Raw genomic sequence first — 111,651 nt, 5'->3', positions numbered from 1 at the left:
CGATGTTTAGTAAATATAAAGTATTACCTTTGGCGAGAAATTAACAAAAAGAGAGAAATGCAAATGAAAGAGGAGCATCTGTGTTTCCACTGCCTTGTAATTCACTGTTTATATTACATTCTGTTAATGTTCATTTTACATTAGAAGAGAAATCAGATTTTATTTTCAGTTTACTAAAACCCAATGAACTGAAATTATAACACTATAAATTATTTTTGCAGATTTAAGTAAAAGACTTAATATCAGACATTACTTCTCTGAAAATGGATTGATTGTATCATGGTTGTAAATCACACTGCTTGTATGTAGGTTTTGTACAACAGAAGTCTGCTAATGGCAATATTACATCCAGTGATTTATTTGATAGGAGAAATATAGTACCATAAAAATTAATCTCCTCTCCTTTTGAGTGCATGAATTAAATCAGAGGGGACAAATCTCAAGGATACACAAAATATAGCAGTGACTCTCGTGAGTAGCTTCCAGAATCAGGATACATAATTCACCGCAATGTTCTGGGGGAGGCAACTGCAAAATTTTGCTGAGTTCCAAGGGGGAATAGACTTAGACCCCACCTCCTGATGGAAAAGTACCAAAACAACATCGTGAACACAGCATACGAAATGGGCTAAATCTTGGTGAGATAATAACTGAAAGGTAAAACTTAGCATATAGATTTCTCATGACTCATGTTGTCTCATTCTGTTATATTATTATACTTCAGTATAAATTCTGATATAATTTTCATCACTTTCCTGCTGATTTCAGTACCTTCCTCTCATCTTGTTCATATGTTAGACAATTGTTCATATTTTACATTCTGTGATCCTCAAATTCATTAAAAAAACAAAAAACAAAAAAATGACCTTTAATTATCTTTGTGTTACCACACTGGAGAAAATAGCATTACTTAATTGACTGTCTTAGGCAGGATTCTCTAGAATAACTAAACTTACAGAATCTCTCTCTATATGTATAGGAAGAGGATTTATTAGAATGCTTTACATGTTGTGGTCCAGCTAACCCAACAATGGCTGCCATGGAAGGTCTCTTGGACCTTTATATATCAAGTAGATGCTTGGTCTTTTAGGATAGATGTCTTATCTGGTCTTCAGTATACACTGGAATCCTAAAGAAGTAGGCTTTAAGGCCAGTGAAGAATGGACATGCCAGGATGAGCAACAGCAAGCAGACAAAGATAGCAACCTTCCTCCATTCATGTCCTTATATAGGCTTCCAGCAAATGATGTGGACCAGATTAGAAGTGAGTCTTCCCACTTCAAAAGATCTGAATTAAAGGTGTGTTTCTCACCTCAAAAAATCTGTAATAAAAGTGGATCTTCCCACATCAAACTAAGCAAAAATTCCTCATAGTTATGTCCCTCTATTTTTGGGTTTTTGCTAATTATGGGTGAAGTCAAATCGTAAAGAACAAATAGCCACCACACTGGCTTTATTTGTAATCACATTATTTTAATGTCTTCCCTCTACCAGGGTTTTAGATCTTGTCAGTAGTACTTTCTCGACTCTGCTCTCCAAGGTGGCACCTACAACATTCACACGCAATTGGAATTTCTTCTGTGCAGCTCTCGCCAACTGACAAACACCTGGCTCCTTGCTACAGAAAATTTTCAGTTTTCTCACCACGCCCCCAAGTCTTTAATCTCTAAAATAAATATTCAGATCTCTTATCACAGAAATAAGAAGATAATTCTACACGTTCTTCTTGTTTGTATGCATAGCTGTTTTCCGTATACTGATTTTAGCGTGCTTGGTTTCTGTGACTTTTCCAGCATCTTTCGTTGTCTCCCTCACTCACCATCTCTCTCTCTTTCCCTATTGTTGTGTTCTGTCTGCCTTTCTATGTCACCCTCTGTTCATGATTTCTCTCACTCTCTTCTCCTCTTCTTCCTTCCCATTTTATATACACACATGTGTACAGCCCCAGGGATTGCACCTAAGGGAACTTGCTCAGTCATTGAGCTATGCCTCCAGCTTCCACTCCTTACGTTATTTTGAGTTGTGGACAAGTGAGATGGCTCAGAGGTTTAAGGCACTTGAAGATAATCCTGATGATCTGAGTTCAATCCCGGGGTATTGAAATGTGGTAGAAGAAAACTAAATTAAACAAGTTGTGTTCTCACGTCTACACATGTGCACTCATACAAAGCAATAATAATAATAATAATGCAATGTAAGTTATTTTGAATTAATGCCACTTCATTTTTTGTTTTGTTTTAAATCAGATATCTTTAAAAAGCATGCATTTTCTCTACCCTCAGAGTTTAGGGATCCACACAGAAGAGGAGGTTGAAAGAATGTAAGAGCCAGAGTGTATGGAGGACAGGAGAAGAACAAGGCCCTCAAAATAAACACCATCAAAGCTCACATGAACTGAGAGGCTGAAGCAGCATGTGCAAGGCCTGCACGGGTCTGTACCAAGTCCTCTGAATATAGATTATGACTTCCAGTTCAGTGTTTTTATATGATTCTTGAGTATGAATGAATGGGTTTCTGATTCTTGTGTCTTTTCTTGGACTCTTTTCCTTCTGTTGGTCTCTCTAATCCAACTTCAATGTGTTAGTTTTTGCTTTATCTCATATTTTATTTTGTTACGTTTTATTATTATCTCTTAGAAGCCCATTCTTTTCTAAAGAGAGACAGAAAGGGAGTTGATATGGTTGGAAGGGGAGGTGGGGAAGAACTGAGAAGGATAAAGGGAGGGGAACTTGTAATCAGAATATATTATGGAAAAAAGAATCTATTTTAATTAAAGGAAAAAAACCGCATTCTCAGATAACTCTCCAAAATGCTAATCATATGTGAGAGAATGTATTAGAATCTGAGTGAGCGCATCTCTTTATGCGACTAGTTAGGAAAGATGCACACAGGTTGGATGTATCTGAACAGAGCTTGTCAATTGACCTTTGGTTTCAAAAGTCAAGCAATAAAAGCAACTCTTAGCAAACAAACAAAAAATGCTTTTAACTTTTGAGCTAATATTCATACTAATATTATTTGTGTATACTAAGAACTATAACAGTCTGAAACATTTGGTTTATGCTGTAACATTTACTTTTCCAAAGTGCTTTATGATGTAGAAACTATTATTTTTATGATTGGGGAGCAGAACGAGTCAGTAAAGTGCCTGACGTGCAAGCATGTGGATCTGAGTTCAGATCCCCAGTACCCAAGTAAATGTCTGGTGTAGGAGGTTCTTCTTTCTATGTGTGGCTTTCATTGGTTGACTAAAGAGACTGCCTTGACCTTTTGATAGTGCAGCCCTTAGGTGGGCGGAGTAGACAGAACAGAATACTGGGAAGAAGGGAAGTGTGGCAGACACCATGATTCTGCTGCCTGAGATGGATGCTGGTTAGACTCATGCAGGTAAGCCACAGTCAAATGGCTATACACATTAATAGAGATGGGCTAATCAAGATGTGAGAGTTAGCCAATAACAGGTTAGAGATAATGGGCCAGGCAGTATTTAAATGAATACAGTTTCTGTGTAATTATTTTGGGGTTAAGCTGGCCAGGTGGCGGGACACAGTCCGCCGCTCCTCTTACTACAAATGTCGGTAACAGTGGAGTCCACCTGCAACTTCAGGTGTAGTGGAAACAGCGGTTACCTAGAGCTAACTGGCCAGCCAATCTGACGGACTTGATGAGTGCCAAACTAAGCAATAGACCTTTTTTTCTCCTGAAGAAGATATTTGAGATGGATCTCTGACCTCTTCAAGCATGTCATGTAGAGCTGCACACACATGTCTGACCTGCACCAACATAAGTAACACACTGTGCACACACACATTCAAACACACAAAGAAATTATTATTTTCCTAATATTATTGATATGATATGGAATTGAACAGATATGGAATATAAACAACTTTCCAAGGTCACAATGAGATTAATCTATAGTTGATCACAGTCACTGTAGAACACTGCTTCTATTTATGAGCTAACGCTAGTCAATTAACATTAAAATGGCTGACCATATCTCTGTCTGCATTTATCAAGGATTTCTGGATGACCAAGTAAATGAACAACTTTTGTAAATATTTCAACATCTTAAGAACAAAATACATTTTACACAGATGTGTAATTATAATAATATTAATAAATTTATTCAGATGTAATTTAAGTTTCCTACCTAACATTTGAATTTTATACAGTTGTTTTATATTTACAGTGTCTCTATTTTGTTAAGATAGTCTCAAATTTGTAGAAGTTTATGACTTTGGGTTGCACATTTAATTCTGGCCTAATTCCCCCTTTCTCCCATTCTCACCTAACTTTTACTTTGCCTAACTAACACTAGCTATACTTTTGTTTGTACATTCTCAGAGTATCTTTGCTTATAATTTTAATTTAGAATTTTTCTTACTAATTTGAATAGACTTGTTATAAACTATTGGTAACTAGAATTTTAGTATGGTTGGTCAACTACTTGGTTTTATTACAATATATATTTGTCTTGATGCTTTTTTGCCATTTTCTTATGCTCAATAGTTTTCTTCAAATTATTGCTTTTTATTATTTATTATCATTTGTTTAATTATGTGTCCTGCGTAGGCATATGCATGAGAATGCATGTCTTAAGAAAGACCAGTAGCATTATATTCCCTAGAGCTGGAATTACAGGCATTGTGAGTTGACATGTGGGTGCTGGTAACAGAATTTGGGTCCTCTCAAAGGGCTCTAAAAAGCTTAATCATTTCTCCAGTCCCTTGAGTTACTTCTATCACTCAGATATCTACTTTTCTGACAACTTTCCTGAACTTTCAAGCTACCAAGCATCTGAGGCCCCACTTTAAACACTGCAGAAGTGATATGGGAGAGTCTTCTGTTTTGTGTTGATTTCATTGGTTAAATAAAGAAACTACCTTGGCCCTTTAATAGGACAGAAAATTAGGTAGGCGGAGTAAACAGAACAGAAGGCTGGGAGAAAGAAGCTGAGTCAAGCAGTCGCCATGACTCTCCTCTCCGAGATGGATGCCCGTTAGACTCATCCTGGTAAGCCACACTCAAGTGGCAATACGGAGATTAGAAATAGGTTAGATCAATATCTAAGAGTTAGCCAATAAGAGGTTATAACTAATGGGCCAGGCAGTGTTTAAAAGAATACAGTTACTGTGTAATTATTTCGGGGCATAAGTTAGCCGTGCGGGAGCTGGGTGGCGGGAAGCAGCCAGGAGCTCCTTACTACACAGAAGTGTTGATTTTCCCGTGGATATCTATGAAACTTTTATCCCCAAATCTTGACATATCAGTTAAACACTTTGTACTGTGGCCTCATTGACAGTTGAAACAGGTGGCTGCTATCTCCACAAAGGTACTGAAAAGTGCAAATGCAGATGTTCTGTATCATCCGGTCTCCTCCTCCTCTTCTTCTTCTTCCTCCTCTTTTTTGCCTCCTCCTCCTTCTCCTCATTTTTCTTCTCCTTCTTATACTTAGCAGATATAGCTTCAATAACACTTGGGGTAGTCTCAAACCTGAGAACTTTCTCTAATCCTGTGACTGGAACCGAAGGCCTGTATCACCTGAAGACTGTTAAGTGATGCTTCCTCCTCTCTAAGGAGTTGAATCCTAGATCACACTCTGCAGACTGTGAAGACACAACCCCTTCTCTGGACCTTGTGTGAAAGATGAATAGAATTCAGCTTCCTTAAGACATTCACTCCACTTGGTATTCTGCATTTAAAGTAAATCCTACCCAGTAAATTATGAATTTCAGTTTGAAGTTGTGAATCTGGGTATCGAGATTTCCTGCTTCTTACTCATTGCCTTTGTTTTCTACTGTTTTTAGAACTTGTTAGAGCAGTATTTAGTAGTACTTTCAAGAATATTCCTGGGACACATTCTTTTAGATTGATTCAATGTCTCAAATTGTCAACCTTTGATTCACTCTGGATCCATTGCCCACAGTTTCCTTTTCCACTTATACACAAAATCTAAGAAGGATTTAGGATTATAGGGTAGGGTATACAGTGTGATGTAAACATGTCAGTAGACTGGAAGGTACACTGTTGCAAGATGCCCTGCTAAAGAGTTTCTGAGACTTGGCATGGGGACAGGTTTTGATGCAAGAGGCTCCTAGGTGAGAACTTATAGAAGTGTGTCTGTTTTCCTCTTGCTGATAGTAATATACCAAAACATTCCTAGGAGATAGAAAAGGGGAGGAGAGAGACAGAGAGGGAGGTGATACAGAGACACAGATACAGAGAAAAAGACACAAACAGAGAGAGAGAGAGAGAGAGAGAGAGAGAGAGAGAGAGAGAGAGAGAGAGAGAATAAGAGTGTCTCATTCGCTACACTGCTATAGAAACACCACTATTACTGAGAGCAACATGCAGAGCAGGCAGCTGTGGGTCAGGTGCTAGCATATTTTGGCTATAAGACTAGCAAAGACTAGCAAACTGGCTAGTTTCTGGTGCTTGTGGCACCACATGCTAGAAAAGAGGAGAAAGGAAGTTTGATGAAGTGAACTTCTACCTGTGTTCATAACTCAGCCTCACTGTCCACACAGGAAGAAAGAAAGCTGTTATCAAGGATGACAAATGAGTGAATGCGTTTGAAGTTCTTGGCGCTCTCAGCTCTTGTAGGAGCACTTTTGCTAAAGTGGATCATGGCCAGGCCACATTGCAAACACAATATGACCGCTCCTATACCCCAAATTAAAATATCTAGACATTTGTATTTTCCAACCTTGTTGCCACTGACTTGTTTTAGATGCTAATTGTATTTGTTAAGGAGGCTACAGAGATTGCTCAATGGTTAAGAGCACTGATGGCTCACACAGAGGACCAGGAATTATATGGCAATTTATAGGGATCAGCTACTCTAGTTCTAGGGAATCTGATGTCCTCTTCTGGTCTCACATGTGGTACACAGACACACATTCAGGCAAAACACTCATGAAAATAAGTATGTATATATATGAGAGAGAGAGAAGAATAAGCCATTTTATGGAAACCTATCTAATTTCCAATCAACAAAGCAATGTCAGATCTCGAACTCATGGGTTATATGGTTATTATTAAGCTTTCTAGCATGCAATTCTACCTTACCAATCCTTTGGTTGTTTGTCACTTATATCATTGCATGAGTTTCAAATTTGCTTTTGTTGCCCATTAGTTTTAACATGCCCAACACTATTTCCAGCTAGAGCCTGGTTTCTCTTTAACTGTTGTGCAACTCCTGGAAGTAGGATCAGCTCTTCTTCACGATGCTAAGGTGCTGCTTCTGTCCAGACCAGCCTGCCTTCCATCTGCTGGTGAACTCAACAGAAGCATTTCTATGCAGAGTAGGAAACTTTCCCCTCTTTAATCTCTGATGAGAAAAACTTGATTTAACTCCAAATATTCTTTGCATTGGGTAGATATGGGTGAGAATTGAACCCTTTTGATCATACATCTTTTCACATAATATCTAGCTAAATAGGAAACACTACTTTTTTGTTACCAACTTCCTAATTTTATTTTGATGCCCTGATAAAACACTCTGACCAAAGCAACTTGAAGAGGAAGGGAAACTCTTAGTTTAAGCCGACAAGAACTCAAGGATGGAATTTGAAGCCTAAGTCATTGAGGATACTGTTTGCTGGCTCACTCTGTCTTGCTTGCAGGTTCATGCTCTTCAATATTCTTACACAATCCAGGATCATCTGCCTAGGGATTATACTTCCCATGGGGGGCTAGGCCCTTCTGCAAAATGAAGCCGATCCAAACAATCCATCACAGGCATGTCCCCAGAGCAAGCTGATAAAGACAATTACTCAATCAGGATATTTTTTCTTAAGTAATTGAAGTTAACAGTAGTGAACGTTACTAAGTGTGGCTACAGGGATTGTTCAGTGGTTAAGAAGACTTGATGCTTTTCCAGAAGACCCAAGTTTGGTTTCCAGCACCCGTATTAGGTGTCTTACAACCACCAATAACTCTAGCTCAAGGGGATCTGATGCTCTCTTCTGACCTCTGTTGGCACCCAAACACAGGTGCATGCACACGTACACATAGATGCATATGTAAAAATAGAAAGAAAATTTTAAAATAATTCTCAGTAGGACATTGCCCTCATTCCCCCTTGTCCTTAAGATTGCAAAATTCAGTGATGTGAAGTGCTGTGGAGAGATCTTGTCACTTCCTTAGTTAATTAGGAAAGGGATTTTTAGATTTCCTGAGAGGCACTGTGCTAGGCACTGGTTGGCACAGGAATCATTTGAATAGAATGTGGCCCCTCTTTGCAGGAAACTATACCTCAGTAGGAAAGAAAAGGCCCGGTTCTACACTGATTTGGGGAGAAAATTGGTACTATGGTGTGCTTAATGGACACCAAAGAGATCAACGATGATGTAACATTTAACAAGATGATTTTACATTTTTCAAAATGTTTACTCTTTAACCTTAAGAAAATCCTGTCTTAGTTCCTTGTCTTGCTGCTTTCTTTTCTTGATATATCTTCTTGATGGACATAACTTACAGGAGAAGGGGCTTTTTTGGCATAAAGTTCAAGATTACAGTATATTATGGTGGAAGAAGTGAAAGCACCAGGAACTTGAAGCAGCGGGCTCCATCCTCAAGAACAGAGAACAATGAGTGAGTGCTGTTTTTCAGCTTCCTTTTTCCCGCAAATATAGTTCTGGATCACAGTCATGGAATGTTGTCATCCATAATAGATGGATCTTCTCATATCAATTAACAAAATTAAGGCATTTTCCCAGAGACCCAACTCTCAGATTGTTCAAATTGACAGCTAACACTAACCATTATAATAACTGAGGTGTACATCACGATTTGGGGCAAAACACTTAAGAAATAACAAAATAGATCTGAAATTTCAAAAATGGTTTGTGGGAAATATTTCTTAGTAAAAATTATCCTTCTGCTCTATCATGGTGTATAGAGTTACCAGATCACACCTGAGAGGTCTGAGATATATAAACCAAAGCAATTCACACGTCAACTGAGGCCTGGACAAAAATAACCTATCCTGTCCTCGGAATTGGATCTCACAGATCTTGTCTACACAGGTCATACTCTTTGAGACCGAGACACCAAATCTCCACTTGTATTTGTCAATAAATTTTAAAGACTTTAAATTTTAAGGTCTTTAAAATTTAAAGTCTTATGTCCATGATACAGGCTTAGTAACTTTAAAAAAGAAATTACTTCCTGAAACTACATGTATGTAAATACATTTTATCTACCTCTCAGTTTCACAGCTTAAATTCCATCTCTTTAAATTTTCAGTACTTTTTAATTCTTGGGTTTCTGCATGACTTCATTTATTTATTAAATTATAATTTTAGTATCAAATGCAATCTCAAAAAGTAACATGAAAATTGTTATACACACTATATACATTTTGTATATTTGAAAAGGTGGGATTAAGCAAAATACAGATTTCCTGTTATTATTCCAGCCCTAAGAATGCTTTTCTAGAATGTTGTTTTGGTGTCAAAATACATACAAAATACACACACACACTTCCTCTGCAATAGAAGCCAGATATTCCTGTGGTTAATAGTAGGATGAATTCTAAAATACTGAAGAGTAATAAAAGAGATGCTTACCCCAAAGAAAATCCTCTGACGATGCCATTTTCTGTGATAGACTTTGAGATGACAAAGGACAGAAATAAGTTCTTTAAGTTTTGTATATATAGTTAACTTCTGAAAGACTATCTGGATGTCTATTGCTAACTTAGCCCCATGTGAACATCATCTGATCTTGGTTGAAAGTTTCCTTTTGACGTACAATTTTTAAAATAAACTATATTAAGTTGAAAATTTATAGTGGGAAGAATACCTGTGAATATGAATATGAGACTAGAATGTGGCCATGCGATTAGAGAAGAGCAGAGCTGTATTATTTAGGTCATGTGGAAGTAAGAGTATTTCCTGACCATTATGAAACCAAACAAAGAAAGGACTAGAAAGAAACCCTTTCAACTCCACTTCGACATGGGAAGGGAACCCCATAGATACTCTCCTTGAGACAGAATGGCATGTTTTAACATGAATGAAGAAATTATCGGCCCCCTTGAGGCAAGGACATGGGCAGACTGAGAGATAAATGATGGGAGAATATCTACAGGGCTAATGGAAACCAGAAACAAGCAGGTATAGCTATTACAGTATTTGATAAAAAAGATTTTGAATACAGAAAAATTTTTGTTGCCAAGGAAGAAAGGATTGCAATTCTGTCTGACAGACTGAGATGGCCTGGTGTATTCTTGGTTATCAACATACTCATGCATCATGGGGTTTTAGTTGATGAATATTCACAATGTGGGGGAAGCATGGCACATACACTATAATCTCAGTTACCCAAATATGTGTACTCTTGCAGGATTTAGGACACATCAAGTTGAGCTTGAGACTGGGTAGCTTTCTTCTTGGCTTCCTCTGTTTGTTTCCTGTAATGCACATACTAAAAAAAAAATAATTAAAAGTATCCTTTAAAGGCTGAAAAAAATGCAAAGATTTGTTAGAGAAGAAATATGTTGTAAACTTACATACACCCCCCTTTAAAAGGAAAAATGAGAAAGAGATGGATAAATTCCTAAGGTGCTAGTGCAAAACAGCATGCAGACCACTGGAGAGGAGCCGGGGACTTAGATGTGAATCAATACAACTATGGCCACCTGATTTTTGGCAAAGGTGTCAAAATACACTGAAAAAAAGAAGCTTCTCTGCAAATGCTGCTGCGAAAAATTGATATTTATGTAGAAATTAGATCTCAACATGTACAAAGTTTCTTAATGAATAAAATACCTAGATCAAGATCCTAAACTCTAAAATTTCTAGAGGGAAAACATTTTATTTTGTGATATGAGCACAAACAGGGGCTTGCTGAAAATAACTCCAGTACAATGGAAAATAGCCTCAAAAAGCAAAAAATAGAACTATATGGGATTAAAATCTTCTCTACAACAAAGAAAATAGTCACCAAAATAACTAATAGAATGGGAGAAAATGTCTCTCAATTATACATTAGACAGGGAATAGACATAGATATGTGTACATATATATGATATCATCTGTATATAAATGTATATACACACATATATATGTATATATATATGCAAAAATTGAACACTAAGTGAACACTAACATCCTCCAGTTCTCAAAAGAAGAAACACAAATGACCAACAGATATTTGAAAAAGTGTTCAATATCATTAGTCAAGAAGGAAATGCAGATGAAAACCACTTTGATAGTCGATATCTCGCCATCAGAATTTCCATCAAGAAAACAAACAGCAAATATTAGCAAGAATGTAGGGTAACAGTAACTCTCTCTCCTGATGGGAATATAAACTGATGCCACCAGTGGAGAAATTGGTAGGAAGATTCCTCAAATTGCTAAAAATAGAACGAACACAGGACATTGTTATTCTTTTCCTGAGTATATGCACAGAGACCTGTACATCCTACCACGGAGACTCTAGCACTTCCATGTTCATTTCCTAGGGGCTTTGATTCATATTTTTCTGAAATTTGTTCATTGTTCACTTCAGGAGACAAGGAGAGCGTAATGGAGTTGGATTTTAGGGTGGTGAGTAGATCTGGGGCCGTGGAGTGCAGAACGAGGGTGGTCTTGGAGAGAAGCAGAATCAGGTGAAGGGGACAAGACCGGAGAACCCCTGCACAATTTCTCTGTCACTCCTGGTACATGGCCATTGGCTTGAATGGAAGGCCAGATGCTCTTCCCTCTCTTCAGAGCTGGTGTCTAGGGTGTGACTGTGGATTAGCCCACAATATTCTTACTCATTCCTCTTGGAACCTCATTTCAAAATAGCTTTCTTCCTCCAGGGAAGTCACATGCTGTTTCTATCATACTTCCTTCCGTATGAGTCAAATGATTACCTTGATCATTTTAAGTTTTCACAAAGGTTAGTATAAAATGTTCTGAAGAGGAATGAATTTTATAAATTTAAACCATCTGCACTGGATCCTGAAGTTGTGAGAATCAACTGGGTAAAAGAAGAGCCAACTAGAGGTCTAGTTTAAAAGTTTAATTACCTACTGAATATTAACTCATGCATTTGCAGGCTGTGATAGTAATCTGAAAATTAAGGGGGTCAATATTCTAAGTCACAAACACAGGAAAATTCTGACTCAGATAAAAGCTTCAATTTTTAGTTCTATAAGTGTGTGGCTTTATATAGCTTTTATGAAATATTTGCGTGTTTAATATTAGCCTTTATTATAGTACCTCCTTCTTAGAAACAATATTAAAAATCCTTTATATCATAATTATCCCTGGTTATATAAACTTATTGGAAAAATATTTTGGTCATCAAGTACAACATCAGGGTTAATTCAATCCTTACCTGCAAAGAGTTGACAATAATTATGAGCAAATATCCAATTTATGTATTGAACAACAACGTAATTTTTCACATAGTACAGCAGGACAATGTAGATGTGATTATGGACTTCTCAGCAATATTTTACTTAAAAACTACACAATTGGACTTTCACAATGGGAGACATACAGTCACATTGTTTGAATAAGAAAGATATTTATGAAAACACAGTACAATCAGGCATAAAGGACTTTAAATGTATACTTGTTGAACAACTGACATGCTGATTCATACATGGATACAATAACAGAAACACATTTCATGAAAAACCTAGATTTTTCTAACTCCAAAGTCTATAAAGAAAATTTAAAAGAATAGAAGAAATACGTGGCAAGTTGGGAAGTCTTATTGTTCCCCTTTTCAATAGCAGAAAACTGTAGGGAAAACATTCCCTTTGAACTGGGAGAACTAACAGTGCTTTTCACGTTCTTATCATTTTATGATGTGCATAAAGGAATAGAATGGGTTGTAAATTACTACTTTCATACTTATATAATGATGCCCCTAAATCCCATTTTTTTGTGTCACGCAATGAGAAAACTATTTGAAAATAACCTAATGGAATTTATGCTTTTGGTTGTGACACGAAGTAGAAGAGTTACCTGTTGAAAATTGAATTCTGTTGAAATGTCTCTAATCATAAGGACTATCTATGTATTTTGAGATGGAGTTGATGCTTGTTTGATTCATCGCTAATGCAAACCTGATATTGTTACATTGTATCAAAGTGCTAATAGCCCTCATTTCAGTTATGGTTAGTAACATCTCTAGACACATTCATATGGTCACTTATGAACATAGTTGCTATTCTTCCTGAATCAATGTGCATTGGGGTGAAACTGAGTATTACTGGGCCTAACACTTTTGCACTAAACTTATCAATAATTTATAGCTACTTAATTCCACATTGTGGAAAATTTAGGAATCACATTTTTTTTTCCTCACAAACTTGGGATGATATTTAGCCCCAAATGAATAAACTCAAATATCAAGGTTTTATGATATAATAAAAATTCATAAATCATTAATCTCAAATATATTTGATAAAATTATTACACCATCCTTATTAGTGACAAAATTAATGACATTAACATCTCACATTGAAGGTTTGAAATACAATAGAAATAAAGGCAGATAAATGTCCAATGTTCAGCATAACTGAGCTCCAAAATAAACTGTTCCTATAAATTCCCTCATCTGTGCCAGTAGCACACAATGAGGTAAGTAGTTAAGCACCCCAATAACACTGCTATGTTTTGGGGCCTACTTTTTTTTTAAACCATTTGTCCTACAAAGGTCACCATATTAATTCAAATCACTCAGGATTCATGGGCCCTAATGTTGAGAAATATGTACATACTTCATGATTCCATTCCCAGAGTTTCATTTATATATCAGTTTTATTCAACAGTTTTCTTCCAGGCAATAGTTATTCCTGAAAATGAGCTGCTTCCATAAAACAGAAACTTTAGTAAATAAAATCGGTAGCTGAGAACTTTTAATAAAATCTCCAGTCATCCAGGTCCCTTATAAAGCGCACAAGTGCCTTAAAATCCATCTTCTTTAACATCACACTAAGAACACAGTGGCAACTGTTTTTGTAAACCATTATCTCTTTGAGATGACGTGGGTGAGACTCCACATGGACATTCAGCCTCTTCTCTCAGACCTCCAGCCAGGTCGATAGTAGTGAAGATGGTACTCCCTGCTGTAGATACCTGTGCAGTAAAAGACTTTATTTCACACGGGCTAATAAGATGGGCGAACGGAGACACCATTTAGAGCAGTAGTTCTCAAGGCTAAAGTGCATCATAATCACCCGTAGAATTTGTAAGCAAGTACACTTTTGGATATCAAGCCCAAGGCATTCATTCAGGTTCAGTAAGTTTGGGATATATGTTTAATCTTAGTTCCTGGGGACTGCAGGCGTTGATGGTCCAGGGACCACACCGCATTAAGAATCACTAATTTAGAACAAAAAAATTCTGACTTTTGATTGACCATACCAATACCACTTCTTTTCTCTACTCCCCTATTGCTCTCTCTCTCTCTCTCTCTCTCTCTCTCTCTCTCTCTCTCTCTCTCTCTTCCCTCCCATTCCCTATTTTTTCATCCTTCTCCACCCCTTGCCCTCTCAAGACCTCTCCTCTCATTTATATAACAAGAACTGGCATCTTAGGATCTAATACTGTCTAACAGCTTAGCCTTAATGAAGCTCAATTATATTGGATAAAATCAATATATCATCTTTATTGAGCTGCAAGGCTATTAAGGCTTATTACCCAGAGGATTTGAAGTTATCTTCAAATCTTAAAGTGCTAAATGTCACCACAATCATAAAACTACAGCTCTCCTTTCATGTAGTATATGGTAGACAAAGCTCTCAAAGGGGAGAAAGGAGACACTGAAAATAATCATTTTCATAGACAGAGAACATCCCAATACTCAGCCATATAGTTTTGATAAACCTCATATATGAGGGTAGTCCTGGCTTAGAGTACTAAAAGGCACATGGTAACAAAATCTTCAACTTTTGAAAAGAAAGTATGGATAATTTTGTTGTATTGTTTTTCTCTGAGAATGAAGAGTTGGCAAAGGCAACCTTACAATGTAATTATTTTCAAATAAAATCTCTCTTAAATATTAAATACATCCTGTTTTGATATAATCCGAATGTCTACTGTTCAGTATGAGATGGAGTATACTTATAAACTCTTAATTTAGAAATGAAAACTTGCATCGGAAGAATTTTACAGAGAAGAAATCTGAAAAAAATTTATCATTTCAATTACCTGACATACATTTATACAAAATATACTCTATGCTTTTTATTTGTGAATGAGTTAGTAGCCAGCCTTCTATTTTCCTAACTTCCCATCTCTTAGCCTCAGGCATGCTAAAATTACTAACACAGAGAATGTAGTATAACTAAATGGGGATGGACTGGGGGTTGTAACAGTACTGCCAGTGTGTGGTGGGGACCACTGTCTTTGGTTGTGTGACTAATCTGCCAGGCCTGAGAATCCTCAGCATTTCTTCCTCACTAGACCACAACAAGCCTTGTATCATTTATTTGCTGTTGCTTGTTTTCAGTGATGGGGACCAAATCCTAGCCTAGTGCAAGCCGCTAAAGACTCAGCTATGAAGCCCTGTCCCAGACCTTCTCAAACGCTGCCTGCAGCTTCCCTTCCCGCACTTCCTAAGTTCACTACCATGCCTTCATATCCTTTCTCCTGCCAGGCTGACTAACTCTATCTCCCTAATTTGAAGAATACAATAACCTTATTTTTAGCTCTTAATTTAAATGTTAACTCCTTCCCAGAGATGAAAATGAGTATGTATTAGTAGTTGCTGCTGCTGAAAATTTTTTTACTTTAATACAGTCATTTTGATTCTGTATTGCACACACACACACACACACACACACACACACAAACACAGAGATCTTAGCTATTGTCAAGTTATAAACCTGAGAACATTTAGTAGATGAAAAATAAAATTAGTGGCAAATTAAGCTTAATAGTATATATGTCATGTGATTCTCAACGATAGACTTTGAATATATACAAATTGTATTCTATTCTATTTAGACATAGTCTCCCAGTTAGCACATTGTAATGATAGTTTTGTGAATTTTTTAAAAAATATTAAGTCAATTAACATATGTCTGTTGTTAACTTAGTTAATAATTGTTACTTATTTTATTAGTCGAAAGAAAATGATTGATTTTCTGTGATTTTTTAGCAACCATTTTGAGTTGTGGAATTAAAATAACAAGGAGTTATAAAAAGAATTAGAAATGTTTAAACCCTTAATTGCCACAAACTTCAGTTCGAAAAACTAAGAAGAAATAGCCTAAAATATATCCAACTGCAGTTTAAAGGTATAACATGTTCGAGTAAATGGTTCAGGAAGTATTTCAAATTTGGTTATTTCCAAAGAGTGATTGATTAAAAAAAATGAATTGACAAATAATTTTAGGTTTAGATCAACTGGATACTAAAACTTCCGTTCATAGAGTCTGTATAAAAGAATAGTTTGTGTCGGCTGTCCTCAGCATAGCAATAAATATTCTACCAGTTTTGAAGCGGTCCTGCCCCGTTGGCTGCTGGGAGTGTGCTTATGCTGGTAAGCACCACGTGCTCTGAGAGTTTTGATACGTTATCAAAGTTGCTGATCTGCGTGGTCAGGGACTTCCTGCTCTCTGTGCTTGTCCGTCCCCTTGCGAGCCGATCTCCTTGGCGATGATGAACCCCCAGACAACAAGAAAAGGCAGCTTTAAATTCCTCTCGAAATTTTCCTGGCAGACCAGAGAGAATGAAAGGAGAGTGAGTTATGTATCAACAGCTCTCAACACTGAGTGCGCAGGGTACAAATGAGTCGTTCCCTTGAGCCACACTAACTGTGAGGTGGAGTATTTTGTATCAATAAAGGAAATAGAGAAAGGAAATTAAAAGATGAAGTATTTTCCTATAATACTTGGCGTTTGTTTTCTTTCTTTAAAGTCAAAACCCTTGTGTTTCTCGTTAGTTTTTAAGCCTGTAAGGCACTTGATTGTTTCAAAAGCAATGAAGTCTATCTACATTGTGTATAAGTAAATAAACTGAGGTGTGCTATATTATAAAGATGCTGAAACCATGAGAAGTCACAAAACAGGAAAAATAAATTATAGTTTTTATGAAAATTCTGCTTTCATATCCCATGTGTGACAAAATAGGAAAAGCAAGAAACTGGAAGAATTATAGCAAGTACTTATCTTTGACCTATTAGTGAGATTTTAGGCATTTAAGGTGATGAAATGATCACCTTTATTAGAGTGAGGGTTGTTCTTGCTTGGAAACTGTTCTTTCTTCTCTCTGGGCCTATGCTTCTGAGGGACTAGGTGTGGAGACCGTTCCCAGGCCTAAGACAACGGCAGGCAGACACCAGGTCGTAGTCTGTGGCCAACTTAACCTCATACCAGGACTCTGCTTTGGTCTGTGCCTTCTGCTTCAAACAGTTGCCGCCCACCTTCCGTATAGGTTTCACCTACCCAGTGCCAGGTCAGAGCACTAGCCCGTGTGTGTTCAGCAACTATTTACTTCAGAAAACTTACTTTTCTGAAATAAAATTGGTTGTCCTTTTATTTTACCAACTAAACTTTTTTAATTTGTGAAATTATAAAAATTATAGTTCTAGATTGCCATGTAACATTTCATGGAATAGAATTAATTAAATTTCATTTAATTAAATGGAATTAAACAGATGCAAACATTTGTTATGTATTCATAGCAAAACAGAAAATCCTTTTTTTATTTTTTAACTTTTGAGATCTATAATAGATCCTTCTATTTGTAATTATCTCCCCATCAAGTCTTCCTCTATCTGTTCTAAGTACTTAGACAAATCATGCAAATCAAAAAGCCAATATGAAATTGGAAGGCACATGCTCTTTATTAAATGTACAGTAAATAGTTTTCTTGAATATAAAAATGACTATATAGTTAGAAAGGGAAACAAATACATAGCCAAGTAATCGGGAACAAAATAGTACAAAAATGTAGATAATTGCAGCATAGTTTGATGAGGCCACCTGTAGGTTTCCCAAGCTCCAGGGGATGGCTCACACTTACATCCTTATGGGCAGTTCTAAATGGATTTAATGAGCTATTAAAACATAAACTAACATGAACTTGGTATGGGGATGTTTGGGAGACCATGACAAAGATTTGAAGGGAAGAAGTGGGGTTAGATGGTATCATATTCATTGCATATACATATATATGTAATATATAATAAATAGTAATATACGTAAAATATATTGCAGAGGTGTGCTGAATTAGTTATGGATGTGTGTATCTTTTAGCTTAAGTGTTATTATGAGCAATCCTGTTTGTTTGGTTTTTTTTTTTGGCAAGTGAGAACTCTTCAAGGAACTTAAGTATAGAAATCTCTGAAAGCAGGTTGGTTTCAATCCAGTTTCAATTATGCCATGCATTTTGACAAAAAAAAACGTATCAATGCAAAACAGATAAAGGTATTTCATACTTTTTAATCGTAGGTTTGATCAAAGGAATGTATGGTACTCAAAATTTTTACTGCTCCATTTACTGTTTATTCTAAGTTTTCTGAGAAAATATTGCACAATGCCCTCTGAAATGCTATGTGCTATGTATTCACTTTCAAAAAGGAGAAATCCAAAACCAATCCAGTCAGGGGCTGTCATGGCTCCCACACAACAGACACTGACGTCTGTATCTCCTTCAGAACTGTTCTGGAGCATCTGCTCTGGAAGCTCCACCATTGAGGTGAGGCTCCTGATGAAACACTGGACACTCACCACTGAGAAAGTTGTAAATGATTGGGTTAGCAGCACTGTTAGCATACACAAGCCAGTGGGAAAACGTGAACCAAGCATAGACAGTCTCTCTGTCTTCGGTGTGTGTGAACATCCCAAACACTCTGTAGGAAGAGAAACAGAAACAAAATCAAAAGGGATCTTTAAATAATTGAATTCAAAGGTGAACAAACTTCACAGCAATAAACTGGCTCTGAACTCTGCACTGACAGCCCAGTATCTTCAGCCCAGTGTCTTCAGAATGGTTTTGGGTACCCATCAGAACCTCCAGCGTATGCAGGGTACACACACACACACACACACACACACACACACACACACACACACACAACAAGTCAGCTGAGAGGAAAAGGCTGGAATCAGGAAACGCGAATCTCTTGTCAACAAGATAGAAGCTGACTTTCCGTCCTGTTATCTTGTTTCTAGATGGATTGACTAACCTTGTTGCTATTCCTTATGTGCATGGATGGTATCGTGCGTGAATGTCTGTGCATCACTTGTGTGCATGCCTGGTACTCACAGCAGTCATGAGAGCATGCTGGGTCTCCTTTAACTGGGGTTACAGATGGTGGTCAGCAGCCATGTAGGTGCTGGGAGTTGAACCCCGGTCCTCTGGAAGACCAGCCACTGGTCTTACCCACTAAGCCATCTTCCAGACCCATTGCACATATTTTAATTAGCAGTCCAAAACTGGACTGCTAAATTCTTTCCACGTTCACTTGTGCACTGATGAATGTATATTTCCTAATCTCTAATGTTCCCAGTCTCATTGAAATTTCCATAAGGTATCTTTGTTTACAGTAAGTGACTGGTTTTCAATGAGTAAGATTCTGATAGTCCTTAGGTACATGAGTTTCAAGTTTTCATATATTATGTTAAACTGAAAATGTATTACAGTACACTCAAAGTCTATTTTTGAGTAATTTTAACATTGTCTTTCACTTGTGTGGGGTGATTAGGTAGGGGGTAAAAGTAATTCCTCAATGACATGAATTTAGATTCCCAGAATGCCCACAAAAATCCTGACATATTAGTGCACATCTGTAATCTTAACAATCATATTGTGAGCTTGCAGGTGGAGACAGGAGAATCTCCTGGACGCTCATAGCCCGGCTACCTTGGAGTACACAGCACAACTGCAGAAATGAAGAGCAGAAAGCAAGAACTGACTCCCCATAGTTTTCCTCTTGTCCTCTAACCTCCATACCTGTGTTATGATATGTGTGCAGCAACACACACACACACACACATACACACACACACACACACACACACACACACCACTGAAAAGAAAAATCAAGCCCACTGTATTCTATTCATAGAAATTTCCCACTCTCTTTTCTGGTAGAATTTAACAATGATGCCCACAAACTCACCCACACACTTGCAGCTACTCTGACCCATGATGAAGAGATGTGTTCCCTCCTGGGGGCCCTATCAACGATCATGTGACTTGTATCTTAGACTGCTTTCCAAAGAGAAAGATGTATGATAGAAATGAATTTCTTAGACACAGTGATGCTCTATAGAGCAGTAAAAGTTTGTAAAACCACACACAGAGTGAAAGAATGTGGACAAATTCAGTCTACAATAAGATGCAAGTGCTAGTTCGAAATCTCTGAAATACTAGATCACCTGGAGGAAGTTAGCTTTAGTCAAACAGGCAAAAGGCTACATTTCAAGAAAAAGAAGATAGGACTTTACAGTGTGTGAAAAATAAAAACAAAATTGATATGCAAAGCAAAGCTAAATTTAAAGATACATATTTTTAAAAATGGCAGCTTATGTTGGTAGGTCTTCTGTCTATGTGTTAATTTCATTGGTTAATAAAGAAACTGCCTTGGCTTTTTGATAGGACAGAACTTAGATAGGCAGAGTAGACCGAACAGAATGCTGGGAGAGAAAAGCAGAGTCAGGCAGATGCCATGATTCCCCTTCCCGAGACAGATGCTGGCTAGACTCATGCCGGTAAGCCATGCCATTGTGGTGGCATTCAGATTATTAGATATGGGTTAGTTAAGATGTGAGAGTTATCCAACAAGAGGCTAGAACTAATGGGTCAGGCAGTGTTTAAATGAATACAGTTTCAGTGTAATTATTTCGGGTGTAAAGCTAGCCTGGTGGTGGGCCGCAGCCCGCCGCTCCTTCTACAAGTAGCCATAAACATAATTTTCAAAATTGTTTTAAAATGTTTGTGTTTATACCAACAGGCATATTGCTCAAAACTTGAAACACTTTTAAACGTGAAAATTTTTCTCCCCAGGAAAGGAGGGTACTTAATTCAGAATAATAAGCTGTCTATTATTGACAAGAGGGCATTTGGAAATAGAGTCAGAGGTCAAGAGCAGAGATAGAAGAAATTCAAATGTGCACCTCATGGGAGTGCTAAATCCATTCTTAAACTAGTTTGTTTAGACTAGTAAATAGAGGAGGGGAAGAAGGGGAAAGGAGGAGGGGAAGAGGAAGGAGGAATCTATTCAGTGTCATTCATGTCTATGACGCTCTTAATATCAGAAAACAGAAGCTAGCAAAGACAATAGTTTTTGCATTTTATTTCTGTGAGAAATAACATGAGAGAAGAGACTTAGCAGAAGTAGAGGGTAAATGAGGTATTGTGAGTGAACACAGATCTCAAGAACAGGGGTTTTCAAAGCCTTATACATACAAGGCTACAATGTTTCTGAACAAAAGCTCATTTTCCACTTCTTCATTAAAAAAGTCTTTAAACAATCAAACACAAAGACCAAATCTTTTCAGCTGGTTATACCACTTTTTATCTGATTCTAGCCAAACCTACCTGTCCCTAAGGTCCCCAGCTGTGAGGAATATGATATTGACTCTGACTTTGGGAAAAGGGACAGATTAAGTTTGAAGACTTTTAGAAATGGAATTAAGGTTGCCTTGGGACCAGTCTGTGTGCAACAGGTTTGATACAATACAACATGGTAATATATTATATTGTCATGAATATAACATGGTACCATATTATTCTAAAATATGTAGGATGTATAATATTATAATGTTATACTACATTATATAAATATAACACATACATATGTTATATTAATATTGATACTGAAATTATTTCAATAACTTCAAGAAATGGACATCTTTCTCTAGGTTTAATGTTGAACACAAAATATCTACTTTATTGCTGCTGTGCTTAGTGCCCCAAATGAATAATTCTTGTCTCTTTTTATTCTGAAAATATTTTCTTTGAAAGAAAGGACTGTAGTGTGGTCATTTATATATTTGAGAACAATGTTGGAAAACCATTTATTCTCATGAAAAAGAATTCAGATGTGCAATTTTATTTACGATATTAGCTATTGAAACACAGTTTTTATTAGAATGTTTCCTCCATCTAAGGCTTAGCAATCTACCCCGAGAGGTTAGGAAAACAGCTATTTTATCTACCATTCAACTGAAAATCTCTACTGACAGAGCATGCTAGAAGGCTGACGTTGCCTTAAGTGTTCTAACAACTGAGTTGACTGGCCGGATAAAGTACCTAGGAGAGGGTTTTTTCTGTTTAGAAAGAAAGGAGTTCTTAATTAAATGTCAAGCTCCCTGATTTTCAAATAAATACACGGGCTTTACCTCTTTAGCACATTGAGAATGCTGATTGGGAGATAGCAAATTGCAAAGACCAGAAGAACGACCATGAGCATCCGGGCTGTTTTCCTCCGTGCTCGGATCTGCTTTATCTCAGCAGCCACAGCGCTAATCCGGGCCTTGCTCTGCTGTCCGGACCCTCGGGGCTGAGAAACGGGTTGCTGCTGCTTCCATTTTCTCTGAACCACAGAAGAAGTTCCTGGGATCTAAAGGAGAGGGGATCCCTCATTGGTACTTAGCAAATTTCCACATGGAAGTGAAGATTAAGAAACAGAAGTTTGGAATATAGAATTCCCACTTTTCCAGAGCACAGTCCTGGATATATGTCCTTAGCATTCTTCTGGTCAAATGCCAAATAGATGTCTGCGTGGGAAAAAGTTAAAAACAAGCTTCTGTTCTTGTGTTAAAGCATGACGACTTTTTCAAAGTATGAAGATAACAATAAAGAATACAGGCCCTTATTAAAAAGAGAAATAAAATAAGGAGAGAAGAATGCTAAGAAAATTCCAACTACAAATGTTTATTATAAATTCTAAATTCAGGTGTCACATACGTTTAAACACTATTCAGATAGCGGGACAGAAACACACACACACACACACACACACACACACACACACACACACACACCTCAAAACTACAGCGTGAATGAATTTTTGATGCATCGTTACTGCCATCTGCTGTCATAGGGAGGCATAGCACCTGTGTCTCCAGACAAAAATAAATCTATGTATAGAGGGAACAAAACAAACTATTCTCCGTGATTTACTGTTCACATTTACAAAATTGCCTGATACTAATTTTGCAATTTGTCCTTCCAGAAAGCACACAAATACAATGAAAATCCTTCCAGGGCTTACACCAGTATTCCAAATAGCCACAATTTGTAGCAATTACATTGCACAACATGCTTTTCCTTTGATTTTCAGTTAGTTGACAATAGCAGAAAGTTCTGCCAAGTATAATATTTTCTTAATTACAATCTCATGAAAATTGATAGACCTTAGCAAAACATCAGAATTCAGAGTGTGCCTTCCTTTTTGATAAGATGTGCCAATAAGTACACCACTGAGACAGCTTGATTCTGTTACCATTATTCAGCTGTTACTTTTATCTTTGCGCTGCACGCTGTACAGAGCAGCGTGTTCCCGTGGCCTCTCAGAATGAAGGTTACATGGAACCTGTGGCTGTTTACACTACAAGATCAAAGTCTGTTAGAGAATCGCTTATTTGAGAACGGAGCTTTGAGGTCCAAACAGATGAGTCTCATTACATGAGACCCCACGTGACCATATTCTCAGTTAAGGAGATCAATGATACAAAGGAAAACCCATGCTGCAACAGAAACACCTCACACCTGGGCAGGACCACTTCACCAAACTGCTGGGAGACAAAGAGCTAAAAATTCTTCCTCTTCTGTGATTCTCTTTTTAAAACTTTTCAAAAAGTGATTAAACTTTTATTTTATGCATATGAGTGTTTGCTCACTTGTATATCTGTGCACCACATGTATTCCCAGTGCCTGTATAGGTCAGGAAAAGATACTGTATTCCCTAGAACTAGAATTAGATAATTGTGAACTGCCATGTGTGTGCTGGGGATGAACCTAGGTCCTCTGCAAGAGCAGCTGGTGCTCTTAACTACTGAGGATCTCTCCAGTGCTGTGGTTCTCCTTATAAAATGTAGTTGTAGGAACAGTTTTTGTAAAAATAGCAATGGATCTTAAAAAGTCCCAGAAGAATTCTATCACAAAGCCTGTTAAGTACCTGTTTAAGTGGTCTTGAAGTGGTTTCTAAATAAACCATAAAGATTATTCTATTTTTGAGTGTTCCTATGAAGGAGAGAGACAATTTTCTTCCTGATGACTTCTTTAAGCATAAAACATTCCCTTGAAGAAAAAGTGCCACAGGGGGGCAGAGTTGAGGCCCTTGCAATGAGAAGAAAGAAATGGATCAAAGCCACTTTGAGATGCTTAATCTGAGGCAGAAGATGCTTAATCCTTCCCCTCATTCTGCAATTATCAACTGTGCAGAGAACCTGAGCACCCAAGGGAGACAGCAGAAAACTCATCAGGAGTCATTACAACAACTGACACTCAAGAATTGCACACGAGTCACGACCTTAAGTCGTGAATTCATTGTAGGTTGTCTTCTGACCTCTAGTCCATGTGCACACACATGCACATAAACAAAGCTGAGCACATACATGCATCTGAACAACACACAAAAACTGCTTACTCTCTTGTATATAAATTTTCCAAAGGAAAATTTTTACAATTCAAAAAGGATGTGTTTTGAAGTTCATACAAACTAAAGATATGACCTGAAGTGGTCTGCTGCACTTAAGCGCAGAAGACAACCTAGAATGAAATTCCTTAGTTGATATCCACTTTATTATTTAAACAGGGTTTCTCATTGGCCTGGACTTTGTCAAGTAGGCCAGGCTGTCTGGCTAAGTATGCTACAAGCCGCAACATTACACAGTAATTGCTCGGCCATCTTCTCATGAGCAGCTTATCTGAACTAAGGGAACTGATAAAGGCTAAAACAAAAGGCGAGTGCTCTTAATACTGAGGATCTTTGGCGTTATTGCTTTGTAAGTGGCTGCCCTTTGCTGTATTCCTTTCTGTTACATATTTGGGGATTAATTCCTACAGTTAAGAACTGTTTAGTGAAAACAGTTCCCCACTGCCAGGCCTTCATTCCTCTCACCTTGGTAAACAGAGAGATCTGCAATTATCTTTATCAGCAGGCATTTGGTCAGTGCTTAGGGTCCAGGCATAGAGCATTTCATCTAAGATATTCACAGATAACCAAGGACATAGAATTGCTATTTGCCCAAGCTGCTGTTCTGGTTTTACCCCGTGACCAGAACAGCTGATAACAGCATAGCCCAGAACTGATAATTAGGAGGTCTGGGTCTCTTCTTTGCTAAGAGCAGTAAGTCTAACTCCAGACTTAGGCCAACAAAACCTGCAGGTCTCATGTACATGTGTTATCTGATTAAGAGCCAAGATTTCTACCTTGATGTGGGATATCCTTCTGTATATATGTTGCTTTTATTGGTTAATAGGTAACACTGTTTTGGTCAATGGCTTAGCAAAGTTAGGTGGGAAATCCGAACAGAGATAGAGAGAGAAAGAGAGTAGAAGGAGTCAAGGAGACGTCAGATAGCTGCTGAAGGAGAAAGATGCCAGAATCTTAGCAGTAGGCCACAGCCTCGTGGTGATAGATGACTAGAAATGGGTTAATATAAGATATAGGAGCTAGCTAGAAATATTCCTGGGTCATCGGCCAAACAGTGTTGTAATTAATATAGTTCTGTCTGATTATTTCAGTCTGGGCAGCTGGGAAACTAAAGGTAGTCTCTGTTTACACTACCTGTTCACGTAGTTTGCCCGGATACCTGGTAGCCTCTATGCTTACTGGGAAAAAGGATACGTTGTTCTGATTTAAACAATCCATGTGTTATTCAAAATTTTACTGAAAATAAACCTTTTATTTACCACTTAGAAATGTAGTGTAGCAAACTAACCTCCTCCTCTTGAATTCCCTGATGATTTAATTTCTTTCTTTGATGTGGGAGTGTCATATATCAATCTGTTGATTTCATTGGTTAAGCAATAAAGAAACTGCTAGGCCCATTTGATAAGCCCACCCTTAGGTGGGTGGAGTAAACAGAACGGAAGGCTGGGAGAAAGAAGCTGAGTCAGAGAGTCGCCATGATTCTTCTACCCCAGGCAGATGCAGGTTAAGATCATTCCTGGTAAGCCAGCTCGTGGGCTACTGCAGATTATTAGAAATGGGCTAATCCAGATGCGCAAGCTAGCCTAGAAGAGGCTAGATAAAAATGGGCCAAGCCGTGTTTAAAAGAATACAGTTTCCATGTAATTATTTCGGAGCATAACCTAGAGCTAGCCATGTGGGCGGCCGGGTGCCGGGGATGCAGCCCCGCCGCTCCTATTTCAACATTTCTTAATTAACTTTCTTCATTAAGCTCATTCTATGTGTACTAGCCACTCCCATGGATCTCTGTGTGTGTGTGTGTGAAAATACTTACCTGGTTTGTTATTGGGCAAAAGAATTCCAGCCATGGAACCTGCCAGGGCTGAGGAATTGCTGTTTTTAAGGGTATATATGACTGGGAATGTTTGTAATGGATAGTACTATGTGAGAACAAGGAAAAAATAAGAATATAGAGAAGAATAAAAAAAATGTGGACAGAGAATCCCATTGTAAGTAGATGTCTTTACCCTCAGATTTTTAGCTCCCCTTTAGCTATTTGTGGCATCTTTAATTGAACCCCGTTATAGTTAGCCTTGGGGATCTTTGTGGTTCCTCATCTCCAGCACAGGCATTACAAGTATGCTCTACAATATCCAGATATTTTTGCTTGGCTTTTGGGTATTAAAGTCTTTTTATCATGCTTGGAAGGCAAGCAATCTGCAGCCTGAGTTATCACTCCAGGCCTCAGAATTTTGAATACATGTCTTATTACATTAAAGTAGCAATAATGATATAAATGGACCAGAAAAGACAAATTCCACGAGATTATCCCTATGGAAAGTCTTTTACCAATCTGTCACTGAGGGCTCCATAATATCTAACTTTAGAAAGTAGACCACAAGTATGACATGCTCATTACACTACAAATAAACAGCATAAACCATCTTGGATATGAAAATATATTACAAAAGAAATGTGAGCAATAATTATTAGCTCAAAACAGCATGCAATGATGAAATGAAATAAAGCTGCCAGATAGAGGAGAAGCCTCTCATGTTTCTGGATTGGCAGAGTTAATTTTATGAAAATGTCCATATGGATAAAAGTAATTTGCAAATTCACCATGATCCCTATCAAAATTCCAATGGCATGCTTCAGGAAACTAGAAAACAAACCAAAAATACCATAATCACATGTAAACACAAATGATAATAGATAGACAAACCCCTAAACAGAAAGAGGCTACTAGAGCAAAACATAGGGAATACACTTGTTTGGGGGTATTGTCAATGGTATAGGTAAGAACCTGCTGAAGAGAAATCTAATGACACAGGGCATAGTCCCAAGAATCAAGAAGTAGACTTTATGGAATTTAATAGTTTCTACATAGCAAAGAAAATTATCAGCAGAACAGGCAGATATTCCACAGATTAAGAAGAAAGTCTTTGCCAACTATACCTCACGCTGGGAGCTTGATATATAGAATAAATAAAGCACTATAAAATTTAAATACCCAAACCTCAGAACTGCCAGTCGGTAAATAGGATAATGAAATGAGCAGCTAGTCTCAAAGGAAGAAGCACAAATGGCCCATAAATGTTTTCAAAAACTGTTTAACATTCTCAGCTATCAGGGAAATGTAAATAAACTCTCTTTGAGAATCTATCTTGCACCATTAGAACGACTACTCTCTTAGACTTTTTATTGCTGTGATGAAATGCCAGGACCAAAAAGAACTTGGGGAGGAAAGCAGCCTTGGGGATCACAATCCATCATGACGAGAAGTTAGGGTAAGAACTCAAGGCAGGCGCATGAGGCAAGAACTGAGTTAGGGGCTCTGGGTGTGTGGGGGTGCTGCTTGCTTTGCTCCATCTGACTTGCTCAGCTTGCTTTCTTTTTCTTCCCTCTTTTTATTTATTCTTGGTGTCTTTCACACCATTCATCTCTATCCCGTTCATTTTCCTGTCCCTTCGTATCTACCCTCTGGCCTTGCAACCTCCCTACCTCAAATAAAATTTAAGAGAAAAAGAAAACAGAGAGAGAGAGAGAGAGAGAGAGAGAGAGAGAGAGAGAGAGCAAAAAAGAGAGAGAGCAAAAAAGAGAGAGGGGGAAAATCAATGAGTTTTATCACTAGAGAGAATTGTCCCTGTGCCATACAAGCACAGTAGAGCTGACCCTAAAGGTGTTTAAGTGTGGGAGATCAGACCCTGAGGATGTCAGAGCCAGAGAATGGGACCTGCCCCTTGCTCATCTCTGCAAGTGAACTCACTAGCAATACAGGAGAGCTCACCCTGGTGGTGAGGACATGGGAGAGATGGCAGACTGAAGGAAACTCCCTTTGCACTGCCCAGCGACTACCCGGGCTCAGAACCTATAAGGTCAGCCCAACCCAGGAGCCTGCTTTCTTATCTCACCCAGAACCACTAGCGATGGGCATCACCCATGGCAAGCAAGGCCCTCTCAACATCAGTTATCAATCATGACAAAGCACCACAGGGTTGCCTACATGGAGAGGACAATCCGGTGGGGGCATTTTCTCAATTTTTTTCCTTCTTCAAAGTGACTCTATCTTGTGTTAAGCTGACAACAGAGCAGCTAGGACAGCTACCATGAAGAAGACAAACGGTAACAAATGGTGAGACCGTGGGGAAAGCAGTGCCCTTACTCACTGCTGGTGAGAGTGTAAACTAGTGTAACCACTATGGACGTCAGCATCAAGAGGTTCCTTAAAATGCCCACTTGTAACTGCCACGCGACCCAGCAAGAGCAAAGGATTCCATATGCTCCCACAGAGACAGACAGTCGCATGGCTGTACGTGTGGCTTCACTACTCACAGGACTAAAGGAATGGAACCCATCACTATCAACGACAAAATGGATAGTGAAAATGTGCCTCGTTCAGAGAATTGAAACTTACTTGGCTGTTAAGGAAAGCCCACTATGAGTTTATGGGAAACACGGATGATACTGTCAAGTATTATCTTAAGTCAGGTAACTCAGTCCTGCCTCGGAGAGACAAAAATCACACATTCTTTCTCTTATGTGGTTCTTCACTTTAATGTTTATAGAATCTTGATTATTCATTCTATTTAGGTCTTCTCATTCACGTTGATCAACATTTGCAATTTTGGTATTTGTTTTGTATATGTTCATTTTATCTATTGTGTTCCTTTAGTTTTTGTTGGTATTTTATTGTTTTCTACTATAGCATCTAAATTTTGTGTCTTTCACTGGGTACTGTTTTGAAAAAAAAAATGTTCCTAATAGTTACAATAAACAGCTCAATTTAAACAATGATCAATACCAATCAAATTTTAATACATATAAATGTGTATTCTTTCCAATATCTCTTCACACCTCTTCCTATAAGTTAAGAACTTATGCATTGTAAGCTGAATTTCCAGTTTTATTGTTTTACACAATTGTGCTTCAATCTGGTTATAAAGAGAAAAGAATTACAAACAAAAATATCTTTATAGTAATGTTCTAATAAACCTACATAGTTGTGTTTACTTGTGCTGTTTTATTTCTTTGTTGAGTTTGAGCCTTGTTTTCCTGGGTCTCCTTATCTTCTATGACCTTCTGTTCATCTTCTCACACCAGACTTACTATCATTACTCAATATCATTACCAAATTCTAATTTCTCTAGAAATGTTGGCGAATAAAAGGTGGACAGTTTCATGGACCTAATCATAAAATGGAAGGTCTTTCTGGCTTTGGAAAGTTAAAATCCCGCGTGACCTAAGAGTATACTGTTGTTCACATCTACCTTCTCACATAGTATGAGACATACAAGCGCGTAATAATATCTGTGAAATGCATTAACAGAAGTTTACTTAATAACTACGATCTGTTCTTAATCCTCACAAGGCTCAGAACTGGACTGAATGTTGAAACCTGCACAAATAGCCAAGAGAGTTCAGCGCAAGACAACCTTGAGAGACCGATCTGCAGTTTCAATGCCAGTGAATTCCTTGCATCATATTGTCATCATATTGTCACAGGAAAGGGAGTAGAAGTTACTGATTTAAACAACACGATAACTATTTCTTTGAGTGATCACTAAAGCTCTTGGCAGAGTCAGACGAGGGAACACAATTTGCTCACTAACAATTTTACACTCGCTAATTCAAAAGTACAAAACAGAATCCATGCATCTTTGTAACTTTAAACAAGTAGGATAGGCCCTTCACTTAACGGCTCTCTAGATGTGGCCCATGGCAAACACAACGCCTGACAAGTCTGTTTAGAGGCTGTAACAGTTAGAAGCCAAGCCTTGCTCAAGCAGAGTTCTATTTAATTATCCATCTGGGGTCAATTTACTTTATTACAGCTGTAAAGTGGGCTCAGCTCAACTTGCCAATTTCCATTCCAATCTGCTTTTTAAATGTTTCGGTTTCACAGTTCAGGCATTTTACGACAAATCTTTTAAATCATGTGGATTGCACTAAGTGGGACATTTCATCAAAAAATGTAGATCAGTTCTAAGCCTGTAGTACAATTTGAATTTAAGTTTTGGAAACTGAGAAATATAAGCTTAAATGATAAATAAGCACATTGCTTATGGTTCAAGAACGATTTACACATCAGAGCACAATTTTCAAGTGTCTTCTCTGTGTAAGGCAACAGGTAACAGTTGTAGACACAATGGTGACAAGACAAATTGTGTATGACTCTTGGGGAGTTTAAAGGTACATTAATTTTTAAGTAAGTGAAACTGCAAACATATGTAAAAGTGCATAATGGAAGATGATCTTGATATCTAATATGCTCCCCACAATCTTAATCTATACTTCTAACATCTGCATAGCTGTATTGTACAGTAATACTTTTTTCTTCTTTGAAATATGAAAATTTCTCAAAAAAACATTTATGTTTTTCTAAAAGCATTCCTCTGAATGGATGGACAATATTGCTCTATGCCCTCCCTTCTTTAAAGTCTCACTGTTTTTCTCTACTATATATTGGGTGTGCATGTGGTGATTAGAGGAATCCAGCGACTCAGGCTACTATGTGCTGTCATCAACTAAAGGTCTACAGGAAACAGATGATTGCAAGGCTGTTCTAGAGCCCCATGAAGGAAGTTTATTTTTAGGGGATGTTACTCAGTCACAAGATACGTCACTCCGTGGTAAAGATGTCACTCAAAAACATGGCCAGGACCTGAGTTTAATCCTCTAGCAGGAAAAAATAAAATGAGGACAAATGACTGAGATCAGAGACAACAACAATCCAACACATGTTAATTTAGAAATGTAATCAGACTTAGCTGAAAGTTCAGCTAGCAGTACAGACTGTCGAGGTACTTTATTTAATCACCTGGGTACCTATTTCAATGATGTAGGTGGATGAATTTGTGAGCTGTGCAACCTGCCTTAAACGTGATGGAAGTGAACCTGGAGATTCGACTCAGTGGCCAAGAACTCTGGTTTCTCTCCCAACGCACACGGGAGACAGCTGACAATTCCCTGTAACCCCTATCCCAGTAATGCCTTGGTCCCTGTGCACACATGATCCCTAGACATACACATATGATTGAATAAAATAAAAAAATTAAAGATGATGAAAGTCACAGGAGTCAATGACAAACTTTGAGTAACTACCAAGCAGCATGCTTGGAGGTCAAACCCATGCGTTTTTGCCCTAGACTGCATTTTTGTTTACATTTTCATGCTATGATATACCACACCATCTGCCCTCAACTTCTGAGAAGGCCCTGTGACTTGTGCCTTTTGTCAGAGAATACGTTTGTCGGACAAATATCTGACTTTGAGACCAATGAAAGATTACAAGATATATATATATATACATACTCACGGCAGAAGTTTCAAGAGGAAGTAGGTATTTTCCCAACCTTTCTGCCTTTCCTGAAATACTCAGAATGCCATGTCCCAGAAAACACCACTCGCATAGACTGGTGGAACAGAGCTGACCCAACACTGACATGAACTAAGAGTAAAATAGAGCTGTTGCTGAGGGCAGTGTGTATCTTTGATAGTAGAGTAGCCTAGGAAAAGGTGATATAATAAAACATAATAGGAAGTGGGATGTTACATAACAAAGCATCCTAGAAAGCATGCACTTGGCTTTAAGTCTGAAGAAATAGTTGCTGGGAATCAAACAAGCCACTTCTCATGTCTTACAGTAGTTTACCTTGTTCTCTTGCTCTGTTTTGATTAAAAGATTTGGAGAACATGACTTGACTTTGCCACTAGATATAAAAATGTCTCAGAAGTTATAAATAAAAAGGAGTAATTATAAATGAAATACGTTAGTGTGTATATATAATATATGTAAAATATACATTATATTTAATATATGTAAAATGAAATATATGTGTAAGCAATGAGCATAATTTTTTTAAAAAAACTTGTGCTGTAAAAAATGGAAGAAAAATGAAAAATTAGGAATTGTACAACATAGAGGACTAGAAATTGTAAAAGCTTTTTGGTTCTAATAAGTGAAATGATGGTCTTGAAAAGGTGTTTTGAATCCCAAAGATTAAAACGCAAATGAATACTCATCGTCAAAGACCAAATAGGACATTGTAGAAATGCAAGAAAACTAATGCTAAGGATATTTGAAAATACTGAACGGAAATTAAGTATTTTAAAAGCTTCCACATATATAGAAAAGCTCATGAAATAGAACATCGGGTACCTGCATGTAGATATAGATATATCCATATAAGAATTTAATGGTTTAATTGGAGTTGCTCAGGGAATAATTCTCCTCCCAGATGGTGCAAGTTGCCAAGTAAAAAGTCTCTTGCCAAATGTTGAATTATTGGTCAGGGAAGTCCCATAGAACACCCAAAGCAATGTAGGCTACTCTGTTGTTTGTTTCCTACAGAATTTGATGGTAAGTGGCTACAGCTAAAAACACCACACACTTTGATATGGAGACATAAAGGTGGTGCCAACGGGGAATCTTCCTTCCTGATCACAGATTTTCATAGTATCTGAAGGTGCTATGCAGATACTAGGGGAGAAAAAATCAGCAGCAGCCTTAATGAGCTATGACTCTTTGAGCTCCAATAAAGACAGGTAGTGTACATTAAGGGTGCAATAATGGCAGAAATGCTGTGTGGATAACAACCACTTTCTGGTTTTAGGAGAAAAGTTTAGCAAAATAATAGTAATTGATTCATCTCTGGAGTTTACGAGCTCTCCAGGCCTGGATTATTAGCAAGGTATTTCCATAAGAGGAAACTCTTATCGAATATGGCCTTAAATCAAACATTCCTGTCTCTACACCCATAGATTGACATAGGTCTCCACCTCCTCCAAGAAGTTTTGTTGTTATGGAGGCAGTTATTTCAGAAAGTTGCAGCTGGTTAGAGTGTTAGCAAGTGTCTGTGGGGTACACTGTCACAAATGGTGCATATCCATCACACCCTCTACCCCACAATTCAGAGACCTGTGCAAGAGGAACTGGGATGGAGAGATTTGTATGAGCCAGGGGTTGCGAAAAAACTGGGACCAAATAGTTTCTTCTGGAAATAGCAAGACCACTATGCTCACGAACTAATGGTCGTTATGGTTGCCTATATAAGACATGCACAAAATCCAGTCAATCATTATGAAGGTAGGAGGGGCTCAGGATCTCCTACTCCCATTTGAGAAGCTAGAAGGTTAATGGGTGATGAGTAGGAGCGGAGGTTGGGAGAAATAAGTTTTCTTTAAGTGTGTGGCTCCTTAGGTAGGTCAACCATACTTCAGGGGATGTCCTCAAGTCCGTGAGTAAATGAGAAGCACAAATTTGACTCGGTGCACTATAAATAAATAAAATAAATAAAATAAAAAGAGGATATGGCCTTTCAAGGGGCGCTGATATGGGAGGAGTTAGAAAGATGATTGTTGAGTAAACATGATTAAAATACATAGCATAAACATATTATATTCACAAATAATAAAATATTATTTAAAAAACAAACAAAGGGAATTTTTAATGAATTAAGATGATCGCAGTAAGTTCTTTCTCAATAAAATATGTTAAAGAAAAGAGATCAAGAACCTGCTAGTCCACAAGCTTAATAATCTCAGTGTATTGGTGATAGTCATATAGAAGGAAAGAATATTTCTTTATCATGCCATATAACTTACTAAACATAAGAATTTGAGTAACATACACTCTACATATTTACAATTTTCCATACATGCTTGATGATTCAACTGAAATGTTACCAGCCTCAGCTTAGAAATCTCTGTCCCTGCCCACTTCACCAAATGCTGATACCTTATGCTTGTTTGAAAAAGGCTGTCTCCACTGTGCACCTGGTTATATCCCCTCTAAAGACTGAATTCACTGATTACATAAACTGATGGTTTAGTTTAAGGCTGGTATACAGACGATACTAACACATGACAAATGAATCACTAAGAGAATGGATAAAATCTCATGGATGGGACCATTTTTTTTTAAAAGCAAATCAGAGTAACCCTAATTCAGAATTAAAACTTCAAAAATATTTTAGTTATACTGGATATGGGGGCGGGGAATAGGATGGGTGATGGGGGAGCAGAAAACAACCCTGTGTTATCTTATTCTTTAAATCTACTGTAAATGAGATCATTGAAGTTGAAGATGTAACCCATGTGTTAAATGTGTTACAGTAGTTTTACTTAAAGCAAAGCCATTTATATTTAAACCCTCCAGGAATTAGAATTAATTTTTGTTATTTATAATAAAAAGTACAATAAATCATTTTACTCCCAGGGGCTGGAGAGGTGACTTAACAGTTAGAAACTCTAGTTCTACTAGAGGATAGAAGTTTGGGTCCCAGCATTCACATGGCAGCTCTTAATCAACTGTAACTCATTCCAGGGCATTTGGTACCCTCTTCTGGTCTCTGAGAGCACTGCGTACATGTAGTGTGATGATATACATGAGGCAAAATACCATAGAAAATAACAATAAATAAATCCTTAACAAAAATTGAAATATTACTCCTAAACAAAGAAGAATACTCAGCTAATAATTGAGGTTGAGATTTTATCAGAAGTGTAGACTTCTTAAGGCGGAATTTAATACATTTAATAAATATCAGTAAAACAATCAAGGAATATGTTCACGTCCAGAGTCTTATTAGAACAAACAATCCTGTATTGTATGTTATATTAGTTCAAAGAATTTTTAAATTCGTTTTTAACATACATTCTAAAGAAGACACAAATTATTTGATATCACATACCTGTCGGCACCAGAGTTTACGGAATATTTGTAGATAAGCCAATACCATAAGACACAGAGGTGCCATGTACGTCACCAGAAAGAAGCAGATGTGGTACATCTTTGGGTAAATGTCACCTGAGATGAGAATTAAACAGTAAAATATGACATGAAAATGATGAATTTAGAAAAGCTTTTCCTGCTAAAGTACACATGTATGTTCTTATAACTTTATTTTATGTTTTAAGCATATAAGGGAAAACAATCTACAATATTTTATTTAATATACTCACAGAAATAATAATTACTCATTTCTAAATTGGGTATGATCGCAATTTAACCACTATCAAGAAATTTATGTATCAAATACATCTTTATTTTGCATGCCTGAAATTAGCTAGTTAAAATGTACTATTTTGGATTGTCTTATATATTCATTTACTAAAAGGGACCTGGTTTAAATATTTTTTGATTAAAAAAATATTGACAAAAACCTTGTTTAAACAAAAGCTAAATGTAAATACAGTTAATTATCCTCATTAGAAGGTAACGGGCAATATTTGAAAGGATTAAAAGGATTAGAAGGTATCGTCTTCCTGGAGGAAATGTGTCACTGGGCGTGAACTTTGAAGTTAAGAAGCCCATGTCAGGACCCACACTCTCTGTGCGTATGAATCAGGATACAGCTCTCAGTTATTTGTCCAGCACCACGTTTGCCTACATGTGGATATGCTCTCCACCATGATGATCATAGACTAAACCTCTGAAACTGTAAGCAAGTCCCCAGTGAAATATTTTCTCTCATAAAAGTTGTCTAGGTTGTGGTGTCTCTTCACAACAATAGAACAGTTAATAAGATAGCTGTGGAATTATCACTTCTGCATTTAATTAAGAAGGAATATATTCTGTAGAAAGAACAGCATGATACATAGGCTGTTGGGAGGTATAAGAAACCAATTTAAGATGTCAGTTTTGGACTCTTCCTGGGTCAGGTGGCACCCATCTGCTTCATTCATTCCTAACTTTCAAGTTTATCTTGTAAAACAGGCTATTAAATAAAGAGTGATAGAATTCAAGTTCTGGAAGAATAGCAGATAGCATTTCTATTTGAAGTGCAGCAGTTTGAACAGCATTTGCTGAGCCAGTTTCAAAGCAACTTGAAGGTGACCTCAGCAATTCCCAGGGACCTGAGTGGCTTTGAACTTCTATTTGTTTTAAAGAAAGTATCACATGCCACATGTACTTCACACACACACATGCATGCACACACACACACACACACACACACACACACACACACACACACACACCTTTGAAGCTTATGCACACTGAAGCTCTAATAGCTCCATCAGACTAAATTGAACAGATGGAGGAAAGTGGATTTAATTGGCAACATTTTTCCCACTGCAGTAGCAGATATCATTACGGCCATTGCAATTTGGAGTTTTGAATAGATGGAAGGAAGGTAAACTCTGGTAATTTTGAGTAAGTGGAAAAATTAATAATTGGTTAGTATGTGCATATTATGATGAACACTTATGCAGAAACATTGATAATAAAAATTATACTACAAGCTAGCAAGGGTGTACTACTGGAGAGGTTATAATAGTCATGGTCTTAAAATCTGCTTTTCTTTCTTTCCTTCTCTCTCTCATTTTCTTTGTTTTTTTCCAGACAGAGTTTCTCTGTAGCTTTGAAACCTGTCTTGGAACTAGCTCTCTTAGACCACGCTGGCCTCGAACTCACAGAGATCCTCCTGCCTCTGTATCCCAAGTGCTGGGATTAAAGGCATGCGCCACCACTACCTAGCTGAAATCTGCTTTTCATTCTTAGCTTTGGAGCTAATTGAAAACTCAATCTACTGAAAATTTAAGTTGCATGTGCTGAATCTCTCCCTTAGTAATAATCTAGAATATAGTTCTTTAAAATTTATTTTGTATGAGTGCTGCCTGAATTAGAATGCAACATTTTGAAGATTGATAACTATACATATGTGACTCAGGCTACATCAGATGTAGCTCAGTCAGTAGAATGATTTTCTATCATGACTTGAGTTTATCTCTAGCATTGCACAAAACCATGTGTGGTTGAGCCTATTTGTAATCTCAAAGCAAGGGTAGAGACAGGAAGATCAGAAGTTCAAGATCATCCTTGATTGCACAGCAAGTTTAGTGCCAGAATGGGATAACTTGAGACCTGGTGTCAACAACAACAACAATAACAATAACAGTATCTCTGAAGTAAGATACAGAGTTTTTTTAGGATTATGCCCAGGAATGGGATAACTGGGTCAAAGATAGCCTCTGTATTTTGCTTTTTGAGAAACTTTTATATTTATTATTCTGAATTTTTAATTTACAATTTGATATATATATATCATTGACTAGTTCATTTGTTTTAAAAACTTTAAGAAATAACTAAAAATGAGTCATTGAATAAAATTACCTATTTGTTTCTATTGCAAAACTTATGAAAATTAAAAATTGTACATAAAACACCTTTAAAAGATGTGAGTTATCTATGAAATTGTGTTGTACTTCAACTTTATTTTCACTCTTTTGCTGAGCTCTTTTAACAGATGCTAATAAGATATAGAATCCCAATTTAGCAATAGTGATGCTAATCCAGTATTTGCAGATACCCTGCCAATGTGAGCAACTACTTACCTCCCCAGTGCTCATCACATACTGTAAAGAGGGTGGTTTTATTGGCTAAGCCAGGGAGCATGCTGCTGCACTCCATGACAATGGCTTGAGGAATCATTATGATGCAGGAGACAATCCAGATGATGACGATACTGTTCCGGGCCCGTTTGGCTGTGCTCTTGAACATCAAAGGGTGACAAATTGCATACCATCGATCCAAGGCAATGCAGCTCAATGTAAGAACAGACACAGACACGGACACAGTCTAGAGAGGAAAGAAAGGAGCATGGTTCAGGAGAACTGCTAGGTGTCAGAAAGATAACAAGATAGCACTTGTCTTATCAGCAAGGTAGTTAGAGCAGAAAAACGTGAATTCCAGGTAACCCATTCTACGTATTCATTCATGTAAATGACTTTCCTGCTAAAAAAAAATAAATAATGAAAATAGAAAACTATGCTTTTTCAGTCACAGTCCAGCTGGCCTTGGTGAGCTCCCAATAGATCAGCTCCACTGTCTCAGTGGGTGGGTGCACCCCTCATGGTCCCGACTTCTTTGCTCTTGTTCTCCCTCCTTCTGCTCCTCATTGGGACCTTGGGAGCTCAGTCCAGTGCTCCAGTGTGGGTCTCTGTCTCTATCTCCATCCATCACCAGATGAAGGTTCTATGATGATATGCAAGATATTCGTCAGTATTGCTCTAGGATAGGGTCATTTCAGGTTCCCTATCCCCAGCTGCCCAAGGAATTAACTGGGGACCTCGGCTTGGGCACCTGGGAGTCACTCTAGGTTCAAATCTCTTGCCAACCCTAAGGTGGCTCCCTTAACTAAGAGTTGTGCTTCCGTGCTCCCCTATCCAACCTTCCTTTATCCCAATCCTCCTTTTTCTCCAAGTTCCCCCTTCCTCCGCTTCTCCCTTTTCTCTCCCCATCTCCCCTTACCCCCATCCCACCCCACCCCCAAGATCTCAATTTTCTCCCCGGCAACTTTGTCTACTTCCCATAGCCAAGAGGATAACTATATGTTTTTCCTTTGGTTCACCTTCTTACTTAGCTTCTTTAGGATCACCAATTGTAGGCTCCGTGTCCCTTATTTATGGCTAGAAACCAATTATGAGTGAGTACATCCCATATTCATCTTTTTGGGTCTGGGTTACCTCACTCAGTATAGTGTTTTCTATTTCCATCCATTTGCATGCAAAATTTGAGAAGTCATTGTTTTTTACCGCAGCATAGTACTCTAATGTGTAGATATTCCACACTTTCTTCATCCATTCTTCCAGTGAAGGGCATCTAGCTTGTTTCCAGGTTCTGGCTATTACAAATAATACTCCTATGAACATAGTTGAGCAAATGCTCTTGTCATATGATAGGGGACTGTGACTGAAAAAGCATGGGATAAAACTGGACTCTCTGAACATGGCGAACAATGAGAGCTGATGAGACGCCAAGGACAATGGCAAGGGGTTTAGATCCTACGTAATGTGCTGGCTTTGTGGGAGCCTACCCAGTTTGGATGTTCACCTTCCCAGATATGGACGGAGGGGGAGGACCTAGGACTTACCACAGGACAGGGAACCCTGACTGCTCTTTGGACTGGAGAGGGAGGGGGAAAGGAGTGGAGGGAGGGGAAGAAGAGTGGGAGGAGGGGAAGAAGGGTGGGAGGAGGGGGAGGGAAACGGGAGGCTGGGAGGAGGTGGAAACTTTTTTTTCTCATTTTCTCAATAAAAAAAAAGAAAGAAAAAAAAAGAAAATAGAAAACTAGAAATGCATCAGGAAACTTTGCATTTGACTTCAGATGTGAAGTAAGTGCTTTGAAACCTTGCGGTTTTCTCATATTGAAAGCTTAGTTTAGAACGTGTGAATAATTACTATCTTTGTTTTGTAGTTTTCTACTGATAGTGTAAACAGTATTCTCAGAGGGAAAGAAATTATACATGGGTATATTCTCTTTCAATCAAAATGAATGACACGGCATGTGTATTTTAAATTATTATGTAGGTTTTTCACTGGTTATATTTCATTAGCATAAATAAGCATTTTTTCATTTTTTAAATAACAAAAGGTAATTTGATTCTATTTATTTTCAGTATATTGCATATAAACAAAAGTCTGGGTTACATTAAAAGACAATTCTGTACATGAGTATTTGCACTATAGTTGGCTCACTGACAAAATTAGTAACTTGATTTTAAAAACAAGTAGGTCCTCTCCATACAGACTTGTATGCAAATAATATCACAAGTGATTCTTCAACTTGGAAATTTAAAGAAATAATCATTTCAACCCAGTTGAGTACAGCATGTTCAAGTATGAAGCTACCTTTAATAGGTTAGGGTTAGGGCTAAGGTTAGGAGCAATGGAATTATAGAGTTAATTGAGATGCAAAATGCCTAACTCAAGGCGCCCACACAAGTGCTGTGTGTTTGCTATTATTTATTAGACTTATAATGATGACATTTATCATGATACTATAATTTTGATCTTTCATTCTGGAGTCTTGATTTCTGGATCTTTCAAGAAAGACCATTGAAAAATCTAACTCAACCTGTAGTGTTTCTAAACTCCTGGAGGGATAAGTTAATCTTATGATAGTTGATAACCATTGAAAAGTTTAGGTGCCTTTGCTCTTACAGGAGCCAATTACTCCTATTAGTATTAGGGGATAAAGTATATGAAGACTGTTTATCAAATATCTAATAGGTATTATTGGCTATAAAATTACAAATTATAATATCTAAGAAAGGTATTTTAATTATTCAGTTAAATTTATTATATTTGTATGATTCTTAAGTAATTTAAGAATTTGCCAGAGTATTATAGAATATCGCTCGTAAATCTAAGCTGTATTGCTTCAGAAGAAAAATGAAAACATTTATATCAAGTTAATAAAAGCCAAATACAATCAAATATTTCTGTATAGCTTGACTACATTGAAAGTGTATTGTATACACAGATACATAAATATTTATATAAAAGCAATTAGTTTTATGTTGTAGCAATAGGAAAAAAACTACTTGACTTGAAATAAAAGAATTGTTACTGTGCACCTGAAATTCAAGGCAAAGGGGATTTGGAGACACTGGTCTTGCCAGTGCATGAATTTCTTGGTGCGTTTCCATGCTTTGAACAAGAGGTCATGTTGAATGAATTACGGGACAGGTACAGTTTGTTTCCAGTCTGTGATTGGTGTACACTTGTGGACATTGTAAACTGGACTGTGTTCACGCAAGATCCAGAATCTCTGTATCTCCTTTGACATTTAGAACGTGCCTGTAAGTTGTGTTACACGGAAAAATAATGATGCCAGTTACTAAGAGAAACTCTGTGCATCCTTGCTGTTAATGTTACTTCCTGTTTTTTGTTTAATCCTTCCAGGAAACTTGGAGGTGCACAGAACAGCAAGCTATGATTGTATCAGAGCCAGGGAGCAGATTCCTAGTACAGGTGATACTTTCTCACAGCATCATCCCCTCTATCAAGACATCTGGGTCATGAGACAGATGTTATGAAGGTTGCCAGGCAACCGAGGATCTGGGCAGTTGAAACTACCCTTAAACCAAAGGGAGTCTACATTTTCTCTTGGATGATTAGCGGAGCTGAGAGAAACACAGTTTACTGGAAATAACAGGAGGATTCTCAAATATTAGAATTTTCTGCTGCTTTTGATTTTTTTCCAATTTCTGTGTGTAAATTCAACCATAGCTGTAGGCAAATTCAACTATGACTGCATATAAATTCAACTATAAATTCTTACTGAATTGTTTCCTAAAAAGCTGTTCTTCTCTATTGTAAATTTTATTATTTCTTCATCATTTTTATTACAGCACATTTTGTAACTCTTAGCATGCTAGCCCAACCAACCTTGTAATTAAACCTAATGCACGTATGTAACTTTTCTATTTCTATGGCATCATCACATATACTATAAATGATGTCTGCTGTTTAGAAATATTACTTCTAAGAGATTATTGAGGAGCTGCTGCATTGAAAAGTCTAACATTTTGGTTCTAAAGAATATTTAAAACTATTTCTAGGAATGGATATTTGTGACCTTTTTCCAAATTTCATTATCTCATCTTGCAAACATTGTGATCTCCACCTAGAAAGGTTCAGGGACTAAAGACAGGGGTAGATGGGGATTGTGGCACATGATACAGAGGGGCCACCCACTTTCTTTCACTATATACTTCCTAAGGGGAACATAGTCTGTTGTCTTTCACTGTTTCCTACAGTGAACACAGCTCTCAGGTTTGTGTTGCTATGGCCACTATCAGGAATCATTTTATCCAAGGCTTTATTTTTATAAATACAGTCAGAAAATGATTCTTTTAAAAGTATATGTTCTTTTCTTTTTTTTTTAAATTTGACAAACAGAGAAAGGCTATGCTTACTGCTTATCACGGAGACATCTGGTGCTGATGCTGGTCACTGGGTCTTACTCTGAGTACATTGCTTTACATTCATGGTGAGGCAATCACAGAGCCAAGAGACTTATGTAAACGATCTAAATTATCTGTCACAACAGCTATATGAGGTAGATCTTATTAAAATTACCATTTTCAGTAAGTGGGTTGCCAAGAGTCTATGTATTTCACTTGATAGTATACCATCTAGAGATGGCAGAACAGATATTCCCAACCCAGAACTGATGCCCTTCTTTAACCAAATACCTTTTAGTTCCTTGGGATGAAAAAAAAACTGGAAAATATCCTGATATTCTTGTAAAATAAATGCTCATAGTTACTCGATCTAAGAGATGCTTAATTATTACTTTGTTTAAATGGTTTATTTAATGATAAAGACTGTGGAGTAATTAACAGCATCATTACCTCTATTTCGTCTGAGCATGAACTTGTTTATTCAGCAATTCTCAAGTGTTAACTTCTTTAAAAGCTTACTTTCTGAATATCTTTGTTTGTTTCTTAATTCATTCACTATTTTACCAGACAGTCATGACTATAACTGAAAACGTGTAAAATGATTTCTTAAAAGGCCCAAGAAAGAATTACCTGTAAATAAGGAATGACCTTACAGAGGGATTGTCCAAAGAACCAGGTCTCAGTGATGTCCACAACGAGGGTGGCTGGAAGGCAGGTGATGGTCACAAGCACGTCCGCCAGGGATAGGTTGACTATAAAGTAGTTGGTGACTGTCCTCATGTGGTGGTTCTTCCACACCGCCACGCAGACTGAAAGAAAGAGAACGAGATGGGATGAATAAAGAGACTGGGTAGCAGTGAGCAAAGGCAGGAGAGTCACACATGCGCTTAAGGCTGCACTGTGGTCATTCAGTCAGTTACTCTCTGCGAATTTGTATTCTAAAGTTAAGATGAATTAATTGAACTGGCATTGTATTTCCTATTCATAAGGGCTGTGCTATTTTTCAGTTGTAAAGCAAGTCAAAGGGCAGCCCTGATTGATCTTCCTGTTATTTTAATATTCAGTATGTAGAAAAATATCAAGGAATAGCAGCTGGGCTGGGTATACCAGCACAAGACTTTAGTCTTAGCCTCAGCCCCAGAAGGAGGCAGAGGCAGGCAGAGCTCCATGAGTTCGGGATTAGCCTGGTTTACATGGTGAGTTCCAGGTCAGTCAGCTACTGAATGAGACCCTACACAATGAAATCCTACAAAACTTTTAAAAGAAAGTAAAAGAAATAGTTGCTGAGGCTGAATTAAATGAAGAGGATTAGAGTTAGTAATGTTAAGAGAACTGTCATGATTGCCTCATTCATGACCTTAACCCATGTCTTCCCTCAAATCTACTTTATGGACAAACAACAGAAAACTCCTACCTATGGGAGAAAACAACAACAAAAAACAAACAAACAAATGAACAAACAAAACAACCTCTTACCATCCAGCCATTACCCAACCCCTACTTTTGCCAAACACTTAGCCAAACAGTTGGCATATTTATATTTTTCTATTTGGACAAATCTTACAGGAAGCCGTGTTTCACCTGTGAGATAATTAAGAAAAGGGCATTTGTTGGGCCTGTTTAAGAACTCGTAAAATAAAAGCAGTTAATGATGGATTTAAATTCCAAGTGATATATGTGTACTTTCTTCACCTAGGCTGCCTTCATTTTTGAAAATGAAGAGGTTATAGCAGAGTATATTTAAATTCTAGGCCCCAATGCTCTCGTTTTCATTTACTCTTGATGGCCTCTGAACAGCACCCTCAAATCAAGCATGGTTGGCCTTTCCACTACATTGTGGGGAATTCCCTGTTTAAAAGTGTGCTAGCACATTGAGCTGCTTTTTCCTGAAAGAACATCAAGTTCCTACATTTTCTGCCCTCCACCTGTCTGGGCCATACACATTTCAAAACCACTAGCTCCAGAACCCATGCACGCATACAGCTCTAGCCTCGTCTGCTACCGAATGTCAGTGAATGAAACTGATTGTTTCCAGGGCATCGTCAGCCTGTCAGAACTATTGTGCAAATGGTGCTCCTAACACCTTAAGGAGTGGTCTAAAAATAAAAGCAGTTTGTAAATTTAAATACCCGAAGAATGAAGAACTTCTTTTTGACAATCATTTAGCATTAGAAGTTTCCTATCTTAGAAAAAATACTTCCACTTGGGCCTAAGGTTGAAATTGGCTACCAGCTCTCAACTGATGTCATTTAATAAAATATTCATATTTTGGAAGATTTAATTTTGAGTATTTTGAGTGCTCCTCTGGTTTCGGTAATGTAATAGCTAAGACATCAGGTGGCCTTAATTAGGATACACTATAATATTGTCCCTTGTGATATTGCCAAATAAGCTATTTCACATAAATACTTGAAACACACATAGTCTAGCAATTAAAAAACACATTACTATGGTTTTTAATAAGAAAATAGAAAATCATTTACTATTTATGGTACTTTTTATTGTATGCTATCTGTACAACTTAGACCTAGAACAGAACATAGTGCTTAAAAACACAGTTAGCTTCTGATGTCATCAGTGATCAAGTGCTGCGTAGCTTGTGCAAGGTCCTGGTTTCCAAGCCAGGCATGGGAATCAAAAACAAACAGGTATAGTCTAGCTCCACCCAGGAGAAGATGGATGACTCCATGGACACAGTATATACCAGATATAATAGGACTGGTACACATATCAACTCAGGAACTGTGACAACACAGAGACAGAGTAAAGTCAGACTGGGTCTCAGCACTGTGGGATGGGACAATACTAAAACCCACAGCTGACCAAGCCATTTGCAATTAACATCAGCAGGCAAAGCTTTCCTCAATGGAGTGTTACTGGGTGTATCAACTACACTCAAGGGTAGGCTTCATGACCAGGAGTGATGGACAACAAAAATAAACTCTATAGCTTTGTTTTTCTTTTTGGTGTGTGTGTGTGTGTGTGTGTGTGTGTGAGAGAGAGAGAGAGAGAGAGAGAGAGAGAGAGAGAGAGAGAGAGAGAGAGAAAGAGAGAGAGAGAGAGAGAGAGAGAAAGAGAGAGAGAGAGAGAGAGGAAGAAGGAGAGAAAGAGAAAGAGAGAAAGAGAGACAGAGACATAGAGACAGACAGACAGAGAGACAGGGAGAGAGAGAACATAGAATTTAGTTCGTAGGGGAATGGGGAGGAGCTGGGGAAGGTGAAAGGAAAATCAAAATGTATGAAAAAATTATGAATAAAATAGGACCCCAAACCATAGATTATTGCCAATCTCACTGAAAGAGGCAATCTCATTTTGTTAAAGAAATCATAAAAATCCCTCACAGACACTCTCAGACGCTTGTCTCCAATGGGTCTAAATGCTGCAAAACTAAAAATCAGAATTAACTGTCACGTATTATTACCCAGCCGAGGTAACAAAAGTAAAAAAAAATAATAAAGAGCATTAACGGGAGAGTAATGGAGCAGTTTATACTAGGGGTTTATGTGTGTTGTGCTATTCTGTCACTTAAAAGTAAGTTTAGAGCTTACATTATGTCTGTCCATTTATTCATAGGTTATGACTCTGCTTACCCACAAGGCTTTGCTTCTCCATCGACTTTCACCATTCTCCTTATATGTAGTGAGGTGGTTACGTCCCCATTGCCCTGGCCTCTCTTGTGAAAATATTTCACACTGTCAGGATCTGTTTCTAAATGGCCTGTAAACTACACATAATGCTGCAGGCACGTTCCATAAATCTTTGCACCTTTGTATTTGTTTACTCACACATTCAAGCTCAAAGCTACATCAGTAACTTCTTTCTCCTTCCACAGCACACCAAAGTCACCGAAAACTAGGTTCACAGTCTTTGCCAAGATTTTCTATTTCTCTGAAATTTAATACCCTTCATTCCCCTCTCCCAGTGAAATAGCCAAAATATTTCTCATCTGTTACGTTTTTCCTACTCCTGTTGAAAATATCGAGTGTCCCTGTGCCTATTAGCACCAGCAACGTCAGACCTCCTGATGGCTTCTGGCATGACATCTGCTATGATTTTTATAAGAATCTTTTTATCACATGTTCTAGTTATACCAGTTCTCCAACTTTCACAGCAGCCATTTCCATAGGAAATCTTCACCCAGGCTTTCTTTTTGGTTAAATTAATATTTCATTATGTAATTTCTCACTCATTCTTCCCTCCAACTCCCCCATACTCCCTTGCTCCTTCTCAAATTCATTGCTTTTTTCTCTTCAGTTATTTATTCACACGCACGCACACACACACACACACACACAATGCTGAGTGTGTTTAATGTTTCTTGGATATATATCATGGGTGGGGGCAACCACATTACATCGGAAAATCAATTGGGGGCTCATCCCAGTAGAAGATTAATTCTGTCTTTCCGTATTCTTTACCTGTCTGTAGTTCTTTGTCTAGGAATGAGATCCCATGGTATTTCCCCTTTCATGTCAGCACAGCTATTGGTGCTGTCATTCTTTATGTCTTGTTTAGGCAGCCATATTGATAAAGTATCATGTGTATAGCTTCCTTGTCATTTTTAGGAGATACAGCAGCACGGCAGATTTCCCAGTCCTCTGATTCTCACAGTCTTCACACTGCTCTTGAAGTGCCCCTCAGCCTTAGGTATGAGGGTTCTATTATTGAGGTATCAGTTTGTACTGAGAACTATATGATCACTTGTTCTCTGTATTTTGACCACTTGTAGTGTTCCTTAATGATCTTCTCTGCTACAAAGATAAGATTCTTTGGTAGGGACAAGAGCTGTGCATAACCTTGAGTATAAGGGTAAGTGTTTAGAATGCACTAAGAAATTATACTAGTTTATGAAGGTGGCAGTAGAAGGTTCTTCTCTAATATTCATGACCTCACTAGCCTCAGGTAGTTGACTGGGTTTTCAGTACCCGGTATGTGTTCCCTCCTGTTAAGTAGACATAAGTTGGCTACTGCCAATATAAGACTGCCACCCTTGTGTCTTTAGGGATATCTTATCAGACTGGTCACTGTAGTGATTCATATTTATAGGCATTACAGCTGTGTAGTGTTATCGATTTTTTTTTCTTTCCCTGGCAGCTTGTATTATGAAAACTAGTCCCTGGGGAGAAGACTTTGTGTATTTTCCAACTTGACTCCTTTGAGTCTGGTGTTTGAAGTGCACAGTGTCTTTAGAAATAGGAACTTATTTTTGGAGGGCAATCAAGGGCAGCAGACATTGCCAGATTGTTTGGAGAGTCTCTTGGGCAAACCTGGCCAAAAAACTCAAAACTAGTTCTCCTGTGTTCGGTAATGGAGTTTTTGCTATTTTATGGTTCTTGAGGGATGTATTATCATAACAAGTATGTCATTAATATATATATATATAATGTAATTTTAGAAAATATAAATAATGATTGTTTTTAAAGTATCCTTAATGCCACCTATCTTCTTCACTCTTTCTCCTCCTGCCTCACCCACATTTCTTCCCTTTTCCCCATCTGAATCCTTCTGTTTCTCTCTTTCGCACTCTCTTTACCCCAAGGTCCCTTTTGACTTTTTGGGTTCTATGGTTACTCCATCTCATATACTCACATCTAAAGATTTGGTGTTAAGGATAAAAGATGAGGGCAAAGATGTTGCATTTGGCTTTCTGGATCTGGGTAACTCCACTCAGCATAATATTTTCTAGCTCCATCATTTATCTGCAGATTTCATTTTCTTTACAGCTGAAGAGTATTCCATAGTGTATATGAACCACATTTTCATTATTGATTCATCAGGTGAAGGATATTAAAATGGTTGTTTCCATTTCCTAGCTATTATGAACAGAGTGGTAATAAACATGGCTAAGCAAATATCTGTGAAGTAGATATTGAGTCCATTGGGTATATGCCAAGGAGTGGTACAGTTGGATGATATGGTAGATTTATTTTTAGCCTTTCAAAAATTCTCCACATTAATTTCAAGAGTGGCTGCACCAGTTTACAGTTCAAGTCACAGTGAATGAGAGCTCCCCTTTTACCACACTCTTTTTATCATTGGTTGTTGGTTGTTTTGTTTATCTTAGACATTCGTACAGGGGTAAGAAGAAATCCAAAGTTGTTTTAATTTTCATTTCCCTAATTGTTAGAATGAATTTCTTTTGTGATATTCCACAGCCATTTCTATTTCTCCTCTTGACAATGGTCTGTTCAGATCTATAATCCATTATTTAAATGTCCCCCACCCCAACTCTTGGATTTTGAGTTCTTTATATATTCCGGTCTTTATATATTAATCTTCATCAAACATAGTTGACATAGTTGGCAGGGATTCTCTCCCACTTTCTGGAATTCCTCTTCACTCTGTTGAGGGTTTCCTTAGTTGTACCTTTTACCTTTATTAGTTCTCATCTGCCATTATTGGTCTTAGTTTTTGGGCATCAGGATCCTATGAGAAAAGTCCTTCTCTACACCTATATCATGTGGAGTAAGCCTATGTTTTCTTCAAGCACCTTAAGGGTTTCAAGTTTCACATTGAGGTCTTTGATCCATCTAGTGTTAAATTTATACAAGGTGATAGATACGACTTCAATTTCACTCTTTTATATTTGGCTATCTAGCATTCCTAGTATTTCCAGAACTTGTAATCTTTTCTTCAATGTGTGTTTTTGTCTTCTGTAAAATACTAGATCACTGAAGTTATGTGTTCACATGTTTGGGTCTTCTGTTTTGTTCCATTGATCTATATGTCTGTTTTGTGCCATTATCAAACTGTTTTTAGTGCTCAGTAACATATCTGGAATTCTGGAGTGGTAACCTAGAATTAATTTTCTTTGCTTGTTAGTTTTTATTTGTTTTGCCTTGTTTAGGATTGTTTTGACTCTCCAGAGTCTTTTCCATTTTCATATGAATTTTAGTTTTTTTCTCCAGTTTCTGTGAAGAATGTTGAGGGCATTTTCATTTGGATTCCATTACTCTATCAAATGCTTTTTGGAGAATGAACAATTTCATAATATTAACTCTACTGACCCAGAAGCATGGGAAGACATTCTATTTCCCATGTCTTTCTCAACCCTGTTTTTCAGAGATTTCACATTTTCTTTGTAGCGGTCTTTCATCTTCTTGGTTAGGCTTATTAGTAGATATTTTATTTTCTTTGAAGCTATTGTGATGGGGGTGTGTCTGTAGTTTTATTCTCAGAGTGCTTGCTGGTAGTATATAGGAAACCTAATGCTTTTTGAAAGCTGATCTTCTATTCTGCAACTTTTCTGAAAGTGCTGAACATTTCTAGAGGCCTTGTGGAAATTTGGGGGTCTTTTGTGTGCAAATATGGGTGATTTGACCTCCTTCATTTATATCTTTTTAATTTCCTTTTCTTGCTGTTTTTCTCCTGCTAGTGCTTTAAGTACCATATTGAAAATGAATGGGGACACTGAACAACCCTGCTGTTTTGCTGATTTTAATGGTATTGCTTTGAGGAATTCTCCATTTAGAATGACATCTGTTGTCATCCTATGTTGGCTTTGTCACACATGAACTTTACTATGTTGAAGTTTGCTCTCTTCAGTCCTACACTCTATGAGATTTTTATCATGATGGAGTGTTGGATGTTGTCAAGTAGTTTTCTTGCATTGATTGAGATGATCATGTAACTTTTTATCTTTAAGTCAGTCGGTATGAATATTAAATTTATTGGCTTAGGTATGTTGGTCAATACCTGCATCTCTGTTATAAATCCTGCTTAATAATGGTAGATAATCTTTACAAGTATTTTATTGAGGATTTTGAAATCTATGTTCATTGTTCTGTAGCGTTGTTGTGGTGGTAGTGATGGTGGTGGTGGTGTTAGTGGTGATGGTGATAGTGGTGGTGGTTTTATCTGATTTAGTATTAAAGCAATACTGGCTTCCTAGAAAAATTTAGAAGTGTTATTTCTATTTATTTTTCTCTTTTAATATTTGAAAAAGCTATGACTATAGATCTTCTTTGAAAGTCTAGCAGAATTCTGCTATAAATCTCTCTGGGCCTGAACTTTCTATGTTGTTAGACTTTTCTTCCCGTTTTAGTCTTCTCAGTTTTTTAAAAAAGATTTATTCATTAAGTATATAGTGTTCTACCTGCATATATGCCTGCAGGCCAGAAAAGGGCACCGGATCTCATTGTAGATGGTTGTGAGCCACCATGTTGTTGCTGGGAGTTGAAATCAGGACCTCTGAAAGACCAGTCAATGCTCTTAACCTTTTAGCCATCTCTCCAGTTCCATGTCTTTTCATTTTTACAGGTCTGTTTAATTTTATTTTTTCCACTTGGTTTAACATTCATGATTTGGATGAATTTAGAAATCCTCCATTCTTTTAGATTTTCCAACATTATGGAGTACATTTTAAAAAGTACTTTTATAATATTATAAATTTTATGATATTATGAACATTTATGTGTCTCTTGTAATGTTTCCTTGTTCATTTTAGATTCTGTTTATTTGGATTCTATCTTCCTTTTGGTTACTTGGAGCAAAGGTCTGTCTATCTAATTTATCTTTTCAAAGAAACAGCTCTTGGATTCCTTGATTCTTTGTTTTGTTCTCTTAATTTCTATTTAATTAATTTCTGCTCTGACATTCATTATTACTTGGCATTTAATGGATTTTGGCTGGTTAGTGTTTTTTTTTTAATTTTGAGTTGCATCATTAAGTCGTTTAATTCTTTTTGAGTTTTGAAATATTTTGGTGTGTGTGTGTGTGTGTGTGTGTGTGTGTGTGTTTGTTTGGCCAACATGTAATTCTGTGTGCCATGTATATGTGACTGGTACCCCTGAAGGCCAGAAGAGGGCTTTGGATACCCTAGATTTGCATTTACTCATGGTTGAGAATCACCATGCGAGTTATGGGCATCAAATCTAGATCCTCTAGAAGAGCAGCCAGTGTTCCCAACCTCAGAGCCATCTTTTAACGTGGACACTTAGAAGTATACATCCCCTTACAGGACTACATTTGATGTTCTCCAGAGGTTTTGCTGTGCTGTTTTTCCAATTTTACTTAATTTTAAATCTTTCTTGATCTTTTTTGACCCCTTCATGATTCATAAATGAGTTGTTTACTCTCCATGATTTTGTGTAATAACCAGAGATCTACTTGCTCTCTGTTTTAGGTTTTGCTGCATTATGGTCAGATAAAATACATGGAGTTGTTTGGATTATACAAAATCTGCTTAGATTTGTTTTTCCCTCCGGATATGGTGTATTTTAGGGATGTTTCCATGGTCTGCTGAGTAGAATGTGTATTCTTTGATCCAATCATTAAATATAGAAGTTTCTCAGGTTAGTTTTTTCTTTTTCAGGTGACCTGACTATTGGGTAAAGCGGGATATTTAAATCACCTATTGTTAATTTGATGATGTTATTATGTGTCTTTAAATTTTAGTAGTACCCTTCTTATTGGGTGCTGTAGAGTTGGGTGCATGTCTATTTAGGATTGTAATGCCTTCTTTGTTAAATGTGTCCTTTATTGGAACAATGTGTCCTTTATTTATTCTGATTCATTTTATTTTGAAATCTTTTTTGTCAGATATTAGGATAACTACATTTGCCTGATTCCTTGCCCCATTTAAGAGTAGAATATTTTTGAGTTCTCTTCATATTTATATTTCTTTATTGAATTTGGTTTTAAAAACCAGTCTTAGGCTTATTTTCATTTTATGTCCCTTGGGCATTATCTCTTTAGTTTATTCTCTGTAAGCTTATTGTACTATTTGTGTCTTCTTAAAAGTCCTTGATATTTTGATGAGCTCTGTGATTGTTCTTGTAAGTTCTGTGTCCTGGGGTTTATCAAGATAACTCTCACTAGAGAACATTGTTGGAAGACTGATGGACTTGGGGAGATTACTCTATTGCTTATGTTATTTGTATTTTGTGATGAGACTTAGTCCTGTGGACTTGTTCTTGTTGGCTCTGTGTCTAATGTGCACATAGCAGACTGGGCCTTACCATGGGATATGCAAGTCACAGTATACCTGAAAGTTGGATAAAGCCTGGGGTGGGGAAATGAAATTAGATAGACACAGGGGACTGGGCTGATGCTCAGTCTGCGAATCCTAGCACAAGCGAGGAGTATGGAGAATGTGTGGGTGGAGCTCACTAAATTATTCCTGAATCTGGATCCAGAACATGGGCTGGATCCAAGGATTAGAATGGTATACTCATGGTAGGATCAAGTTGACTCACTAAGCTGGGCCCTGGGCAAGTTATTTGGTGATAGATTGGGCTTGAGGGGAGCATGCAGCTTGAGAGGGATGAAGTCAGGTGTTTTCGAAGGCCTGAGTGTGTCCAAGTCTGGAGCTTGGGGGCCACATGAGCATGCCTCACTACAATAGGCCTGGACACAGGATGCAGTATGTGGATCAGATCCTAGTATTGTGGAAGGTTTGTGAAGGAAGAGTCAAGTGGACTCACCAGGCTGAGCCCCAGTGAAAGATGTACAATTTAACTGAGGCTGGAGGTTGGGTATATGGCAGGAAGGATAAAGTCAGGTGACCCTAGCAAGGCTGGGTTGGTACTAAGCATCTAGACATGGATATTTAGAAGTGTTTCTTGGTGTTGAAATTTGTTCTCTCCTGTTGTTAAGCGATTATTTGAATCCTTGTTTAGTATTATCCTAATCTACCAGGTTGTGAACAGTTGAGTGGTGTCTGGTGTTCAATCTTGGGGACACTCTCTTTTGGTTTGTTGGTAGGGTATCTATAGAATAGTCTCAATTGGGTGGCAGTTCTTGTCAGATTCCACATGATATGGGGTGCCAAGCAAGGTGACAAGTGATGTAACTGGCAGGCAGACAGGAGGACAGGTGTGTCTGCAGACTTATAGGCTCTTGATGGAAACAGTAGGATGCAGACGGTTGATGGAATGGTAGGTGGGACTTCAAGCAGACAGAGGGAAGGCAGAGTTCTCAACCGGTCTTTCTATCATTAGGTTTTAGTGAGAATTGTCTGTATCTAACAGTGCTCTAGATGAAACACTCAGAACACTAGAGAATGTTTGACATCTCACTTGCTGGTTAAGCATCTTCTGTGAATAGGCCATTACTTAGCAGGTTTCCAATACATAAGAAGACAAGACATGAAGATTGTAAGTTTCAGACCAGCCTGGGCTACATTTATAAATCTTGTCTATAAACAAAAACAATAATAATATTGTAAGTTTAAGCAGGTAATTTTTGTGCTATAGATATTTTATCACAATTTATAGAATTGCCTCCCATGATAAAAACCATAAAATTATTATAACTTAATAATATTTTTTTCTGAAATATTTTTATAGCAATTTTCTTCTAGAAATCACCTTATTTTAAAATGAGAAGTATATATTAACAATTATATGTAATAATGGGATGCTGAAATATTTTAAAAATATATATTATTTTATAATGTTTGAAACAATGAGTATGCCTATCCACTTGCAGACTTGTTATTTATTGTAAAACTTTCGGAATCCTTCCTTGCAGTTTTTTTAAGTATAGTAATTATTGCTCCCTGTTTTTTGCCTCACTGAGCACTTACACACACAAATTTCCTTCTCCTCCAACTATAACTAGTAACAATGAATCAATAATAATTCCTCATCCATTCCTACCCTATTCCTCCTAGCACCTGGAACTACCATCCTATTGATTATGAGATCAGCTTTTTTTCCGATTATTCATATGAATGAGATGATATAAACTTGTCTTTATGTTCATGGCTTATTTTGCTTCACATTATAACCTCTAGTTTCATTCACATTGTTGCAAGAGACAGGATTTCATTTTTTTGAGCATTTGGAGTATTTAGTTTTGCTTGGGTAATCCTCCATTTATTCCTCAGTTGTTGGACACTCTGTTTCTCTTTCTGGATGAACTGCATGGTGACCCAATGGATACAGCAGCACTTGCCTCTTAGACTTGCTGTCATTTCATTTTCTTTGGATATTTATTGGCAGTGGGAGCTGTAGAAAATTTCAAACCTCTTAGGAACTGAAATTGTGTAGTTCCTGTGCAAAAGCCACCTTTCCTGGGTAAGCTGCTTCTTCCCTTTTTCTCCTTGCCCTAACCCTCTGCCCCTGCAAACCCACAGACCCAGTCTCATACACAGGATAGGCAAATCATCTTTGTGTGACAGCCTCTTTTTCACCTTTCTTGCATGATTTTCTTTCTCTTTCCCACACCCACTACTATCTACAAATCCTCACACCTAGTCAGACTTGTGCCTGGGAGCCCCCTTTATTTATGAACCCCTTCTGGCTCTCCCAGGGAGGGATCCCCTTATTTGTGATCCACACAGAGTGGTAAGCCTTGAAGTCATATGTAAACAAACCACAAGAATGAAATCAATAGGCTACACACACACACACACACACACACACACACACACACATACATGTAGGTACATCATAGATATATGTGTACATACATACAAATATATGTTTATAGATGCATATGTGTGTGACAATAACAAATAAAATTGTCTATCAACTTGAAAGGGAATTTGGGAGAGCCTCAAGGGAGAGTACCTGGGAGCAACTGAAGGAAGGAAAGGGAGAAGGGGAAGTTATGCAATTGTATTTTAATTAAATCCATATTTTTAAAATTAAAAATTATAGTTCTATTATGCTAATGTAATATCCAAAGCAGAAAACTTATAGTATATTGTAGAAAGTTTTACTGTTCTGTGAAACAAAGAATTATTTGAAACATTTAAAATTGTAGCTTAGATTGGCAATTTAGGTACTTACACATTACTTACAATGTGGATATAATAATGAAATGTTTGTGCCAACTTTATTGTTTTCTATTTTGAATTAATATTTAGAATATGCATCCAGAAGTCAATCTTCTAGCTACACGCATATGAAATACTAACCATTTCAGGAAACTTGTCAAAACTAGTGTAGTTCCACCCAGCACCACAGAGTGTCAGCGAAAGCTTTTAAAACCATCTACCTTAACATTTCAGGGATATTGTCAGCATTAAGTCAAATGTAACTTTATTATATTGTAGAAGTTAATATGGTCATTTTAAGTAAAATTTCATGCATCAGAAAGAATGCTGAAGAAAGACTGAACCATCCAATAGATTCTCAACTTAACGGAAATGAGTTAGTTCAGGCGAAATTCTACATTTCTCTGTGAAAGAAAAAGAAAATGAAAAGAGCTGGTAACAAAATGTAGGTGTGGGAGACTGCAGTCAACTTTGTTTATTGTCCTGTATGGAATCATTCACGGAGTCATTTATGAGGTAGAACAAAAAACCCAGGAAGTAAAACACTAAAGCACGTTCCGTTGCCCATCGCACGCCACCCACCAGTGTGGCACTGGTTCTTATATCTTCTTTAGGTTTTTCCTCCTTTTCTGTATATATCAGAATGCTTGTCACATCGATCTGTCTCCACCTCCACACGTGGGCAAAGTTTATACATCTCACTGGCTCAGAAACAATACCCAAACATGGCGTTTCTCTGTGTGCATGCTTCATGGCTGGGATCCTGCCATAGATGCTGATGAATTTGTCACTTAGTAAGGTTAACGAATATTAACAGGCAGGAAACTTAAGAACAAGGTACTATAAATGGAAAGATGTTTAAAATGACTTTCAGTTTGTATTTACTTAAGAAAACGTAGGTCTGTAATTGAACAAATATCTCAGGTTCACCTGATCGTCATGTGAACGTGGTCAGGTCTTCTCCTAAAGACTAAGAATGGGGTTGCTACTGTGAGGTAGTGTTGGAATAATTACCACGCTATAGGAAAGATTTCCTGGGAAGATCGAGAAAGACAGTATGGGGAGAGGAGAGTCTAATGATAAATTCTTATTTAGAGAAAAACAAACAGTGAAAAGGAGGTGCTAAACAGATTTAACAACTGCCTCAGAGTGCAACCCTGATTCGTAGCCAGGATGGGTAGACCGAATCAGAATAGGATCTACAACTTTGGGGGAAAAGCTGCCAGAGAAAAACCGTTCAGTTAATAATGAGTCTGACCAGGCAGCTAAGGCCCCACTGAGGATTCAGCTCAGAGGTTGGGTGGTCAACGCCCAAGCACCCACAGCTGGGATGCAGCCTATGTGCAGTGTATAGTAATAATATCACTGCAGTGGAGTTTGTGTTGCTCGTTTCTATTTTTCCCTTCCTTACAGGTAAATCACCTCAAGTCCCTATTCTAATGCAGTCTTACATAATTGTACCTGCACTTCTGCCCGGTTCCAGAGCTCTTCAGAGGCAAATGGTCAGTTTTCATTTCTGACCTTTCTGTACTCAGTAGTTGGCACACACACACAACTGAGCCTTCCAGTGACATTTGGCTTCTGTTCAACTTAATGCCAGAAGGAACTCATATTTTGATCACTTTACAAAAAATATTCTTTCAGTATACGGTGCTTGTAATCTTGAATTCCCTTATTTTTCTTCTTCCTTTAGTTATTGCTATTAGTCCCCACAACTCTAGTATACTAATAGTTACAATTGAAATTTCTAAGTGTAGTACTTGGGTACTTTTCTGTGCCTCGCTTTCTTTACCTTGTCTTCTCTCTATGATTTTGATATTATAATTTGGACATCATTAGTAAAATCCCAATGATGCAAAGATAACAAGGTAGCTGAACTAGAAAGCTTCAGTGAGTAAAGGACTAGTTGACCGATGATAATCACTACATGTGGTGTTCAGTAGCTGGAGAGGTGTTCAAGACGCCTACTGAACTGCGGACAAACAATTAAGATGCTGTGTTCAGGAGCAGGAGTACGAGATGAGATTCAACCGTTATGCATGGTTTGAAAGCACATGTGAATTTCCCTACTGTCAACATCCAGCTGACAGCTGACATTGTAGTTCTGTCTTTCAGGAGACATATTTCATTTAGAGGTAAATATTTACAATGCACCAGAATAGAGTCAGTGATTAAGAAGTTGAATGGCTAAGACCAGCCAAGGATAGAATTTGGGAAATATTCAAGAAATGCCAATTGTCCTCTGAAGTCACGTTTATAACATCATCACATGCAAAATAATATATTCCTGGTAGTGGCAGGTAAGTTTGCTGCAAAACAAGCACCCTACATGAGACACCTGGAAGCTATGACAATGGAAGCTAGGATCATGCCACCTTCCATGCCCAGTCTCCTCTGTACCAGCAGAATCATCAAACTTGTCCCTTTGCCACTGAAAAATGATCTGCAAGGCAATGACCAGAGGGACGGTGTCTTTTGATGAAGTGTAGGAGAAGAAAGGCTCCAACATTCAGTTCCTCTGTTATTACAAGCTAAAGATTTAGAAAAACTCAGAGATCTGAGCTCTTGGGAGACTCTGAACAGAAAATTGAGAATTTCAAATGAAAAGAGGAAAATTACTGGATCCCAGGTTGGTCAAATAGCTCACATCTTTGGCTTCTTAGTGAACTCCAAGAGGAATGACTGCCGCGGACATGCCCTAAATGATAAAGTCCACACGAAAGATTTTCATCCATTGACTAGACAGAACTATTCTGTCCTAATACTAACTCCCTCCTCCAAAACAAGATAAAAACAACAAATTCTCTATGGGAAAAAAGACAGCATAATCCGAAACATCAGATAATTACTCTAATGTTTTTCATGTGAAAGGTCACTCCACTTACCCAATAAAAAAACTGCAGTTGTACAAGAAGGCAGCACCACATAACTAATATCTATACAGAACAAAAATGAAAATATTGGGGGGTGACTGTATTAACCATTGTAATACATTGCATGTTGCTATTAGGATGTAACTTTCTGCCACTAGGTAAATGAATAGTCTTAATAAACTTCTCATCACAAGCTGATTACTTCAGACATGTAAAGCTCATTAACCCAAACACTTAGTTTTTAATCCATGAAAACAATCAACAAATAGGTTATAAAATATGTATGAAAAGTCAATTCCAAGTGTATTAAGTAATAACTAGAGAAATAAGCTTGAAAAGCTGATAGCAGGTAGTATCTGGAGTACATCAAAAGATATGAGCAGTTACTCCAAGCATCTGTTTGAAAACGTCAGTTCATGTACTTATTTCTTACAGATGGCTTTCATTGCTGCATGACTGCTGTTGATATTTTTAAAGCCTTTGAATTGCAGGATCTCATATGCATACATGTAGTACTGGGGAAAATGTCACGAAAGGAACACTTCTTTCTTAGTACTGTTCAGACTGAGGAATAACCTATGATCACCACCCAGATATAACCTTCTCGTGTCTTGTCTGACAGCATCTATTCTCAGAGGACAATGAGGAATACTGAGAACTCAAGAACAATCGCAGTGGGTTTTTGATCCTACTGCACGTACTGGCTTTGGGGGAGCCTAGGCAGTTTGGATGCTCACCTTAGGAGACCTGGATAGAGGTGGGCGGTCCTTGGGCTTCCCACAAGTCAGGGAACCCTGATTGCTCTTCAAGCAGATGAGGGAGGGTGACTTGATCGGGGGAGGGGGAGGGAAATGGGAGGCGGTTGCGGGGAGGAGGCAGAAATCCTTAATAAATAAATAAATTTAAAAAAATAAAATAAAATAAAAAAAGAAACTCACATACAGATTTGCAAAACAACAGATTAATTTTTCTTACTTTTATCCAAATGGAATTAAAAATACTCATCATAGTATACCTTGTGATTTTTACTCTACCATGCTTGCAGGGCCATTCATGTTCTCTGAATAACTTAGGGGTCATTATTTGGATTATTGACTAATATACCATTATACCCTATTACCTCATCATCATTCCACTCTGATAAACAATTCCAATTGAGGATATATAGACAGGCTGTATCTACATTCTGGTTATACTTTTCTACATACAGGTTGTTAGGTTTCTGCTCTCTCCATTAGAAAGAATGCTTTTGCAAAACATGAACAAGACTAAGATCATTCACTACGTCATGGCCGCCTAGAGCGGTGCTTGCTGCAGTCTTTATTCTCTGTAGCATGTGGGAACAAACTCAAAATGCAGTGTTCTGCGCATTTGACCCACAGTTAGTGCTGTCGGGTGTGTTTTTTCAGGCTACAGTGGTTTTTTGGCAAATTTAGTACATTTTATTTACTATTGATTTTAATTTTGTTTACTTTATTGGCAATTTGCGAATGGAGTAGGAGACTACTTTGCAGGCCTCATTTTAGAGCTGTCTTGAGAGTAGTTGTTGGGTACTTCTTTACTAGTGTAGGATGTGTCTTTTTTTTAAAGTTGTCATAAAGGTCATTTGGTTTATTTATATTTAGACCTATTTTAAAACTAAGCATCCTTTAAATAGTATTTTGTGAACATTTATATCTCTAGTATCATCCATTATAGCCTTAATATTGTCTGACTTTCCTTTGATTTTTATATGCCATTTTAAATAAATGATCTTTTATTGTTCTATTTTCATTAGTCAGAATCTCATTTAAGACTCTAACTGATGGCCAGTAAGTGACTGCTGAGTGGTTGACATCGTGTGGTACCCATGTGCCTCATTGTCCTTTTTATATTAGAGTATGTATCACAAATGTTCATCTCAGAAAAGAAAATAACTTTAATATAAGTAAATCATAACACCATCCTTTCTAAATTTTGCAACTTAGATCATTTTACATACATAAACCATTAAACGATGTCAAAGAGTATCTTAGCTGAAGGCTGAAAACAGCAGACTAACCTTTCAAAGAAGAGTATGAAACACATCTTCACTTGATCAAAAGCTTCCTGTCACAGGGTTAGGTCCTGTTTTAAACCATAAACCATACTAGCTCCTGCTTTATACTGCTTTGTCTTCAAAGAACACAAATGTAGTTGTTGCTTTAGTACTACACGTCGGCTTTATTACTTTGGCTAATTGTTAATAACAGCTGTCTTGTTGCCCTTGAACGTACGCACAGTGGCTGAATAAACAACTGAGACCGGCAGCTGCTTTCATCTTCTCTAAAGATGACTTGCTTGAACCTTTTGCAAAAACAAAGACATGATTTGTAGTAAGCAGTTACTGCTTTTAATTTATTCGTTTGTTTCTGCTTCAGCTTGAACACGTGTAGGGGTGAGATATGTGTGCCTTATCCTATAGACGTATCTCAATGAAGAAAGGATTTCTCACCGTTTGGGTATATAAATGTGTGATAGATACTCACTAAAAATCTATTTTTTCCAACAATAAAATGTAATGAGTTTTTTTTATAAGCAATCTCTCTGACATGAGATAGCTAACACTTTATCACTGATTATTTAGGACTTTAATTGAAGAGGTTTTCTGTATTCAATTTTAAAACTTGACCTTCAGTTTAGATACCCATAGACAATCCCTAGTTTTTGAGCTCTCATTGACTGGGGTAAGATGTCATCCTTTCAAACATCATTTTGTTTAAAAAAAAATCCACTCCATTCAAGGGGCAAGGGAGTATCCTGAGGGGTGACATGAGGAGCAAGAGCAATGCCACAATCAGCACTCCGTCAAAGCTCACGCCCCATGGTTCTGCTACAGTTGCAAATGAATGTGTAACTGTTATATCTGTTAAATCACCCAATTGACTAGATAATATTTGCCTCTCCTAATTAATGGGTATAAAAATGATTTACATGAAAATTACTGTAAATAAATGCACACTAATAGATGTAAAATATTTAAAATGTCAAAAATACAATATATAGTGTTATAAGCTAAATATTGAAAATAGGTCAGAACTAGTTCAACCACACAACAGTGAGTTATTGTAATGCTATTTGTTGAAGTTTTTTCCATTGTTAGTCCACCATACAAACCACCCTCACCTACATTTGTATTAACCATGTAATACGAGCAATATATGTAAGAATTCAAGGTATATATGTGATTGACAGCAACATAGAGTTGATTTCTGAACTTATCTATAAAGGTGCTGGTCATTTATGTAGAGAACTTTGCAAATCCTTTCCACACTGTCTATTTTCGATCATTAATGTATCAGTTATTTTTCTCAGAAATGAATAAGCATTGGAAAGGAGCCCATTAAAAGAAAAGTTATTCTATAAAAATGATAAGAATATTAGACTGTTAAGCCCTAAAATGTTTAAGAATGCAAGTGAATTCTTGAATTTTTAAGAACTTTTTTTTTACATAATATAGACAGTTAAAAGAGACCTGCATAGACAGACGGAGTGTGACAAGAGCCTACAAGTTTTGTTTCTATAAATCACTATAACAGGTTATTGGGATCTTCTTGGTTTGTGTCCACCAACTCTATTACTGAGGAAATTGTGTTTCCTATGAGACAGCATGCTCATGGAGAATATTGTGCTCCTAACTTTGCAATAGCTCAAGAGTTTTGAGATTCAGAAATCTTTACAATGTGTTCTTCATCTCAAGCCCATGATACAGCAATAATCAGACTCTGATGTCTAGGCTCAACATGATAAATCCTTACAATATTATAAGCAAAGTTTAATATGTTGTCCTTTCCTTATAAAACTTTAGTTCTTTCTAAGTCTTACATAAAATGTTTCCAACCTCTAAGTTTTGATTTTCTTCTTTTTGTTCAGCTCTTTTTCTTAATTATTATTCTTGATTTATTTCCCGATCCTGTAGTGATGCTTTGTGACAAAAATACCTTACATTCTGAGACGGGAAATTTTGCAGGACCTCACAGTCAAATTTTCTTGAGGTATATTATTAACTTAATAGTACTCAAACTGCTACCCTACTGTGTATTCATTCTGTCCAATTAACCTGTCTTTAAGAGAACAACTTAACAAGCTATCTACCTCACTTGCCTTGGATTTCCCATGTAATCAGCTTTAACAACTTAAGTCGATGCGTATCTGTAATCTTAAATTGTTCAGTCTTCCGATGTTCTGACTCAAAAGTAATGCATATGTGTTTGCAAGCATGTTATAATAAGCATTTGGTGAAAACAGAAAATATACGTAGAATACAATCTTATAAATGACCACCATAAATATTGAATCCAACACACAGTCATTTCTTTGCAAAATATAAATGATGCTTCTTATACTACTTGCTGTCTGGATCTGTTCATGTCTGTTAGAGTCTGTTGGAATAAGTGACTTCATCATTGTAAAACTCTGTTAAATATTTCTGTAAAGTATCCCTAATTCCTTCCTCATGTGGTAATATCTGTGCTGTTCAAAAATGTAGCTTAGTATATCATTTATGCTATCATCAGATAACACAATATATGTTCTCCTACTGAGAAAATACTTGTAATAACAGTAGACAATTAGTAATTTAAAATTTTATATTTTTAATATTTCATCTGTGGCTTAATATAAAGACATGATTAGACAGGAGTGCAGTTTAAAACAGTTCTTCATTTCAAGTACTCTGTTATCTCAGTGTGAACCCTAATAAATATTGCTGTTACACAAACTTCATTTAGATACATGGTTCTTTTATTTATGTGGTTTGCCTAAGTCTGGTGCTAATTAAAACATAACTCATCCAGCCCATCTAGCTATACCCAGAAATACTAATGTATTCAGCCCCTTACAGATATAATCAGGAAGACTTGGATACGCATCACATCAGAAAAAGGGACGATTTACAGCAACTCAAAGTGTAGCATTGAACTTCTCCCATATGAACTAGAGCAGAAATCAATAGATGTCATTGATAACACCCTAATTCACTATCCTGTTGATGCAAACCCCCCGCAGTGTAAGGTTCGGTCTAAACATCAAAGGAACAAACTTATGAGGAATACAGTCTCCATTAGAGGCTTACATATAAAATTCAGAGTTCTGCTCTTTTTCTGTTGTTGTTAAATAAGTAGCTGTTGTGTAGAGACCAAATGTACTCCCATTAGTTGGCAACCCAATCCATATTTGTTTCAAGCAGATATAAATTTTAAGCCATATCATACAACGATGTCATCAAAGTGCTGTGACTTCCAGTGAAGATTTATTCAAAGAAATAAAGGTGGCCTCACTTGAAATGTTAGTTTTGCTCTTGGATCATGAAAATCATCAACTCTTCTACTATCTGTATTTGGAGAATTTTTTAAAAAGTGGATTCAAATTGCATTTTGACATTCTTCAATAAATTACTGCATGACTTCTTTGTTACTACATACCCATAGGAGACAGAATAAAAGGGGTTCTGTTATTATCACTATGATTAAAAATTATGTAGGTTACTTTATCCAACCTTCCACTCAAGATGGGAAATCTGCAATACCATCAGATATTGTACAGTAAATGATTTAGCCATTCGAGGCATTTAGAACCTTTTATGATGCTACCCCAGCTCCACATTTTGCAATCGTTCTTAGATGGTCTTTACCGTTGTAAGTTTCCACTTTCTTCCGATGGCTTTAGCAAGTATAACTTAACAAAAACTATATGACCCTTTTAACTCATATGCTCACAACCTGACTAGCTGTTTATTTCAAATGGGAAGTCTACGTTGAAGCAAATTAAGTCCATATATAGAGACTCCCTAAGAAAACTATTGAAAAGAGAGAGAAAATTATTATATTCCTGAAAAAGAACAAACTCCAACCTATGATTTTCCACATTTAAATGAGATCTTGGCAAGGAAAATTCTTAGTACTGAATATTACATTTTACTTAAAACATAATGAATGCTTTTTATTAATGATCGTCTTCATTTTACAAATTAAGAACCACTTGTGTAAAATAGAATTTAAGTTATATTAATTAAATACCCAATAAAAGTTGTGTAGACTTCTGAATATATTTACTTACTGGTAAGTGAATCAAATGGGCTCAACTTCAGTAATCTATGATTTTCCATATCTAAACACAGGTTCCTAGACTTATAAAATAATTGAAAATTATCCTCAGTCTTCCCATTTCATAGAAAATTAAACAAAGATTGAGAAGGATAAACTTCTTTTGCATGGCCACACAGATAATTACTTCTAAAAACAAAAATATAATTGAATTTTTATTCTAAGCAGGTAAATATTTTATTGTATGATAAACAATAAACTGAGAAAATTACCTTATTAGCTGTAAAATATATACCACTAAGCATTCAACTATTACTACATTTTCTGTTTAACATGTTATTTTAAGATGAAATTACATAAATACTTTTTAAAAATTAATTTAATCATAATTTTCTCTTTCTTTTCTTGTGGTACTGGGTTTTAAATCCAGGGCTCTTGTATATTAGGTAAGAATAAAAATAGTGATCTATAATAATATATGCAAGCCACTCAGGTTTCCAATAAATGCTCTGTATGACACTTTTTCCTTCATTAATTATTGTCTGGAGAGACTAAGACAGGGACATGATCGTCATTCCCATTCTGGGGTATTTTGTAAAAAAATAAGTGACATCATGGGTGTTGATAAGCAGATAATAGTTTCATCATACATCTTGGACTTCCTTTTCCCCCACCAGAAAAAAATTCAGATACTTACCAAAATATGTGTGTTTTGTTTCCATGGTACTGGGACTTGAACCTGGAGTCTTGTGTACTCCAAACAAAAGTTACCAGTGAGTTATATCCCCAACTCTATTTATTTACTCCCAGTCTCATAGTTTTCATCAACCCTAGTTTTTACATCAAACTCTTTATCATTTTCTTATATTTACTCTGACTAGTGCATAGTTAAAAATAGATTACATACTTTCATTTCAAAGGAGATACAGAAAATCATGAGGTACTATCGCAAGCAAGACATTGCTTCTAGTTATAATTATCTTACAATTTTACATTTTTATAATTACCATCAGCAGTTCTCTAGTTTGCTTTGTAAATGTTTTCTATCTGATAAATTCAAATAAAGAGCCTGCAAATATATACAATTTTATGTGTCAATTAAAAATTTAAAAAGCTTTTAACTTGCAATTTGTATAACTCCTGCATGCATATTTTTAAAAACCTCTTTGAGGTATAACTTTGTTATTTCCATTACCAATTAGCTGAGCAAGCTATAGAGTTGTGATATATCAAGTCATGATGAAATCATAGGTAAAACTAAAAAATAATAGTATTTATCCAATCCCACTGTAAAGACAGAAAGCAGCACACCTTTAAAAACTATAACTTTTAGTCTCTTCTGCCCTTCAAATCCTGCCACCGCCGAAATAACTGAATATCTATATTAACATTTCGTGTTCCGGTCTGTCTCTATTGAATCCACTCTAGTTATCACTCCCCATCTATCTCAGGTTTCTATGGTTACCATACCCAAAGGTAACTTGTTGAGGAAATGTTTACTTCTGCATACTGTTCCAAATCAAAGTCTTCCCTGAGAAAAATTAAGGCATGAACTCAAATATGGGAGGAACCTGGAGGTAGATGCAGATACAGAAGCCGTGGAGGAGCGCTGCTTACTGGCTTCTTCCTCATGGCTCTCTGCCTACTTTCTTAGTTCATCCAGGACAAGCAGTCCATAGGTGGCATTGACCACACTGAGCTGGGTCTTCCAAATCAATCATCAATCAAGAAAACACACAATATATTAGCCGATAGGGTATTCTGGCAGGAGTGTTTTCTGAGTTGGGTCCCTCTTACAAAATGATTCTAGTCCATGTTGACATAAAACTAGCCAGCACAGTTGATCCATGGTCAACGCCTCACAAACATATCACTGTTAAAAAGCAACCTTCCTTTCTCGTTCATCTTCAGTATCTGAGTAAAACAGGCCAACTTTTAAAGTCCACACTTTTTAAAATTGAGTAGTTTTAGAAGTTTAGTCTCATAAAACATCCAAATTTAATACTCCAAAGTCTCTCAAAAAAATTTGAGGTCTCTTTTAAAAAAATCTATCTAGTGTGGGCTGTTTTAAATGAATAAATAAGTTGAATGCTTTCTTACTTAAAGGTAGAATAAACAGGAATAATCAAAATAAATCAAAGAAAGGGTAGGAAAAAGTTAGGTGCATGATGGCTGAACCCACTTACTCTTTTATGCTCCATAGGGCTCTGTTTCTTCAGCTCTATATTTAATAATGCAGACAGCTTCGTTAACAGCCCAGGTCACCTCCACTCCCGTCTGCTGCTGTCCCTAATGTCATCCCATTGTGCTACATCTCCAGAATACTGGGGTCCTTCTTGTAACTGGGCTGAAATTCAACAATAGCCTCTCCTGCTCTCTCTTCTGTACATGGGGCTGACCTTCAACTCCTATCCATTACCCTTTCAGTCCCAAAGCTTCCATTTCAAACGAGGGTGCACATTCATCAGTAGCCCCTCATGGCTTTTTCATGGTGCAAAGCCTCAACTACTTTTCATGACCCTTTCATGCTGCCCACCCATCCAGTACCACCTGAGAAGCTCTTACCTATTACCAAGTTCAGCCTCCAGCACAAGATACAGCCTTGGCCCTTCTCACCACAGCTTCTTTGTGCTGATGCGGAGGAAATACGTCCCAGAAGATCTGGCCTCATTGATGCTGGTCTCTTCTTAATCACAGCTTATTCTTCAGCCCTGACTAGTGCTACTGTTCCAGAAAAGCAGTGGTTTCACTGTAATGGTTCTTAATTCAAAGTACCACATCAATGGTCCCAACAGTCTTTAAAGACTCTCGCGACTTTCCTCTTCCACCTCCCCAGCCTCCAATATCTGCACTGCTCCCAGCATTATCTTCTGTGTTCCCACTACAGCTCGTTAAGCTCTGAGCATTCAATGTTTTTTGTAGCCAAAAATTTCGAAGTCCTCCCACAATCCTTCCCAAATCACAAGGGCATGCCCGTCACGCCAATACCACATGAACTGGTACTATCTTCTGTCTTATTTAGGTTTCTACTGCTCTCCTAAAACACTGTGACCAAGAGCACCCTGAGGAGGAAAGAGTCTATTTCAAGTTATTCCTCACCATAATCTTTCGTGAGGGAAGTCAAGACAAAAACTCAAATAGGATAGGAATCTGGAGGCAGAAACTAAAGCAGAGGCTATGGAGGACTGATGCTTACAAGCTAGCTCTTCAGAGCTTGCTCAGCCTGTTTTCTAATAGCACTCAGGACCACCAGCCCAGGGGTGCAAACACCGACAATGAGCTGGCCACTCCCACATCAATCATCAAAACTAACAAATAAACACAGGCTTTCTCACAGGCTAATCAGGTGGGATCATTTTGACAACTGAGTTTCCCTCTTCCAAATGACTCTAGCTTGTGTCGTGTTGACATAAAACCAGATTGGACACCATCATCTCACAAAAAAACTGCTTTTTCTAAGGTAGTTGATGATTTGCACAATACCATAGTATATGCTAAAACTAAAATGTTCATCTCATTTTATCTTTTTGTGGCATTTTCGTTCACCTTCTGGAAACATTTTAGCCAATTTCTTCACAATGACTCTTACTCAATCTCCTCTTAGGTTTTGCTTCTTTCCAACGTTTATTGGAGTATTTTGTATCTTAGTATTTGGTTTTTTTCTTTTATTTGCTGAGATTCACATATATGGTGGTTTTATCTTCTTGTCATTTTATACTGAACATGCTGAGCTGATATTATCTGAGTATATTCTTCAACCTGGATTTGACACATTTTTAATTATTATTGTTAGCACCTGGTCAACTGTCACCCTGTCTGCTGCCCCTACTATAGAAATGTACAAAATACTTTCATAGCCCTACTCTTTGCCTTTGTTTAGCCTAGTGTCCTTTAGAATAAGACTCTAAGACAAATATCAAAGTTCATGCAGTTTGAGAAATGCTATTAGGAAATGGATTATTATAGTACCAGAGTAAGAAAATCAACACAGATTGAGAGAAGGTCCTCTGGGTGAGAGCAAAGTGTGTATGCGTAAGGGAAAGTGTGCATGCACACGCACGCACACACACACATGCATGCACACGCACGCGCGCACACGCACACACACACACATTGCAGATATCTATGCAAGGTACATGAGAGTTAGAGCATCATCAATTAATTTCCATGATTGAAACAGTGTGGTGGGCTCAAGGACCACACCAGCATGTTCAGTATGTGCTTATAAGAGGATTTGAATTCTCAGAGACATTTTTGAATATACACAAAAACCTCTCCTGTGAAAAGTAGGAGTTGAGGCTGGAAGGTGGCTTATTGGTTAAGAGCCCTTATTGCTCTTCTAAAAGACCCTGGTTCAGTTTCCAGAACCTTCATAGCAGCTTGCAACTGTCTACAAGTCCAGTTCCAGGGAATCCAATGCCCTCTTCTGGCCTCCAAGAGCATTGCATCCATACGGTACACTTACATATATACAAATACGAGCAAAATACTCAAAACATTAAGAGACAAAGTATTAGGGGTTTTCAAGAATTGTCATGGATTCTGATCTCAAATTTGAGCAAGGATTTTCAGTCCAGCAACAGAGATATCCTCTGAATCAGGTAACAGGGTTTGCCATACTGCTCAAAACATCTCTCTCTTACTATGGGAAAAATAATCAAAATGCCCTCCTCAAACACGAAATCCTTCTAATGGCTAATATGCTCCTTTTTGATATTTTCTTTGTTTCTTAGTTGCAAGCTTTTTAATATAGTATTTAATATTTTAAAAGTGAGTGAAATTAGAAAACCATATAGTTTACAGAAAAATGACTTCAGTCCTATTTTGGAATAACATGCCTTATGAATTCATAATTTGGAAAGCCCTGTATTAATAAATGGCATTATTCTGAATTGAATCTGAGGAGAAAGGCTGCCAGCGCTTAAGTGGTATAACACTCCACTGAGACTCGTTGTTCAATGCTAGGTCTGGAGATTGGTCTTCCAGTTAAAAATGAATGAAAGAGGGGAAGATGCAGTAGCAAAGTAAAAATAACTCCAACAGGAGAATAAAGAAGAACCATATTTAGAAAATATCCTAAGAAACAGATGGAAATATTGGGAACCATTTTGTTGAAGTGTCTAAAAGATGGAGTTGCTATGGGATCCACTCCAGAAGACGAAGAATCTAGACACCATCTGAGATATGGCCACAGCACCACAGGGAGATGGATTAAAATGAAATAGTCCAATGAGTTGTATTGATTAGTTTTATGACAACTTGACACGAGCTAGAGTCATTCCGGAAGGAGGATTCTCAATTCAGACAATGTATCCATAAAATTTGTCAGCAGGCAAGTCTGTAACGCATTTTCTTGACTGATGATTCCTGTTGGTGGGCCCTGCTCACAGCAGACAATGTCACCCCTGGGTAGGTGTTCCTAAGAGAGCAGGCTAAGCAAGGCCTGAGGAGCAAGTCCCTACTCAGCATTTCTCTAAAGCCTCTGTTTCAGTTCCCACTCCCAGGTTCTGCTTGAGTTCCTGACCTGACTTCCATCAATGATGGAGTATGACCTGACATTTGTAAACTGAGCTAAACCCCTAAGGATCACTCTGTCACTGGACTGAAAATGCGTGCTCAAACTTGAGATCAGAGCCCATGCTAATTCCTGTCAACCCCTACATCCTTGTTTCTTAACGTATATGAGTATGGCCTTCCTCCCCCATGATACTCTGGCTGTGGTATTTTGTGACAAGCAATAGAAACTCTAAGCCACAAGGATTGGAGAATAATTTAAATTACACATGAATAAGGGGTGGTTGAATCTAGTCTCAAAACAATAAACAAAAGCATAAGAATTCTGGAATATAATGAGATGTAATTCTTTAAGAGAAGCTAATAGAAAAACAACAGACAAAGACAAAGATGCGGTTTAAGACTGGGAATGGTAACATATGCCTTTACTCCCAGTACTCAAGAGGCAGAAACAGGTGGATCTCTATGACTTTGAAACCAGGTGCTCTAGATAGCGTGTCTAAAGCAAACAGGGCTACATAGTGAGATCTTACCTGAAAAAAAAAATGTGTACCATGAAAGAAATTTCTGCATCAAGAAATCAATAGAACTGCATTTAAAATTTAATTCATTTAACTTTTCTTTTATGTGCATTGGTGTGAAGGTGTGAGATCCTACGGAACTGAAGTTAAAGACAATTGTGAGCTGCCATGTGGCTGCTGGAAATTGAACCTGGGTCCGCTGGAAGAGTATCCAGTGCTCTTAATCGCTGAGCTATCTCTCCGGCCCTGAAACACACAGTTTTAAATGTAATGCCCACATCACATAAAACAGATTCACAAAATTTGAGATAAGGATGATTGCAAGGCATGGAAGAAAAAGTAGTTATTTTCATTGAGCAAAGGTAACAGCTTTTTTTCTAAAATAATTTCCTCACAAAGCCAAAATCAAAAGACTTTAGGGCAAATAGAGACAGAATAAGATTTTAAAATTGTATGAATAAAGGATCTTATGTCCAATCAACCTTAAGCTAACTTGCTTGTGAATTGCATTCTCCGATAGAATAAAGGAATTTCGCAACACAAAATCAATGCACGTATCAAAACCAAGCATGACAATGAAAAGCAAATTGAATAAACTGCAGATGAATACTGCAAATAATTCAATAACTGAATAACATCACACATTGAAAATATGTATAGACTATTTATAAAGCATATAATGTAATAAGAAATGTATTGACACTACAATTATAGATAAGAAGTAAAATTTATATTAAATATTTTACAAGTGGCAATAATCTAAAATTACAGTTGAAAATTTTAAAGAAATATAAGGAGTCCTGCAATGCTATAAGCAGGTTTAAGGAAGAAAGACCGGTGGCTGGCTTTATACAGTAGTTGATGCATTTAGAGACAAACATTAACAGAATTCAATTTCAAATCACGAAATAGTACTTAAAAAACGTAAGAAAAAATAAGAACATTGGAATATTGAAACAAATAAAAATGAGAAATTATATGTTATAAGAACAAAAAAAGTAAATGAAAATGTTTTTATAGATCCTACCATGTGTATCTTCCTTGATTGCTGCAATGGGACGGACAGGTCCAGTAGGCACCAATATTCCCCCCGGGGAAAAGTGCATCAGTGGCTGGGCCTGTACGGCAGCAAGGCCCAGGCTTATCTTTCTCTACATTTGGAGCTCAGGAAACAACTCTTTGCTATATTCATTCAGGTACTGAGCAGTTGGTAGTGTGCAGTGAGTCACATTCTGATGGATTTAGATTTTTCACTGACTCATTAAATCCTTCCTTATGAATTTTTCATTTAATTCACTCAAACAGGAAAAACCTAGAATTTTAATATGGTATCTGGATATCTTTGTCAAGTCCCCAATTACAGTAAAGCTCTAGGCCTCTCATCTTGAAATTATCCTCAAACTATATCTACTTGTCATTTTTTTATCAAAATAAAACAACCGTAATTATTTTGGAGCGAACATAAGAAACTCTAAATATTTTGAGTTGGATTTAACCCGAAAGCTTCTTTTCTGCTGTCCAGTTACTATAGAAACTGGAAAATTCTATGCAAGCTGCCAAGACAGACAATTAACAGTCTTACCAAGATGCAACACCTATGAATCACAACAATGACCAGCATAGCCTTAAAAGTACAAGTGGCGGTTACATATTGGTGATAACCAACAGCTGTCTACATGGACTTGATGCCCATTCTATTGGGCAGAAACTGTGCTGGTACTAGAAACTTAGCCAACTTCCTGGGCTAGTGAGGTCATGGACCTTAGCAAAGAATGTATGGTTGTCACTTTGCTAGGCCATCACAATTCCTTGCAACTTTCTAAATTGTATTCTTATACTCACTGATAAGAGTAGCTATCAGCTTTCATTAGTGAAGTTTCTCTTTACAGCACCATAGGCTCCACTAGAAATGATTTTATAAGCAAGACCAGAACGATGACAATGTCCAGAGATGTGCAAAACTACAAGCAGGATGATTTCACAAGATCCCCCTTGTAGACAAAGAACTATAGCCAATTAATGACCACAGGGGAAAATAAGTTCTCCTGGGGATATGCATGCATACATATGCATGGAACAGTAATAGTCAAAGGAAAGGGGGCTGTCATTTCAAGAGTGGAGTCATGGGAAGCATTGGCGGGATGCACTTGGTGGGGGTGAAGAGAGGAAAGGGAAGGGGAAAGTGACATAATTCTTTTATAATTAAAAGTGTATTTTTTAAAAATGAAACATTAACACTATCAAGCCGTTAATGCCTACTTCTGGGATTTTCTCAGTGCTGACTAGGAAGAATTATGAACTAGGAGATGATAGGTAACAATTTTATAGACTCAAGTAAATTCTATTAAAAACCCATAAAGCAGAAATTGTTTCCTAGAAAGCATTTGCGTAACAGAGACAGAAGAAATGACTTCTATTCCCCAAACATCCTATCCATACTTCTATGCAGGAGTGTAGGATTCTCCACACTTTTAAGGGAAAAATATAGATTCATCTTTAAATTTCATTTTACTTATATTTTTTGTTGTCTTTTTGAGACAGGGCTTTATTATCCATCCTTGACTGGCCTGGAACTCACTGAATAGACCACGCTTATCTTAAACTTGTAGAGAACCACCTGTCTCTGCCTTCTAAGTGTGAGGATTAAAGGCATGTGCTACTGTGCCCAGCTCATTTTTGAATTAATGGCATGACCTATGTGGTTAATTCTAGACTTGGTTTTAAAATTCAGATTGTTTTTATGGTCAGAGTAGAAGCAGGTGGGATTTAAATTAATGTTGTGGGGTTAAAGTTAGGTCCATCGCCAACTTTAAAGTCTCAGTATCAGTGAATATTTCAGGCCATTGGTGGGATTGGGTTTAGTGTTAATGTTACAGTTTTGCCTAGACACTAGGTAGGCTGGGAACTATCATCTCCTCTATCATCCGTCAGAGGCTGAGAAAGTTATGCTCACAGTGTGCCCATGACACGTACTAAACAAAGTTATTTCAGTCTCTCAGGAGTGCAAACTATTAAAGAGAAAAGGTCAAGGTTTCTTAGCTACATTCCTTCTTTGTTCTTTTACCCCAGCTTTCTCTTTCTTTCTTTGTTCCTACCAATACAACACACTTTTGTTCCTATATGACTTACTACTTTGAAGTATATTCATCCAAATCTAATGAGTGTAAACTAAATAAGGCTTATGTAACAGAGAAAACAGAAAGCCCTAGTCTCACTAAATCTATGAATTCATTCATTTGAGCTTTACCCCTAATCTCCAGAAAATGTTTTCATGGGCATCCATTGTGATGACCATATTTTCATGGTGTCATGGTTTCAGTTTTCACAATTTTGCTTATCTGCAGCCAACTTCTGCCAATAATGAACAGAAAATTTAGATACACACACTTTATAATGTTTCAAGTCTTTCATTCTGCAGCATGACAAAGCCTCACAGCATCCTTATCTGTTCCACCCTGATGGAAAATCTCCTCTTTGCCCAACATATACATGATTATTGGGTTATTGTCATGCATTTCAGGGTTTTTGTATATAACACTCAATTTTACTTAATAATTATCTCCAAATGAAGCAGTATAAGTTGTAGAAATTAGGATAAGCCAAAGAGAAGCTAAAAGTATCCATTATTAAATTAAAGGATGACAATTCTTACTTAATAATGAAAAGTGAGGGGTGGGGAGGAGAGTGTGATGCTCAGATTTTTGGTAGGATTTCTTTTTCTTTTCCTCCTCCTTCTCCTTCTTCATTTTCTTCTACTGTGCCTGCCTTATGAAACTTTTTTTTCTTTTTACTATGACTGGCCTTTAAATATACACATACAGGAAACACACACACACACTTTCTAGGACTTTGGACAGCCATCAGAGGTACTACTATACTACTGATGGTGATTCTTTTAAGTAGGAAAAAAGGCCTTAGTCATCTTTAGGTCTAATGATTCACACTAACAAAAATCTTACAAGAAAGATTGTGCACTGCTTTATCACGGATTTATGAGGATGTAACAGTGTGATTTTCTCTTGGATGATCTCTGATCTCTTAGAGTGAGAGGAGGAGGATGGTGTGGTATGTCTGTCCCAGGTCTCTGTACCTCCATCATCCTTCCACACAGTATTAAGGGAGTTGTTTCCTAAATGAGATCAAGTTTAGCAGGGGAAAGTGAGATGAGGGGACATCATCGCTAGAGAGATGAAGCCACTGGATCCTCATGCTAGACATGTAAAATCCTTTATGTTTTAAACATTTTTGAGATATTTGGATCTGTGCTCTTGTTCATCCTTTATGCTATTTTGCTTACTGTCTTTAATTTAAGCTATATCATCTAGTTTTATCTTCAGGGAAACTTGACACATCATATTCCTCATGATACCTTTATCTAAATTCACTTTAAAAGTCAAGTCATTTTCTTTTCATTTTATTATCTTGCATTGATTTTTTTTTTCCTCCCTGAGGTATTTTATATTTTAATGCTTTGTTTTTGTAAGTCAATTTCTTATTGATTTTTTAATTTCATTTTCACTCACTATGCTGTTCTATCTTGTTCTTGAGTCTTCATTCTTTCTTTTCTCTGTTCATTCTTTATTCTGGAAGAATATGACTCCACGGTTGCTGTTATCACAGTAGTTTGGATAGTGATTTTTTTCTGGCAAATCTGAAATGTTGAAGATAAAGTGGAAGTTGGTCTATATTTTTAGGTATAGGATGCTTTATGAATCATTCCACGCATGTTTTTCAACCACATTTTGCCTTTCTGTATGATTGCATTTCATTTAAAGGCCGTTCTTTTAAAAACTCTAAAAGGTTAAGCCATTGAGCTTTAAAAGCATCAGACTTAATAGTAAAGAGATATAATTAATATCTAATTGTTTTGGTGTCATACCCTGGGCTTACTAAGTGACAGAGATGCATGAGTGCCGAAACAGCATCACAGTGTTGAAGAAAACGGAAAGGAACCTCGAGAAAGTCTCATTTATTGTCACTTGATGTTGTTAAATGTACTTATTAAAGCCTTAAACTTCAAAATAAATAGTTTGAATCTTATATTATTGAGAGTAAAGTAGAAATATATATATGAAATGTGTTACCATTTTAGATCTTTTGGGGTCCAGATGATCACAGTTCCTTTCTACAGTGTAAGCCATGACTATGGAAAAGTGCAGGCATAAGGTAAGGACCAGGGAGAATGCTCTCCAGAGCAAAACAAGGCCACATGGCAGGGAAGAACATAAGGAAGAACTCAGAGAAGAGGGCCAAATGGACTGCTAGTTCAAGCTCTGCTTGTAGTGAGATCTCTAGTAGCTAGAGAAACATTATATCAACTGAGTGGGAAAAAGAAAAAAAAATATTCATTCTTGCAAAGAACCCAGAGTGCTGTAGGACAATGCTTTTGTATACTGTAAAAATTTGTTACTCATATTGGTTTAATAAAAAGCTGATTGACCAATAGCAAGGCAGGAAGAATAGATGGGGTCAACGAGATGAAGAGAATTCTGGTAAGAGGAAAGACTCAGTCTGAAGTAATTACCCAGACACAGAGGAAGCAAGATGAAAATGCCACACTCAAAAAAGGTACCAAGCCACATAGCTAAACATAGATAAGAATTATTAGTTAATTTAAGTTGTAAGAGCTAATTAATAATAATCCTTAGGTAATGGGACAAATAGTTTATAATAATATATGTCTCTGTGTGTTTCTTTGGGACAAAATAGCTTCAGGACCAGGCGGAACAGAAATATCTATCTACACAAGAGTCTTGTGTCTCTGTCTAACCATACCCTCCTTTTCATGTCCCTGTGATGCCTGCAGTTGTGTTGGCCATGACTCAGAAACAATGAATGATTTTTTATTAAATAATCAAGATTTCCAGGTGATATGCTTGTTATTATTCAAATAGAGTGCATTATAATATGAAAATACTTATGTAAACAAACTCAAAGTATTTTTATCATATCCATTCTGAAAAATTATCATCATCTTTCAAAGCCATAGTTACTTTGCAACTGTTTACGTAGAAATTTATCCAAGAGTAACTCCTTTGGTCTTATCTTTGATGGACACTTTTTAAGACATAGGATGTTAGAAAGGAGGTGAAACAATAGGGTACTCTAAAGAGGTAAATAAATCATTCCATCCTGGAAGGAAGTCCATTAAGTTCAGGAAATAAACACTTCGAAAGCTCCAGGAAGTCCCTGAAACTGAGCGGATACTCTAAGTCTCCCTCTCCTCAAGCAATTACAAACTGTAAAAACTGTTGAGAGACACTCTCAGATCAGCTAGGCTGCCTAGAGGAAACAGCTCAACTAATGCAGTCTGACAGAAGTAGAGACCCACTGAACTTCCTAGAAGACACTCAGACCAACTTTTCATTTCATTTCAAAGGATACTCTCCAACACATTGTGCTGCCTACAGGTTATGCATTGTACTCCAGGTTTCCAGTTTTCATCAGCTGCCACCTATGCTGGGACAGGGTGTTGGTGCAGTTGCTGCATCTGAGCCCATAAATAACCACTCACCCTCAGACCTGTAAGTATACCCAATGAAACAAATTGGTTCACCTAGTTCATCTTTGATGGTATCCTTACTTTGTCCTGTCATAGGTTTCCTCTCTGGGGAGAGTAGCAGTTGTTTGTTTTTCTCCAGAAACTATCATACAATAGCAGCATGAACTGGATTCCCAAGTATGAATTTAAATAGGTAAGTGATGTAGGAGTGTCTTCTATCTATCTGTTGCTTTCATTGGTTTTTAATAAAGAAAACTGCTTGGCCTGATAGGCCAGAATATAGGTAGGCAGGGAAGACAGAACAGAATTGTGGGAGGAAGAAAGCGGAGATAGGCAGACGCCATGATTTTCCTACCCTAGACAGACAGGCGCAGGTTAGGATCTTTCCCGGTAAGCCACCACCTCGTGGTGCTATACAGATTACTAAATATGGGTTAAAGCAAGACGTGAGAATTAGCCAATAAGAGGCTGAAACTAATGGGCCAAGCAGTGTTTAAATGAATACAGTTTCCGTGTAATTATTCTAGGGCTAAGCAAGCTGTGTGGGAGCTGAGCGGGACAAAAAGCAGGCCTGCTCACCTCATCACTACAGGTAAACTTGTAAACAACCTGTATTTCCAGCAGTGTCACACACATTATGAAGGTGAACAAATAGGTGTAAGGTGCTTGCTAAAGTTAAACAGTTCAGTTTGATATCAGGAGTGGAGAGGGCAAAATATATTTTCTTGTCATTGTACGATATAATCAATTGTAGGTAGCCGAATTACGGCTTGTGCCCAAGCTTCCATAGCAACTTTTGAGTTTTCTTTTGCCTCTCCTGTCATTCACTTCCTTCATGCCCAATCTCTGGCATTAATATTTTATTCTCATCCACTTAATTCATATGTATGTGTGTGTGTGTTCATATGTCTCAGCTCTCTGTCTCAGATGTGACATCCTGCTGGGTTTTACTCTAATTATTGCATCTCTGTCCTCCTTATGATGCTGCTAACTCCTCAAGGTCAGTGATGATAAATTTTTGATAGATGGTGATTCTAATACCAAGAACACTCTAAATACTAGGCTCTCCATAGTGGTTTCATGAAGGATGGTTGGCTGTTTCAACATTATTGAGATTTACTTTATACACACTTTATGGAGATACACCATCAGTTAGATCTCAGCAGAACGACAGGATGCAAGCTGTGAGATGAAATATTTTTTATTGATAAAATGATTGTCCTCAAGTTTCCAAAGAAAATCAGTTCCTGTGACCTTGCTTGCGTTATTCAGAAGATTCTAGCAATTTTCTTCAGTTCTCAGATCTGAACACAGATCATCTGTTCTTGTACTCATGATGAGCATTGTAATTTTACTTATCATATTGATAAAGAAAATGACCATTAGAAATATAATTTATGTTCAACTCTTTCACTGTGGATGAATTAATGACATTCCGAGGTTATATGCAGAAAAGAAAGCCAATAATGTTTGGTACTAAAGACATTTAAATGTTTTAGCAGTCAATATTTATTAGTACTAAAATTAAACACAAAGTATAGATTGTGATCTAAGAAGCGTAAACTTGTGTTGAAAATAACTTTCATAGGAAAAGCCAAGAAGAACTTAAAACATTATTGTTATTATCATTATTATGATTATTATTATTGTGAAAGTCAAATGGGAGTTTCAAACTTTAGCACTTTGTAAAACATGTCCTTTGAAAATACTATCATTATGTCTGAGAGGGACAGGGAGACCCACATGCATGCCCAGGCCATGCCCAGGCACCAAGGAGAAAGCACAGACCTCCTTTGCAGTTCCAGGCAATCAGGCACTATTATAGTGAGCAAATGTATGGTGTGGTATGGGAGAGAGACAGAATGGTTCATGTCCTGTGGACACAGGCAGATCTAAAGAGGTGAAAGTGGTGAGGAGCGGACTGAGGCTTGTGTCTTGCTTACTACTAGGGGTCCTGGTGATATCTGGGTCTGGGCTGCTGCCAGGGTTCATGTCTGGACCTGTGGCCCTGCTGCAACTGTGGTCTGTGTTGCTGTCCATGGCTCCTGATACCACCAAAGGCCGAGAGGATAGCCCAACACAAAGTCATCGCTGCCCCTCCCTGGCTGCAACACTAGAGAGAGCTAGCTCTGCTCCTCACCCACTGCAGCACTCAAGAGAGCAGGTCCTCTCTTCTCACCTTGGCAGCCCAATAGAGCTGACCCCATCTGAGAGAACTTGGGCCAGCTGGCCCTGAAGGAGCGAGAATGGGAGAGTGGGTTCTGCCCTCCTTGTCTGTCATGTGGTGGTGTGGGTGAGGGAAAGATGTCCTCTCTCCTTATCTCCTAACCCCCTGACACAAGCAGGGGAGCCAACCCAACCCCTCCCTAGCTGCAGTACTCTGGAAAATGGGCCCTGCACCTTGCGTGGGCAGCACAGTGGAGTTGACACTGTTAACGGGGATACAGGTGAGCCCCCTGGAGAAATTGCGCATGAGAGACCGGGTACAGCCCTACATCAGCCATATGGAAAAAATACCTCACCCTTCCATTCTCCCTCCCCTTCCCCGCCCCTTGCCACCTATTGCAGATGGGAGAGCAGGTTCTGATATCACAAGAGTGGGAGAGCTGTTCCTGTCCCTCACCAGCTGTAGTGCTAGGGAGAGAGCTGGCCCTGCACCTGGCCTGGACAACACAGTAGAGCAGGCCCTGGCAGTGTAGATGTGGGTGAGCCAGCCCTGAGGGCATAAAAGCAGGAGAACCCCCAACCTCTTGCTCCTTGCTGCATGGGGTAAACAAGCTGGGGCACTGCAAGAGAGCCCACACAAGTGGTGAAGACAGGGGGAGGACCTGGTAGACTGAGCAACCCTGCAATGATCTAGGCCCATAACCAGGGTTTCTATGATCTGCTGGAGCATGTGAAGGGGCAGGTCCTGCAGATCCAAAGCTGCAGGATCTCCATGACACAGGGCACCAGTAAGATATCCTAGAGGAATCATAACAGCCCAATATCAATGGTGTAGCAGAAACCAGAGACCTTGAACCAGACTAATGAGTCTTTGCAATGGACATTTGAAAGTAAAGATATATGAACTAAAGGATGTACCGTGTGACTCACTGTGTCACACTACAGCTTCTGTGATGAGATTTTTCATTTTTTCTTTTCTCTTTAATTTTATTACTTATTTTGGGGGATAGGGGAGAGGTTACAAAGACACAGAGCAGATATGAAGGGACAGGAAGATGAATAGGATCAAGATGCATGATGTGATGGACACAAAGAATAAATAAAAAGGTTTAAAAATATTATTAGTTGCACTGACATTTCTTTGAAGTGCATGAGAAATACAGAAACACACATATACATATATATGCATATATTAGATGTGTTAAAGTCTGAATGAATTTATTTAGTTTAAAAAATAATTCTCTAACTTAACAATAATTGATATAAGTCTAAGCTTGTATGTCTTGCTCCATATTTTTCATAGATCTATTTTATAGAGGAATAATGTTAGAAAACTCTGAAGATTTCAAAAAAAAAAAGATCAAATTAGATAGAGCTTGCTGGGATCTTGTTCCTTCCTTTATAAGATACAAACATTAAGGATCTTTGGGTAGAAATTTCATTTCTAAAATCTTGGTATGGACAGCTATTTTAACAAGTTTTTATTTCTCATCTTAAACTATTCTTCTGGTGTTTTCACATTTTAACATTATTGTTGTAAAACGTTAATGCTTTCCTAATTTCTTGTAATCCCAATATATGACAAATGACTCCTGAAATTCATGACTTAATCGATCAGACCTTGGCTTTCATAATGCTCTGATGGCGACACCCCCCATAATGTTCACATCATCACTTCAATTCTTTCTATGACTTAGCTGATTAAATGGATTTGCTTTGCAAAAGCACCATGTGCATAAAGGATTTGTTTAATGGTTCAAAGGACACAATAAAATGAAGTGACTTCATTTTAATTTGCTGACTTGTTGTGTAGAAAATATTGAAAGAGATTTTGTATTACTAATTCTATTTTGCAATGAAAGTTACTTAGTATCTCAGACTTCAAACATCTTTTCTGGTGTAATGCTGTATAACAAAACATATGCTGATTATCTATGACATAAGAGAGTTGTGATATTAGAATATTACTTCAAAATTAATATAAGAAAACTTTTAGAGCTCTTATAATGTTTTTTTTATCTCCTCCATCTTTTCCTATTGGTCCTTTTGTTACTTTTCCTTGTTTTCTAGCCTAAGTACATTTCAAAAAAGGTCTCAAATTCCTTCCCTGATAACTACCAGCATAATCAACTTTCATTTTATGTGAAAGTATTTTTATTTCTAAGTATCCGCCATCTACTTGGAGGTACATCTTTACTATTTCCTATGGCAATAATTTTCATTGTCTAAGGCCCTAGACAAAATGTAAATTTCTGTCTCAAGCCTTTAAAATTCTGATTCAAGAGTTGAAGTACAGGCCTTGAAATTAGATTTCTGGTGTGGATTTAGCTTTGGTTTTCTGGACACTTTTAAATACATGGTTCAAGATGATTCTTTTCAACTCTTAAGTAAATATAAAAGGAGGAGGAGAAGGCTGTTTAGAAGAATCCTCTGCACATAGAGAGTTTGGATGGAAGAAAGTGAAAATTAAAAAGCTACTATTGAGAAAAAAAAAGAGTGACCTACAGAAAGCAGAATGAGACCAGTAAGGAATGTCTCCATAATGAAACCTGCCTGCACCTCCCATCCACACCAAGCTGCCAGTGCTGAGCTAGACTCCATCAAGTAACTGTGGTGAAGCACTAGTCACTGTGAGCCCAGGAGAGGGAGTAGGCGGTGCTGAAAAGCCAGTCAGAGGCTGAATTCGGGGAGAGGTCCAGGAGAGGCAAGTGGAACATAAAGCACCAGGACAGAGGTCATGGAGTTTGAAGCTGGAAACAAACAAGAAAAACACTGTCATTGCCCAATCAAGAAAGAGATGGGAACTCCAGAAAGAGCGTGGTAGAATGATAAATGAGGGGATGCTTCCTGATAAGAACAGTCTATAGGCTGATTGTCTGGAGACAGCAGCAGGAATGTGGTAAAACAGTCTGATGTGGAGAGATTCTCAGCATCTCCACCCTAACACACAAAACAAGTCGTTTTTCCTTATAGAAATGGCAAATGTATCAAGAAAGAAATCAGAGAAAAAATACTCTTCACAACTGCCTCAAACATATCTTGAGATAACACTAATCAAGCAAGAGAAAAAGTTGTATAATGTAAGCTTTAATACCTATCAGGAAAGAAATTGAAGAAACACAGAAAGACTGCCTATGTTCATGAATTGATGGTATTAATATTGTGAAAATAACCACCTTACCAAAAGCAACAAATGGGTTCATTTCACTCCTTCTCAAAATTCCAACATAGTTCTTCACAAAAATTGAAAAATACTTTAAACTTTGTATGGAAACACACACACACATACACGCACACACACACACACAACACATGAGTGCGCGTGAATGCAATGCACACACACACACACACACACACATACAAAACACCCAAGATAGATAAAATAATCCTTAATAATAAGAGAACTTCTGGAGATATCACATTTCATATTTGTAATTGTACTAAATAGTGATGACAATAAAAATCAGCATGCCATTTTTATGAAGCAGGCACGTTGGTTGATAGAGTAGAACTGAAATCCTAGACATAATTCAACACCCTAATGAACACCTAATTTTTGATAAAGAAGCCCCAAAAATAAAACAATACAATGGAGAAACAACAACATTTTCGACAAATACTACAGGTCAAATGGATGGCTCCATGTAGAAGAATGAAAATACATTTGTATCTATCACTTTACAGATGACTCAATTCCAAATGAATCAAGGACCTCAACATAAGACCATATATCCTAAATCTGATAGAAAAAAAAGTGGGGAATAGACTTAAACTTCTAGTTCAGGCATTAAGAGCAACAATAAATATGTGGAATCTCATGAAACTAATACGCTTCTGTACAGCAAAGGGCATCATCATCAGAGCAAAGGGGCAGCCTATAAAATGGGAAAAAGTCTTTACCGATTAAACATCTGACTGAGAGTAAATATCTGGAATATACAAAGGACTCCAAACACTTAACATCAAGAAAACAAATTAAACACAATTAAAAATAAGGTACAGAAATAAAGAGTTCTTAAAGAATGAAACACAAATAGTTGATAAACATTTTTAAAAATCCAACATCCTTAGCCATCAGGGAAAGGCACGTCAAAATTACTTTGAAATTTTTTTCTTACCCATGTCAGAATGGCCGAGATCAATAAAACAAATAAGGCCAGCTCATGCTGGTGAGGTTTCAGGGAAGGGGACACTTATTAGTTGCTAGTAAGAGTGCAAACTGGCACAGCCACTATGGAAATCAATATGGAGGTTCCTCAAAAAGCTAAAAAATTGATCTGCCACAAAATACAGCTATGCCACTCTTTGGCACACACTCTACATCTTACTGCAAAGATACTTGCTCATCCATGATCATTGCTACACGATTCATAAGGGCCGGAACTTGGAAACAGCCTAGATGTTCCATGACTGGACACTAAAAATGTGGTACATTTACACAACAAAATATTTAATTGTTAAGAAAAATAAAATTTTCAGTTAAATGCATGGAGAAATCATCCTAAGTAATATAGACTCAGAAAGATAAATTCAAGAGAAAAAAAAAATGTTTTCTTTTATATGTGAATGCTAGCTCTGAAGGTTTATGGATGTGTGTTTCATTCAGTACATCTACAGAGGCTAGGTAGCTATGAAGTGACTGGAGGCAAGCAGGATATTCCAAGGAAAGGGAAATAGAATATAGTGTTATTAAAGAATGAAGGGTATAAAATAGGAAAAGGTAGTAGGCAGGGTAGGCAGGGTAGAGGAAAGGATATGGAAAGAGACAACTAAACTTAAGGTCATTTGGACAATCTTAGTGAAAACTGCTACTAGAAGCATGCTAAAATAAATACACATAAAAATGGAAATTAATTACAGTTACCATATAATGGAAGAGACAGTACATTAACTGGATATTATATGCTACCAAATAAAATCCCCAGTATCAGGAATGGGTTACATCTTTTTGAGTCATTGACCAAAGGAGTCCCATAGATTTCTACCAAACATCACAAATTATTGATAATCATATTGGTTACCCTCCACAGTGTGACTCTGGTAAGACCTTGTTTCTGAAGACACAACTTATTTCTGTCATCAAACATGGAGAAATTGAGCTGGTGATCAACTGGAAGCTTCATCCCTATTGACTAGCATTCACAGTGCTGCAGGGAGCTGTATACTCTACCATAAAATAAAAATAAACAAAGTTCTCACACAGCTGTTAATCCTATGAAATACAATAGCATAGTGCCTGCAAGATGTACCTACTGCTGCAGTAGTGACACAAATGTTATAGAAGTAACCAACCACTTTTGTTGGGGTATAGTTTAAGCTGTATGTAACCTGTTCACTACACTGTTAATAACGCCAAGACACAAGACTAGATTGTAATGAGCCCTAGTGGATTACCTACAATTATTCTGCTAAATCCTTCCTCATGTTGCAAACCTTTAATACAGTTCCGTTCCTTATGTTGTGATGACCCTAACCATAAAATTATTGTGTTGCTACTTCACAACTATAATTGTATTACTGTTATGAATGTAAATATCTGATATGCAGGATATCTGATATCTGACCCCCAAAGGAGTCACAACCATTTTGCTGAGAACTTTTTTGCTAAATTGAACATGGTAATAAAACATTACTAATGGAATAGTGTTATACCCACAGGTCAGTGACTCTCTGAAACATTTATCAGAGAAGTTTCTTCTTGAAGTAGCTGGTAATTAATATAGAAACACAACACTGGGCAATGCAGAAAGTGAGATACTTTGTAGCACTAAGTCATAAATGAGATATTTGTATTATACTCCTTCAATCAAAACTCAGGGATTTATGTAGAAAAGGAGGCAGACAGATTGTAAAAGCCAGAGGTAAAAAGGTAACTTCGAAGAAATAGTGCTTTCCAAACAAAAAATATGGGCTGATAGACATACAAATCACAGATTCTGATAGCATGCACAAGACCTACATAAATTTAAAGAAGAAAAAACCCTAGCCTGGAGAAAGGAAGTGGATAGACTGTCCCATTTCTAACAAAGAAGCTCTTTGCAATTGATAACTGCTTGGGAAGCAAAAATCAGTTTTTTTATATGGCACATAGTATAGCAATTTCACTCCAGGTAAGGGAGCATGCTCAGAAATAGTTGTCCAATACTAAATTGACCCCATGATTTCTGTTCTTGTTTTATGCTTTTTTTGTGTGCTTTTTCTTTGTGGGATGTGTTTTTGTCCTTGCTTTTTATTTTGAGAAAGAAAGAATATGGAGATGGGTGAATATGGAGGGGAAATCTGGGATGAGTTGGTGGAAAGGAAACAAGACAATCAAAAACAAATTGTATGAAAAATTTAAAACAGAAATGGACCACAAAAATCCAAGTCTCTTATGTCTGAAGAAATTCATATAAGTAGGAAAGGTACCTAAAAACTGGGAATCAAAGGTTGGAAATGGCAAACAAGTTGGCAACTTTGTGTCCTATTGTGATAAAGTAACTTCAACCCAAAAACTAAACAGAAGACACTTAGACGACCATTACATATTGGTATAAAAAAACCCATAAAGAATGTATAATTATTATAAGCCTTCATATACCAAATATTTCTATCAGTTTCATAAAACAAATTATAAAAGAATAATAAGTCACACTGTTCCTGATGTAATAGTAGAATTCAAATTTCTCTGTCATATCCAGTTATATCTTATAAAATCAAAGTCAGTGAAGAATACCAGAAGCTGATATCTAGTATAGGTCAACTGTATTTAATATGTATGTACAAAATCTTCTGCTTCACAGATAGAGAATAAATATTCTCCATGCCATGTGAATCTTTTTAAAAATTGAATATATTATAAACTACAAAACAAACCTTAACAAATACTAAAAACAAACAGAAATAAGTATAAAATTCTATTGGATCATTATGGGATAAAACTGGAAATCATCAGCAACAGTAATTAATCTCGGAAGCTAAACAGATGCTTAAAATATTGGAGTTTGAATAATAAACTTTTGAATAAAAATGGAGTCATTGAAGAAATCAGAAAAGTTTTTTTTAAAAAATATTCTTGGAGCCTAATGAAAATGATAGAGGAAATTCCAAAGCTTCTGGAATATAACCAAAGCAGGAGTAATGGGAAGTTTATAGATACAAGCTTTTAGAGAAATCTTAATAACCTAATGATGCACCTCACTGTTCCAGAAAACCAAGAAGGGCTCAGCAATAAGGATGCTTATCACCAAGAATGATTACCTGAATTTGATTTCATATGATAGAAAAACTAAACTGACGCACACAAGTTGTCCTCTAACTTCCACACTGGCCTATGACACCCATGTACTTGCACATGAATACAAGCACAAATATACACGCTAAATAAATAAGATACCTTAATAGAGAAGAAGCCAAATTCAAACCCGGTAGATGACAGAAATAATAAATAATATTATGACCAAAGATAAAGAAATAAACACTAAAAGAACAAAACATAGTCTTAATCAAAACTCGATACCCTGAAAAGGTTAACAAGAGTGACAAAACCAATTGTTAAATAAAACAAAAGGAAATGAGAGGCACCAGTGAGCTTAGAACAAGTCACTGTTGAGTTCTCAGCTCTAAATGGAACACCAATATCACCCTTCCAGGGATCAGTGAGCATCACAGAAGAGGAAACAGGAAGAACATAAGAACCAGATGATTGGAAGGGAGGATGTGAAGCCCTATCTTCTTGGTATGACAGATGCTGTGATTATTAACTCACGGCAGCTGTGGTTCTCTCCCTTTCAATATTTAGTCATGGATAGTGGAAGGCATTATTGGACCATATTCCTCTCTGGAGAACTATTGACTGTTGATGGATACGTAGAAGAGCATCATTGTCCTCAGTGGTATAATTGTGGGTGAGCCCCATGATTCGGTGCATAGACCCACACACATGCACATATGACAGACAGCCTTGATTCACCTAAGTGGGTAAAAAAACCAAAGCAAAATGATGAAGGATGTGGACTTGTAAGAAGGAGAAGACGGAGAGTCTTAGAAGAAATATGAGAATATAGGTGGTGCATAAAATCAGAATACATTGAGTACATGCATGAAATTGTTGATGAGTGTACGTTATTGAAAAGCAAGAAAGAAAACCACAAGAATCCTATCACTTTCTTATGTTATTTCAAGAATAATTTAAAAATAAGTAAACATTTATCTACTTTATGTATTTTTAAGTTCATCTTATGTAAGAAATATATATGTGTGAAATAAAATATATACACTGTACAATCACAGTAAAAGAAAATAGAACACGAATGTACTTTTCATTACATGTGGAGAGTAAAAGTCATTTGAAGCTGGATGACACCATGTTGGCATTCCTCTAGCAATGGTGACTCCAACTCTTGTTGCTAAATTTCTTCTTCTTCTACCCACCATATCCTATTTTCTCTACAGATTTTCTGTCTACTTAATGAAAAGATAAAGTAAGACAGCACCATGCTTTCTTTGGCTAAAATCTTCTATTAACTATCAGGTGCTGTTTTTAGTTTCTTTACTTCCTCATATCTTATGAGCTGCCAACTTCCAGCTCCATAGTATCATTTCTATTTGCTTCATTTTATTTCTAACCATCACCTGTGTGGACTTTAGTAATTGTCATTGTCCTGAAGAATCCTGAGTGCGTTTCTGTTTCATATCTTCTTTCTTACCGAGCCTCAAATTGATCTTCCTCCAAAACACTCTCACATGTGACAACAAAGTCATTTAAAAACAACTCCAGGGAATTTTTAGGATTGCAATATCCTCTTGATGGATTTTTCCTTGATGAGTCTGTAGTGTCCTTCCTTATCTCTTATGACTAGTTTTGGTTGGAAGTCTATTTTGTCACATAATAAAATGACAAAAGTTTTGTTCTTTCAATCTATCGTTAGCCAATGCTACAGACAAGAGACACAAAATAAAGACCCATAAAAAAAATAAAGGAAGCAATTCAAAAAGTCAAAGAAGTATTATGCTAAATTCATCAGAACGCATTTGAAAACCAAGGCTTTATTGAGATTTTTGGAATGATTTTGGCAAGGTTTATCTACAATTATTGTGCATTTTTCAAGCTATGGTATATTTACTACTTTATCAGCTTCAATGGAATGCTTTTGTGCTTTTCAAAATTATACTCACTTGTCAACAAACCGAACATCATTTATTTCCTTTTCAATGAAGGGTCTGACCCCAAGTCAGATCTGCTGTATCCTCTGAACTTACATTTCCCTCCTCCATATCTGTCACACTATAGTCTGTTATTTATGGCTTAGACTCAAACATACAATTAGAAATTCCTTGTAGGTAAGGATCATGTCTCATTAATTTTCTATTTCCTCTACAAAATGTAATAAAAGAGATTGCATGTGTGGGTGTTCAATAAATATTTGCTGAATGAAATAAGAAAAGGAAATAGTTCTAAATTAAATAATCCTAGAAAATCTCCATGTTGTTGAAAGACATTGTGTTTTTCTGTTTGCCTCTCACTTCTACATGAGACTGAGTCTTCTATAAAGTGCTGCTGCTTTTGGTTCTACTTGAGTGATAAAGATGCGCTCTTATAACTTGAAACCAGTAAGCCTTAGAGGGTTCCTTTGTTGTCAATGACACCTGGCACTTAAAGTCACTGTAAGAAGTCCTTTTACCAAGAGGGAAAATAACATCTCTGGCTTACCCCTCTTTTTGTCTTTCCCTCCTCATCCCTCTTGCACCTATGAACAGATACTCAGTCAGTTACTGTGGAATCCAAGACCCTTTCAGTTAATACTATAAGGAAATACACATTAACAGTTGAGTGTTCTTTAAAGTCCACAGATATTTTCAGCTTGTATAGAGTTAACATAGGTATACCAAGAATAAAAATAGGAAACAGAATGCAGAATTTAGTCACTGGTTAGGAAAAAGAAATTATTTAGAAAACTAACAGAGCAGTGACTCTATACCACTGAATGTTGCCACCTAGAGAAGGGTGATACTTACTCTGTTGTACTTGTGACTATAGGACTAAGTTGGACTATTACAAACACTCTGTTAAAGAATTATATAATGAGGGCAAGATAATATCCCCCTAATTTAATTCTATAAATTATATACTATAGTTCACTGACTGGTAATAATAAACATTGCTGAGAAGGTTGTCCTGATTGTTTGATATCTACTGAACTTAGTGACATTATCCTTCTCAGGACAAAATTGCACCTTGGGGGTATATTTATAATTTGGTTGAAATTTCTAGAAATTAAGAACCAGACCTAGTCAGAGTGATATTTTTGTTTTTCTTATTCTCATTAAATTAATTTTTTGGAACCATCCAGAAATTATCAGCATTGGTCTTATAATTCACTAGAAGTATAAGTTTTTCTTTTTCTTCTTTCATTTCCTTTTTCTCCATTTTAGTGAAACCAGAGCTTGAAATTAGAACCCTGGATATTGAACTGAGTGCTCCGTGGCTGATTTACTTTTTTAACCCCCCCCACCCTTTGTTCTCTCTCTCTCTCTCTCTCTCTCTCTCTCTCTCTCTCTCTCTCTCTCTCTCTCTCCCACACACACACACACACACACACACACACACACACACACACACACACACACTCTCTTTTCTGCACAGCAAAAGTTAACAATTAGTATGATTTAATTGTGACATAGGTACCTAACGAAGAGTTCCCAACGTTAAGCCTCTTTTGGCATGCTTGAAACTCCTTGTACTCAGGTAAGGATGTGCTAGCCTGACAGAATGTTAGAGTCATAGTGACATTCGCTTTCAGCTCTCATGGTGCTTTTGGAACACGGAACTCAAGTGTATCTGTAAATTCATAAAGGCAACTGGGATTACTTTGAAACAAAGATAGTTAAAGTGAAGGTTTGGTACATTATGTAGCCTCAGATATTGCAGAGATATAGAATATTATTTAGGAAGATCTTGGTGTACTTTCCTACAGGGAAAAAAAACCTATACTATTTCAGTTAAAAGTTTCCTGGAGGAGCAAAGTAGTTTCCTGATATAAATCCCTGAACAATTCTGGAAGACTTGTACTGCTGGGTAGAGATGTATTAAACAGTGTTTGTTAATCGTCATTTTAGTAATTTTAACAATTCTTTTGATATGTATCTTTCTCCCTTTTCCTCTCTCCTCCCCTTCGCTTTTTCCTCTATTGCCCACTAATTAAACTCTATACCCAAACTCTTTCTGCATAGCATATCTGTCTGTCTCTCATCCACTACAGTTTCCCACTCACCAAGGGACGAGCTGAGGCCTTGTGGGACTGGTCCCCCACTACCTGTTTATAAATGATAACATCTACCTTAATTATCACCATAGAACCTTCATCCAGCAACTGATGGAAGCAGATACAGAGATCTATAGTGAAGTACTGGGCTGAGCTACCTGAGACCAGTCCAAGAGGGGAAGGAGTGATAAGATGAGTAAAGGGGTCAGGGCCTACACTTTTAAAGAAAACTTTTCAACTCTTTCCCTATTGTTATAAATTACCAATAGCTCCTTATTCAGGAATGGGACTTCATAATCAGAACACTCAGGTGGATAAGATTGCTTATTTAATCTTCTAGTAGCAAGAATTACACATGTCATCACTATGAAAGCTTTCCAGGACGAATAAACTGCCAAGACAGCAGCAGCTTGATTTTTCCATGCTCCCTACTCATGTGTATGCGTTTTCAGCAATAGGGTCAGTCTTACTTCCAAGTTTTAGGTTTCTGCTTTCTTAAAGGCTAGTTCATTCACACTGGTAATAATTAAAAATATCCTCTTGAGTTTTGGAAATTCAATACATTAAAAATCTAGAGAAGAATATGACAATTGTATTACAACATCATGTTTATTTTTTTAAGCATGTTGATGTGTATTTGAATGCAGCTGTGAATTTGCCATCATGTCCACATAGAAATCAGCAGACAACACGTGGGAGTCATATCTTTCTTATGCATGGGGTCCAGAGACTAAACTCAAGTGTTCAGGTTTGGGAACAGATCCTTTTACCCCTGAACCATCATACTTACCTTGATGTGGAATTCCCCTCTGTATGCTGTGAATACAATTAATGAATAATGAACTGCTTTGAGCCTATAGCGGAGCATGGCAGAACAGAGGTAGACAAAGTGTGGGGGGGGGAACTAAACTGAATGCTGGGAGAAGGAAGGCAGAGTCAGAGAGAAGCCATGGAGCCACTGCCAGAGATAGATACACTGAAACTTTGCTGGTAGGCTACGACTTTGTGGTGATGCACAGATTAATGGAAATGGGCTAAATTAATATACAAGACCTGGCCAATGAAGAAGCTAGAGCTAATGGGTCAAACAGTTATTTAAATAATATAGTTTCTGTGTGATTCTTTCAGTTCTGGACTGACGGGATGAACAAGAGGCCTTCTTTGAACTCTACCTAGGATGGTATCATTTTAATCATTGCTGTGTTTTCATTGTGAATCGAGAACAATAAAAATGTTTAAACTATTCTTGCTTTCAGAAATGTCAACGTATACAGTGCTACCAACCTAGTGAGAAACGGTCACTAAAACTCCCGGGCCTTAGGCATGATGCTCAGGCTGTTTTGGTCCATGTCTCATCACAACCCAGACTTCTCTCCATTCTCTTCTGACCTGTGCTTACTCAGCAGCTGCCGGTTGTTACCATTCTCTTTGCAGTCCATGTTATTTCATGTTTCTTTGATCTTATGCTGTTTTCTCCAGTTAGAACATCCTTCCCCAATCTTTTTTACCTGAGCAACTTGAATTCACTCACTGAGATTCAGTTTAGGTGTCTTCTCTTCCTGTATCTCTACCTAACCAGGCAAAGGTGCTTGCTTACCAGCCCTCTTATAGGTTTCTATTTCTTTATGTGCGCTCTTTCCCGAGGGCTCTTCCCACTTAATATTGAGACTGCTAGTCTGTACCTTCAACTGGGGTGCATGCCCCTTGGATTTCTTCTTTGTACCCTCAGTCCTGGTACAGTAATTGGCATAAAATCTCTCAATATTTTCAGCTAACTCTATTGGTATGACACCGAGTGCTGAATTTCTCTTATTTCCCTTCATCTGACTTTATGCAAATTAAAGTACCATTTAGTCTCGTACCTTTCCTGTGTCAGAGATACACATCTCCCAGCCTTTTTGCAATGTGATGATTACACAATCATTATAGATTAGACTGATACAATGTGATGTTATTAAGTAAGGCTCAACAATCATGAGCATAGTTTGTCAAATTTTGGTTAAATAATGTTTCTTTATTATTATTATTCCTAATTTACTCCTGTCATATACCATGGGAACTACTATATGCATATCATTTTACCTGAAAACGTGATTGATTAAAATAACCAAAATATTAAGAGAGGCCAAATATTGGTATGGAGCTTGGATGGACAACTCTGCTTCTGAATCCGCCATTAAGGGTCAGTCCAGGGGCCTGGAGAGATGGCTCAGCAGTTAAGAGCACTGGCTACTCTTCCAGAGGTCCTGAGTTCAATTCCCAGCAGTCATCTGGTAGCAAAAGTTGTTAGCAGTCTTCATCTTCTCTTTGTCTTGTGGATGGAGGGTTTAATCACACCCCACATAGGCTTGCTTCAGAAGAAAATACGAGCAAGAAAGAAAATATGCATCATAACTAAAGTTTCTCATCTTTTAAAACATAATCTTGGAAGCAGAATACTTTCTCGTTTTCTGAATGTTGTTGTTACCAAGACCCAAAGAAAGATGATGTTAGTTTACAGGAGACAAGGTATGAATACCAGGAAGCAGAGATATTAGGAGCTACCCTGGTAGCTGGTTACCTCAGATGCCTGGTGTGGAGGTGGCACACAAAGAGTAGATGCTTGGACCATGAGTCGTTGGATGAAACAGACACTCTAACTGTCATAATTTGTTAAATTATCCAGACACAGGGCTGAAGAAATGGCTCCATGGTTAGGACGGCATTTTGTTCTGGCAGAGGACTGGGATTATTTCCTGGCATTAAATGATAATAATTAAATCTCATAAGCCTAGTACTTCAGCCCCAGAGGATTTAACATCACCTTCTGGCCTCTGAGGGTAACTGCCCATACATCCTGATTCACAGAAACCCACAAAGTCACACACACAGAAAAAGTTTTAAAAATCTAAAAAAGAAATAAGAAATTTATGGGGTGCCAAGTGAATGAAAATGCAGAGTTTATTTGCTATTATAGCAGATACTTGTCATTCAGACCAATTGCATTTGTAACTAGTTTAAATGAAAACCACCTCCGTAGGTTCATATATTTGAATGCTTGGTCCCTGGTTGGTGGAACTGTTTAGGAAGGATTAGGAGTTGCTGCCTTGTTGGTGAAAGTGTATTCTTGGGGGTGGAGTTGGAGGTTTCTTTTCCTCAGGACATCCATATTAGTGCTCTCTCTCTCTCTCTCTCTCTCTCTCTCTCTCTCTGCCTCATGCTTGTGGATCAGGATATAAGCTCTGAGTTGCTGCTCCAGGGCCATGCTTGCTTGCCTGCTGCCATGTTTCTCACTGTGAGGGTCAGAGCCTCACTTTCTGAAACTCTTTCTAGATAAAACAGTTTCTCTTTCTTCTTTAAGGTGCCTTGGTTACAGTGTTTTTGCCTTAGGAATAAAAAATAACGAAGACAAAAAATCTTCATGTTAATCTGCCCACAGAAAAAGACTGATGGCTAGAAAGACTTTGGTCTTTCAAGACTTGTAGTTACTTCTTAACCTCAAAGCAAAACATTGAAATCGTCATCTTACTTTAAAAAGTTACTGAGTTTCATACATGTAAATTGATCCCACCATACGACAAATTCAGGAATCAAAGATGGTTTAGCAGAAGACTGGGAAAAGGTCATCGTGCTCCTGATCTTGCCCTCTGGAATGATGGGAAATGGGCAGTTGTTCTCACTCTGAGCAAACACCTGCAGAATATTTCTATGTGCTATGCCTTTCTTTAACAGTGACTTACAAAAAACGTCAACTTTTTAAATTAAATACAACCTACATCAGAAAGGTGCTCTGATGAGCAATGGACACAAAAGTATAACAAGATTTTCTAAGAATAAATACTCTATACATATTGAACATGGTTTGGGGGCATTTACTATTGAGAGCAAATTATTAGCAAAGGCTTAATCATAGTGATATCTAAATGAAAATAAGGAATAAATCAGACACTTAATTTGAGGAGCTAGATTTTTATGAGGCCAGAGATCTAATGATAGGAATTTAATGCAAATTAAAATATCAAATCTCCATGGTCAAATTAGTAACAACTAAGAACCGTTTAATGAAATATTAATATTTTAAATGTATGACTGTGTTTGGAAACAAAGAAAAAGGACAAGGGTTTCTGGTTTACATCAGTTTTTAAGTTTTTTTTTTTGTCTTACGTTATGTCTAACAATAATACTTTCAAAAACATAAAAATCCTTAGCCACACTTATTTAACATTTTACCCCAGTGAGTCAGCTCCCCAGAACAGGCAAAAGCATTTTTGGCAGTACCTATGTTACCTTGTAATGTAACCCCATCCTGACCTTGATTGGCTTATCAAATGAGCTCATCCTCAGAGCTGAGGAAGTGTCGTCTGTCAGGGAAACAATGTGACAGCATGCTAGCACAGTACCAGGGCACTGTCTGCTCTCGTCCTTCGCCAGTGCAACTCCCGTCAAGCTGAGATAATACAGGGACATGTGAAGTACTAGAACATGGAGCACTGGTTCTGACAAATCCATATTTGAGACTTAGAGCTGCCACTTTCTGTGTAACTGAACTTTCAGATTGGTTAAAATATTTTCTTCATTCATTAAACATTTTTTGATTTTGCATTTTAATTTATCACAAAGTGGCATTGAAACATATGTGAATGGAGCCTAGCACATGGAGTTTGGCTCATAGTTTTTAATAAATGGTCTTCATTTTTCTTTACAGTAAGAAAAGGATTGGGAGATAAACACACCAATCACATATGTCACATGTTACTGACGGACCCATCCCAGTGAGTCATTACTTATCAAAGATAGGACCCCTAGCAGAGCGAGGAACTCCGGAATGTTGACTCAAACAACAGAGGTCTACTCTTTCATTAGAGATAGAGCATCAGCGCACATGGTTTTGAATGTGAAGAGCCTACTGAGAATTCAGTGAGCTTGAATGCTAGCATGGAAAATTTTAAACGTAACAAAGATCTTGGATTATGAAAATTCTTTGACTACATTAGTTATGCTCTCCTTACTAAAATCAGGAGGAAAAAAATAGAAACCTGAGACATTGTGTTTGATTTTCAGATTAAGCATTCTTACAGATTTATTTATTTATTTACTTATTTATGCTTTATCTTGCTACTTTTGATTTTTCAGGTAAGTGCATACCTTAAGGTTTCCATGGTAGGACAAAAGTGAAGTGGGGAAAACAATATCCTAATTTTTTGATTAAAATATAATGTATTGGGAGTCATCTAATAACAGTTTGTAATTAGAGGTCGAGAGTTCAGAACTTGATAGCAGACACACAAGCAGCATGAAGCATAACTAGTTGAATGTCGATTGTCTGGATGGTTTCTTTTTTCCAGACTGGGGTAATGATAGCGATGTTTGAAATTGCCCAGGTCATTGAACATGGAGGAAGAGAGGCAGAGAACTGAATGTTCTCATGGGCATTTAACATTTGAATGAATAGAAACATCTTCCCCTCCAGTTTCTTCTCAAGGAATAAGGGCTAAAGACTACATCTAATTTGTTTATTTTAGTGTTCCAAAGTATTTTCCTTCTTACACACATCAATTTTATAAACAAAATATTGCTCAAGATATAACAGTTAAATAAGTAGGTGAGTGGACTTGGTTATAAGATATAGAACCTTCCCACCTACTGCTTCCTAGAACTTAAAGTTCCATAATTAGACATGCATATGGCTTTCTGCTGGAACACAAACACTCATCAACTCCCATTTACAGTAATTGTACCTTTTTGTGAATGACTTTGTCATTTGTTTCCAGGAAACTGCTTTCTATCTCTGCAAGGAGCATCCTTATAATGAAGTGGGGACATAATGATGGTGAGAGATTGTCAGGAGGAGAAAGGAGAGGCTGAGTGATGAAGACTTTGCCATTATGCTTAGACAATATTCTGCTGCATCACTTTACAAAAGGACATTGTCAGAGAAAGGACTTCTAGCTAATGGCATTGCATTTGTAAGTTCAACAAGGTTGATATTTTCCACGTAATCAGTTACATGAAAGTGCACATGTTATGTGGACCCGGGGGTCAGTAATTACATCTACTTCCTGGACTGTGTCATGTCTCCCTCAGACTCATGGCATCCCTTTATCTTCCATGTGTAGTGTCACATCTCCTGACACTCCAGGTGGAGTTATTCATACCATGAAGCATAAGGGTAATTCTTGTTCTCATCCATTTTGCAGAGCTGACAGTGACAACAAAGACCAAGGAGTCTGTAAGTAATGACGGTGCTCATTTGTTTAAATGTCACACCCTAACCTCGCCAACTTTCAGGACATATGTGAGTAGAGCATGAGCTCTGTTCACCCAGAGAAGACTTCAGTGTTATTCAGATGTAATCCAGTCCTCAGGGAAATAGCTGTCACTATCTAGAGACGAGAATTCTTTGGGTAAATCTTTCTTCTAAGCTGAATGGAACTGGGTGTTTAAGGACTTGAGGCTGTGGATAGTACTGTCTTCGTTGACATTATGGAGTAGCCTCAGTGTAGACATATTACTCTTCCCCCAACCAGCAAATATGCATATGTCTGAACTATGCAATAGGGCCATGAAGGCTGCACCAGTCTATGCAAAGCAAACCGGAATACATCAAAGAAGAACATGTTTATCACAACGATTAAGCCTAAGATAAAATTGGGGAAGGAAAATGGTGGTGATTTATCTTTTCTTCCTTTAAAAAATTTTACTTTTCTTGATTTTAAGAGCAATAATATCCCTTCTTAGACAGGGTTTCATGTGAAGTGACTAATAGTGGAACCTTACTGGCAGAGTACATAGATCCAGGAGAAAAGAAGCCCATCCCATAAGCTGTTTGCAGGCAACCCAGGACAGAGAATATATTCTCTACCTGCTTTCTAGCTTTAAGAGTAGAATTACAATTGAGAGTTCTGGATCTGAGGTCAGAATAAATGGGGCTGAATCTAAATCATGTCCTCTAATAAGCCATCACATCTTTTAGTGTGGTTTATTTTAAAATTTAAGCAGTAGTGTGTATGTCAGGTGGTCTTGCGAAGGTAGATACTCAATGCATGTTCAATTTCTACCATTCACTTAGCAGTAAGTATGGGAACATGCAGTAACTGCTGCCCTGCTCACAGTGCTCTGTTTGTGGCTGTGGCTCTGAGGATGACAAGGTGGGAAACAGAATAGGCACAACCATTGAAAGAGTTATTCTCAAAACAAGAGGCTGCATCGCATCTACTCACATGTTCATGCGCTTCCATTGAACACTAAAATTGTCTTTATTCTTAATCCTAAGAAAAATCCAAAACGCAAAAGATCCTAAAATACTAAAAAGCAAGCTAAAGTTCTCAGAGATTTCTTGTTGCCTGACTCGCATCCTCTCTAAAGAGCCCTCTGTCACACACTGTCAGCAAATCTACACTGTGAACTGGAAGAGGAGGTAAAGCCAGGGCAGTGTTGCAAGCCTGCTGAGTTCCTTGCGGCCACAATCTTTGTTTTTGACTTCCCAGCCCATTTCATGTCACTCATCTCTCCCCCTTCTTATTGGGGAGACAGCACCGTCTCCAGGCTGCCTGCCTCCTCTGGTCAGTTTCAACAGCCTTCCTCCACACTGCCCTCTGCATTTGAAAAGCCTTCTGCTCTCCATTCATCAAGGTACATACTCCTTCCATTCACAATTTAAGTCGTAGCTTCCTCCCGAAGGAAGCGCCTTTTCTTGAAAGAGATCCCCCCTCCTGTCCTCATGAATCCACCATCACAGCTCCCATAGTTTCCTTACTCCTCACTTTACCCCTCAGAAATTGTGGTTGGAAGAGCAGTAATGAGCGAGCAAGGAAACCTGTGTTTACAGAGACCAAGACAGACTGATATTAAGCGTAGTCTCATTGTAAGAAAAAGGAACCAGTTGGTACAAATATCTTTCTGAAACTGGTAACAACCACTCATTGGGGGGAAATAAGTATTAGTTGATGGGTGAATGAATGAATGAATGAATGCTTGAATGGGTGGTGAGGACGAGCTCCGGAGCACTTTTCTTGGATGCTCCTCCTTCCTCCTGCTGCTCCAGGCACGGTTTCTGTTTAATTCCGCTTCTGGCTTCTGTAATTGAGCGCACTCCTCTGCCTGCCTCTGCCTCCACTCTGCCCCTTCATCACCACTTCTTGACCCGAGCCTAAACCTCCTTGCTAAAGGGCATGGTACCGAGCTCAAAAGGGCCTTATGACTTCATCAGTTTTTCCGGATGCAAGCCCTCCCCAGGAAACCCACCCAGTCTGCACAAAAGCATTAGATTCCCCTACACTCAGCAAATCCACCTGGAGGTCCTTGTCCCTCTCCTTGCGCTTGTAAGCTAGGTTCTCAAACAGAAACAGTTTCCCTCTTTTCTCTGCAGACAAACACAATAATCATTCTAGAGATCGTCCCTACTTTGTAAAATCAGAAAACTTAACCCCCCCCAAATTATTAGAAACCTCACTAAAGAGCAGCGACCTCTTTGTTTGCACCCCAGGAGAAGGGAGGGGTCTCCCAGCCTTGCAGACTGGGCGGAGGAGAGGTGACAGCCCTTCTGAAGGGTTGCCCGCGACCAGACTCACCCAGGACGTTCCCGATGAGAGCCACAACGAATACGATGATGTACCCTGCTATCAGGACCCACTCATATTCTTTAGGGTGTAGGTATTCCCTCCACAGGTACCGCAGGAATTCCTCGTCGTCATAGTCCGTAGGGTTTAAAAAGGGCTCTTGAGTTTCATTCAGCTCCGGAGCGGATGACCAGTTGCGACGAGGGAGGGAATCCTCCAATTTGGTGCTGGACATCACGGACTGGTCCTGTTCGGCTCAGTGCTGCAAGCTTGTCTTCGCCTGCCCCATGAGCACCGGGGATCCGCGGTGGGAAAGGCTGCGCCGCCGCGACTAGGGGCTCCGGAGCCGGGAATGACGTGAAAAGTTCCTGAGCCAATGCCTCCGGAGCCCTGCGCCCGGCAACTTCGGCGGCCGCTTCCGTGTCTTTGCAGGGGATTTGCACCAGGAGAAGCTGCTGAGGAGCTAGGGAAAGGGAAGGGGAGGCTGCAGCAATGACTGGGAGCAGAGATTTACCTTGACCTCAGCTCCAGCTCAACCACTCTTCATTCCAGCAGCGAGTTTGCAGCCCATAGCCTCCTCCAGGGCTGAGGGACAGACAGATGAAGCTGAGTAAGAAGAAAAGAAAGAGGGAGTGGGAGGGTGAAGGCAATTATCTTAACCTGCTTCTTTGTGGATCAAACGTCCTTTTTTCCTATCACTTTCTCCCTGTTTTCCATGCAGTTTTCATAATGTGCACTGGCATGCATAAGCCTGTGGACACATGGCTGGAAGGTCAACACATGGCTAATGCAGGATCCATGGCTTCACTTCTCTTTGTAGCACAAATGTAAAAGTAATCCCGAGCCACTCTAGTCTCAAACAGACCCATGCAAAAGTCATTTCATCCAAATATTTTAATATTTAATATGGCATCGCAGTGTTCATCATGAGCCAAGTTGGCAGTGGTTGAACTGCTAAGGCATTGCCTGCCACTCCTTATCAAACACGAGGAGAAAGTCACTTTTAATTGAAAGTTATACGTATTCAATAGGGATTTGCACTTTCAAGGGCAAGTATAACAAAACACGGCAGAACCTACTTTTATGCTGCTTAATGGACATAGTATTAACCTGACTCCTAATGATTTATTATAATAACAGATTAATGCATCTCTCCACCCTCATCGGAGGAGCTTCTTTTTGCAGGGGATGATGATTAACGCAGAGATCCAGAACTGGCCAAGGTGCAGATAAGAAACTGCAAGATGCTGAGCCCTAAAGGAACACATTATACCACAACCCCTCCTCCCACAGCCCAGAGCTCACTTGGGGAAGAGGAGCCCGAAAGAGAGCAAGAGTTAGCAGCAATAGAGGACCACAAGGAATCGGTGTCCTCTGGACACTGTAGCGCAGCTGCACATGTGAAATCACAGTGGCTGTGACAGCATACACAAGACCTGTGTAAGTCTAAGCCAGAACAAATGCCAGCACGGAGAGAAGAGCTGAAGACCTATTGACAGCGGTTAGCTGCTGGGAGGGTTGGGGTTTTTTCTAAGAGTATGTACTCTGGTAAGTCTCCTGAAAGACCCTACATCCAAAAATATCTGACCTCAAATTGGTCTTGATGGGTTAAAAAAAAATAACACAAAGTTGGAAATGTAGAAAAGGCAGGGTCGGTCTTAAAAAAGTTGGAAGAGGGGAGTAAATAGGATCAAAATAAGTACAAAATTCTCCAAGAACTAATAAAATGATGATGTATTCATGTACAAATTTAATTTTGTTAGAGCCTTAAGAAGATCATTTAAATGCTAATGTTATCGTCCAAAGAATCATGCATTCCTCCAGAACTGTTGGCACCTGTGAGAGTGGGGAGTCTTCCATGGGCTTCATTTAAATCCACTGATAGAAATCTGGTACCTGTTGAGGACTGGTGTCTCCCTATGATTTATTAATATTTAATCATCCTTTCCCACAATATTCATTTCAACTGTGAAGGCTTGTTGTACCTTGGATTGCATTTACACTTGTTAGTGTCCGCAAGTTCCTTGCTATTGGTGATCTATAAACATGGGCTCCATCTGTTTTTCTGAGTCACTGTCATTAGCTGTCATTGTAGGGCATTGAACCTGTCTACACTTTGTCTTCCCTTTGAAACTCTTCTACTGTGATTAATCACGCCTGTGTGTTGTAGTTGTCAGTGGGGAGAAATGAGAACATCTTTAAGACTTTCTTCCAATGCCTGGCTCATGTTGCACAAGCCTGGATTTATCTTCAGGCGACGAACATTCCATTTCCTCTTCCCCGTGCTTTATCAGATGCTTTCATTAAAGTCTGTGGTACTCAAATGCCACAGAAATTCCACTGAAACTTCCCAGTTGCAATGTGCTTTCCATTTCTCTAAGCATAAGAGAAATGATAAATATCTCAGTCCATTATACTGTTACCGACTGGACCTTCTTTATGTCTGTTAGCCTCTCTTACAATTTTCCCAGGCTACCATTCACTTTGAAATCTTTCTGCTGTAATAAAGAAGTGATGTGAACCCAATATCAGAGCACAATATAATTTCTGATTCTAAAGTTGATACATTAAATCCTCTAAATAATATTTTCAAAACAATATCTTTTATTGGAAGTAGTCTGGTTCTGTTTTTATAAATAATATTTTGAATGTATTATTTCATCACTTTTGGTCTAAAACCAAGTGTAAATTATATGTTTTCTCAGCACAAAAATCATTTGCTATACACTTAAATTTCTGCATTAATACTCTCCACAAAAGTAAAATGTATCTTATAGTAGTATGTATAATCTCTTCGTTTTTTTTCTTTTTATCGTTTTTTATTTTACATACCAACCACAATTTCCCCTCCCTTCTCTTCACTCACTCCCTACCCCCACATCCCCCTTACTCTACCATTCATTCCTCCTCATTCTCCACTTAGATGAGGTAAGGCCTCCTATGAGAATCAATAAAACATGGCACTTCGAGATGAGGCAGGATCAAGCTACTCGCCAGCCCCCTGCATCAAGGCTGAACAAGGTATTTCACTATAGGGAATAGGGAATAGGTTCTAAAGAGCCAGCTCATGCATCAGAAACAGGTCCTGGTCCCACTGCTAGGAGCCCTATAATAATTTCTATTAGACATCTCCAACTTTCTTAGTAACCAAAATATATTGAAATTTAGTGAAAGTGAGGAAAATTAGCCACAAAACCAGATTTTTAATTATTTTCTAGTGGTTTTACTTAGGCTGTTCACAATCTCATAATATGTTTTCTGTCCCGTTTGCTATTCTCTTATTTATAGTATGAAACCATTTTGCTGTCTTTTTTTCTAGGCCTACCATAACTTTCTGGATCCATGTCAGTAGATGTTTCTGAGTATTTACTCTGTTTCTAGTAATTTGTCTAGAAATGATGGTCATAAATATGAATAAGATCGCCCTCAATGACCAGTCAGTTGATTGGGTGATCAATGTTTAGGTTTTCAAGTCCGTGAGTTGTTGGGGAAGGAAGAAGCACACAATGCCATGAGGACATGAAGGAATACATTAGTCAGCAAGCAGAAACCCAGAGTGGGTGGTTTTGTCACCAGAACATATGTCCAGCTGACTCCTTAAGGACAAAGAGGAGGTCACCAAATGGCTAAGGAGGGAGGCTTTCAAGCTGAAGAAATTAAAAAACCAGAAGCAAAAAAGCAAAGTGAAGCAAGGTTGTGCTTTGTGGCTTTGAGTCCATCATTATTAAGAGTGTAGTGATTTCCCTAGAAGGATAGAACGGGGAGGTTAGCAAAGCTCTCCTACAGGAAAACAGGCTGTTCAGGGCTGTGGAAACTGACTGGAGTTGAGAAATACTTGAAAGTATGAGTATGAATAAAGAATTCTACTATGAGATAATAAGATGACTTCCATTTATTTCTGAGTTTAACTGTACATTAAGATGACTTTTAAGACTACATATTCATTAAGTATGGTATAAGTATGGTATTTCAATAACCGTACCAGGTATAATGGTCAAATCTGGAAAATCAACATATTCAAGACCTGAAAGCTGCCATTTCTTTGTGGTAGGTACATTCCAAACCAATTATTTTAGATACTATAAAATAAACAATATAGTTTTTAGATATGCTGACTTCTTTAGGAATTCCTCTTCCCCAGCTGTGACTTTGTACTTGCTAGCCGATCCCTTCCTGCTCTTTCCCGCTCCCACTCATTCCAGTCTTTAGAAATCACTGGTCTGTTTTCTGCTTCTATGAATGAGATATTGAGAGCAGGAAGAGAGAAGCATCCCATGTTTGACTCCTGATGTTTATCATTTTTTGCCTCCCTTCTCTGTTGGATTGAGAATGAACCCTCTCAGTAAGGACCTCACTGAGAGCATGTATGTCCCAAATGAGTGCTGATACCTCTATACCTCAATCACACATTTTCTTATAACACACCCATGTGCTAAATCCTTCTGAGAAGCTCAGAGTTACAGAGGTTCTAGAAGCCTGTAAGAATGGAGATGAGTGCTCTTGATCAAGTGTTACTTTGGGATTGTACTGCAAATGAAAAATTTCAGATAAGAAATGGTTAAACATGAGTAATAAAGTCCACTTTCCACAATTTACCATAAAACATGTCTTCTCTATCTCTATTTTTTATTCTCTGCTATTGCCTTTTTGAAAATCTATTTTGACATTTTGATTGTCATGTATATTCAAATATATGTTTATTCATATATATACTCTGATACTTTTGACTATTACTCAACTCTAGCCAGTCCCCACATCTACAGCCACAACCTCTCTTCCAGTAGCAGAATTGTAATATGTGTATTCATACCTTCAGCATCACCCTCACACATGCTCCCCCTTTCATCAAATTCCTATATAAATTTCACTTCTTTCTGTTTTATTTTTACTTTTGCATTTTCATTTAACTAGGGTCATTTACACGAGTAAGAACATGTAGCTCTTCAATGAAGCCTAAGGCAATTACCAGTGGCTATATCACAAAGGACAATGACTTTTCTCCCAGTAGCACTCAATTCCCATTAGCTCTCTTGGATGTAGTGGGGCCACATTAGCCCCCCTCTTCTATCTTTGACTCAATTTTTTTTTACAAGCTCAGTCTTGTTCGAGTTCTGTGTAGGCTGTTTTGAACTCAGAAGTGCCATGGCCATGTCTTATTCAAAAGATAGCATCCCTAATTTTCATTCTACTATCTATCTCTTATATTCATTCCATTATCTTTTCTACCATGCTTCCTGACTCTTAGAGGGGGCATATGGATGCCCATGTACGGTTGAACACTCAACCGTCATATATTCTCTACACTTAGACTATGAGTCTTTATATTAATTGAGTTAATTTGCAAATAGAAGCTTCTTTGAAGACTGTACCAGATATGGTTATTATGGAAGAGAGGTAACACTATGTGATAGAATGTAAATTAATATAAATGGGTTAATTTAAGTTATAAGAGCCAATTAGGAACAAGCCCAAACTAAAGATAATATATTTATAGTTAATAAGAAGTTCTCTGTTGGTTTTTTTTGTGAGCTGGTGGCCCCCCAAAAAATTCAAATGCATTTGGCAATCAACGTGGGGCTCCAATATCCAAATATGGGGTTTGAGAAAGCTAAGAAAAGTTCTTGACAAGGATCCGGATGTGTCCTCATAGTCCTAACGTCTCTCAGGCAGTCTAGTGTGCTGAGGTATACAGAGATTCAGCTATTGGCTGCTGCCTGCAGATTGGAGCCAGTTGCCAGCACCATGTGCTAAGCTGACACACGCAGTGGCTGACATGGCAGTTTAAGATTTGTCTCAGGTGGTCACGTCTGCAGTGCTTAGTAAAGCCAGGTCCAGACACAGAAAATCCCTAAAAGGCACAGTATATTTAAAAATGTGCTTAGATGCTAAAGAAAGAAAAGAAGATGAGCACAGGCCATTAGAAAAATATTTTCAAAATAATAAAGTCTTTCAAAAATAAAATAATATAAAAAGAATAAGCTACACAAAGATGGGAAATATGTAAGTGTCTGTACCCTATATGGTGTTTTGTTGACACTGAATTATTAAAATGCTCATGTAAAAAAACCAACAACTACTGAGAGACATTGGATTATGGAAACTTCTAAATTAAATCAACCTATGTATTTTAAGAATGTCTTAACTTCAAAGTGGAAGTCAGAAAATACGTTGCATTGGGGGAGAGGTTATGCTTTTGCTTCCACAGGAAACAAAATGTTGTGGTTGTCTTCTGTTGTGGGAACTCTTTCAACTGATATCCTTTAAGATACTGGTACACTCTGGTCATGGCCCCACATAAACTACGTAAAGATGTAGAAATATTTCAGCTCTTGACTGCTGGATTCAGTTCCTGTTTCCCATTCATGCAGATGACTGTTGATCTGTGAGTCTACCCCTAATTAAAGAACCCTTTATTATATTCCATTCTGAGCTAGTGTGGGACTACTTTATTATAATTGCCTACGGTCTTCGAAATGAATAAATATCAGGTTTGATTGTGGAAGACCTTCTGGAAATCTTGGCTATAGACATAAAGGAGGAAGCCAAGAGAGATTTTAAGAGAGGCGACATATGTGCTGATCCCTCTGCATGGGAACTGTTATGACACTGGATGAGACTTGATAAATCTTGTTGGTTGTACTCTTCATACCTTATTACATGTCATTCATTTAGGTGTCCACAGCAAACCCTTCAGCCATGGGGTTATCTCCTTAGCTTGAAATTCCTATTTTATGTAGTAGTTCTAAGGGTCTGGAGAGAGGGCTCAGCTGTCAAGTTCACTGACTATTCTTCCTGAGGATCTGGGTTTAATTCCCTGTACTTACATGGTGTCTCATAAACACTTTAAGCTTCAATCACATGGAGTCAGATATAGATTCCATGAGCACTAGGCATGCAGTTAGTGTACATACTTACAAACAGATAAGACAACCAGTCATTAATTAATTAACTAAAATTTAAAAGATACATAGTAACTATGTTTAACTGAGGTAATACCATACTGTTTCATGTAATGGGACACTCATTTACAAGCAGTGTAAGATGGTTTTAGTATCTTCACACTCTTTTTCTCTTAAAATTGCATTAGATGTTTATTTGTTTATTTTGTGGGGATCAGCACATTTAAGGCATTGAGAAAGTGTAAAGGCCAGAGAACAACCAGGGCTCTAACACGTTGCCAGGGTTGGCAGAAAGAACCTTTGCCACCTAAACCACCTTACCAGCTATACACTCTTATCCTACTGTTTTCTGACTTAGATTATGGCTATCCTGGTAGGCATGAGGTGGTGTTCACTGTTCTTTTAACTTACATTTCTCTTGTGACTAAACATACTCTACTAAACATGTTTTCACAGGCCACTTGGCTATTGGTTTATCAAATTGGTGAGACAATTATTCAAATTATATTCCTAGTTTTTAAAATAAATTAATTGCTTTTTGTTTCTTGCTATATATATTTAAAATATATTCTAAGCAATATAGTTTCCTTATCAAATATATAATTTTTAAATATTCTCCAAAATATATAGTTATCCCTCTGAACTCTTTATTTTATATATATATATATATAGTTATATATATATATATATCAGTTGAAGAATCATTAACTCATTTTTTAAAATGTATGTTTGCTATATTATGTTATATTTTAGAAATCATTGCCAATTTGGTGATGAATAATTACAGATACATCCTTCTAAAACTTTTGAAGTTTTAGCTCTTTGGATATTTGATCTATTAGGGGTCTATTTTTGCATATGGTGTGGGGAAGGATCAAAACTCACCTGTTTACTTGTCAAGTTATTCCAGTATTATTTTATCAAAAAAACTTTGCATATTCCACTTAAGAATGTGGGCACCCCTGGTCACAAACCAACTGGCCATAGACACATGGGTTATTTACGTCAGCTCTATTCTATTCCATGTCTATTTTTATGTCATTTATTGCAACTTTTAAAGTATTTGTTTGCCACACGTTTTTATAATCACTAAGTATGAGTCTGTCAGCTCTGTTTTTTTCTAAGGTTGTTTTGGCAACAAATGAGTCCTGAAAATCCATATTAAATTTATACTGTACTAGTCTAAGTCAAACAAAAAAAATTTGTAATTTTAATAGGGCCCAATTATTTTTTAACATAATTGCCATCTTAAGTGTTCCTATCTATGAACATGGGATCTTTCAACTTATTTATGACTTTCAATTTGTTACCTTAAATAATATTTTATATTATTCACTTTGAAACACATTCTAAATTTAATTTATTTTTGTAACTCTTATTTCAGGTGCTATTGGAATTAGGATGTTCTTATTTTTGTTTTCCTGTTCCCTACTAATGTACAGAAATATAAGTGTGTTCTTGTACTACTCTTATGACCTACATTGTTATAGGATTCACTGATTATAATATCTGTACATTTGATTCTGTGTGTGTGATTACAGCATCTCCAAGAAATAATTTTACTTTTCCCTTCTAAAACCTAGGTGTGTTTGTTCTTTTTCATGCCCAATGGCTAGAACAACCTTTGTGATGCTGCTGCTAAGTTGTGAACCTCTTTTTCTAGTTCTGATCTTACTGGGGGCTGTTTTCCATCTTACACAGCACAATGTGATATTTGCTGAGGTTGTTTTACCATGTCTTTTGTCAGCATGTAGTTTTTGCCTGTAATGTTTTGCTGGATGGTTTTGGTTGTTGCTGTTGCTTATTCATGAAAAGATACTGGCTTTGTCAGACTGTTTTATGTCCATTGGGATGATCATATGTTCTTTACATTTTCACTATGGCATGTTACATGGGTTCATTTTTTGAGTTTAAGCAATGTTGCTTTCCTTGGATGAATCCCATGGCTTTCTGCCATAGACTCCTTTTAATACCCTGCTGTATTCAATTTGTTTGTATTTTCTGAAGTTTCTGTTTATGTCTTCATAGGACATTCTCCTCCGTCATTCTCTGGCCATATGTTTAACTGGCTCTGGAAGCAGCAGAGCACAAGCCTCATGGAGAGGTTTTATGATTTTTATTTCTATTTTACTTTTCACTGGATGTTTGCACATAGAGAAGTCAATTGATAATTCAGAAATTTTATCTGTTCATTTCTCAGTTAATCACTCCATATGGCTTTAAACTTTAAGTCGCAATGATTATCTAATATTATGAGTAATATTAGCATAAGAAGAATAGCAAACAGCAGTTTGGGAAAGAGCTGTACATTAACTAGGATTATTATAATTAATTGGTTTTATTCATTGTCACAGCATATTTGAAATCAGTCACAACCTTCCCAATTGAGCGACAAGAATCTCTTGTTAGCAACAATATGTCTGATAGAAGATTTCTATTTTCAAGAATATGTATGGAAGGATACACAAAAGATGGCCCAAGCTCTTGAGATGTTTAACCTTATTTTATCTTTATAACATTATAATCAAAGTCTTGACTATTTTCATAGTTTTCCAGAGAATATAGTAACTGAAATTTGAATAAGTGATGCAAAGCTATACAGCTAAAAGATTACAAGTAACAGTTCACTCTATGACATAGTATTGAATAACAGAAATGAGTCATTTTCACTCATATCATATGCTTATTCAAAAATAATACACATGTCTCAAATAACCAATTGGCTAAACTAAAATAAGAATAAGAATAAATACATCTATCATCTTCTAATAATATAAAATTAATCTTTCTGTTGTTTTAAACTTTCTTAAGAGCCCTTTATTTATTACTTGAATGGACTGTCAGTAGCATGGTGCTTGCTGAAAATACCTAGCCACCTCCCACACACACCTCAACAGTGAATAGCACTTAGGCCTTGGCAATTCAGACAAGTGTTTTCTGAAATAAAACACCATACACTTATATAAAACATTTAACACTAATGCTGAATGTTTTTCCTGAAAGACAAAACCAAAAACAATTGTCTGGAGTTTTAGTTTATTAATAACGATGTAAACCGAACTACATTTAAACATCCTTGACTATTTTTCTGTGCTAAGACAGAATACTATTTAAATACAAGTTCAATTCTTATAAACAACCATATTATAGTTGGTTTTAGTGTTTGGCATTGAATGCAAAAAAAAAATACCAATTTTAAGATGCAATGAACACAATTTCCAAAAATTAAAATGAAATATCTCATTATAAATTGGTAATCTCATTATAAATTGGATTCATCTTATTGGTTTAAATATATTGTTCTGATTGCAATTTTTGCATTTCTGTTTAAAAAACCATTAGCACTTTGATAGGAATTATGTACCTGTAATTAATACCAGGTTCTGTAAATCATTTTAGTAGTATGAACATGTTAATAGTATTAATTTCTTCACATGTGTCTTTCATTTCTGTCATTGGTGTTTTATAGTTTTCACTGTATATAAATCCTTCATTCCTAGAAGCAAATTTTTAATTTTATGTCATTATAAATGGAATTTTCCTAATGTTAGTCTCTAATAGTTTTATAATTATCACATGGAAATGCAACAGATTTTTATACTTTACTGAATATGCTACTTGATTCTAATTTATAATTTTTATTTTGCTTAATCATGAAAAGGTATAGGGATTTGTCTCTGCCTTATTCATTACACACTTCAAAGCGAAGCTTTTCTGGCATGGGCCAAGAGAAGCATTAGTCTATAGCTACAATCATAAACATTTAGAAGGCAGGTTGATACCATGTCGCCTTAGCAGAAGAAAGTTTCCTCTTAGGGTCCATGACCTCCATAGCTATGAACCTTTGATCAGGTTTACATACCAGATGTGCCTCCCGTCCTGCAATATAGACTCAAATACAATCAGGAAACAATTGTTTCCCCCTTTACTGGCCCTTCTTCTTTAATCTTTGATAAAAATGTTCTTAAAATTAATGAATTTAAATGTTAGTGAAGTACAACATTAAAATAATACAAACTTGCCAAATCCTCTAAACAATTTTCACCGGAAGTTCTGAAAGCCAGAGTCATTTATTAAGATGGTATACAACATTTCTTGAAGACAGTACAATAAGTTTTGCAAAGATATGGCTAAATATAAAGAGGAAACAAGGATAGGAAATCCATCTTCTAGAGTATATTTAAATGTATTTTTAAACCGCTAATGGAATTAGTGTTCATATTAGAACATCCATAAATGATATAAATGCTGTTTGATGTGCTTCATTCAAAATGCCTGCCTTAAAAGGTTCACATTTAAATTTTAATTCCTTGTTCATCTTCAGAGAATCTGTTTGGCTTTATTAAGGAAGTCTGCCTTATCCTCAGTTGGTCCTTCTTGGTCAATCAAAAGAAGAGAACAGAAAGCACAGCTGATAGTAATTGTAATGACAATTTGTCCATCTCACTTCTTACCCATAGTTCTGTGTGGCTGCATTCATCTATATGATGTTGAAACTGCATTGTCACAGCTGCATGATGTCAGAGCAAACTCCTGCTGAGCATTATTCAAGCCTGTTGAGTGTCCACATTGGTCCAGTGTTGGGGGAGGCGGCTAGTTTGTCCCTGGTTGCTCAGCCCCAAAATAATCACACAGAAACTGCTGTGGGAACACATTCTGCTTCTTCAGCCAATAGCCTTTAAGATACCAGCCCATTTGGGTGTGGTCTCTTATAGTTTAAAAAGCAGCAGAACCATGTGCCTTCTCTCTTGCTTCCAGCTCCTGTTCTGGCTGCTAGACTCTGTTCCTGTTTGCGCTTAGAGGACTGTTGTTTACGATGGTGATCTGTAAGTTTCCCCCTTAAATAAATAACCCCTTTATTATCAATAATTCTGAACTGGTGTGGAATTGTTTTATGGCATCAAGAAACTGTATTATTTAAAACACTGCTTGGTCTATTAACTCTAGCTTCTTATTGGCTAACACTTATATCTTAACCCATTTCTAGTAATCTGTGTATCACCATGTGGCTGTGGCTTACCAGGTAAAGTTCCAAGCATCTGTCTCCAGTGGAGCTACATGGCTTCTCCCTGACTCTGCCTCCTTTCTTTCAGCATTAAGTTTAGTTTTCCCCACCTAGCTAAATTCTGCCATGCTATTGGTCCAAAGAAGTCCTTTATTAACCAATGATATTCACAGCATACAGAAGGGAATCCCACATTAGTCCAGGTATTAAATACACAGAAGATGCCTATTGAAATACAGGGATGATTATGATCAGTTTTTCAACTGGCATGATTTTTCCCAGGAATAAAAACATTGAGGTAAAGGAACAGAACAGAATTAGAAGGAATTGCAGACATAAGAAGTGATGGGAAATAACCAATTTAATAATTGAACTGGCCTCAGGGCATGGGAATTTTCTCTTTGAGGTTCTCTGGTTATAATTGCACTAGAGTAATCAACCAGATGAGTTATCTTTCCTAACTTCATGACAAGAAGTAGTTTCACAACAAAGCATAAAATAAGAACAAAAAATTATGTATCAGAGATAGCCATTTTGCTTTCTTAGCATTTAATTTCTCTGTAAAATTGAATTGAGATGAAGTTGGTTTTCCCTAGTCTTGGTCCTAAAAGTCTGGTAACTGACACAGGTGTTGAAGTGTTTAATGACATGGAATGGACTCTGGTCCCCATTAAAATATTAGTATACATGTGTGGCACACTGTGCTACTTGTCCATGTCCAAACACTTTCAAGTTCATAATCTTAACTTAGTACATATTTGAAGCATCTCAGAGAGACAGAATTTCCCCTTAAGAACTCAAAAAAAAAGGGAAGAAAATGTAACCATAAATTTCACATTAGCAAGAGTTTGGCTTTCTATTCTTTTCCAGAGGTAGACTTTCCCATTACAATGGCTATCTTAGTCATTGGTCTCTGCAAAACTGTCATAAGTAAAGGAGAGGAGAAGAGAAGAGGTTTTTAGGTCACTGCCTTACAGGCAGTGAATTTAAGGGCAGAGCACCCAACCTGTGATTTCCAATCAGCAATTGCTATTGCAGAGTTCATGAGTGCTTCTGAAGACCCTATAGGGATGAAAAGTATCATTGTGCTCATCATCATCTCTAGTGACACCTTTCATTTCATAGTTTCAGTGCTGAGCCCTCTTCTGACTCACCAAAATGAATGGTCTATGTTTTTTTCAGTCAGAATTTATTTTAAGAAGATTGTTGTATTTCTCCAAATTTAATGAATATATACTCTTATTTAGATACACAATTATCCTATATAGATAAATATTTCTGCAAACACACACACACACACACACACACACACACACACACACACATATATATATAGAGAGAGTTATAGAGCAAAAGACT

At 37.4% G+C, this 111,651-nt stretch overlaps 1 protein-coding gene across 1 annotated transcript; it reads right to left on the bottom strand.

The window, feature by feature from the left end:
• Positions 1 to 12,008: 12,008 nt before the first annotated feature.
• Positions 12,009 to 98,766, bottom strand: Hcrtr2 (hypocretin receptor 2). Its single transcript, XM_075965220.1, has 8 exons — positions 98,401 to 98,766; positions 42,877 to 43,055; positions 37,891 to 38,134; positions 35,247 to 35,362; positions 22,313 to 22,533; positions 18,695 to 18,816; positions 16,453 to 16,675; positions 12,009 to 14,093 (listed from the first exon to the last, which is right to left on the bottom strand). The coding sequence occupies exons 1-8, from the start codon at positions 98,621 to 98,623 to the stop codon at positions 14,039 to 14,041; spliced, it is 1,383 nt and encodes a 460-aa protein (XP_075821335.1). The 5' UTR covers positions 98,624 to 98,766; the 3' UTR covers positions 12,009 to 14,038.
• Between the last annotated feature and the right edge of the window lie 12,885 nt (positions 98,767 to 111,651).

This window comes from Microtus pennsylvanicus, chromosome 3, assembly GCF_037038515.1.
Source record: "Microtus pennsylvanicus isolate mMicPen1 chromosome 3, mMicPen1.hap1, whole genome shotgun sequence".
Classification (NCBI taxonomy): domain Eukaryota; kingdom Metazoa; phylum Chordata; class Mammalia; order Rodentia; family Cricetidae; genus Microtus; species Microtus pennsylvanicus.
Note: the sequence above shows the minus strand (reverse complement) of the source record. Positions and strands in the feature narration are given on the sequence as shown.

Excerpts from the sequence above, each read along its gene's own strand:
- Hcrtr2 (XM_075965220.1), bottom strand. The coding sequence starts at position 98,623 with ATGTCCAGCACCAAATTGGAGGATTCCCTCCCTCGTCGCAACTGGTCA. Across the intron at positions 22,534-35,246 it reads GTAAACTCTGGTGCCGACAG|ATCCCAGGAACTTCTTCTGT; the intron begins GTATGTGATATC and ends CCTCTCCTTTAG. Across the intron at positions 16,676-18,694 it reads CATTTACAACTTTCTCAGTG|GAAAATTTCGAGAGGAATTT; the intron begins GTGAGTGTCCAG and ends CTGGTCTGCCAG.